We start from the raw sequence: 106,969 nt of genomic DNA, 5'->3' as shown, positions 1-106,969 counted from the left end.
TTTCTTCAGTTAATTAAAAATGGATGAAAGGTTTGAAAGTTATTAAAAGATGGAGTAGAGGTTCCCTTTATAAAATAAAAATATAAAATGTCTAACAGTTTAATAGTCCATTGAGTCTATATATCTCAAGATTGATGTGTTTTGACCTGCAGGAAGAGGATCCCTTTTTGATTTGTATGCATGAATTATCGTGAGAGTCTATATCTAGCACTTTAAAGTCATTTCCCCCTCTCATTGTAAGAGGAATGAACCAATCTGACGCCTTGAGACTTTTGCCAAACCTATCGGTACTAACAATCTCCACACTTTCCACCATAGATAATACAGGTCTCACTCGATCACAAAAATAAAATAAGTGAAAAACATCCGCTGTTTGTTTTATTCGACTTGCATGAGGCCCAATTTGTACTCTCAAGTGCGTTGGTCATAGACAGGAACAGGTAGTAGTCACCTGGTGCATGATCTGAACAGTAGGACGGATACATAAGAACTTTCCATCGAAGCTCCTGGAGCTTGTGTCACGTCATCAAATATGTGTACAGACTCGCCTTGTCTTGATTTAGCGTTGTCAAAATTTATTCATAGAAATAATAAAATGGACAATTTATATATCCTATATATGTGCAACAAGTCATTAACAATTTTTTAACAATATAAAAAATATCATTACTTATCAAGTAAGACGTGGGAATCGTTAGCTGACCACAAAATACAATGGACAAAAATTATCCATTGTATTTTGTTAGCAATGTAACGTCGTGTCATGAAATGATGGAGGGAATTGTATTAAAACAATCGTATGATCAAACTCTTAAGGAGTTTTAAAAAATAAATGAAATGGGTGTACCTCAATAAACAACGCGCTCGGGATAAATTATTCTCTTGAGCTCAATGTGTGTAGGTTCGCACCCGATCATTTTTTATTTACATGGGTTTCACACAAGATTCCTAGGTTAGATGGAGTAAATGTAGTTCCATAATGTTTACTTATACTTAATCAGTGCAACCCCCACTGACCAATTAAAAGAACATTTAAAAAAAATCTTTGTTAATAAATTTATTTTATGTCATCGGAATAACAATTAATAAAAAGGGTTATTTTGATTCATTAAATGATTGTATTAATTCAATTTTTCTTTCATTTCATAACTACTAGCCTAGGTTTCCCGGCGTTTGCTGGGAGATTAAGAAATAATAATTAATTAAGAATTCCTCTGCTTGATATAAAACAAAAAATAAAGACGGTAAAGTTTTAAGTATTATTTTCCCTGCATGTTTGTCTTAAATGTTTTTTTGCACCCTTTTTGATATAGAGATATAGTTTTCCGGGTGTTGTCCGGAATAGTAAAAATTTCAAATTAATTCTGAACACTTATGCTTTTTTTAAAGGAGATTATCAGGTTTAAAGAAAGTGTGCAAAGATTCATACCAATATGACACAAGAATCCTTCATAAAATTTTATCGTCTTTATTTTTAGTTAAAAAAATGACTTTTTTAAGCGTTTTTCCAAAATGTTACTTTTTTGGTATAAAAAAGTTTAAAATATATACCTATTTACAAAAAAGTTAAATTTCATATTTAAAAATATTGAAAAAAAAATTTCAAGTTTTAAATTTTTTGGAAAAAAATTTCAGATCCGAAGTTATTTACAAAAGAGTATTTTTTGCGCAAAAAATTTGAATAATTTAACATTTAGAAAACAACATTGGAAAAATTAAATTTTGTAGAACAATTCCTAACTATTCAGAAAAAAATTGAAAAATTAAATTTTTTGGAAAAAAAAATTGAAATTTTTTTTTTTTTTGGAAAAAAGAATCCAAAAATTCATAGCTGTTTACACAAAAAAGGAACTTGTAAAAAAAATACAGCCCCTACATCCTTCCCTCTGCGGACACCCTTGATCTCCCATAACCCCAAAAATTTCTGAGTTACCTAATTTGGGTAATTGATATAGAAGATTTTACTAAAGGAATAATAGCTTTTAGTTGGTCCAAAAAAAAAGGGAAGAGAAAAACGAGTGCGTGTTCTACGTAAATAGATATAGAGTGTTCCTTGCATTAAAGTAAATATACCATCTACTATAAATAGTACCTTTCCTTCCCATGCTTTCTTCAAAGAGGTACTCTCCCAGGTATGGAAATAATTTTAAGAGACAGGAATACTAAATCATACATTTGAAACCATCGCAAAATGATGACAAATGTACACCTTGCTCCCTCGGATGACGATGATCTCTATGCCGGCTTCGGCCAAGAAGAAGTGGATCCAGCACTTCAAACAGACGAACTTGAATATGATGAAGTCTTTCAAGCCGCTCTCAAGACAAGTGTGCGACCTCCCGGAACATCTTCGGGAAATCGTCGAATGACTGGAAGATTAGGGACTGGAGCTGGGATGCGAACAGCTCTTAGAACCTCAAGTAAGTTTTTAAGAGGAGCAACCAATGATATTTGTACGGTTTTTCAAAGCCAAAACTAGCTATAAGATTTATTTTTTTGTTATTACTATTCATCCACAAAAAAAGTAAATTATTTTGATTTTTTTTTATGAAACCCCATGGCTATTCTGGCTATATGGCTAAAAAATTTAATATTTTGGAAAAAAAATTCAAAATTCAACAGCTGTTGACAAAAAATTATAATTGTTGGAAAAAAAAATCCAAAATTTAGAGCTGTTCACAATAGAAATATATTTTTGGAAGAAAAATTTCACAAAAAAATTTCCGAAATTCTTAGCTGTTCTAAAAAAATGGAAAAATTAAATTACATGTATAATTTTTTTGAAAAATATCCAAAAGTTCACAGAAAATTAAATTTTTTGGTAAAAAAAATAGAAAAATTAAATTTTTTGGTAATTAAATAGAAAAATTTAATTTTCTGGTAAAAAGCGAAAATATATTAATTTTTGGGGAGGGCACTATTTTTTTTTTTTTTTTTTTCATAATTTAGAAAAGTCATATATAGTTCAAAAACAGTTAAAAAATAAAAATAAGAATCGCTATCGCAAATTAAACTTTTTTTTTCCTAATACCGATTCCAGAAGAAACACCTGATTCTCTAAGTCCGATTAATCGTTCCATAACTATTTTAGATTACATTTTTATTTTTTGATGAATAAAATTATCATTAATTTATATCAAAAAATTATTCTGGTTTATTGTCAAAATGAAAGAATTATAAATTTATCGACATTATTGTGACCGAAGGATGTCTTACAAATGTGACGCAAATTACCCATAAAGTAAACAAAATTAATCAATCAACACGAAGAAAGAAGGAAAAAATGGTAGATTTTATTTGAAAAGCCATATCGGGGCTATGTACATTAAAAATTACATAAAAAACATTTAAAAAAAAGGATTTAATCTATAGTTAACATTCTTGAGTATTTCTACTCCTTCCAGAAATGGAATTTTTTTTTGTTCTAAATTGGCTTTTTAAAGTTATTACTATTATTTTTTTATCGACCTTATCCCCAGACCAGACCTTATGACCTTTTCTAGTCATTGCTTAGCTTGAACGGTAGCGTCACTCTAAGCACAATAAATCACAAACTTAAAAACAGATTGTCATGAAATTTCTACAATTTCAAGGTGGGGACTAACTCAATATGAGGTGAATTAAAAAAAAAAAAAAAAAAAAGAACCCATATATGTTCGAAGCCCGGGAGTTTTACGCACATGTGTTAGGATGATAAATATTATTTGATATTTTTTCTATTCACTTGATTTTTGTTTAAAATTGTTTTTGTTTCAACTCGGCACATATTTTTTTTTTACTTACCAATTTCTTTAGATCTTCCTCCTGGAACTGCAAATCGGCCCATGACTGGGATACGTGGAGCAGGATATCCTGGCAAGAATTCGGGTTCTAGACCCCTTTTTGATCCTTTAAACGCCTCTGGACGTGTTGTGTCCTCTCCTGGTTTGGAAACCAAGAAGGAAGAAACACCCGAAGAAAAGATTCGTAGTTTAGAAGGGAGGATAAATTCTCTTATTGAGGAGTCTTGCTTTGCATCCAGTCGTGGAGAAAAGAAGCTAGCTCTTGAGAGGGCTAAAGAGTCGTCAACAAAAGAACGAAGTCTCGCTCGATTGCGGGAGCAAGCGAGTCTAAAAGACACACATAATCTGGATCTTACTTTCAGCGTTCTCTTTAATTTAGCAAATCAATACGCTCTGAATGAAATGTATACCGAGGCGCTCAACGCCTATCAGGTCATTACAAAGAATCGAATGTTTAATAACGCTGGTCGCCTCAAAGTTAATATGGGGAATATTTATTTCAAATTGGGACAGTATGCGAAGGTAATCATTTCATTTTGTGATTACTTTTGTTTAAAAACCATCCATTTATGCTCAACTCTATTACAGGCCATAAAATTTTATCGCATGGCCCTGGATCAAGTACCAAATACTCATAAGAGCATGCGGATCAAAATCATGCAAAATATTGGCATACTCTTTGTCAAGATGGGACAATACTCTGATGCTTGCAGTAGTTTTGAATGGATCATGTCAGAACAACCTGACTCTAAAACCGGGCTTCATCTCATCCTTTGTTATTACGCTATGGGAGACAAGGAACGAACAAAGAATGCGTTAGTTTACACTCTATATAAGGGGATATTCACAAACCACGTGGAGACTTTGGGGGAGGGGTAATACCTAAACCCACAGCTATCCTCGTTAAGGAGGGGGGTTAACTTCAACCACGTATACATGAATAATATGGTATAAATGACGTCATAGGGACCAAGAGACACAAAATTATATGATAAAAGATCCATGTTGTTTATGAGTGATCCCTAAGAGCAGCCATGCCGGAATCTGCCTTGTCTTTTGGCTTCTTGATCGCTCATTAGTGTTGGATTTCGGTCTGGAAATCCTAGAGCTGTCTGAGACTGTTACTTTTTTTGCTAGATCAAATTAGTTCGGTCCAACAAAAAAAACTCGGTCTGGACTGATCTCATATAAAAATACGGTCTAAATTGGTCCAATGGAAAAATTCGGTCTAGTTCGGTCACAAAAAAAATGGTCTAGACCGATTTTACAGATAAATTGTTTATAACAAGACATCATATGTTTTTTCAAGTACAATGAACGTTATACGAAGTTTAAACAAGAGATAGGGCGGATTAATTTTGATCCCACCGTCTCTTCTATGTATACAGTATTTGTTCTAGAACTTATAGTGTACTTTTGAGATTTTTTTCAAAAAAATGAATGACAGTTGATCTACAAAAAAAGAATGGTCTCACATAATATATGCGACCAAAAAAAATCGGTCCATAAAGTGAGACCGAAAAAAATCGGTCCACGGTCTGGACCGAAAAATCGGTCCAAATCGGTCTAGAAAAAATCCCATAAGACCGAACCGGAAAAAAATTCGGTGCTGGACCGAGTCTCAACACTATCGCTTATAATGACAAGATGAATAAATGTTTTTATAGTTTCTTGATGCACAAACGATGGCTGAACCAGAATGTCAAAAAATAATCACTTAACCTTCCTATATTACTGAGAAAATTAACATTAATTAATAGTCCACGTTTTGCTGTCCAACCCTGTATACATATTACATTTAATCTGACAAAGTTGAAGGCTCTACGGTTCTGTGTTGTAAAGAGTGTATCATTTGAAATAATAATTATTCATTTCAATTCTTAGTTTTCAGCAATTACTGGATGTGGTTATTGAGGATGAGGAAGGAGAAAAATATGTAGCCATCAATGATGATCCCTTATCTAATCTAATAATAGAGGCTATTAAGAACGATAATTTGAGACGTATTGAGCGCTCCAAGAAACAAGAGTCAGAGTATTGTATACTCACGGCAGCAAAACTGATATCTCCTGTGAGTTACTCACCTTTATTTCTTCTGGTGTAATCACTTCTAGTACTGAGAGTCCAAAGGAATTACAGTCTTTTGTAAATCGGTTGTAAATTATAAGCCTTTTTCTAAGCGTGTGAGTTCTGTTACTATTGGCAACCTGAGTAATGTTTTTTTTTAATTTTCTAAAATTGTTATCATTTTTGACTGTATATTTCAATACAACTGTTGTCATTATTAATGCTTAGTTGATGGAAGTAATTAACTTAAGTATATAAAGGAAGTTAAGAATCTTAAGAGGAAGATAAGTTAATATATATTTTTTTCATTATCAATGCTGTACACTCATTTGACCCTACTCCTGTACTTCACTTTATTTTAATTATTTTCAAATTAATGAAGCATAGGTGAACTAGGTATGACCTCTAATGATAATAAACAAACATGAAACCTTTGAAAGGTTCAATTCAACTTCTAAGAAAACACACCTACAAACGCTAAAATACAATTTATCATCCCCTACTCTTGTTTGAAATTATTTTAATGACGCAATCCTTTTCTAGATGATTGAAGATAATTATACACAAGGCTACAACTGGTGTGTGGACTCTATTAAGAAATCCGCCATTTCCCAGCTAGCCAATGATCTTGAGATCAATAAGGCCGTCATGTACTTAAAACAAAAAGAGTTTGGACAGGCTGTTGAAACACTTCAGGCGTTTGAGAAACAAGAAACCAAAGTGGCAAGCACGGCTGCGACGAACCTCAGCTTTATTTATTTCCTACAGGGTCAAATTGATGAGTCACAAATGTATGCTGAGATTGGTCGGGAGGCTGATAGCTACAATGCTGCTGCGTTCGTTAATCTTGGGAACTGCTGTTTTCAAAAAGGAGATTACGAGAAGGCAAAGGAGCTGTACAATGTGGCCTTGGAGAATGATGCCTCCTGCATTGAGGCACTCTACAATTTGGGGCTCTCACATAAAAAACTTCGTTCCTATGAAGAGGCTCTTGCCTGTTTTTTCAAGTTGCATAGTATCGTGAGAAACTACTCTCATATCCTCTATCAAATTGCTCACATTTATGAACTAAATGGAGATATTGATCAGTCCATTGAATGGTATCTCAAGCTCTTGGGACTTGTTCCCACAGATCCAGTTATCCTTCATAAGTTGGGGCATTTATTTGACAATGAAGGTGATAAGCAACAGGCCTACCAGTATCACTATGAATCCTACCGATACTATCCCTCAAATCTTGAGGTCATTGACTGGCTTGGCTCATACTATATAGAAATGCAAATCAGTGAAAAGGCCATTGATTACTTTGAACGAGCCGCTCTCATGCAGCCAGATGAAGTTAAATGGCAGCTGATGATTGCAAGTTGCTTTCGGAGATCTGGCAACTATCACAAGGCTCTTGAAACTTATTCCTCCATTCACAAAACATTTCCCTCAAATGTGGAATGTCTCAAGTTCCTAGTGAAATTGTGCAGTGACATGGGTCTTCCTGAGGCTTCAGACTATGGACAAAAGTTGAAAAGGATTGAAAAGAGTCGAAACAGTGGCGGATCTTCATCCTCTCGAAGAGCTTCAAGAAATAGCTCTGCTGTGAGTGAGGAGGCCAGATCCCTTTCCGGAAGGAGACGATTCCCTGCCAGTTATCTTGAAGAAGAGTCTTTAGATGAGGAGTTTGTAACATCCTCTTTCAAGTCAGGCAATGCGGTTGAGAGTGGGTATAATGATCCACTAGGACCTCTTCCTACGCGTCCTAAAACGGGAATGGCAAAAAATGATGGTGATGACTTTGGAGACGATGATATTGGAGAGGACTTATTACCGGAGTAGTTTGCTTTGTCGTTTTCTTTTTGATTTTTGCATGTTTAACGAAACACAAAAGAAATGCAAATAATTGTACATAAAATAACAAGTAGACACGCAAATTTGCATTATACTATTATATATTTTTTTAATTTCCAAGTAAATTGCCGTGATTATTCATGAATAAAATACAAAATACATAATCTGACATAAAAAAAATAATTACATTTAAATTAATTTGTTTTTAAATATATACAATTCCATAATTTATGATGATTTATTAATTAATTCCTTCTTCTTTGTCTCATTTCATGCCCACCTTCCCCTTCCAAAGGAACGCCAAATGAGTTCATTTGAATTTTGTGTAATGAAAATTTCATTTACATAAGCGTATTTGGTTCTTGAAGGTTTAATTAAGTTGAAATAGTGTCTTTTGTTCAATTTGATTAAGGAAATAATAAGAGTTTGATTATATAACATAAAACCCTCTATTGTTTACTCATTTATATTTGAATTCATTGAACTATTCAAAATAATTTATTATCACAGGATTTCAAAAATTTCAACACTTAATTTCGATAAATGTCTGCTTAAAAATAGAAAGTTCAAAGGATATTAATGCTCAAATACAATGTGCGATGTAAAATCGTGGACTTGACTTTAAATAAATCTTAATTACTTTAGGATGAATATTTTAAAATACTAGATTGCGTTATTAAAACTATAGAATATTTCCGTTAATACACAAAAAAAAAAAAATCAAAAATCAAAATTTGTCTGCATAGAGGGGAAAAAGCAAGACAAAGTCTGATTTACTCCACACCCAAGCAAGTGTCGAAGATATCATGTAGGGCACTAGCATAACGTCCACCTGGAATCTTGTTTACAAGATTAAAAGCATGATGGCTTCATGTCAGAGCCTTGGGAGATTCCCTGGCAGTGGTAGACACCAGTATATAGGGATCACTGCAATATACAGAAGTACGGGCAAGTAGATGAGGCAGCATGTTCAGTCTCTCAATGTCCGTGATTGGACTCTCACGAGGTATATGATGGATTTGCAGAGGGTGTGTTATGGATGACGAAATCGACAACTGCTTTCAACAGCAACTAAGCCAATCGGATCAAGAGAGGCCAGAAATTGTTGACTTGGTTAAATCATAATTAAGGTTGATAATTTTGGTAAGGATACAAAAGCGTGCGAGGAGAAGGGAATAAATACTTATGGTATCACCGATTCAAATAATAAACATCTTCCTCTATCAAGAACGTAATCAATTCCCGCCTTTAGTATTCAATATTAATATAATATTAGATACTGATAGTCGATAGAGAATTGAATAAAATAACGTTGCCTTCTGTCTAGATTTCTGGAAAAAGAGGTCCAGGAATTCGGAAATACTTACCAGACGAGAAGCAGAATACTTGTCGGATTTGTCGATATAAATGTACCATTTGTCCCCCGTCTAGAATTAAACACCACTCATTATCTTCATCTCATATCAAGAGCACGGATATTCATCTAAAAAATCAAGTTAATAATGAACACATTAAGTCACACTTTAATTCTGATCTCACAAAGATGTTTATTGCCATTGCCCATCATCCTACGTTCAAAAAGTTTATGGAAATACCCCCACTGTAAATTGTCAAGTTGAGAGAATTTTCAGCATGTTTAGAGTCATCCACACCAAATTAAGATCAAAGTTATCACTAAAAAGTATAAAATATTTACTAATTTCGAAATTGAACTGAATTTTGTACCATCTAACAGTAAGTATTCTTTTCTTTTTTTTTAAATTTAATCATAAAATATGATTCTATTTTATCTAAAAATATCAAGAATTATGGTACAAGACACATTGAATGGCAAAAACAACGGTTTAAATTGTCACAACAACGGGTGTAGTAGCTTTGAATGGTTCGAACTAGTTTCTCTGACACTAGTTTCTTCACTTAAAGACTTTTGTATGATCATTAGTTTTCCAATGTTACATAGTTAATAAATATTACTTTTTTATCACTTAAGAATTAGCTATGGTTCATAAGCTCCAAGAAATTGTGTTCAGAAAACTCGTCAAAGGCAAAAAACAACTGCATAATTGGTCACAACAACGGGAGTAGTTGCATTGAGTGTAGCATTATAATTGTGTATCTTTCATGATAATAGTATGTTGTTATACAAGCATAAATAACGGGGGAAATATCTTTTTTGATGCTCTTAATAAGTAGTTATATCGCCGGACATAACTACATAATTTGTTTTTGCTCTAAATCTTTACGATGGCATGCTAGAAAACTACATTAAGTCAAGAATGGTTGCCTGAATTGTCTTATCAGTTATAAAGGGGACTTATTTTTATATCTAAGATAAGTAATTAAGTTTTAAAATGGATTTAAAACTGCATGGATTAAATTTTCTTTTTTTAGATAAATATCCAATAAATGAATGTAGGATTCTAAATCTGTTCGTACTAAAATTGGAAGAAGAGATGAATTTAATTCTAACATTTTTTTATTAGTATATTTATTGTCTAATTTTATGATTTTGATATTTACATTATTATTAATAATTATTTAGATCTCATCGGTAGAGATATATCTATCCTGTGCACAATTGTATATAGCAACTTCCACATGAGGAAAAAGGGGTGATGATCTTTTTGATTAAACTCCACGTCTGGCTTTTGTTTTGTAACCTAAAGTTATGGCATATTTAACTGAATTCTGATGTTAGAACAAGAAAATATTATTTGGATAAATCTATTATTTCAATATTCTGTATTTATAATTTATTGTTATTATTAGTAATATGATTCCAATTGTTTAATTTTTTTATATTTAACATAAATATATGATTGTTTATTTTTTAGTAGATTATATTTTATTTAAGTCTTCTTTTTTAAACTTGGAACTTCAAATATATTTCGAAATACTCTACCTTCTCGTTTCATTAGTCATTATTCTGAGAATAGGCTTTATAATGAATTACAATTTCATGGAGTGGGACGTTTTCAAATCTACTGTAACGGATAAAAAACGTCTAAGTCAATTATACGGAGTATATCTTAATTAAACATTTTGCTGATAAATACTTTTGTTATACCCTTAAAAATCATAATAAACCAGGCAGCTATTTTAAACAATGATACCATAAGTCTTTCCCCCCCCTTCTCCTTGGACGCGTTTTTCTCTACAGGATTACCAACTTTGATCATAATAGGTAAATACGCCACCCTCCTCCCCAGAGAGTGGTTTCCCTCCATTAAGCCATTTAGAGATATTCTAAAAGAAAGCATTTAATATCCCTCACCGAAATTTCGATGACCTCGATGCCTCCGTCGAGTAGCAATGGGCGGCCATGTCTGAGGCCTTCATCAAGAATTGCTGCGACATCTTTAGGACCGGGTTGTAGGGCATGGTAGCAGCCAAAGTCAATCATTTAGAAAAATAGAAAATATATATCAATAAATAACTCTGTGATAAATCCTCAATGTGGCACTCCTTTTTATTCTTGCAAAAGTTTAGCCTATTTGGTCGCTATCAAAAAGTCCACCATTTTACCTCGCACACTCAAGAAATTCTGGAACCAAATCCTTTTTTGTGAATAATGAAACTCTACTTATTTCAGCTTCCAATATGTTTCTATAACATACAAATAATTGAGAAATTGAGGGGTTATTCCTTTTCAAACAAAGTCCATAAAGTATGGTGGTTTTTAACCTTTCAATTAGATTTTAAGGATTAGATGATCCCATATTGAATATAAGAGCATACTTGAAATAAGAATAACGTTTTGCAGAAATAAAATACATTTTCATTTTGTTGTTTTTTTTACTCATAAAATCAAAAAGTTTTCGAAAATCAGATTTGACACGGTAAAAATTAATTACAGTTAAAAAATAATATCTTGTATTATCCATTTCTTCCTCATTTCTTCTTCTTTTTCTTCTTTTCCTTCTTCCCCGCCCCACTTGCGCCACCTCCAGTCCCTTCTTCGTCATCTCCTTCGAGTAGTTTATACCGCTTTTTACCAATGGGTGTTTTTACAAACCAGGCTGTAAGGGCTGCTTCTTCCTCACGATACACGGGTTCACATTTGGATAAGGGAACAATGAACTCAGAGGGTCTCAATGCTCTTCCACCCTGTGTTAACAACATGAAATGAAAGGAAAATAATGAATGCAATAAGTGCACAAATTAAACATACTTTTTTAATAATCTATATGTACGTTGTGTACAAGTTGAGATATTATACAAGTTGTAACTTGTACATATAAGCAAATGGTACAATTGAAACGTGAAATATAATAAGAATTTAGGGTATTACTTGTCTTGAGAACAGTGGTGCCCCTAACTCCTTTTTAGGAGGCTTCAGCCCCTAAAAGTTTCTGAATCCCCCAAACACTTTTATGATATCTTATATATGGTGGGGGGGGGGGATAAATAGTTTAGGGTCTCTCAAAATATGCTTAAATACCCTCCTCCCTCAGATTGGCCAAGGGGTAGTGTGGGATTGCTAAAGAACACCGGCAATACATCCAAGAAAACTCTTCTAATACTTTAAAAATAAGTGCAAGCCTCGGGTTGTGCGAGGTACTTGGGTATACCTCTGGCTACTAAAAAAACCACCACCAAAGTATCCCATACATCCAAGGAATCCCTTTTGGCATTATTTTTTAAGTATTAGAGGAGTTTTCTTGGATGTATTGCCGGTGGTCTTTAGCAATAGTTTAAGCTCTTCGGTTTGCAAATCGAAAATTTATAATGTGTTATTATTCATCATGAAGTTTGAAGAAAATACGGGCAATTTTCCTCAAGGGTAATTTTCTCCAGGGCAATCTTCCACGGGCAATTTTTCTCCAGGTCAGTTATTGGTGCATGCTTATATATATGCATAAGTCTATTATTGGTGAAATTACACATGGAATCTAAAATGGTCCAACACATCACTCTGAAATTTCGCGAGTAGGCGTACGAAAGAACAAAGCGTGTTCCTATAATATTTTTGGGCTAATTAAAAGCCTGTTTTTGAAAGATATAATACCTACTTCTCATTCTCTCTTTCTATATCTCTCTCCTTCTTTCTCTTTCTATATCTCTCTCCTTCTCTCTCTTTCTATATCTCTCTCCTTCTCTCTCTTTCTATATCCATCTCCTTCTCTCTCTTTCTATATCTCTCTCCTTCTCTCTCTTTCTATATCTCTCTCCTTCTCTCTCTTTCTATATCTCTCTCCTTCTCTCTCTGTCTCTTCTACAACCCTCTATCTGTCTCTTTTCATCTACTTCTATTCTTTGTTTACATTTCCCTCTTTTCAGTCCTGCAACGTAGGGAACCCCTCTTCTAGTATATATTATATGCAATTATGTAGATCCGGTGGTTTTTTTAATTTGGCTATTAATTTGTAATTGGTAGTATAATGAAGGAATTTTCTTTTCTTATCAGTTGTCCTTATTATTTAATTCCTGAACATCCTTTACTAAATAGATTCAATTATATTTAAAACCTGTTTGAACATTCGTGTGTGCTCATGAAATACGGGCAGTAACCCTGAAGATTCGTTGCAGAGTTATTATTATTGTAAGTCTTTGTTGGATTCAGAGTAGAATTGGGGATCGACATCGGAATAATTCTAGCAAATGTCCTGTTTTATATTCTTTTTCCTTCCTCTCTTGTCACAGCAGACTGTAGCTGATCTAATGAAACGTCATGAGCATTATTCTTTCTCTCCTCCAAAACATTCTTCAAATTGTTAGGGTTACCATGTTGATTTTTCCCAATGGATTTTCGCCTTTCACTATATAAAATAACCCTATTTATATAAGTAATGATATATTTATCTTAGATGTTTCTATTTTTTTATTGTGTAATTCCTTATTAATTTCCTTTTCATATTTTTGGGTGTAGATTTTTTTTCTTTAGGACAATGTAACCTACTTATTTGACTGCCTGATTGAAGAGACTTGAATGATCAATTTATACTTTATCAAAACTTGACTCGACTCTAAGAACTAAATACTTCAATCCAACACCGAAAACTAATCATTAATGAGTATCCTGTAACTTATTATAAGATTCAACTGCTCACAGTTATATATTACAGGTACAAATTTTGTTACTGTTGGCAATCAGAACAATGTTTTATATTTATTTTCTCAAGCTGTTATCATTATCATTTCATTCTTGAGGAGAGAACATCTATGTATTGTATAACTACGGATGAGTGTGCACAACAAACACCAAGAGTAAGATTTGTTGTGGAGTATCTTCTATATATTTTTCCGGGAAAGTTCGCCTGTTCATCCATGCCTAATAAATCCATGAATGTAAGTACTAACCACAGTACATGATAAATGCGTGGTTTTAATAGATCAAAATGATATTATAGCCTCAATATATACATGGTAATTATAATGACTGATCCTGTAATATTCCCCCTATGTGGAAATACAAAATTCGTGTGATTATTCAAGCCCTCTAGAATTCCATGGGTTCAGGGAAGGGACGTATGTACGCTCAGCGCCTCATATTCAAAAAGAAAAAAAAGCAAGTAATCAGAACAATACTTTTTTTTATTTTCTCAACCTGAATTTATTATTATTCCATTTTTGAAGAGGGAACATCTATGTCTTGAGTAACTAGGTGTGAGTGTGCTCATGAAAAACGGGGAGTAACACTGAGGATGTCTTGGAGGAATGATCTTCCATATTTTAAAACAAAGTTTGTCCGTTCTTCGACGACTAATAACTCCGAGTTATTCCCGGTATTACCGTTAGTCCACAATGAATACGTGATTTCAATAGATCAAAATGATATTATAGCCTCAATAAATAGATGGTGATTAAAGTGACATATGTTGTAATTGAATAAAGCATAATATGACGTGGAAATTGTAACATGTACAGACTAGTTATACTAGTTACAACATGTACATCAATCGCAAAATTGAAAAACGACGTATGCATTGTCAAATATTGTGGGAAAATTTTATTCATCCTGTGATATTAATATGTATATACCTGAGTGTGTTTAATCAGTTGTATTGCATGTATGAAAATTTCTAAACACAAATAAATTACAATAATAATAATTACTAATATGAATTCATAAAATGCTGTATACAGGGTGGTTTTAATAATTTGGCTATAAATTTAAAGGTTTCTGTAACTTTATGTTTGTTTAATTTACCTCCAGACTTAATGCTTCGCTAGTAACGGGTAGTCCATTGAAATCTGAACACTTACTAATTCCATAATTAATGGAGGTTGAGGGATTGAAATTTTAATATATTAAAGCATAATCAATTTTTTGTTTAAAAAAAAAAAAGAACTGAGAGTTCTAGCTTAAGTACAAGTCGAGAAAATGGATCTTGAATGTGATCAACAAATTTCCATTCCCGTACTCCAAGCAGTTGGGGGTCTCTGGTACGCCGTCAGCAAGTCCAAAACGTTGGAAAGGAAGGAGGTCTCTATCAAAAAGGCCAAATTGGACACAGAGAAGCTAAAGAAAACAGCCCCGTTCAATCCCTCAACTCCATGAGGGCCTATGCAACATATATCGGGGTTTTCACGCCGGAACTATCAAAAAAAGTGTGTGGAAAGAGCCTTGTGAGGGTGGAGACTGGAGAAGCCACTTTTGACACCAGCAATGACATGAACCCATCTTCTTCTTTACATGGCTCTTTTGAAGGAGTCTTTATTAACGTTATTTTTTATTTAAGAATCAATATTTAGAATTGCCCTGTATCGGTCCATTAAATGAATCACTAAAGTGGTGTAACATAGAAGGAAACTTAGCATTTCCTAACGTATTTAATTTAGCCATTAGGTATTTATCAATACTTGCAACTTCAATTCCTAGTGAGAGGGTCTTCTCATCAGCTTGGAAAATAGTTGTTAATAGGAGAAAGAGGATTATTTACGAGGTAACTTATCAGTCCATTTCCAGTGATGAAAATCCTGTGTATTATGAGCATGTTAAAAAAAGAAACTGAAAATCAACATGGTAACCCTAAAAGAGATCACCTAAAATCAGCTGTGACAAGGGAGGAAGGGGAGAAGGAAATAAACAAGCACATTGTCACGAATTACTCCGATGTCGATCCCCAATTCTACTTAGAGTCCAACAAGGACATAAAAATTATAATCCTCAGGGTCTTTTATGGGTACACACAAATGTTCAATCAGGTTTTCAATATAATTGAATCTAGGATGTTCACTACTCAGAAATTAATAGTGACAACTGCTCAGGAAAGGAAATTGCATTCTTCAGATTACCAATTCCAAAAAAATGGTAAAATTCACTGGATTTACATCCCTACTCATTAGCCTTCATGGTAACCTCCATTAATATGGTATTAAAGAGTATGTAGATAATTTAATAAATGAAGGATCTGATCCATCAACTTTTTTAGATAACTTCCTTTGTGTGTGACTAAACGTGAGCTAGTGGTATTAAATGAAATATACATATTCCATTAATAAACAACCTATTCTGTTATCCTTAAGGTACAGATTGTTACTATATTACAGTAAAATAATTGGTCTGAAATAACTAAAAGTTTTTTCATTAAGTTATATACGCTATTTCAGCTAAAATTAATAAAGGTCTTGGAGACTTATCGTCTCCAAAAGTTATATTTGCGTTAATTAATAGTCATTGATTATTGTTTTTTCAAAATAAGACATTCTCTCTGATCTGGTTCGGTTCGGGTCTTTAGATGTAAATATTCGAGTAAATTTCGGGTACGAACCAAACTTTTGAATCCAGAACCTAATTAGACAAATAATTCTCTCAAATTTGATGAGCATTTTACCCAATTTCGGACCTTAATACAATAGGAACCGTATTAAGGTTATATTTTTACTGATCACTGATTCCAAAACAATAAATAATCCAATGTTGTTACTATTGGAACATAATTATTAGGGATAATAGTTAAAATGATATTGGACAAGTAAGAGAATAAGTTCCAAAACCAGTTGGAAGTTGACCAATTCTTCCGACTATGGAATTAAAATTCAATAATAGTTGATAACTATTCACTGCTTAGTAAGAACTAATTCCAATACAGCCAATCAATGTTAAGAAAACTAAATAGAGGAAAATAAGAAGAAAGTTTCACAGCTGACAACTAAATACTGTATACCTCACTAACACAAAAATATTGACAAAATCTACAGAAAACGATACAGACAATAGGGAAGAGTCTATAGGACAATAAGGCGTTGTTTTACTTGGCCTTTGTTCCACCATAAATCTACCTAATATCTTTTTTATAACTAGGACGAGAGTAGATTTGCCCGGCTTTGCCTGGAACATTAAGAAATTAATACTAATTAAGGATTCTTCGGCTGGAAACAAAAATAAATTTTAAGAATTTTTATCATGTTATTTTTATGATTATGAGAATTCTAATATATAAGCATTTATATAGCCACATTTCTTTCAAGCGACGATAAAGAAGTTGTGTTATTATAGGTCAGATGCCGAACTTGCAGTCTCGCAGACGCTTTCCTGAGCATCAAGGAAACCTCAAAATATCCAGAAATACATTCCGGCTCTCAGGTTGTAAAGGTGAAGTACTGTGCCAAAATACTATTTAAACTCTACTGCCGCCGCAGGCAGCAAGGAACCCTTGTAATATGCAATAATACACCCCAGCACACCGGCTGTGGAGGTGAACTTCTGTGCACGAGTCAACTTAAATTTCTCCCCCTTGTCTTCTCTGAGCATTAAGAAAACCTCCTAATATCCCAAAATACACCCTGGCTCACCTATTGTACAGGTCAAGTACTGCATCAAAATACAGTTTAAACTCTAACACTACTTTGATTCTAGGTACATACGAACCCTTTTAATATTCTATAGTATACACCAAGTGAACTGCTGTAAAATTAAAATGATCTGCCACGCCTTCCCTGATCCTCCTAATATCCCAAAATACACCCATACACCGCTATGGCCTTGAAGGCCAAAAAAAAGTTACCTGAGCCGTTTTTGGAGCCTTAAGAACTTACATGAAAATTTTCAGCAAAATCATACTTTGGTTTGGATCGTGATTGAAGGACAAACATACATACCCACCTTTAAATTCAGATTAAATTCATAAATGAAGTATTAAGCAATAATATAAGCTTTTTAAGATGAGGAAAATCCTTATGATCTTTTTTATGAATCTGGTTCGGGACTCTGATCTTTTCAGATAATACCGGTTTACTTATACTTTACCCGTGTACATCGGCTCCTTGTCCAAGACCCATCCTATTTTTACTTGGAACTGGAGCATGATTGATTATTTTTTTTGTAAATTGAGGTTTACTACGATACCGGTACGAACTTGGACGGAATTAGTTCGGTCATACAAAAATTATAACGGTCTTAGATCGGCCAATGATTTTCAGACCATAACCACCACTAGTATCTATATATTTAAATACATAATATTATGCAAACATTATGTTCAAGTCATTGATTTTTCAGAAAGGAATGTCTAAATACTTACATTAAAAAAATAACTCCATTATTCTCAGAAGGAAAGTGAATTTATCTCCAAATATTCCCTAATATGAATGAAATTCCACAGAAAAAAACTAATTTAAAAAGTATATATTACATCCAAAAACAGCGATATCTTGGATATCAACGACCTTCATTCGTAATCAGGTAAGAAATCACCAAGATCCAAAAGGCTTTTAAAATATAATGAGTAATAACTTAGGTTAAATCAGCTTACAGAAGATAGGGTGATTAACCAGACCTGATACTAATCCCTCAAATTAATTTGCCTTAAATCATTTACCCATGAAACATTTACCCTTAAAGTTATTTTGCCTTAATATATTTATATGAAATGTTATTATTCTTTATTTTTGCTAATAACGGATGTTTCCTTTGAATTTTTTAAATAAAATATGTAACTCACGGACTAAAAAGTCTAGGCTTAACAAAGCAAACAAATTTATTCCCGTCAAAATTGGCTTTTTTTAATTGTTATAGTTCCCTTAATGAAAAAGAGTCACCATAACACTTTTCAAGCCATTGCTTGGCTTGAACGGTATTTTTTACCCTTCAAAAAGCAATGTAAAATTAAAACATAAAATTGTTTTTGACCCATTGTTTTAGAAATAACATAAGTTAGATTCGTCACCGTTGGCAAAATTGATATGAAACTTTGATAGCTGTCTTTTGATGGTTGGTACACATTGAAATTGAGGTGAATTTAAAAGAAATAGCCCCGCCCTATCTATGTGTGAAACCTGGGACTTTTGTGGTAATGGATATTATTATAAAACATATTAAATGGTTGTTTTCTCTTGGTATAATGATGGAATTATCCTCTTGCTTCAAATTGAAATCTAATGAAAAATTTGTCAAGGGTTAGTATTCAACTTAACTGATGACTTCACATTGTAGGATTCATTTAATACGACGCTACTCCACAAAAATACAAATTTACACTGTATTTTGCTTTCAACTGTTGATCTATCTCCAACTCTTCCCCTCATCAGTGTTCTGAACGTTGATTGGTTTAATTCGAATGAGCTCTTTTGAAGGTGCATTGCATAATAGTTTCATAGTGTGGAAGAATTAATTAACTACTATCATCCAATGATAATATAAATACAATGTTATTTGATCATCAAAGGTGCAAATCCAGTGTTGAATGGGCGGGTTAAAAAAAAAGAAACCGAAAATCAACATGATAACCCCAACAATTTGAAGAATGTTATGGAGGAGAGAAAGAATAATGCTCATGACGTTTCATTAGATCAGCTGGTGCAACAAAGGAAGGAGAAAAGGATATAAACAAGGACATTTGCTAGAATTACTCCGATGTCGTTCCCAATTCTACCCTGAGTCCAACAAGGACTGATAATTATAACTCTGCATCTAATCCTCAGGTTAACGCTCCGTCAATAAGTACACATGAACGTTCAAAGAGATTATGAACGTAATTGAATCTATTAAGGAAAGGATGTTGACTACTCAGGAATTAAATAATAATGACAACAGCTAAGGAAAATAAAATTAATTCTGTAAACTACCAATTACAAATTAACGGGCCAGCTAAAAAACACACCGGATTTACCTCTATGGGCATGATGTAATTGGGCTTGCCATAATTTTCAATTTGATGTACCGTCCCGACTACAGGGCAATACTTACAGATTTTGACGTCATAGAGTATAACAGTGGTACTCTAACAGTAACAGTCAAGGAAGGCGATATATAACTCTTTGAGGGTACTATTAAAAAGCGCAGTAGAAGTCAAACATCAGTCGGAAAAGCGTTATGGTATAATTTTGTATTTATATTAACCTTGCTACCATCTAGTTTTTAGCCTTTTTACTATTTGTATTTCAAGGAAAGGTTGTAAGATACAATAAAGATGACGTCCTCTTAATAGTAGAGATAAGCAGCAGATAATAGGGATTAAATCAATCAACGTTCAGAATACTAATAATAAGGAGCAAAAAAAGTAGAAAATTGGCAGTTGATAAAAAAATAACATACTTATTGTAGTCCTCCATAATCCAAAGCTAGGAGAATGATCCCTCACTGGACAAATCAACAATGCAAATCATTCTACCTAAACTACCTTTTGTTAGGACTTATATCCTTATACATATATATATATTCTCATAAAAAATATTCACCTGATTCTGCTGTATGAGCCGTCTCTCAGTTAGGATCTGATTCACTGCGTATTGGATATGTCCTGATGTGTATCCATCAGATATCTTTGTAAGGGAAGATAGATCAAAGTCGTTATGATGTGTTGTAGAGATAATCCCTCCAGCTTTTGTGATGAGTGTTTTCCAAACAGAATAGCGATATGAGTAGTCTGGCTTAGGAAGGATGAGTAGCTTCTGATAGGTCTGCATGAGACCCTGAAATAAGATAGAGTCATTATCATTGTGGAAAGATTATAGTTAGAGTTGTAAAAAATATGACGTAAAAGGAGTGCAATACTTTTTTTAGTTCCAAGAAAGATAATTAAAGACAATGTAGATCAGTCTTCCTTTTTTCATACCAAGCCAGGGAGACTTGACGTATGGAAGGACATTTTTATTTATATTCATCCCTGAGTTGAGTGACCTATTGCGTGTATATATTACCCATCCCTAGCTATAAAGCAATAATACAGAGAGTAACACTGAGGGTTTCATTGGGAATTAAAGTGTAAGTTTTTGTTGAACTTGGAATAGAATTGAGGATCGGTATTCCAGCCTATATGTAATAATGAGTTCTAATACTATCTGGAGCTCCAATTAGACAACCTGTTGTTGTACAAAACATCATTTTTGATGAGAAATTCTTGTTGGTCAACTCATATAAACTTTGTACAATTATAAAGCTATAATATTAGTAGTAGTTGTAATTTTATATCAATACCACGTGGTATTTTAAGAAATTCTTCCATTTTGAGATAACATTTAGAATCCCAAAAAAATGATGGATCGAACAATTCAAAATAAAAGACGAACAGAGCTGACTATAAAATTCTTTATTTAATGATTCATAAATGATAAGGCAATCATTTTGATATTATTTTCTTTTTTTCTTCTTCACCTAGCTGTATAATTAATCGGTTCGAGATACAACAGTAAAGTTCGAACCGATACTTTAATAAAATATAAAGACGGCGAATATTTCATGCGGCAAAATTACCAGCGGCTAAAAAATTTAAGCAGAATTACCTAGAATCATTTTTTCATTACAAACTACTCAACTCTATAAATAATACGTCCCAAGGTAGGGTGTGTTTTCTCTCTCTTTTTCATGAAAACAGTGTATCTGATATACTTTATTTTTGAGTATCTTTGTTACAACATGAACTGACTGTTTCATTTTCCAAGCTACTTCCAAGATAAAAAGCGAGAGCTTTTTGTTTGGGAGTAATAAGCGTATGTCCTTGTTGGAATTGTAGTAGAACTGAGGATGGATATCGAAGTAATTCCAGCTTATATGTCCTTCTATCATAGCTGCTCGCAGCTGATTTAATAAAACGTCATTAGAGCTTAGCTGCTCTCCTCTGAAACCTTCTTCAAATTGTCAGAGTTACCACGTTAATTTTTGTGGTTTTTTTATATACATATTTTTTACAACTCTAGTTAATATTTTGAACATACCTTTTGCTCACATTCCCAAGGTTGTCTTGAGGCTCCTACGAGAAGAACACGATCCTCAGAGGATAAGCTTCTTACCAATCGCGGCAAATCCTTTTTTAGCCTTTTGGGATCGGATTTATCAGTTTTGGATACTTTTTTAAGGAAGGTTTTTTCTGCAGCGTCAATAAAAATAACTGATGGTTGAACGAGTCTGGATACCTATTAATGTGTTTAGAGGTTATTCTATGTAAGGGGAAATTGTTTTAAGATTGCATAAGAAAATCGGCTTACTTTGAAAACTAAATGAAGGAGCATGTTGAGACCGGATTTTCCCGGATATTTTCCTACAATATTTGTAGCAGTGAGGTCAAAAAGAATTGCTCCTAATTCATTACAAATGGCATTGAGTATCAGAGTTTTACCCACTCCTTCCGGTCCCACAAGTAGAACAGATTTTATATGGGGTGTGTTTTCTCTCAAATGTTGAGAAGCTGAAAATAGAAATATAATAGAAAAACTATTTTGAGTTTTGTTTTATGAAATAGAGTTGTAGTAATTCCAACCCTGTCGGTATGCTTAAAAGAGGGCGAAAAATTGAAAATTAACTTGGTAACACAGATAAAAATGCCTTCAATATTGATCCTCAATTCTACCCTAAGTCCAGCAACGACTTACAATTATAGTGGATGCTTTAAAAGTCTTGGAATGTTATTAAAAATTAAGATTGCAGATGTTTGGTAGGTATTTTCGAACTTTTTAGCGTGATATATTAAATATATGAACAATATAAATAATCTTAGTCAGCAACCAGGCGGTATGGAAGATCAGGAAACGATTTGAAGTCGGAGATCAAATTGAATACAAGCCTTGAAGGGTTATACCATGTAAACTTTCTTCAGACATTTCCAAGAGACATTTGAAGCCAATCCAAGCATGGTAAAACCTGAGCTAACAAATAAAAAAGCAACGGCCCAGTTCACCTTGTCAAAAGGTGGAAAATATGCTGGTAATAAGTTCTGAAGGCTTCAGAAAATACCTTTATTTAGTCAGGTCCACAAAACACTCGTCTTTAGCGGTCCAAACGTATCTTGAATGATCTTAAACATAGTGGAAATAGGATTCTTTTCATCAGTGATGAAAAAACCTTCACTGCTGATCCTGTTATTAACAGGCAAAATGATAGATGTAAACCCTACATAAATCCAGGGAAACGAGATCCCGAAAGAGAAGCCCGTTTCCTGAACAACTAGTCTATCTGACAGAGATGTAAAAGGTAAAAAAGGTGTTGGTGTGAAAGGGACGCAATAGAAAAGCAAAATCCTTTCTTTTGGCTTCCATTCACTTAAGAGAATTTAATCTGATCTTACTTCTAAAACTACCTCACCAAGAAGTTCGATCCGGATGCTACAAAAAAAAAATCACTACGAAATCTCAAAATTTTATTTTTATAACATTCCAAGGCTTTTCGAACTACGGGGAACTCCTAGCAAATCATTAGTATTACACATCGTCTTTTATGAGCACACATAGCAGTTATAATATCATACTTAGATGTTATCTTCTCAACAACTAAAGAATAATGATAACAGCTTTGCATAATAAAAACACTCACTAGGTTGTAACAGCATAAAGTATCGCGCGCTTTTTAAGTCATATTTTTTCTACAACTCCGATTATAATTTCTTAATTACCCATAGGAAGAATGCAGTACTCAGCAATGGTTCTACGAATATCTCCAGGGCCAGGGCGAGGGTCCATTCCTCTTTTTTTCATTTCCATAGCTGTATATGAGATATCCCCCGTGATTTCATCTAACATTACTCGAGGATAGGTTCTAATAATTCCATTCTGAACTAATTCTTCTACCAAAGACTCTGTGGTGCGATCCGGAGTAAGATCCTTGTCTTTCTTTTTCTTCCCTTTTTTATTGGCCTTTTTCTTGGTCTTTTTCCGCTTCTTGCTAATTTTACCCTTTTTTCCCTTGTCCCTCTCAACAGCCTTAAAAAAATATGGGTATGTATTGTACATAAATGATGTGAGGAACGGCTTAACGGACCGTTTGCATTCACTAGACTTAAATTTAAGGCGGGGACATCAAAAACTCTGAGTTTAAATCTAAGAGTAACTGAGTCAAAGAAATTTATAAACACCACAAAGGGACACTTTGATTGACAGTTTGGTATATTAAGGGATTCTTTGGTAAAATAATTGTCGTAAAAAGGTTGCAGACAAAATAGTTGGGGTAATATCATTGCGTGGTAAAATCATGGTTTACAAAATCCTTGTAAGATAAAATTGTTGTGCTTAATATATTAATAGTGAAGTAATTTTATTGTAAGACAATATTATCGTGTGTAATTTCATTAAAACTATATTTTATTAAGGCAATGCAAGTATTGAATGATTTGAAAAAAAAATCAACCTCAGCCGCTTCCTAGAGCATCATGATTCTTTCTACACACTGGTCCCAGTTTGTACAAGTGTAATGCTAGGTCCCAAGGCAGTTTAAACTCCACTTTGTTTCGAAGCATCAATGACACTTTCTAATATGCTATAATACACCCCAGCCTATGGGTTGTGCAGGTGAACTATTGGTCCTTGGGCTAGGTTAAATTAAGCCGTGGCCGCTTCCCTTACTATCATGGACCCCTTCTAATATCAAAAATGCAACCGGTCTTTGAGGTTATACTGCTGGGCCCTACGGCAGTTAAACTCCACGCCGCCACGTTGTGCAAGCAAACTCTTGGGCCCAAGAAAGGTAAAAATTCTCTGCTGCTGCTTCTTGAGCATCAAAGAACCCTTCCCAAATCCCAAAATATAGCTCACTCACGAATAGTGTAGGTGAACTGCTGGTCCAAAAACAGGTTAAATTCTTCCTTTTGGATGAAAAAAAAATTCATTAATTTTTTTTTAAATAAATTAACCGATTGGGCCTTGTATCCCAGCGGTTACCCTGCACAACCCATTGATAGGAACCTTGGGAACCTCCGGGAAGCAAAGAATTTAAGATGTCTTGTGAGCGCAGCAGTTCACCTCTACTACCCGTGGACCCATCTGTATTTTAGGAAATTAGAAGATTTTCGTTGATGTTCAGGGAAGCGGCAGTCGATAAATTTAAACTGCATTGGGGCCCAGTACTTCACCTGCACAGCTTGTGGGCCAGGGTATACTTTTCAATATTATTTCAGGTTCATGATGCCCGAATATAATATAATTGCAATGAAATTATACACGATTTTGTCTGCAAACTTCTTACCAGAATCATTTTACAGTGAACTAACATATTAAGGGTGGAGTATATTAAAAGTAGTCTACAGCAATGAGAGGCAGCTATGGTAAAGGGTAGAAACAAAGATACAGTAAAACCTTGTGGTCAAGTCTGCCAGCATACGAATTTTTATTAATGTTTTCAATTATTTATTTCGGGATAAATTATATTGCCTTATGAGCTACGTCAAGGAAGAAATGTTACTCTTTGGTTGGTAACCTTTGTATTACATCATCGTCAGAGCCAAATATTATTTTTGTATTTGAAATTGCCGATACCACTATGCAGCAAAATGGAGGTGTTGCAGCGTCTGCAGGCTGAATCCCCACATTTAATATTGTTATTTAAGCCGTAGAACACAAAAATGACCATCAAAACTTTCAACCTGTAAAATTTTGGCCCTAAAAGCCTTTTTTTTAAAGGAAATTATATATGGTATAACTACGATTCAGTGACACATTTTGACATGAAATAACTATATACCAGGTATACGCCTATGAAATGAGACTTTTTTTAAAAATTTTTGAATGTTTATTGCGAAAAAAAAGTTACAAAATTTAATTTTCAAAGTATGCCCCTTCGCTAGCCACTCATTTCCCCCATCTTTCAGGCAATTTATGGATGCCTCTCCAAAAAAGTGGTTCGTCTTTTTCTGCAAACCAGCCATCGATCCATTTTTTGGCTTCATTGTGAGAGTCGAAGCGTAAATCATTGAGTGCATGGCCCATCGATGCAAACAGGTGATAATCGGAAGGCACCAGGTCTGGCGAGTAACCTGCATGAGCAAGAGGTTCCCAGTTGTACGATTCAACAAGCTGGTAGGTGGTTATAGAGCTATGCGGTGATGCGTTGTCATCAAGGAAAATTACCTGGTGTTGCCTTGCATCATATTTTGGGCGTTTTTGGCGTATAGCATGGTTCAAATCGGCCAATTCTTGTTGGTAGCAATCACCATTAACGGTTTACCGGGTTGTAGAAGGCCATTAATATTTTCATCGAGAGATGCTTGCAATTTGGCGTCTTCAAAATTTTTAGGTGGCCAGCCGCACTCTTCATTTCTCAAGTCAAACTCACCACTTTTGAATTTTTCAAACATCCTGAAGCACTGTGCTCTGCTTAGAACATGTCCACTGTAAGCTTCCACAAGCATTTAATTGGCTTGAGAAGCGTTTTTCTTCAATTGGTAACAGAAAATCAATGATGTCTGAACATCGTGGTTTGTAGGCACAAAATTAGACATTTTTACAAGCGATAAAAGTGCATTGTTGAATGCAACTATACAAACAATGAATTAAATATTGTTGACATATGTCGAACTAACCATTTAGATTTTTGGACTGGTTTATAATGTCTATCTGGCGAAACCTAGGGACTAATACCCGAAGGTTTCATTTCATAGGCGCATACCTAGTAGATTGAAATCAAAGTAAATAACAAATTGATACAAACATTTCAGAGCTTACATTTCAATTTAAAAGAAAAAATGGCTTCATTAATGGGCAATTTTTATTTGATTTTTGGTCAGTTTAATTTTTTAAATTTTAAAGGAATTTTATAAAATATACTGGATAGGTTGCATTAAATATAGATAAGAATAATATTCCGAGGATTTTTTTTTTAAATTTTCATATAAGTTTTTAACGAATAATACATATATAATATGACTAATAATTGACATGTAAGGGGATTAAAACAATTTTACAATTGTAATCTATATTCAACGCAACCTAACCAGCTTATTCTATGAAAGTTCCTAAATAAATTTTGAATAAAAAAAAAATAGACCAAAAATCAATCAAAATTGACCTTGCATGAAGCCAATTTTTCTATTAAATTGAAATGTAAGGTCTGAAATGTTAATATGAATTAGTTATTTACTTTGATTATTATCTATATAGATCTTTTATGTCGAAATATGGCACTGAATCGTAGTTATAACCTAAAAACTTGATTTTTTTAAAAAGGCTTTTAAAGCCAAACTTTTAAGGCTTTAATGCATTAATGATCATTTTCATGTTCTATGGCTGAAATAAAAATTAAAAATGTGAGTTTCAGACTGCAGGACAAAATGCTGTTGCACAGTAAAATTAATTAAAGAAAAAGAAACAAATTTAATATCCTACTATACTTATTTTATCAGCGACTACCTTTACTCAATCATTACTCAATGTATATCAGGAGCGTCCACAGCGAATGGGCTAGAGGGGCTATATACCCACCCACCCTCCCAAAAAAACAATGATAAAGGATTTTTTTGCTTTTTACATGAAACTTTTTCCAAAATATCCTTTTTTTTTCAGAATAGGTTTGATTTTTGAAAAAAAAAATGATTTTTTTGACAATATACCTATGAATTTTTGAATTTATTTTTCAAATTATATTTTTTTAGAATAACTGTATATTTTTGATTATTTTTTCAATAAAATTTTATTTTTTGAGAATAATTGTGGATTTTTGAAAAATAAATTTACAAAAATTTAATATTTCAAATTTAATTTTTAGATTTTTGCTATAAAAAAATCCAAAACCAATCCTCCTCCCCCCCTCAAAAAAAAAAATTATAATACCCCTGTGGATGCCCCTCCATATGGCCTAACCCTTTAAATACCTACAATTTTCAGCTGTTCCAACTCTTCTCTCATCAAGTCATCTACTTTTTTGCGGATCTCTTCCTCCACTTCCAGACGTTTTTCCTCTCGAATCATCTCCAAATCAAAACTCTGAACTTTGTTATAGCTCTCATCCTTGTTCTTCCAGACATCTTTAATCAGGAAGAGGGAAGCAGAAAAAAAAAAGGATATGAGAGGGGCTCAGTTGTACTAAGCTATGTAATTGAGATCATTTTGGTGCTAGGCCGTGTGAATGAATAAAAAGCATGCATATTAAGCTTAGTTGGGGGTTTGGATGTACGGGACCGAGGAGATTATGTCTACGTTTCACAATAGACTTTAGTCAGGAAATGATAAAACCTTCAATTCTACTTTGGAGTTTTTAAGAGTATGTTCCTAAAGGGTCAATCATTTGTTTTAGAGTACTCGTTCTGTGAGAGATAAGGGGGGGGGGATATCAAAAAGTGAATTTAATGATCAATGAAAGAACAACATGTAGTTTATTTTAACACGGATCTTTACTCACAATGTCTACTACCAGAGGCCCAGACAGCTTCCAACCTTTAGCCTCACTTCTGGGCACAATTTACAAATTGTTTCTGCGTTGACGTTGTCTCTCATACACCTGATTGCATGGTGCTCAACAATCCTTTGGGCATCTTTCAATGATGTTGGGGTTCTTGAACTTCTGGATGGTGTAGTAGTTGATGGAACTCTTGTTCGTTTTGAAGACCTTAAAGGCCTTAACAATGCAAATTCGTGGGCATTTTTTTCTGCACTCCGGAGATAGATTTTTTTTTTTTCAATTTGCAACTGACTTTCGCACGACGCTACCTCACCAGTACACAAATTTGTACTGTATTTTTTTAGCTGTCGATTTTATATTTATTTACTCTTCCCAGTGTTCTGCACGTTGATTGGTTTAATTTGAATGAGCTATTGTTAAAGTGCTGTGAATAATTCTCAACAATTATTATATAAAAATTCCATAATTGGTAAGAATTGACTATCAGCTACCAACTGATGATGGGCCTTTTCTCTGTTGTTTTTGAGGAGGAAGGTTGCATGATACAATAAAGGTAACAACGGGGTATACTTTTTCCCCCAACATATCCACCAATCATGTGATAGCAGAATCAATGCGCGGGAAATTCAAATAGAATATACTACATGTAACTGTCTCAAAACATATGGCGGACTCTGTATGTAGAATTGAAGGCTTTATGGATAGGAAGAGGTGTTGGATACGGGGATAAATAATTAATTAATTAAGATATTGACTATTCTAAAAAGGTATTTAATATATATTGTAGAAATTTATATAGAATAATTTAAAATTGGATGTCCTGTTATTATTATTAGTATTACAAGAAGGTGTAAGATAATTAGTAATTAATTATATAATTAGGTATGATTAATGGTAATCCTGGATAATGTCCTTGTTCTAGGGATAATAATGTGGCTATGAGTGATGGACTCAAAAAGAGAAACTACAAACCAAAAGTATTGAAACAGTCCATTGCCAACTCTTCAACCGAATGAAATGATTTTGAAGGTGCCCCTTCAAGAAGAAGACCCTTCTTAGTGACCCAATAGTCTTGAAAAAGCAAAAAATCATTTTATTTAATGGATCTCGTTTCCAACTTACTTTATGTATATGGAACAATAAAGGTATTCAATTTATTCCCCAAGCAACAAAGTTGTTTTCTCTTGGGAAAATGATGGCATTATGCACTTGCTTCATATTATCCCTGTTCGTCAATCCATAAGTATTTTCTAACATGAATAATCCATCATATCTAATTATAATTAGTAGCGGAGAAGGGATAAAAACTTCTTTTGTTCCAATTATTGTAGTGTTTATTTTACTTATTACAACAATTTTATTAGATATTTTGTCTCTGGTTCGAACTCATTGCATAGTGCAATTTTGATAGTATGTATCCATTGAAATTTTGGTACATCACACTATCTTTATTCTAACAAAAAACAACCGTTGAATCTGTTTTACATTAGTAAATATTACATATTTTGGTTAAAAAGTTCAATGGGAACATCTTTTTTCATCAAAAATATAGAATGACGACGTATAAATCTCAATTATTTATATTTTAAGGCAAAATGTCTTTAAGGGGAAATGTCCTAGGGCAGAAATAGTTTGAGGCCAAAGTACCTAGTTGGGCCTGGAACAAATCTGTGGGTCATTTTTCTTACTTTATTTTTTGCAAGAGTAATTTCCCACTTTATAAAAATCAAATTGGACCCCTTTCTTTTCTTTTTTAAATAACCTTTTTAAAAAATAAGTTTTTAGCAGCTTTTTTTTAGAAAAGGACAAGTATTCTTGTGGGTTTTTTAATGTTCCTGTAATTGGTCAGATTGAGTTGCACTGATTCAGAGCAAATAATCATAATAGTATAACATTTACTCCATCTAGCCTAGGAATCGTCGTTGAAGTCCATATGCATTAAGTATAGAAAATTTGGAATTCTTTTTTTCAATCAATTACATGGCTTATCAGAAGTGCAGGGCCACTATGGCCCGAAACTGGACAATGTACGTTGCACAACATATGATTTCGATTCATTCCCCAACCTTAATAAAATTAATAAACGCCTGCTATAAATAATATTTTGGGGTTATTTTTTTTAGAAGAGAGAAAAAAGTGAATGACCAAATGACCTTTTTAAATTGAAAAAAAAAGTTATGAGGCTTTTTACATTTAAATTTTTTTCTGAAAAGCAATAATCTTATAGTGAGTGTTATATTGGTCCTTACGTATGATCGCCGTACAGTACAGTCATACTTGTCGGTCCTTATAGAGGGTAAAATCGATCCCTCGTGACGTCAATGATGGTATTTTTCTTTTTACTAATTATTATTCTTCTTAGGCACTGGTCCTAATGATCAACAGTCCTAAGGACTGATAGGGCCGTCCTAAGACTCGACCAACTAAATAAGGACCGACGTAACACTATCTACAGCCCCTCCAGCCCACCCTTGCCTGACGCCCCTGTCTATTCTTACCATTATACGTATCTTCTGCAGCTTTTAGAGACTTCAAAAACTCTGAGTTTTTCAGTCGATAGCCACATTCTTCATCTTCAGCCTCCTTTTCTCCTCCTATGCCAGATCCTTTCTTATCTCCGTCCTCTTTATTCCCTTTGACAGACTCCTTTTTCTTGCTCGATGTGGAACTACTATTTTCCTCTAATTGACCGGCAATCCCTCCCATTACATCCTCACTGAAGTATTCGGGATGGAATACGGCTGCAGAGCCTCCTTCATCATCTGAGGGATAGTCTGGGAATTTCCCTTGCTCATCTCTATAATTATATCATTGAAAATAAAGCTATGTAGGGAAAGAGTGGTCAAGGGAAAAATAAACGCTGACCGGAAGTTACGCCCTACGCAGTTTAGCACTGGGAAGTTTCGCCCTGTGGAAGTTACGCCCTCATACATTTATTATAGCATAAATGTTTCTTCCCCATATAATTTAAGACCTTCCTTTACTTGAAGTCCTTTGTGATTAATTATAACATTATGGCATTTTAATTCAATTTGGATCTAGTGATTCATACATTGGTTTTACTGGGGAGGGGAACAAGAATTAATACTCTCTTAAGGGTTTAATAGGTTTATCATGGCTGTTACTCATGTTAGAATCAAAATTAGGAGTTAGGTTAGTTAAGAGTATTGTTTAAGGTCCTAATACGTTTTTGAGAGTTACGCTAACTAAGTAGTTTAATAAAACTTTAAAATTAAAAATATAATTTATCTTAATTATTTTGATGTTGTTTTAATCTGACCTAGACTCGTGGTTAAGACCAGCAAAAGCAAGGTTAATATAAAATATTATTATAGAAATGGCAAGAATTAGTTAGTTGATAGTTTCTATTTTAAAATATATTAAAATGCGCGCCTTTTACACCAATGAATGCCAAAATGATTTACAAATGACTTCAAGTGAGTTAGAAGACTCATTTTAAACCTTAAGTTATATGTGAAAAATACCTTAATGCTATAATATATGTACGATGGCGAAACTTTACATTGCGAAACTTCCCAAGGCAGAACTTCTCGGGGCTAAACTGCCTAGGGCGTAACATCCTAGAACCAAAATAAACAATTCAATCTAAAAACAAGGAAGACTAACCTAACTTACACGCCCTTATTCTTCTCTTTTCACTACGGGAAGACTTACTCCTTCACCCCCCTCCCCTCCCCTTTCTGCGTGCCTAGCTGGAGGAACATGTAGCAGCTTCTAATTTTAAGGTAATCGGAATTGAGAGCTAAAAACCCTCCCTTCTGGCCTTCATATTATGGAAAATAACCTTTGCGAAATCTCATTTTCTACGATCCCATCTATAGCAGGTGTGTCCGCAGGAGGTGGTCTGTAGCCCCCCACTGCAATAAGGAATTTTTACATAATCGAACATTTACGATTTATTTTTTTTTTCAAAAATTTAGTATTACGAAATTTTTTTTTTTTCATTTTTTTTTTCATAAAAATTTTATTTTCTACACTTTTTGTATTTTTTTGAAAAAAATACAAAAACCAAGGTCCCCGCCCCCTCTCTCAAAAAAAATATAATCGTGTGGACGCACCTGTTTAGGTAGCACATGTAGGTAGTTCAAAATTTGAATGGAGACAAAAAGTTATTTCTTTCGTCGATTAGGATTAAAAAACAGCATTAATCATTATTTTGTATTAATTAATTATGATAGACTTTATTCTAATCTATTAAAAACATTACTAAAGTTTTTTTTATAAAGCTACCCTATGGAGCAAAGAAAGAGAATAAAATCAGATAATTTTCATTTTCCTTTCTGGAAATGTAAAAAAAAGGATGCGCGCTATACGCGGATCATCCAATTTTCCAATCTATTTTCTCTTTTTTTGTTCTATAGGATAATTTTAGAAAAACACTTTTAAAACACTTCTTATAGTTTAAGAAAAATGTCTATCAAAACTATTTAATGCAGAATAACTAAAAATGTCCTCTTCGCATCTATATTGACTAAGTAAAGAGTTTTGCCTTTTTTCATAATTTGATCGAGATGTGCGACCTAAAGATGACGACGTAAAACAATGCAATTTCACATTGGTCATTGACATCATATGACAACGTTTTCGTACTATCCTTAATTGGAATTCGAAAAAAGTTGAAAATCATACCCCTCCAGTGTTTATGGAAAAGCTCAGAAGAAAAAAAAGATCAAACCTTTCTGTTTGAAACCATTCTCGAATTTCTTCCTTCATATACTCTGCAATCTCTTCTCCATCCTTCTCTTTCAACTCTTCTTTGACCTCGACAAGAGCCTTTTGGTATTTTTTAGCAAAATCAACTTGAACAACTCTTCTCCTAGTTTTAAAAGTCTCGATTTGAGGACTGTACTTGTTCACCATTGATACAGGAAGAGTCATACCAATAAATGCTAACTCCTTGTTCCGGAGTTCCTTTACTTTTTTTCGTGCAATTACACCCTTCCATACACTTTGAATTCGTACAGCTGCTAGGTAAGAGTCAATGGTGGACTTTATTTTAGAGCGATTTCTGTCTGACTGCTCTTGACGTCGAATTTCCTTCATGAGCTGTGTACGAAGTCTTCCCTGCCTTGCTCTCTCGTGTCTTTGTATCAAAAGAATGGCCTCGTCCAGACTCATTGTTTCCTCTTCTTCATCTTCTGCATCTGAGTCGATCATTTTACTCTTGGTACTCTCTATAATTCCATTCCAAGTATCTTGATCTGCTTTTCGCTCTTGAAGAACGAAATTCGGGATCGTTAGCTCAATCTCTTGAGGAGAGATCCCTTTCTCGGAGAGGGTTTCATCATGATAGCTGTACTCTAAGAAATCCAGTCCAACCAAATCATGTTTCAACTCAAGTATTCGACCTATGCACGACTCAAGGAGCTTCTGGAGTAGGATTCGTTTTTGTGGATGAAGGATTTGATCATAGCACTCTTCTATTTTCCGATAGATTCGAATATATTGGACGTAAATACGGGAAACGCTCTTATAAGCAACATCTCTATCCTTGAAAATAAATAAAAAATATGTATGAATAATGATTTGATAACGGTAGCAATTTGTACCTTAATACACACTTATTTAAAAATTATAATGTAAAGTTTCGTAACCTTAAAAAATAAGAATGTCTTAAAGGGTTTTCGTCTCCATAATCGATGGTAAAACTACATTTAACGCACTAAAAAAGAATCTACAATTAACTTTTGCGTATCAAAAAGTCGTATAACATTTCTGAGCGTTTTTCGCTAGATTTCTTTTGTGAGCAATTAATACAATTAACAATTAATACTTTGCATAAAAAAGCTTAAAACACGCTTAAAGATTAAGTATAGACTAAAAAAAGTTCATTTAGTGTGTTGTGTTTAGAGAAGCCAGTTGTGTGTTACAGGGTTGAAAAATGGAAGTAAAAAACAGAAACATCGTTGTATTTTTTTAAGTATTTTTTTGTTTGCATATAAATTTGACCCATAAAAATTAATGTTCCACTGAAATATCTATCATTTTCTGAATATATATATTTATTTTTTTTTAATCAAACGTCAATTTTCTAAAAATAAATCCCTGAAAACAAGGGATTTTGGACATCAACAATTTAAACCTCTGCTACAATGTAATATATGTTCAAATTCCAGAACATTTTCTACATTCATTTTTGCAATATTTGTAAAAATGAACAAATTATGAGTGTTATTTTTCAATGACGTTATACTCCAAAACTGTTTAGATTTGCCATTTCTGAAATGCATCTCCAAGAGTCAATCAAGTTACTTTTCCATTCATTTTAGAATATGTAGATATGATAGATTTACAGATCTAGCTTATTATTGTTTAAGCCCACAGCTACACTTAAATGGATTTAGGATTGATCAACCCATCCAAATCCATGGCTTTAGAGTACACATTCCTTTAAAAAAAGAAATAATGCTGACTGGAAGTATGGTCTGGAAACAGTGGATCCAATCCAAAAGAAGGGTGGAAATTTTTTTGCTTCAGCATTTTCTTTAAAGTATGGACGAGGATGTTATCATGCAATAGTTAGCTTGAATGAGCCTATAGTAATAGAACCAAACACACTTTATAAAGGGTTTATTGAATATGACCAACACATATAGAAAACAGCTCTTTATTTTGTACGTTCTCTCAATTCTATTTCATTAGTGTAGTGAAAATATTAAAATGATACTTAAATTCATATATATTTATTTTATTATGTTTTTTATATAAATTTACATCAAAGATAGGCGAGAATTCTTCTTTAAGAGGGAACACACACGGGATTATTAAATAATGAACAAAAAAGAAGAAAGAGCACACGCATCAACCGTTTTTCCTTTTCTAATAATACTTAGTTTTTTCTTTACACACATCCCCTCTCTAGTTATGTCATCGTTGTAATTTCTCAGTTCTTTAACGCCATTTTTAGCGGGTAGACTTGAGCCTTCGCCTACAGGTTTCTAGTATTATATGGTACCTGGTTATTTTGCCTTAAACTATTTTGTCATGGGGCATTTCGCCTTAATAATATTTTGTACTAATTTATAAATAAATGAGGTTTATACGTCATTATTCTTTATTTCTTGGTAGAAAATTGATGTTCCCTTTGAATTTTAGAAAATACATTAAATGTTTTTGCTATGGATATTATGTATTTTTTGGAATTATATTTTTTCATCAATCCATGTGTACTTTCTATAATGAATAATTCATCATGTCTTGTGACAGTAACTATTGAAGAAATGATTAGCAATTCTTTTAATCGAATTGTTGACGTGTTTATTTATTTTTATTATTTTACTAATTTTATTAACCATTTTGTCTCTGGTTGAAATTTTGCGAGAGAATTATATTATTATTTCAAAATAAACAGCTATTTATTGCGTTTTATAGTAATATAGATAATCTATTTTGATTAAAAAATTTTAAGGAACATCAGTTTTAGCTAGAATAAATAAAATGACATATAAATGTTAATTATATATATATTAAGGAGAAATATCCTTGAGGCAAAATTGCTTATCACCGTATTATAATTCTCGAATACGATTAAGTTTTGTCTTTAAATAAATTCCTAAAATAAAAAGAATAATAGCTATTTTGTAGTGATGGGATGATTAATCAGAATCAGGAATCGGAGAATCAAGTCTTTTTTATCGAATCGGGATCGCCATAAAAAAAATAAGTTTCATTTGCAATTTCGATCTTAATGTATTACAGGCATTTAAATTTTTATTACTTTTATCAATTATGAAACCCCCCAACCCAAATTTAGGTATTTTTGCTTTTTAGTAGAAAACTAAATATTTGAAAAATAATTTTTTTTTTAAATTCTTTTTCCCAAAAATTTAACTTTCTGAGAATGAATATGTATTTTTGAACTTTTTCTCCAAAAAATTTATTATTTGAATTTTTTTTTCTAATAATTTTATATTAGAAATTTTTTTTTTTTAAATTGCTTTCCAAAAAACAAATCACTTTCTTGTGAATCGTTCTGATTTTAGAAAAAGATTTAAATATAAAATTGTATATTTGAAATTTAATCTTTGAAAATTTTTTTTTGAATTTTTTTCCAATAAAATCGAAAACCACTCCCAAAAAAAAAAAAAAAAAAAAATATTCTCCTGTTGACAACCCTGAACCCCTGATAGCAAAATTGTATTTTTCAACTATTATTTAAAATATTAAAGAATCCAATAGGTTGTGGGATATTTTTTTCTTCGTTTCTGTCTTCTTGTATTTACTCTTCAGTGAAAACAATAATTAATGTAAATAAATGCCCTCTCCTCGTAATGTAGGTAGGTTTAATGTATCTTTAAAAAAATTCTTTTTGAGTAATATCTTTTTTGTTGGTCATGGTGGGATATTGTAATGTTAAAATATCCAACGAACAGCTTTACAAACTAAACTTGCTTAGTATGTTGGTCTTTTTCTTCTTGGGAGTAGAAAGGGAAATTAACACAAATAAAACCTTCTACCTGTTGATTTAAGAAATTGTTATTTCAACCGTCTTGTCTCCTCTTTCCTTAGAGCAGTAGTTCTCAAACTTTATACGTAGTGAAGAAAATCGTTTGTATTTTGGGTATGTGAAAAAAGAAACCGAAAATCCAAATGGTAACCCTGAAAATTTGAGGAATGTTTTGGAGGAGGGAAAGAATAAGTTCATGACGTTTCATTAGATCAGCTGCCACAAGGGAGGAGGAGAGAAGGAAACAATCAAGGATATTAACAAGAATTACTCAGATGCTTTGACGATAGCTGAATTCCTCATGTGTTTGAGTCACGGCCCAAAACATTCCAAATTTAATACTATATTGTAGGAGAAGAAATCTACAAAAGCGATCTATTTTGTTAAAATACCCCTCATATGCAGTTTGTGTTTGTACAAGATTATTATGTAGTAAGTTTCATTCAAATAACAAACTAATATGAAGTATCATTCGTCGATTGATCTTTCAATACTAATGTGATTGATTCATAAAGTCAGTATATTTGCACAATTAGTCAAATAGATTTTGAGTTTCATGGTTCAAATGTAGGGATTCAAAGCCAAAATCACAAAATATTATTACAAACTATAAATTAAGAATAATTGATTATTAGATGTGTGTATTTTTAATCAAATTGTTTATGTTGATTTATTATTTTAAGGACTGAGAATTTCAATTTAATTTTATGTATATGATTTAAATAGTTTTTTGAGGTTGGATTTATAATATTTAGAGATCCTGGCTCTAAATCTGCAGGTATTTTAAAATTTGCTACTCCAAATTATAGATAAATATGTATATTTTATGTGTTCCAAACCAACTCCGTGAGTAAATAACTCATCCGCCCTTATTATTGCTTCATGGGAATTAGATGTAAAAAAATGTAATAGTTCCTTAAAATACTTTGAGTGTTTAGAAAAAATTACAACTACGACAAATATTATAATCTTATAATTGAGTTGAACCTTGTAGAATTTATTATTAAAAATGATATCCATATAAGTCAGTATATTGAAATTTACGAATGCAAATATGCCGTTGATATTACTTGAGAAGATTTGAGATGATTCTATTAGACTTTTATAATGTAAAAACACATTACATTAAAAATTAAATATAATTAACCTATTTATTTTGGATATGCCTAACTCTATTTCACCGTATTTAAGGAGTTATCCGAAAACCCCTTCTCGGACATTTATTATAACATCGTGTACATACTCGTTCATACAATCGATCCCTAAATCCATCGTATAAATAACCTATTCAATATTTTACCAACTTATTTTCTTGGTATTAAGGAAATCAGATTAGGCATTATTATAAATATTTATTGTATCTTGTGTTTCATGTCCTTGGTTAAACAATCAGGGTAAATATCTATTTTAATTGCAATTTTTATATATTTTAGTATTAAAATTTGTATGATTTATAGAACTCATAATTACTTTTCGATTCGAACTTGAAAGTTTAATTCATCAACAGCCGCTCCAAACAACCATAACATTCAATTATTACTTTAGCCCTCTATCATTTACTACCTGTACTTCTCAATAATAATGATGGGGGTAAAGGGTTCAAGGGATAGTGGGTCGGGGGTTAAAGAACGAGGGGTAGTTGGACGGGGGTTAGTTGGTAGGGAGTTAAAGGAAGGGGTTAGGAACCCTGTTCCCTCCCGTTTTATGTATGTGTACTTATATTTGTATTTACCTATAAATATCTTGTCAGGCTAGTTACTTCAAAGTAGTATGACGTTTGTAATAAAGTGTTACACATACTATGTCTCATCTACACCTTTCATTATCATTAACCTCACAACAATTTTAGTATTCATTTATTGTATTCATGTTCTTTCTGGGCCATTTGATATTTGTCACAAGGGGGCGTAACTCTTCTTATAGGGATTTGTCCAAAACATTCTTCAAATTGTCAGGATGACCACGTAAATTTATTTCAAAAAGAAACTTAATTTTTTGAGAAAAGATATGGATTTTTGAAAGTTTTTTGAGAATAGCTATGGATTTTTTTTTTTTTCAAAAAAACTAATTTTTTTCTCAATAGCTGTAAATTTTTGCATTTTTTTTTTTTTAAATATAATTTTTGGATATCTTTTCAAACATTCGAAACCCATCCCTACCAAAAAAAATATATATATATATCCTGCAGACGCCCCTGTCACTGAAGCTAAAAATAGGTTGAGAATCCCTGCTCTAATGTACATTGTGCATATATGGATTAAATCTGCCATCCCAATTATATTTGAGATATTATACCTAGATACAGAAAATCATTATTGAAGAAGTTAGAAAATCCTATTCCATTTTTGAACTTCTTCACTTTGAAAAAAAAACCATTTGTTCTTTTGAAAAGTCACGTCTTATTCTCGTCTCAAGAGTACTTATTTTTTTAGTTTTCAACATACGAACACCAAAGCTTTGATTTGAGTGACGGTCTTAAAGTTCATGAGCGAGAAATATTTCGAGTGATTGAGAAAAATCCTTCTTTCCCACATTAAAAATGTATTTTCCATAAAATTTATTGAAAAATAAAATGAGGACCCATTTGAAAAAAAAGCGGGAGGTTGCTCAATGAAAGGGTAGTGAAGAGGAGTGCACTTGGGATTTCTTGAGTGGCATCAATGCCATAAATAGAGATGAAATTCTTGTATAATGTTAAAAAAATAGAATCCAAAAATGACAGATTGAAGACTGTTTTGGAGTAGAGGAGCTTAGTTGTCATGACGTTTCATTACATCAGCTACAACTAAATGTGACAAGGGGGTCCTCCCCCCTTGTCACATTTAGTAAATAAGGACGTAGACATGATTGCCTCCGATGTAGATCCTCAATTCTACTACTCAAACAATGACTTACAATTATAAATCTCCAAGGTTACTCTCTGTCTTTAAAAGAGTCCACACGAATGTTCATTCGGGTTTGAACATAATTGAATGTAGTTGAAAAGAAATTTCATTACTCAGGATTTAAATAATAATGACAACTGCTAAGGAAAATAAAATGCAATCGAATTGCCGTAGCTCATGGACAACACGCTCGGGAGAAGTTTTTCTCTTGAATTCAATGTACGTTTGCGCCCAGGCGATTCCTAGAGAAAGAAATATACTTTCTGTATATTGATTTCACTGAAAGATTCCTAGGTCAGATGGAGTTCATGTAAACTATAATGTTTACTTATACTGAATCAGTGCAACTCCATCTAACCAATTAAAGGAATATTTTAAAAAAAATGCATTATTCATATTACAAATTAAAAAAAAAATTGGCGAGCTAAAAAAGAAACATGATTTGCGTCACTATGAGGAGTACTTTAGTACTTAGAGCGCTCCCTAGCAAAAAAAAAACGAACAAGTGATCCTAAATATCTCAAATAATTTATTCATTTTTACATACCACTGCTTATATTTAATTCAAATCTTAACAAATACTGTAAATGCATCTGAATTATAATTAATAATATACATAAGAGAGCAATAACAAAAACAAAAATATTGCGACATACTTTTATTCTAGATGCGTATGCCTGCAATATTTTATTAATATATATATGATATAATACATCGGGGAACACTATTTACAGTCACGCTCGATGCTAAATGCACACGCCTGCAACATTTCATTAATACGACTACAGTGTTATTTTTTAGATCAAAATATGTTTATATACCGTAACTGTTTTTCATACATACAGATAAACTTTGTTTTATTAATAAAATTATTAAAAAGTTGGGATAATTGAATTTCAACTTTCCGTTTAGGCTGCCTCCAATTTCGACATAGAAAAAGAAATATAACGTGCAGGTAAATTTGTAACCTTATAAAACTTCAACTTTAACTGTTATGAAACGTAATTACCTTCTCAACTTTCCCCAAAAACAGCTGACTCTCGCCCAAAATGGCAGTTTTGAGTTCCTTTTGAGCATTATCCCAAAGAAGGTTGTACGACCGATTTGACATGTTTCCTCTATGTAGATATTTTTTGACACTAAAATAATTTATAAAGTCAGACGAACCTAGGAAGAAATAATTGTTCGATCAAACAATGAAAGAGTATTGATTTAATAGGGGAAAATAATTATGTGATAACAATATATTCAGTCTCAGCATTAGGATGAATGGTATCCAAGAATACTACTAGCTGTATAAACAATGTACTCTAAAAAAAAAAAAGGACGCCGTAACCCTAACAATTTGAAGAATAGCAGCTTAGCTGTAAAGGCGTTATATTAGATTATCAGGGGTGTGTACGCAGGATAATATATTTAGAAGGAGGTTTGGTTTGAAAACTTTTCAATTTGAAAAAAAAAAAAATTCCAAACATTAAAAAAAATAATTTTAATTGGTAGGTATTTACGAAAAATTAATTTTTTAAGAAAAAAAAAAATCTACAGCTGTTCAAAAAGAATTGGCGTTTTTGGAAAAAAAAATTCAAAAAAAAGAATTAGCTTTTCAAAAAGAATTAGCGTTTTTGGAAAAAAAATCCAAAATTCAAATTTAATTATTGAATTTTTTAGAAAAAAATTCCAAAAATCCATAGGTATTCATAGAAATATTTAATTTTTTGCTCTGGTACATAATTTGCCGAAATGAACTTTCTTTTGATTAAAATAAATCTTCCAAAAGTTCTAACCCCTATTTTCGCGTAAAATTTTTTCATCCTGACAAAAAATTATAGTAAAAAGAAGAAAATCTATTTTGTGTGTGTGGGGGGGGGGCAACACACAAAAGCCCTATAGAGGCTTTTAAGTTATCTAAAAGGGCCATTCAGCTTTATTTATCTTTTCAAATCTCAAAGTTTAACCACAAGATTGGGAAAATGTCAATCTTGTATATCTTATACTATTCAAGATAGAGTGAGGATACATGTTCCAAAAAATCAATTATTTTTTAACTGTCATAAGTTTAAATAAGACAAATTATTCGAAAGTATTTTTGATGTAGTGCAATAATTAATAGCCACTTATTAGTGTGTTTGAAACTAACCAAAAGTAAGATACTTGATACACCAGGAGGAGACATGGTACAGGGAAGGAGGAGATATGGTACAGGGTAGGATTAGACATGTTATAACAGGAAGAAATACGTAAAAACTGTCATTTGTTATATTTAAGCATTTATTTTATTTGTCTTTTCAGTTCGTCAGCATAAATTAAATACTTATAGTTACATATATAGGATAAACAAATAAAAAATTTACAGAAATAAAGCATAGTTAATAATAAAATAAAATAAATATTTATTTTTTTACTATTTACTGTGATTGATAATTAAAGTATAGCATGAAATTACAAATAAAACAAATTAAAATTTACTATATATATGTATATAATAAAAATAGGGTGTAACAAGTCTCTTCCATAGTGTTGGAATCAGAATAAATGATGTGAACTGAATATTGAAACTAATAATATATTACAAGCATATTAATTAATTGAACGACATGCTAGACTATGACATTTGACAAAATTAAATTAAAATATATTTCAACAAACACTTACCTATAATGTTCACTTTTTGTGTCAAAAATTTCAATGTCAAAATTCTATATAACTCTAAGCATTAGGCAACCCAGGTTTTATGTTCATTTGATATAAAAATAAAAGACATTCAATTGAATAAGAATGTAATGTTCTAAGATAACATTACATTTTAAAGTTATTGACAGTGTAACATGTCTCATCCGTAACAAGTATCTTCACTCTACCCTATACCAAGATTTAATTCAAATTATGGAAATAATTCAACTCCATCTACCCATACTCTATCCAGCGGGTAAAAATAGCATTGCTTAGAATTTTTTTAATAGATCTAAGAAGGATACAAATATTGCGATTTACAGTCTATGCAGCAAAAATTTAAAAGTTTATTTTGTCAACAGCACAACCTCAATCAAATGACACTTGGAAAAAGTCCATGAAGTCACTTTAAATTTTATATCAATAATAATACTTTACAACTGCACTATGCAGCAACAAAATGAAGGTCTTACTCTTGGAATGCCCCCAGGCTGAAACCCACAATTATTATTAAGAAATTTAATAAAATAAGCTAGTTAGGTTGCGTGAATGTATATTACATTAATATTCCGGATTTAAAAAAATGAAATCGCTTATATTTATCAATTATTTTGAATATGAAGCATCTATAAACATGATCAGATGTAATTTTTTAATAAAAATTAAATAAAAGCACTTGCTCTTGTGATTATTTTAAACTAAACATTTTTTCAATCGGTTGAGTTTGAGCGTAGTTATGTCCCCCAGAAGTTCAAGGAGGATTTCCAGTTTCCACTGTCGGAAAAATGATTGAATTATTCCCCATAATATCAATGCATATATACTGTCAAGATCTCACTATGTAATTAATTCGAACCAAAGACAAAATTAGCACAATAAAATTTTTAAAAACAAGACAATAATTCTAGTCACTTCTCCGTTATCAATTAACTATAGACATGATGGACTATTCATATTAGAAAATACTAATGAATTGACAAACAAGCATAATATGAGGCAAGTGATAATTTTATTATTATTTCAACAGAAAACAACCATTTAATCCGTTTTATAGTATTAAAAGTTACATATTTTGTTTAATTAATTCCAAGGAAACATCAATTTTAACTCAAACAAACAATATCGACATATTCACCTAATATATTTATATATATTAAGGCAAAATATCCTTGAGCCAAAATGGTTTAAGGTGAAAGTATCATACACCATTCATCTTTTAAGGGGATATCAAAAAATAAAGTAAAGTAATATGTAATGTAACTAAATTCAACTTCCACGGAGTAGTATGTAATAAGTAATATCACTCAACAATTGGTTGGCATAATTCAATTATATATATGTGAGACTAAATGTAACAAAGATCGTTATTTATTGAAAGAAATTAAGTCAAATGAACTTTTTGAAAAGCTTTTCCTTGGGATATCATTTATTATAATTTTTTAAAACAATTACTGTACAATCTTATTAAAATGAAAAGTGTTTCTGAGAACGGTAAGGGTCGATGAATCCATCAATGGCATGATGTCCATCCTCTGGATGTATGTATGAAGTTACCAACTTTTCTATAATTTGTTTGATTGACAATCAAACCTTTTAACTCCTATACCAGGCCTGTACATTCTTCATACGCTTAATCTTTTTTTGAAGCTGAAGAATACCATACATAAGAGCCTCAGCAGTTGGTGGACATCCCGGAACATAGATGTCAACTGGGACAATACGATCACATCCACGAACAACGGAATATGAGTAATGATAATAACCACCTCCATTGGCACAAGAGCCCATAGAGATAACCCAACGTGGCTCAAGCATTTGATCATAGACTTTACGGAAGGCAGGAGCCATTTTATTGGTTAGAGTTCCTGCCACGAGAATAACGTCGGCCTGACGAGGAGACGCACGAAATACAACACCATAACGATCCATGTCATAGCGTGGGGCTGCGATGTGCATCATTTCAACAGCACAACAGGCCAGACCGAAGGTGAGGGGCCAAAGGGAAGTTTTTCGTCCCCAGTTGATTAAATCATCCAAGCGAGCAACGACATATTCCGCCTTGTTTTTCTGTTAAGGTCAATCGATTGAATGATTAATGAGGTTACTATTGAGTACTGATATGAGATTAAATTATACCTTATCCACACGGAATGGAGAATATTGGCCCGAAATGTCCTTTTCCATTGGTGGTAGGGCATCTCGGTCAGGGAAGGATTTGTCCTTTATGGAAGACGACGACGTGGCGCACCATCTCACAGGGTTCAAACTAAAGAGTCCTCTACGTAGCAATATACTCATATTGAAGGCCAAACGGATTTAATTTAGATTTTGAAGTTTTACTACGGAGATAAGAGAAAATGTCCGACACAGTCAATAATTATTTATGTTACATAAAAATAAATATTAAACAAGGATTGAAAACATAATAGACAGCTGTTGACTGCAGTCCTCAAATTATTTTTCACTCATTGATGAATTTGTTATTGTTTTACTCTAATGACGTCATAACTAATAATAAGCAAACATGTAAAAGGACTTCAGTCAACAGCTGACTCAATTATGTCTCCAGTCCTTGTTTAATTCAGTCTTGGATTGAATAACATGAAATCCTCCCAAGTAGAAGCGTAATATTTTGCTCAAACTTTTATTCATGACGTCACTTGTCAAAACATTTTATTTAAAGCTCCACCAAGCACGACTAATTATTTATCCTACTCACATCCTCGACTCTCAAAAGGGAAACGAAAAATTTGATTTATATTTTTCTTGTTTCCAAATGTTAATTATTATTTAGAAAATAGTTATTAATTATTATTATAAACATTGAATTGACAATCCTATCAATGACAGAGTATGAAATAACACGAATTCTAAACGGAGCCCTTTGATTGATATAAACCAGGGTAATCTAATAGATTCTATTTTATATACCTTGATATAAACTAATATAAAAATCAAAATCTTATATAATAACTTTTTCGAGTTTATAATACGTGAAGTTAGCTGCTTTAAATCAAAGAAAAGTCAACTAATGAAAACTAGTGTTGTGTCAGTCCTTATTTATTCGGTCCAAACCAGTTTTTGGGTCATTCTTAAAGCCCGTCGGTCCTTCGGACTCTTAGTACGAGACTGGTTAAAAAAAAGAAATGAAGTTGAGTAACGTTATCAAGGACCATTTAAGGAAAGATGTCAAAATGCTCATAGTTCCCTTGTAATTGTGAAAATTATATTAATTAGTATAAAATAAGGTATTAATTAAACTCTAATTTCAAACCTCACTAATTGTGTATAGATATACTAGCTAGTGAAATATTAAATTAATGCAAATAAATCAGTTTATTTGAATATAAAACGTAGGCTTACATTTGACGTCGCTTCGTAGATACACAATCGACAATTGTTTCTCCAGCCTAGTTTAAATTAACAGAGCCCAGATAATAATTCAAATTTGACAAGGGTATAGCTACGCTTTTAATAAAATATGACATCAATACAGTAGACTAACTTAATGTTTACTATTTGTATGCTTATAATTCCAACTAATGATTTAAAACAAAGATAAATAGAATAGCTATATTAATCTATATGGAAAACAAGTTGAATGGTTGAAGCCTTCTTATATTTTCTTAAATACTCAATGCTCTTCACTGAGCATCATCATTTACTCTTACCACCCATCAAAGAACCTTCAACCGTAAGGCACAATGATAGTTTCTTTCTTGCAGTTGATAAATAAATTGTTATCTAATATCAAATAGTCTGGAAGATGGTGATCATGTTGATTAAAATGTGGATTTGATAAACAATGAGCCTCATGTTTTTTTGTGGAACTTAACAGTTTATAAATAAAATGTTAATCATTTAAAAAAAGAAATTTGGTCATCTTAACTTAATATACAATAGAGATTGCTAGAAGTTTATGCAATTTTAAATTCAGAATCTAAAATATCCATAAGAGATATAATGTGTAGCATGTAAGGGTCTTCGAAGACTGGTGTTGAATTGACAATCCTTCGCTTAACAGCAGTTTCCAAATTTAAGTCAACACCTTCTAAAAAATATGAATGTTGAACAAAGATTTCAATCATTTTCTTTTCCGGAGAAGAGGTAGAATATTTTACAATTTTTTTAGTTTAATTTCAAAGTTGAAATAACCATCAGGAATAAAATAAACGTTTTCTTTAAGATACGCTATTTTAAAATAGCTTATTTATTCCCTTAAAGTTTTTATCAGTGCTTTAGAAAAAACACTGCGTTTTATCAATGCTTAATGAGTTCTAACACTATCTGGAGGAGCTCTAATCACGTAATCTGTTATGGTGAAAAAAATATTTTTTTTTTTTTGAGAAATTCGACTAGGTAAACGCGATCATATGAAGACTATAACATTTGTCGTAGTTGTAATTTTATATTAACATCACGTGGTATTTCATGCAACTCTTCTATTTTGGGGTAATATTTGAAATCCTAATAAAATGTATTTGAGCAAAAAATGATGGATCGACTTATTTATACAGGTAAAAATCAAAGTATATATATAAAGGTTTTATATGTACTTTAAAAACATTATTAAACTTATCCTTTAAACTGATGAATTTGCCATTCAAAAATATAGTGTCAACTTCAGATCGGATTTGTACACGATTAAATAATAAGTTTCATTCAAATAATAAGAAAGATTATATCCTCTATTGATATTGGAATAATAATGTAATTAAGTCATAACGATGATAATTATTTATATGTTAGTTGGCGAACAGAAAAGGAAAGATAATTTCATACGGACTTTGTCGATTACTCATATCCCCAATTTATGAGTTTAAGAGGAACAAAATAATGTTATTTTAAGTAATTGCATTTAATTGATTGTATTTATGCACGAAGTTGAATGGATTTGGAATTATAATAAGTTTTATTGAAATTACATCAAATATTTTCCCATTAATGTTGGATAAGTAAATGTAATTTATTTAATGGGAAAAAACAATTTCTTATATTTGCTACCGAAATAGAACCAACTAGAAACATCGGGCAGACTTATTCGATTTCCAATATCCCCATTAATGTGCTTAAAAGTATCAAAATAACATAACTAAGTACATTTAATACCCATAATGTAATAATTATGACTGAAGAGCGAGCCGGGAGTCACATGTATTTACTCACAAAGTCGGTCTGTAACACAGAACAAATTTATATTTATCCATGATTTGGAGTCGAAAATTTTAAAATAGCTGCAGATTTGGAGCCCAGATCTCTAGTTATTATAAATTCAACCTCAAGAATCTATTCGAATCATACACAAGAAATTAAATTTAAATTCCCAGTACCTAAAATAATAAATCAACATATTTTTTTGATTAAAACTACACACATCTAGGAATCAATTATTCTTAATTTATAGTTTGGAACAATATTTTGTGATCTTGATTCCGAATTCAAACATTTGAATTGTGCAACTCCATATACACTTGACAAATATACTCGGCAATATCGGCTTTATGAATTAATCTTATTTGTATTTAATAAATTATTTGAATGAAATCAACTACGTCTTGTACAAACACTGATGGTGATACTTAACTTTTGAAGGACAAATTAATCAGTTAAAATAGTTAATTTAATATTTTTTGAAAATTTACGTAAGAAACCCCTTTAACATAAATCTACTTTGATTTTGAGTTGTATACCTTAAGTCAATCCATCATTTTTTCCTCGAAAGCAATTTTTTAGGATTCCAAATATAATCCCAAAATGGAAGAGTTTCTTAAAATACTGGGTTAATATAATATGAAAGCTACTCCAAATATTAGAATTTTATAATTGTACAAGCTCATATAAGTTTTACGAAGTCTAATTCCTCAAAAAAAAAAAAAAAAATGAAGTTTTTGACCACAACAGGTTTCGTGATAGAGCGTGTGCTCCTCCAGACAGTATTAGAATTCATTGGCTAATATCTATTATTTAAATAGCTAGATCACATTTTTAAAAACAGTTTGAATGATTTTGCGTATATAAGACGTCACAATAATCATAGTTCATGAGATCTGCCGTCATTGACTCAAATTGACGCATCTATCAAGAATTAAATAGACCAAACTGAACTCTCATACAACCTTTATTTTCAGAGTACAGCGAGTCATTTTTCTCATCAAAAATGAGGTCAATTTTTCGAGTATTTAGAGAGTCCAAACGCTTATGCTGGACCACGGGCTCCATTCAAGGAGTATCTGCCTTGGAGTTGGATCCAAGTGGAAGTTTCTCATCAAAGAGTCTGACAAATGAAGAAATATTTCGAATAAACGGTGCAGAGTTCAAAAGACTGCCGCTTAGGGACTTTAGAATGTTCTTTGGATCTGAGAAAAAACATTCCAATAGGGGGTAGGAGTGATGAGTGATGACATCTAATTAAGTGTAAACTCGTTTTTTTAAATACTCTCTTTAATATTTAGGGAACTTCCATCCATTCTGGTTCGTCCATCATCCAATTGCTACCTTTTAGACATACATCATATCAAACTCCTATGCCGCCCAGACAAATGCTACATCCTTGATCCAGACAACTTGGCCGTTCGCTCCTTTACCAAACGGCTCGTTCAAAAATAAAGCAAGATAGCGACTCAACTTCCAAAAATAATAATAAAGAGTCCTCCATTGCATACATATTTTTAGGTTCGAGTCGTTTTGTGGCCTTTGAGCATATTGTCCTTGAAACGGCACTTTCCGAGGTGATGCTCAAATTTAATCGAAGACTTGAAATAATCAAACCTATTTTGGATATTCTATTAAATGAGACGAGCACAAATCCGGATGCCTCTATGCTAAGGAGACTATTGGGTAATAATAGGAGTCCTCATCTTTCTTTTTTTTAAATAGATCATTATTGAAATTCAGCTTTCAGAAAGAGTTTAAGTGTCTTTCAGACAAATGTAGAGCAGGTTCGTTACGCTGTGTCATCTCTTCTCAAAGTCGATGAGGACATGGATGCTTTATATTTGAGTAGAAAAGTAGAATCCGGGCATCATGAAGAAGTTGAATTACTTCTTGAGGCATATGACGCGGATTTACGTGGTAAACACAATTGTCCCCATAATATTATACTGTAATAATTATCTTCTAGTAATTAGCAAATGTTCCATTTAGAGCTTGAGAGTCAAATTTTGAGTATGAAAACCATGATAGAAGAAACAAACGACTTTATCAACACTCATTTAAATACTCTTCGGAACAAAATCATGCGAATGTCCCTTTTTATGGAAATTGGGACTCTGTCCGCAGGAACGGGTGCTCTTGTTGGAGGAATTCTAGGCATGAACTTATCCAATGGTTTTGAAGAACATCCTACTGCTTTTTTTCTTAGTGTCGGGTGGAACAGGGATACTCAGTAAGTATTCTTACACACAAAAATGTACTTTTATCTCCCTCATCTCATAATTGTCTTTCTTCTTAGTGTTGACCATTTTCTCAACGTTTGCAATGAAGTATCGATCACTTCAAATAGATACATCCGGAGCAAGATCATATCAAACACTTACAAATTTATTTGCCTTTGTAGACGACTTGGAAACATCCATGAGACTCTCAGATCACACAAAGTTTAATAAAGATGAGTTTGGAAAACTTTTATACAAAGTTGTTGGACCTGGAGTTGAGGAGAAGGAAGTTCAATTGATTTTTAAATTATTCGATCAGGACAAAAGTGGATTCATTGAGTTTGACGAGATTGTAAAGAAATGACAAAAAATTCGCCTTTCATTGAAGACAAAAAAAGTCTTGAAAACGAAATAAATTTTAAATTCATTTTAAATAGATTCCGAGCAATGCTTTTTAAGGTGATACTGGATTTATTTCGGATTTTCAGGGAGGGAGTTGGAACTGCTCTCCTTCTTTTTTCTTGTTGTTGATTTTTTGGACTTGCTATTTTGTTTTTTCCGATCCCTTGTTTGGTTATTTCTTTGAGCTGGTTGCTGTTTGTCTTTTCCACCTTCAGAATGTTTTTGATGAAGGACTCGAGACTTTATATACTGCGAAGTTTTAATATTACAACCATTAAGAGGTGTTTTACTCAGAACAATGCTGATACGAGGCACTTCCCTTACGACACAAAGGGACTCCAACTTATCATCCTTGAAAAAAGAGTCCCAATAGTCCACGCATCTTTTTACAGAGATATGGTTGACCTGACAGCCCTCTAATATACTTTGATTTTTTAGACTTTCAACCGTGGATATAACCTGTAATTTGGTAGATCTATGAGCATTGTACATAAAAATATGGTGCAAATGATTGTAAATTACTCACGCGTGGGATGAGGGACCCATAGCCGGAGAGAGCTACGAAACCTCTTTCGTAGAAGTGATCTGTGAGCTCATTTAATAGTTGAATTTGTTCAATTTCCTCAGTTATGTAGAAAATCGGTATATGTTCATTGTCTCCTTTGAGCCAATGAATACCAAATGAGTCCCAAGTCTCTTCCTCAGTCTCTGATCTAACTTTCTTATAGTTTTCCATATTCTCCCTGAAAGGTGTAGATATATTGGGAATAAATTTAATGTGAAGGAGAATGCACGTTCGTTTAATAATATTTTGATTACGATATATAATAACCAAAAAAAGATTGTAATTTATTATCCAATTTAATCAATGTTGTATGACTATACACATTTTGACACGATATATATATTCGAAAATGTTTTTATTGCACTATTAAGAAAACATATTCACGTACAAATGAAGAAAAAAACAATGCCCTAAAAAGGAATATATAGTAAAAAATATCAATTAATCAATCAGTTGATGAATAAATAACTCGAGCCAACTTTTTCAAAGCATTCATTGATATCCGCGTATGCAATTTTGAATGCTTCATCCTACACATACATACAGAAACAGGGGGAGAGGATAAGTGAAAAGGAGAAAATAAGAGTCTCAAATGAATTAATGATGAATTAGCGAAATATAATATTCATGAGAGAGACAGAGTGAAGTCCGAAAACCAAATACACAAAGTTCTTTTTTTTTTTTTTAATCTAACACATCATCCCATTAATTTTGAACGGGATACATTCCGGATACAATATTAATAGCCTTGTAAATCAGAGATCGTAGAGCAGCAGGAACCTTGTCAGAGCCTGCAGACATCTCCAAAAAGAGACGTAGTTCTTGAAACATTGTTTTCGAGTATGGATTACGACGTGAGGCGTAGCGACATCCCAAAAATTTAAAGTATGGATATGGAGTAAGTAGAATGACTTTGCCAGTGATGACAAAAATTATGGTAAGTGGCATTATAAAGATTTCAGAAAGAGCTATGACCCTTAGGATTTGTGAAGAGTAATTTTTGACCATTTCGACGAGCATTTTTTTGATCCACATAGGACCAGGATTGAGGCAATCTGAAAAAAAAGGAAAATAAATGTAGCGAGTTAACAATCCAGATCAAAAATCAGGGAAATAATAAATGTTACTTAACACCAGATACCCAATATTTCATTGAGATTTCAAAATAGTGGGATGCATATGGTGTAAAATAGAATCCATCCATTTCCAATTCTCTCATACTTTCATTACAATTTGTACCGAGCTTCCAAAGAATTTATCATAATAATTCATTAATGGAAATTGACGATAATTATTTGCCAAATAACACAAATGTAACCCAGGCTCCATTTTGACAAAAAAGTTTACTTTTGTGATGTACAAAACGAATATGTGACAAGTCGAATTACAATTTCAAGATCTTATGACAGTTTATTTATTTAATTAATCATAATACCAGTCATTTTAATTACTATAATTGATGATACCATAATTTCAATTGGATTTATTTGTTTTACGTATCTAGTAAATACATATTTAGAAGGGAGTCAACTGTGAATACTCAATTAATTTAGTTGTGCAACAGAATACTGATCGTATTCTTCATCAGAAGAGTCAAAGATTATATAATTAATATATCGAATATCTAATAATTTTTCAATAAATGTAATATACTTATCACGCATGATTACCCTCAATTATTCATTTAAAGCAACATTTGTTTACATTTTTTAGCGTTCAACTTGTACTATGAACAATCTGTTTGTACAAGTTACAACTATCAATGGCAGCTTGCATATGATATAATGTTGTTGATATCTTTATCATGAACAAACATTAAGTAATGGGAGGAAGTTGTATATAGAAAATGAGCCATGGATTTGTAAGAGACGGACTCGATTCTTCTTTTTAGGGTATAGACTCAATCCCTTATACCTAGACATATCCTCAACTATAATAACACCGTCAACTAAAAATATAATGTTACTATGGATAACAAAAAATTTAGGTGGAGGTGAGATTCGTATTATTACGATGAGGAATGTTCTAGAAGCATTATATTTTAAGTTGAGGGTAGTATGATGATTATCGTAGATTAAGTAGATACCCTTGGCATTTATACATAATTACATGTCCCCTTTTTTAAAAAAGCTAAGGGAGGCTGTTTTCGAGGTGGGAGAGGATTACCTAAAAGAGTGAGAGTATAAGAGACGGCATGAAGACCCGCAAACATAACGATAGGCACAAGAACCAGAGAAATGGTTTCCAAACATCCAAAGTAGAAAATGAGTGAATATCCGAGATAATGTGCGGAGTCTTCAGCATAGAGCGTGCCCAAAAGTGTTCTCCAAGAGAGACTCACTGTGGAGACCCGCTGATGTAACCGGAGAGCAGAAGTAGCTGCATTGGCAAGGAGTGCTTTTCCAAAGTAGGAGGCGGGATGACCCCCGAACATGGGGAATACATAGTTGAATGTATAGACCACTGTGAGGAGGCGGGTGGCCCAAAGGCCTGCTTCGATCTTTTGTGCATTGATGTGGCGAAGCACTCCGGTGATACCGCCAGCAGGAGGAGTTGGAGTATTTCCTGTAGAGGAGGACATACTAATATAATCGGACTTTGGATAGAGATGTGCTACGGAAACACCGACTGTCAAACTTAAACTATTAATTAAGAGAATAAATAATAGAAAATTAAAAATCAAATCGCTTCCTCGCGCACGTACACGTACTTCTAGCTGCGAGCTGCTCGTTCTTTCACTAAGTATTGCTGAAGGAGCGAGCAGCTCGCAGCTACTACTATTTCCCATAGGCCGCAGAAGCAGATCCATTCATTGGATACTGTCATAGTGACGTCACTATAGTCATTTTCTCTCTCTTTCTTCCTTCCATTTAAAGTCATACTTCCCTTTAAATTAAAAAGGGATAGAGCCTATCTCAAACCGTTTCCTTCATATAACCTAATTATAAATACCTATATTCCATGGCATACTCCAAATAAATTATTGCAAATGTTATATGGACCTCAAATCATTCCATTTCTTTAGTTTTTTTATTCATATGCTAATATTACATAAATATAGGTTGAGCCAGACTTTAAACGTGATGTATCCCTAATGGGACACATCATCTTATTTTTTTTTTTTTTTTTTTTTTTTGACTCTCCTTCAAAAGTACTTTTTTATATTATTTATTTATTTTAACTATTTGACATAAACATAACAATTCACTCATCAGGGATAGAGTTTTTACTTGATATATATATAAATAATTAATACAAGATTTGACTCTCAAGGAATCATGGAAATCCCCGCGATCATGACCTATGAACAAGAAAAAGAGGAGAAACTCAAATTGGCCCGTGAAAAAGTAAGTGGAATGAATGATTTGGATGCAAATGAAAATTCCATTTTGTTTGTTTGAAAAACTAAAATAAATGTTCCCAATTTTTTTAATTTTTTTAATAGTTGAAACAATTTCGTCGGTTAAAAAAGGAGCGAGAAATCCCCACAGCCAACGATCCCTCACCCCCTCCCCTTAACATCGCACCCTCCTCCGATGGAACCTACCAAACCCATTGCAATTCTCAAGAGGCAGCAAACGCCTCTTTTCTTCCTCCGTATCCAGAGTATGTTCCGCTGCCAGTTCTTCCAGCGGGTTCATTCTATGATACTTCACACTCTCCCGCTACAGCATCCTCCATGCATCTTCAAGACCTTCCTCCTCCAATTCAACCACAGCAAACTCTGGTTGAGCAGCCACAGCAAAATCTGGCTGAACAGCCACAACAAACTCTGGTTGAACCACTGGAACAAACTCTAGTTGAACCGCTGCAGCAAAGAGTTCTGACTCCTGGAGAGTCTGAGGATATCAAGAGACAATATGAGATATATTGTCAAACCCTGGCAAGTTTTTTTTCTAGAGACGTGCAGGGGGACAGAGGAGAAAAGGTATCCCTTTTTCTCCATGATTATGTCCAAAGTGTTGTTTGTTTTTTAAATTAAATATTTAAATTCCGAAAAGCATTGTATTTTGGTTTTAAATAATGCCACACTTCAAAATCCGTTATTTTCAATACAAGTCATTCTCCAGTTCGATTTGGATGTGAATCTTTGCACGGCCTTCTTTTCATCCATGAATGTTTTCTTAATGTATCTTTCTTCATTTTTGTAGAGCCATCAAGTCAGTTCATTACAAGAGACAGTCTCTCAGTCTCAAATAATACACAAGGAAGAAATTGAAAAGATTAAGAATTCCTATGAGGATCGCATCAATGATTTATCCAGTTCCATTCAAATATATGTCTCTGAGAAGTCCGAACTCTCTCTGGAATTGGAAAAGACACGTAAGGAAAGTGTGTCACAAAAGGGTATGGATTTATATTTTCAAAAAAATATTGTATTTAACTATTTATTTATATCATTAGAGGGTATCAAGTCCCTGGAGGGAAAGATAGAAGAACTTATCTCCACCAAAGCGGGAGAATTTGAGGACACTAAGAAATTAGAAATCAAGGAAGAGGAAGTTAAGGTTCTTCAAAAAGAATTGTCTGATGTTAAGTAGGTTTTTATTAACTATATACTATACTTACATTCTAAATGCTATTATTATTTCAGTGAAACTGTGATAAATCAGAAGCATGAACTCTCGGAAATTACTTCAAAATTCAAGTCCAAGGTGGATTTGGCTGAAGACTTTGAAAGGAAATATGTGGATACAAAGGCTCAGTTGGAGATGACTGAGTTGAATTTAAGTCAGATGCGTAATGGAAATCGAGATGATCTTTTGTTAGAGAAGGATGAAGAAATATCCAAACTTAATTCAGAGATTGAAAGCAAGGTGATTTATTATATCATATTTTTAGTCTGTATTTTCTTAATCAAATTATGCAATTAATCATACACGTAGGATAAGCGCGTATCCGAACTTACAGCATACATTCAGCAATCAAATGGAGAGAGAGATCAAATCATAAATCAATACACCTCATATAGTCAACAACTAGTGGCACAAATTGAGGCTCTCAATAAGACACTGAATGAGAAATTAGAGGAGAACTCGAGATTGAAGGAGAGTGAAAAGTCTCTGCTATCAAATGTTTTGACTCTTGAAAATCGTTTACAAGAACTCATGACTCAGCAGGCTGAGTCGGAGAAACTGAAATCCGAATCTCTTTCTGTAGTTGAAAATGTAGAAGATATGAAATGTAAAATGAATGATCTGCAAGAGATGCATGATCAACTGGAAAAGGAAAAGGGATTGCTTGTGGCTCAATGTGATGATCAAGAAAATAAGATACAGGAGTTGAGCATTGCTCTGGAAGAGTCGCTCTCAAAAATGAGTAGTATGGAAACAGAGATGGAGATGCTACGTTCGAACTTTGAGACGGCGCCTCTTAATAGTAATATCAATCTTATGGAGTCGATGGAATCTGATAAAGTGGCTGCTTCGAGAGCAATGAGTCAGAATCAGGAGCTCAAGGAACAATTGATGGAACTGCAGTCTGCTCTTGTTAATTTAGTGAGTAGGAATAATGGATTTTGACTATATATGTATTATATTATTCACTATGTATTTCAGACAAATGCTAAAGCCGAGTTAATGAATGAACTTGATGACTTGAAACGACAAAACTCTTTCTTAGAACAATGTACTAAGGAATCGGAAGGAGTCAAATCAATATTTGAAGAGAAAAACCGGACTATCAAAACCCTCTCTGATCAACTGAAAATGCTCATACATCAACATGAGCAGCAACAAACTCAACAAAAGAAGTTAGAAACGGAACAAATGGACCCAGATGTCCATAAGCTTTCTGAAGAAAATAGAAATTTGATTCAAAAATTGGAAGAGTCAAAGGTATGTACTATGTCAAGGAAAATTAGTAACAATGTTTTTGTACCAGCCCAATTTTTATCGTAGAAGGAGATTTTATCCCTAGAGTCAGCAAACGCTGACCTTAAAGGACAAATTAATTACAACCAATTCAACAGAGGAACTCCCCAAATGGGACTATCATGTACATCAACCACAACACCTAGCAGCATGAGCAGTGATGCTTCATATGTACACGTGGAAGTCCCTGACGTTGAAGTTAATGCTGTAACTGAGTCTAAAATTGAATCTGTTAATGATCCTCCTACAGAAAGGGAAATCCATTCACCAGAAATTTCATCCTCATCCTCGAGTAGCTCAAAGACCACATCATCTTCTGCAGTCGAGGTTATTCACGTTGAAGAGGTGGAAGAACCCTCTAGAATGAAGCTGCAACAGTCCTTCAAGAATGATGTTCCGAATTTGGAAATGGATGTGGCTCATTTCAAACTACAGCAAAAGTTCCATGATGCCATGAAGAAAATCGCGGATCTTATGAATGAAAAAGATTATCTGGAGCATATTGTGGTACAGCTCCAAGAAGAAACGGAGACTGTCGGTAAGATGACTCATTTTATTTTTATTAGGTTTAGCGTGTTTTCTCGATTTAACAAGCTGTCCGGGAATTTTTATAGATGTATGAAATTTCTGTTTTTGTCTTTTCAATCGATTCGAAATCGACTTTAAATAAAACTCAATAAATAAGTACAAAGATTTATTTATAACTACAAGATCAAAAATAGACATGAAAAAAAAATTAATATTTGATTCTTAAATTTTATTAGTTTTTCATTATTAAACCCGATACTGATCGATATTGTAGTGTAGTTCCTTATTTATTCGGTTAAGTATCGTCGATACTTCGGATTGTTAGTACTGGAACTGATTAAAAAAAGAAGAAATAAAGTGGATTGACGTCATCAAGGACCAAACATCATTGGTTTTTAAAACTGATATTGAGTATTGAACTGTACCGGATCGAGACCGAACGGAACTCCAGTTTTCAGTCCTAAATAAGGACTGACACAACACTACTGATTGGTGTCGTGGATGCAAACGTGCCCTCTTTTTTTGCAAAATTATTATTTTTATTTTATTTAAAAATCTAAGGATCAAAATTAGAAATTATATGGAATTTAAAGTACTCGAGTACAAAGTAAAAATAGGAATTATTCCACTTCAATTACTGTCTTTTATATTCCTTAGCTTATATAAAATATACTCTTGTCTTGGTGGTCATGGCGTCAATTTTAGTGCTTTTACTGGTTGTCAGAAAGTCGATCCTTCCAAGTTTCTTAACATGTCGCTCTTCAATGAGTTGTATAATACCCATGTAGGTCAAATGTAGTTGGACACATTCCCGCATGTTGTGATCTGTCGTTTCAGGGATTTCTTTGCAGAAAAAGCATAAATTCCTTTCGTCTTTGAAAAACTTGTTAGGGACTTCATGTGTGCCTGTTGGTAAACGATATTTAGACCATTTTTCAGGAGAAGCCAGGAATTTAATTCTTATAGCATTTATACCTTATTAGGAAAAATGGCCTGGGTAAAATTGCCTGTATTTTGTTCAAACTTCATGATGAATAGTAACACATATAAATTCGCTTAATATTATTTATTATTTAACATATTTGTTTCTTCCATATGGACTACCTTGAAGTGTGAGTAATATTATTGCATTACAATTTCCTTGCAACTTTTTAAATTCAATATAATCTTCTAAGAAATGGATAGAGAGGATTGGTTGGAGGGGGATTAATATCTTAGGGCCACTTAAAATACGGTTGAATACTCTCAGCTCTCGGATTGGCCAATGTCCCCGGGGGTAGTGTGGGATTGTTAAAAACCACCGCCAATCCACCCAATAAATCAAATGAACCCCACTAACACCATAAATTAGTTCAAAGCCCTAGGGTTGGCCCGCAGGTTGTGTGGGATTGCTAAAAACTACCCCCAAGGAACCCTTCTAACACCAAAAAATAGTTTAACCCCTTGGGTGGCGTGGGCTACTTGGAGTTACTCTTGGATCCTTAAGAACCACCGCCAATACATACAAGGAACCCCTAATTTTTTCTGTGTTTTTACGCCATTTAACTCTTTTTTTCTTATGGATGCTACGTTACATGCAAATAATATTATTGGTATTTCATTAGTTATATGAATAATTGTTTTTCTATCATTTTGTAAGGGGTAAACTCAATTACAAATTTCTTTTTTGTTTTTCTGTTTAGAAAGGTTGAGTATCTAACGGATTTCTGCTAGAAATAATTTGATCTAATCCTGGGCGGTAAATGGGAAATCAAATAATGATAATTTTTTTAAAACAAATATCTATATTTTATAAATTCCTACATAAAATAATACAATTAATTTATTAAAAGAATTTTTAAAGACCTAAAATAGATGCATTGTTTTATACGGGCAATTTTCGTAAATGGCAATTTTCTCCAGGGCAGTTTTCCTGTCCGAACACGCATTTATACAATCTTCTTGGCTTCGTTCGTATTTTTAAATAATTTTGTCAGGGCAGAAGAGAAGGAGTTTTTGGAACAGTTCCTTAGAAAAGCCGCTGAAATTGATGAAATTGTCAATCTGAAAATCAGAAATGGTCTTTGAAGATTCACATAAGAGCCAAAGATCAAAGGTAGGCGTTTAGAGGCAATTCGATTTATAAAGAACTTGGATGATATGACATCCCCTACAATCGGAGGATATGGTTGTTATGTTCATTTTATATAAACTTTCCCTCATCGGCATCCCCCACTTCATTGAAAGTTCATATTTATCCCGAATGCTTCTAGATCCATCACAAAAACTTTTTATTCGAACTTAAAGTCTTGACAGTATTGATAATATTCTTGAGAAACCATAAGATACTCCTGCCAGAAATGTTTGCTGTACCATAGTTTACGAATCCAGATGCTATTGAGAGACTTCCAAAAATCAAAAAAATTGAGAATGCCTAGGCATCCATATTCTAAATGGTTATAACTTCTATTTTTTTTTTCTTAATTTGAAGAATGTTTTGTAGGAGAGCAGCTTAGCCCTCATGACGTTTTATTAGAACAGCTACAATCAGCTTTGAAAGAGAGGAGGGGAGAAGGGACTAAAAAAGGTCATTGGCGATAATTACTTCGATGTCTATTCTCAATTTTACACTTAGTCCAACATGGACTTACAGTTATAGCATATTTTCTAGGTTACTCTCCATCTTTAAAGAGTACACACAAATGTTCAATCCGATTGGAATATAATTGAATGTTGTATAAAAAGAAGTAATTTATATCTTCCTCTTTTCTTCAGTAATAGATAGAGGTGTATAAAATATGTCCTAGAACTCGGGAGTGCCTTTTTCTAGTTAGCAATCTAAACAGGCTTTTTTATTTTCCTACGCTGCTCTCATTATTATGTAACTCTTCAAGACAGAACATCTTGGTAATTATAAAGTAGTGCGTGTGCTCATGAAAGAGGATTTACTTGGGAGTTATAAGTGAAGTCTTTTTCTTGAAGTAGATTTTGAGTAGAATTGAGGATAAACATGGAAGTGATTCGAGTCTATGTGTTCTTGCTATAATCTGTTTGAAATATAATTGAACGTTGTAGAAAAGGAAGTTCACTACTCCTGAGTTAAAAAATAATGACAAACAGCTTGCAGCTGATCTAATTAAACTTCATGACAGCTAAGTTGACCTCCTTCTAAATATTCTTCAAATTGTCAGGATTACCACGTTCATTTTCGGTTTCTTTTATTTTCACATACCGGCAAGACATATTTTATACATCAGTATCATTTACCATTACTCTAGGGCTACTTGTGAATGTAATACTGGTTCAAAGATTTATATTTTGATGCTAGCCTCTATTCCATCATAATTTTTACCAACTAATTGAAGCTTTTAACTCCTTTCTAAGATGTTTTATTATAAACTCAAGATGATTTTTGGAGTAAGACAACAGACAATTCTCTTCGTTGGACTTGGGAGGAAAAAAACATCATTGTTTCACTAAACAAAATGTATTTCTCTCTCCTTCTCCGGAGCCTTTTCAATAGTGGAAAACTAACTAAAAAATATATATTCCCTGGAAGATAGTGTGGCTAAGGGATTTGTTCTATTTTGTGGCAATAAGGCATCACTCTCTGCAGCCTTATTTGCAAAATATTATAAATAAAAAATGGTCATACCTTGTTGTAACAATTTTAGTATAAAATATTCTTTATTTTAAACTAAATTTGGGAAAATAATAATTACGGTAACACTATTTTTGTGATTTTAAAGTTTATACCTATATCTGTGTCGCATTGGTTTTTACTTTTTACTGTTTATATAGTATTAGCGGTTGTACGCGGCATTGCCTTGAATTATTAGGTGTTGACGAACAGACAATTTTAGAAGATAACTTCCCAGCAAATCCTCAGTGTTACTCTACATTTTTCGTGAGCAAACATACGTATTCACTTAATATACTTAGATGTTCTTTCCTCAAGAATGAAAGATAACAATAACAGCTGTACAAAATAAAATGGAATAGTCGAGGTAGAACAGCAAAACTTGCGCGCTAAAAAATGCTTAGGATTTACAACCATATCATTATTCTTAAAGAGAGAACAATAAGTATAAAATAATCAGTAGTGGGTGAAAGATAGATGAAAACTAACTTGAAGGATTTATTGTGAAGTTATCAGTAGAAGTCCTTGTTGTACTGGGGAGTATAATTTAGGATTGAGTGTTTATTTCTTTCATCTGATAGCTGCTCGGACCTTATTTGATGTAGCGTCATGACAACGAAGCTGCTTTCCTCCCAAACATTCTTCAAATTTTGAGTGTGACCATATTAGCATAAGAACATTTAATATTATTTGAATCTCTTGTCATTATAAATCAAGTGTATTTGTCTTTCTATAATAACTTATTAATAAGAACTGTTCTCTTGTAACTTTAGGTGAATATATTACATTATATCAATATCAGAGAAGCATGCAGAAGAAGAACCTAGAAGATAAAGAAAAACAACTACAAAAGGTTTGTCGGGATCGAGAAGAACTCATGTCCAAATTAGAGAAACTTCAAAAACTCCTTACCCATTTCGTGGAAGACAAAGATGATAACGATAAAGAAAATAAAGGTACAATTTCAAAATATTAGATTGGGGAAACAGTAATTTCGTATTTCCCGCCCTTTTTTATAACTAAGTATATCTTGCTCATTATTGCCCACATATAATCATACGATGAAGCGTTATAAAGATGTGAGGTTATACTACAAACGCAATTTTCCGACAATATTGCGCTAGGCTGGTTCAGTCGTTAATTATCGTGCGTCGAGTATGGAGGTTTTAGAGGAAGAAAATCCCCATTTTTTTAAATTTTTACTACCTCAAAGGACAAAAACGCGTCAAAAGCGACCAAGAAAAATTTGCAACAGGGCCGATACTCTTTCGGTTCGGTTTGCCCAAAAGAGGTTTCTAAAGATTCCCCCCCGCTCAATTCTGCCCTCTACTGTGAACATCTCGACCGTTTGAAGGTGGTGATCGAACAGAAGCGGCCAGAATTGGTGAATAGGATATAATAAGACATCATCAAGGCATCGTCTGGCTGCATACATCTTTGATGACGTGCCAGAAGCTACGGAGCTTGGATGGGAAGTTCTTATGCATCCACCCTACAGTCTGGACCTGGCAACAAGTGACTACCACCTGTTCCTGTCTATGGGCAACGCGCTTGTGGGTACAAGTTTGGTCTCAAGAGAGGCCTGTCAAAACTGGTTGTCCTAGTTTTTTGCCAATAGAGACCTGGTCTTTTACGAAAAGGAGATTATGAAGTTGGATTCAAGTTATCAAACAGAACAGGGCATATTTGGCTTAAATCGGATGATTGTAACACTTCTTATAAAGCGTTGACATAAAGCGAAAAATATGAAATTATCCCCCGACCCCCAACCTATTATATCTAATCCCTAACGCACATCGTTAACTTAGATTTATTTATTTTCCAGTCCCGATCGTAAATCGACCCAAGATTCCTTCAGGTTCGCTTCAAGAAGAGTTCAATAATGAGAGGTCCATCGATCAAAATACCAACATTCCTCACGTTCATTCAGTACCTTCGTCCTATGTTGTTGAGAATGAAGATAACACGATTGAATCCAAAGAAACTGCGAATAAAATCCTTTCTTTACTAAATGAAATCGGCACGAACAAAGCACTAAACGATGAGTTTCGTCCATGGTTTTGGGGTACAGAGGCAGGGGCGCTGATAACGATTTAATAGAGTATAATTAGTTACATAATATATATATATCTTATGGAAATTATTTTTGATATCTTTCATCAATGATCACATCGTAATAAAAATACAATTCTGTTTTTCAGGATTTGCTTTATTTTTTTAATTTCATAGCATTTATCGATATATTTTCCCCGTTGTATTTTGGAATATAGTTTTTAGGACGAGATGAATATAAATTAATTATGAATTTATTATGTGAAATTGTATTTAATACATTAAAATTAATAATAAATATGAACTCAACTTTTATAATGATGATTAATTAATTAGACCCAATAAACCATTCATATTTTATTTCATTCTGACCTATTTGTCAAACACCTTTGTTGCCCATATTTATTTTATAGTTTGTTAGAAAAAAAATTATTTTTTGCAAACTCAAGACACTGAAGTTAATTATTTTTCAACTTTTTTTTTTCTTTTCGTCTTTCAACCAAGCATTTAACATATAGCCATATTATTAGTCTGAAGAATGAATATTATTTTCCTTGGCTGTTGTCATTTTTATTTAACTCCTGATTAGCAAGGTTAATATAAATACAAGGTTAGACCATCATGTAGTCAGACTTGCTATAATTTTCAATTTAATGTAGCGTACCGACTGCTGGGCAAGAAAAACAGATTTTGACGAAACACGCAACCACTCATCTACTATGATGTCAATATTAAAAGCGTGGTGGAAGTCAAACAAGTCGTATACGCCTTATGTTATGTTTAAAACCAGATTAAACATTCATGTATGCTCATAAAAGAGGGAACATAACCCTGAGGATTTTTGCAGAGTTATAATTTTAAGTCCTTGTTAGATTCAGAGTAGAATTAATGATCAACATCGGAGTAATTCGTACCTATGTATTTGTTTATTTCTTTCTACCTCTCCTCCCTTGTCACAGCTGATTATAGCTGATCTCCTCGAAAACCTTCCTCAAATTGTGAGGATTACCATGTTGAATTTTATTATCTTTTTTCAGGCTTGAGAACGTAATGCAAAGTAGAACGGTATTCCATGGAACGTAACGGATTTTTTTAATGATAAAAATAAGATTTTAGACCTCTGTTCCAACAGTACTTACAAAAAAAATCCAGAAATGAAATTTTTTTATAGTTTTTTCACTTTTTTAAACATGATTTAAAGGGCTGGTAAATGAAAGACGAACGCTTTGGGAGACATATTGTGTGGCATGGGGTATGGCAAAGTTTCTACTTTTGACAAAGCTCCAGATACCAAAGTCGAGTGGATTCATACCGGGAGGAGGGAGGACACAAATTGTATTTCCATAAATAGGAAAAATTATGATCGAGCCATTGTTGCGTGGTCCTTGCATTGTTGCCCATTACGGAGTCATGGTGGATCACATAGTTTCCTTCTGGGTATTTGGACTTCATCCACGGGAAGACCACCTCCTTGAGGACGTCCTGGTACTCCTTGTCCCCGACTTTCAGGCCCATCGGGACCAATACGGGGGGCATCCTCTTCCCCTCTGACGCCACGATTCCCAGAATCATCGTGAAGGTTGGAAACTTATCCTGGTTGACTGGCAGAACCTCATCAACCACGTATGCTGTCATGACGTTTAATTAGATCAGCTGCAAGCTGTTTGTCATTATTTTTTAACTCAGGAGTAGTGAACTTCCTTTTCTACTAAATTCAATTATATTAAAACCAGATTATAGCAAGAAAACAATGACTTCACTTATAACTCCCAAGTAAATCCTCTTTCATGAGCACACGCACTACTTTATAATTACCAAGATGTTCTGTCTTGAAGAGTTACATAATAATGAGAGCAGCGTAGGAAAATAAAAAAGCCTGTTTAGATTGCTAACTAGAAAAAGGCACTCCCGAGCTCTAGGACATATTTTATCTACCTCTATCAATTACTGAAGAAAAGAGGAAGATATAAATTACGCAAGTAGAGGGGGCGTGTGGGAAATTGCTAAAATAACAAATACTTCCTTAATATTTTGCACATGGCTCAAAGATCAAAATAATATCACATAATGATTAGAGTTGGTTAGTTTGTAATGAAAAAACTACGTTTACAAATTAGAGAAGGAAAATGCTTGTTGCGTATGTTCTTACTTTTGTTTTGTTCATTATTTAATCGGTCGTTGTGGTGTTAACTTTTCCCTCTGAAGTATGCATTATTCCCTATCTTGGAGATAAATTGATTTAAAAATACATCATAAAATAATATATATGAACTAGGACATACCTGTATTATATATATGATTTCAAATTATTTTATTAATCCTTTAAATAAATCCAGAATTTAGTAAAACTTCTCGATAGTCAACATAATAATTAGAAATATTTTCCTTCTGGAACCATAATGAAGATACATATTAAGACTAACTTGCTAATCTTCTTCTTAATTCCCTTTTTTTTATTCGTATTCAATATACGTTCTTCCTTTTTCCGTTAGTACAATAGCTTGTTTTTTGATACTTAATTTTTCTGGTGTATTTTCGAACTGACCAACAATACCTAAAAAAAACTTCGAGACACGGGGAATTGATCTTGCTTTGCGAAAAATCTAAATTGTCCTCCAGAGCAGAGGAATCTGGTCTGATCGGAATGAAACATTGATCTAAGTACGTAACTCAAAATTTTGAACAACTTTTGTTTTATGTCTAAAGTATGTATCAATCTGTCTCTGTCCCAAGGACCGACAGTCAGTCAATAGTGCCGGTCTTTATAATGGACAGTCCTAAGACTGGATTGGATCGAACAAATAAGGACCGACAAAACACTAGTTTACTATATATATTTGCTTCTCTTTTATTTTAGTTTTAATTTGACGAGCAGAGGTAAACTACACAAGCTCTTTGGTATATAGTTACTCTTTAGAACATGTAGTCACTCAGTTCCTGGGCATTAAAAGCAAACTCAAAATGAGGCCTTGACAGACAAACCAACTTCATTTTATTAATATATAATATAATAAAAATTATCAATGAATTCATCCATATTATTATATCGATTAATTTATCAGCATTTCTCACACGCGACTCTAACAGAATAGAATAGTTAGGAGTTCAGAGCCTTTGTTTCCATTCGTATACATATAGAGAGAGTGTCTTGTGGGTCTTAGTACTTCCACGATCCATAACTTTTATTTTTATTATTTGTAATCTTCCCTGTACTTTCCTTCTCATAAGAGTACATAACATTAAAAGTACTATGTTGTATTGAATTTGCCCTCCCCCAACATAATCAATTCTAGAGTGTGTTATAGTCTTGTACGTAGACATAGTAACACTACAGTTCTTTAGCTAAAGAACCTTCTGAAATTGTTGTATGGATAAACAAGGATTCTCAAAGATGGCGCCACTGAGGAGTTGTCTATTATTATTATTATCGACTGTGTTTGTGACTGCTTTGGACTAAAACTTGTCAGAAAAGTGTAGGACGACGTAGAATAAAAATTACTCAAGGAATGGATAGATAAATCCATTTCCCGAGTTTTGGATGCATTAGGTAAGGATACTATCCTATGGACCCCAAGGTTTTTAAGCCGTCATTAATAAAAGTACTCGATCCACAATCGTACTTTTTTTCTGTCTGCATACACAACAAACGATGAAGGGAGAGAATGAAGAAGAGAAAAAGACAGAAAGAGAGAGAGAAAAGTGAAGGGACGACAACTTTAATTAAATACACTGATGTCTGTACAAATTTGACATGCAAAATGTTGGATTTTGAATAATTTCAATTTTATTCCTAAATTAAATTAAAGAAAGGCAGTGATGATTAGGGCACTTGAGTGCGGTTAAATAAGATTAAATGTCAGAAGAAATGTACTCCCAAGGTTCTACTATAACTACAATACTTCAATTTAAAAGCAATCTTAAACAAAAATCAAGGGAATTCCTAATTTAATTTTATACTTCATAAATATAAATCGCCCCATGTTTAATAGACATGTTATGTCGCTCAATTATGGGCTTTATATTCGAATTTATGGGATGAGTTGAGACTTAAGATACTTAAAAATCCATGTTATAAATCTCTAAAGCCTTCATTTGATGTATAAGGCATTTTCATAGTGTTTCAATATACAATTTGATGAATAATTGATCAATAGGAACATTAATTATATGATAACTATTACTTTAAGAGTACAATTTTGTTATCCAGACTCTTTTTATGGAGAAATTTATCCTTTCATGCTTTTGTGTTAATAAACTGCAACTACTTCTACGAATATTATCTCCGAAAAATCCCAAAAAATTAAAACATTTCAATATTTTGTTTCTATGATATGAATTGTTCCAATGATACTTTTATCATTTGATATTATTTTTTTATTACAGATTCAGGTTCATGAGATTTTCATTTGGGAGATAACATAAGGTATATACTCATACATATGTGTACTCAATATGGCTCGAGGCAAGCGGAAGCCTACACTCGCTCGATACACAGTTCGGGAAAAAGACTACAGGGACTGTCGTGACTTAAAACCTATACCAGTTGAGCAACACCAAAGTGTTGGATTGGGCAATGGCGTCGTTGGAGGTGTTGTAGGTCCTGTTGGCAATGGTTGTGGATTGGTTAATGGAGGAGGCTCTAACGGATCACAGCTCAAACAAACCTTTATGAGTGATCCCCAAAATAGACAGCAAGTCGTGAATCACTTGTCAAATCTCCCTGAGAATGTAAAACTAATGATTCTGAACAACTATAGGGACTTTATGTCAAATAGACATTTATACCTCACGCATGAACAAATTGCTGAGATTGACAGAGCCATCAATAGAGCACGAACCTCCAGACGTCGAGCAGAAATGAGTCAAGAGGAAAGAGCTGTCATGAATCAATCAAAGCGTGAGTACATGTCTCGCTATCGGGCCAAAATGACTCAGGAAAAGAAATCACTCTTAAAAGTAAATAATCGTGAGCGGATGTCAACTTACAGAGCTGACATGACGGGAACGGAAAGAGATGCTGTTAAGTCTGCTAATCGGAATTATATGTCTCAAGTACGCTCCGATCTATCACAAAAGGATAGGGATAAAGCAAGTTCAGATAAACGAGTGCAAGAATATAGAGCTTACATGATGCAACAGTCACGGGACGACAAATTCTGGGTACGTGAGGACTTTTTTAAGGTAAAAAAAAACAAAACTTAAAAATAAAAGCTTTGATGCATCGAAATCAATCTCTAAAATCTAAGTGGGAGTCCTTTTTAGTGTGTGATGATAACCTATCACATTTTCCATTTATGTTGAGTTTTTGGACTATTATTTTATATATATATAGATTTAGTAGTGATGGAATTGGTATCGAGTATCTGTGGGATACCAACGTTCAATACCAAAACTTAAAGACATATTTACCAGGGGCGTTTTTGAAAAAAATTCCAAAAACTAAATCCAAAAATTTCAAAAATCCACAGCTGTTCATAAAAAAATTTTCAATAATTTAATTATGAATATTATTATTTTCTTCCGAAAAATTCCAAAAATCCACAGCTGTTTATAAAAATTTTATTTTTTTTGGAAAAAAATATCAATAAATAAATTATGAATATTATTATTTATTTTAATTTTAAAAATCTATAGCTATTCATAGAAAATTTAATTTTTGGGAAAAAAATTCAAAAAATTTATTTTTGGATATTAGGGGGGTTACAGTCCCTTCAGCCCACACCCTGCGAAAACCCCTATTTATAAAATAATAATTTTTCTCCTGTAGCTGGAATAAGAAAAAATTATATTATGGTTTCTTATGTATGAAATCTTCATAAGTATTTTAAGTAAAATGACCACATTTTGATTTCCGAAAAATCGAACATTGAGCCCCATCAGTAACTGTTTTAGTATGAGATTTGTGTAAAATTAATATATTATAAAACTTGATTTTTAAGGCTCTCAGGTTTTGAAATCAGTTCGGTGTGAAATTTTCAATCTTACTACGTGAACTCATTAGTGTAATGGTGTCATTAAACCGTTTTATAATTAAAGATAGGATTAATGTGTAGTAAAATAATGTTAATTGACTTCAAATTAAGCATTAAATTGTAAGTAATGTTTTTTGTTAAGTCCTTTATACCGGCTTCTGTTGGAAAAATTGGGGTTTCATCTCGGATATTTTGAATTGGTTTGATTGACAATGCGTGAGAAATGACACATGTGGCGAAAGAGTGTGAGACTGACTGGAAATGTGCGAGACTTGAGAGCCCTGTATTTTGAATTTAGTATTAGTTTAGAAAATGAATCAAGAAAAAATATCTTGGATCTTCATAAAGCTCCTAAAACCGGAACATTTCTTAGATTTATAATAAATTCCCCAGACAGGGTTGAAAAAGATGACATGTCCTGGGAAAAAAGAACGGTTAGTCACCACCAAATACATAACTTCTTTGGTTCACTCTAGTTTAAATCTATATTTATAGTGGCTCTACACGAAATTATAAAATTGAATAAGGATACAAAACTTAATTATGTACGTGTACTCAGGGCTGGCCTTAACTATTGTGGTTCCTTTGCAAAACAGATTGTATGGAGCCCGAATCCCAAACTGGGTAGGAATAAGGATGATAACTGATGCCAGGGTCGTTTTAGTGTGAGCATGGCTTGGGATATAGATAAATTTCCTAACTCTTTGAATTCAATTTCGAATTTTCTTCTATAAGAAAGAAAAATGCGGTTTTTTTAGAGTTTATTTTCTTTAAGTCCTTGTTTTAGAAAATACATTTCATATTTTTAATTAAATGCGGAGCCTACTGCAAGTTGCAATAGCCTACGGCAGACCCTTTTCATGTACTCGGTACTTCTATTATGAATAAATCAATACTTGGTATTCGTTTTAAAATCTGTTAACTTACAATCACTACAAATTATTTATTAATTCACGTACTTATATGATTTTTTTCTTATCATTCCAGTGCTGGCCACATCAATACTCCTAAGTCCTTAAGTATTACAAGACAATTAATTCATCTCCGGTCCTTCCAAAAAGACAATAATAACACATGTTTATAAAAATCACTTTCAAGACTGTTCTAAGAAACAAAATTTGTGGAGAAGATAATACTTAATACTGTCTCAACATTCTCATTGCGGATAAAAACTCGATCACAACTTTCCTACCTTTTAATCAACTACTCTTGTCATAGCCAAGCTTCACAATAACTATGTTCTCAAATAATACACGAATGCCATTCGATGAGAATAAGTTTGTGAAGAAACTCTTATAATAATATAACTATTAATTATATGAAACGAAATAGAAAATAATTTTATTTAATACCTTGTTGTACGATAGCAAAAAAAGAATAGTACAAACGTTTATATACATAATACTTTACTTGTAATGAAAAAAGCTTCAAAAACTAAAAGGTTATAGGGATATTATTTCAATTCTTTGAGCATGAATCTGTTTTAATTGACCACTAATTTGCAAGTCTAAGCCAAGTCTTTGAAGATCAAATTCATGTTAAGTATGTTGTCAGGTATCAAATCAAGTCTCAAATTACATTAGATAATTGTCTCATCAAAAATAAAGAATACTTCTAAAATCATATTCATACGCGTTTAATAAACTATAGTCCAGAATTACGAGCTCCTTCAAAAAATTAAATTACTCAGACTCCACAGACCAGGACTGCCAGTGAACTTTTCAACAAAATCCCAGACGTAGCTATTTAAAACCCATGGCTACAAGAATATTAATATATAATGATTTATTTTCTGTTCTCTATTCAAGAAATTTCTGTAGATATTTTCAAATGGTCGACTGTAGATAAATTCTTGAGCGGGAGCGCTCTTTGTTTTGAATAATAAACAAGAGCGAGAACGCGCTCGCCATTTTAGAAAAGCGAAAAAATCGCTCTTAATTTCCGCTTATTTGTATTACTTTTTCAGTTTTCTGCATCTTATGAGATAACATCGAAAAATTTAAAAGTTAAAGAATATTTTTAAAGATTACAAGAAAAGATGGTTAAAGTTATGTCTCAAGAAAAGCTAAAATATTTTATACAGTTCAATATTCTGTAATTCATGAAAATTTCATTCAATTCTCTTAATGTTTAAGAAAGTTGTGTTGTTATATTGAAATATCACATTTTATTATATCACAGATTTCGGTGTAGGTTATAACACTACAAAAAAATGACGTGAAATTCCAATGATAAATTGGTCATAATTTCCTTAATATTGAAGCTAGAGACATGATTTTGCTATCAAAATGTCTTTTTTGCCATTATCTATAAGATTAAATCGGTTTAAAAGGGGGAAAAATTGAATGGGCTTTTTTTGTAACATACATACATAGAGAGTTTCAAGTTCAAATATGATTACATAGTTCTACTAAGAAATTAAGTAATCATGTTTAAATTTTCTAGCATTAATTTTATCAAAAGAGGTTTCATCAAATTTGATGGTGCTTTTCCTCTAAGATAAACTTCTTTAATATTTTTATGGTTACTTTGATTATTCTGATCGACTTCTGAAAGTTCATCTGACTGCATTATTTGATTTTAAACAAAGAAACTCAATATTCTTCTTCACCCATGATATCATCATGTACAAAACATGTTGACTGAAATTTAAAATCAAGCTTTTTTACCGTTTTTAACACATATTGCAGAAATAGAAAAAATAAGTTTGGTTCTGTAATCACTTAATGTTTTGAAAATTCCGCTTGCAACCGTAATGTGTTAAAACATACACTCTTGGAACGCTATCAAACATGATGTAGTATAACGCACAAGGCTGTATCTACAAGTATATTATACATTTGAATTAAATTAGTTCATAACATAGTCATTACTCTTCATTAGTTTATTATATATTAAAAACCACAAGAACCCAAGAGGATATGTAAAATTCAAGCAGTGGCAGTCCTTCCACAAATTATGGTATCTATTAATACTTTTTTACAGGTTGTACATCGTCGTACCATTTACCAAAAGTATTTTATTGAATGTGTTTGTCCTTGTTCTGAACAACTTTGCGAAAACACGACGTCACTGACTTACAGCAAGTACGCGCAACGTCTTCCGGAATTTTGCCCACGCGGCTGTTATCAAATTATCATTGTTGAGTCTAGAAAGTGGATTGTCATCTCCCTTACCATAGTCTACATTGAAAAATCAAGAGAATTAAGATCAGGTGAAGAGGAATGCCCGAAAGTTTTGATCCAAAAATGTGTTTGCACCATTCTTGCAACTCGTTTACAGTGTGGACACGGACTTGGGTTACAAGGTAATGGGGCTCTAATTCAATTCTGGGTCATCCTGTATGAGAAAACCATTTGAGGTATTGAATCATCAATAAATTGACAGTCATAAATTATTGTCCTCTTCTCCGTTATAAATTATAATGACGAGATGCCACTGCTTATAATAAACAACCATTGGGATTCAGGAGGATATGGTTCACGAAGTATTGGTCTGAAAATTGCGGCCTCTTTGGGCAAACTTCCAGTTTTTTCTGGATGAGAGCTACATGATAGATTAGTTGCCAGGATGGTGTTCATCTTACGAAGATACTGTCTCTTAGTATCTTTCATCTTACTAGATGATTCCTTATACCCACAGTTATATACATCATAAATACATAATAACCATGTGATCTTAATGGATCAAAACTAAATGATAATATCAATGTATAGTTGGTAATTCGAACTACCAATGTTGTAATTTTTAAGACGAAAAAATTGCAGCTTGTACAATTTGTGCAACCAATTCCACTACTTTAATTTAAATTCATAAAAATGAATTATGTAGCCCGGCTACATACATAGATGCACAGCTGGTACCTTGTCAAAACAAATAGTTCGAAGCTATAAAATAGCTATAAATAATGTTTATATTGGCTAGAGAAAAAAAAAACTGACTGCTGATATTTATATGCAGTTCCAAATAATATTTTTGGTTAGAAGTTTTTTATATGAATTGAAATTTTGTGAAAATGCCGACTGTTGAGCCAATGCAAGTTGATATGCTTACAAGTGGCGAAGAGAATGAGAACGAGGTTGTTGGAGGGAACATGTTCGAACTTGTAGATCCCACATTTATGGTGGACAATCCCAACCTGGATTTGGAGTCCGTGATTCAAGGTAGTATTACTTTACTTAAGAGTTAATTTATGAATGAGGGACATTCAAATCCCCTTTTTTTTGATTATTTATAGGTTTTACGGGATTGGCACGACTCTATCGACTAAATTTCATAGCCACCCATTGTCCCTCACTTCGTATTGAGGCGCTGAACTCTGCTCTAGCCTACGTTGCAGAGACTTTCAATGTGTCCATGTATCAAACCCTTCATAAAAAGCTTGCAGAGACTCCCTCCTCCAATCCAGATCTAGTTCCTTCTTCCACACCTTCTCTGGACACGGCATGGATTGAGTCTCGCAACAAAAAGGCTGCACTTCGCCTTGAGAAGCTTGACACTGACCTTAAAAATTACAAATCCAATTCCATCAAGGTGGACATTTTTTATCATTATACCCTTAGACTCATTTTATTTTTGTTGGAAATTTGCGACAAGTTCTGTAGTGGGGTTTCACGTGACGTCAGAATTTTGATGTTGTCCATTTTGGGGGGCTAAGCAACCAAGTTTTATAACAATATTAAGGAAAATAGTGAACTATTGGATGTCAAAATGGGACCAACAAATATATCAATTATTTAAACCTTACTGTTTGTCCCTCTATTGCATATTTTTATATATATGTATATCAGTCCCTCAAATGTATTAAAAATATGTTATAATATCGTTATTTCCGTGTTGTAGATAAAAATTAACTATTATATTGGAAATAATAAGATATTTTTATCTAATCATCCTACTTTTTACATTAAAGAGACTTTCAGCACATACTATTTTGATTTAATTCAAATATCACTGGTTATCATTGGCATCAAGTAGTATTCAATCCAAGTGTTAAGTCTTTTTTATTTATAAAGGTATTTGATGGCGTTTTAACAAAAATTTATCCACTTTACTATAGTCAAAATATCAACTTTGAGGCCGTAAGAGGGTGTATCCTTCAATTATGATGCTCTACAAGCGCTTATATTTTAATAATTTGAAAAGTTCCTATTTTAATTAGTTTCTAAAAGTTTTCTCTGCACTACAAAAACATTTTCATGGACTTCATAAATGGTATTATAATTTAAGGAGACGCCATTTATATTTTTACCAAATAAAATTTACAAATTTCCAATAAATCTTGATGAAACTCCATCCAATGGCATTAAGAATAATAAAAAAACTGCATTAAATACTATTTGATGCTAATAATAAACACTAATATTTGAATATAATCAAAATAATTTGTTATGATAATCCCTATCAAATGCTTAGATTTGTACAATGAATTTTTTTTAATCGACTAAGAACGAAAAAAGTTGGATAATTAAAGAAAAAATATCTTATTCTTTCCATTGTAATAGTTAATTTGTATCTACAACATGGAAATGAGATTGTATAACGATCCAATAACATATTTTCTAATAAATTTTAGAGCTTGATATAAAATAATCTAGGTAATAGATGGATAGATTTTTTATAGACAATAAGTTTTAGGTACTTATGTAACTTGGGTCAATTTTGACATCCAATAGTTCAATAATTTCCTGAATATTAATGAAAAAAGGTTTTTATTGCTATAAAACTTGGATGTTTAGTCCCCCAAAATGGGCAACATCTCCTTTAAAAACGCATTATACTTTTTGTATAAATTTAATTTCGTAATTTTTGAACTTGTTTTTTAAAAATACAAATTTATACATTTGATGCATCATCATAAAAACAATATTGAAAGAAAATCAAGAAAATACGAAATCCACATTTATTATTTGGTTTCATATATACAAGTTACCCAATATTTCATAGACATATCTGTCTCAATTATAGGCTATGTATTCAAAACTGTAGTATTAGTAAAGATACCCAAGAATATTAGCTATAATTTAAAACCTATATTTGACTTCAGCGATATGATGTTTGATGATTTTCTTATCGATTAAAATTTACGTGGCATATAAAGGGTTAATGATTTGTTATTAATTAATTAATTCCTTATATTTATTATTTATAGGAGAGTATCCGTCGAGGACACGACGATCTCGGAGATCATTTTTTAGAATGTGGAGAGCTTGACAATGCTTTAAAATGTTATTCTAGAGCAAGAGATTATTGCACCTCGGGTAGTCACGTTGTCAACATGTGTCTCAATGTGATTAAAGTATCTGTATATTTACAAAATTGGTCTTGTGTCATAACTTATGTGAATAAAGCTCTCAATACTCCCGAAATTGAAGAGTCTTCATCCTCCAGTGGATTTAATTCAAAGAGTACCTACCATCAAAACACAATGACTCGACTTTATTGTGCATATGGACTAGCAGAATTGGGAATTAGGAAATACAAGTCCTCCGCCAAACGGTTTTTACAAGCTAGTTTAGATCACTGTGATATTCCAGACATGATGTCTGCTCAGGTAAATACTTTTTATTCACAAAAAAAGAAAAGGAGATATAAGAAGGCATTTGAGCAAAGTTTATCAACTTTTATAGTGCTCAAATTGTCGATACAAGTCTCCTAGAGTAAATTGAGAATGTTTATAAGAACTGACTTTCCATCTTCAGACTGAGATGAGGAAGCTACTCTCATTTTTACATATCAATAAATATCTATATTTATAGGATAGAGTGGGGTCGAAAAGGGGTATTTTTCTGTTGGGAGGCTTGATTCAAGAAATTGGCCGAACTTTTCAAATGTTTCATGTTTTCAGGTATTAGCTATCAATTCAACATAGGCAACTTTGGAAAGAAATAAAATCCTGAAAATTTCAATTTAATAAAAAAAAGTTATGTAAACCCATTTGACGCCATGCCCCATGGCTCTGGTAAAATGAGCGCCACACTCTTTTTCGTTCACCACTAAAAAAATTTATTTAAGAAATTAAAGTATTGCGCATCTTCATTTAAATAATTACCTTCATTTTGATACTATAGTTAATTGGGTTTAAGCTAACCCTTTCGTGTAGAAGTCCACTTAAAAAAACATAATTATTGTCAATGTTTAGTACCGTTTGACCCCATGTTAAAAAAGTTATTTTTTGGGTAACATAATTTTAATAGGAAAAAATCTACATAGCTTCTGAAACTATTTATTGTATTGATTTATAAAAAGTCCTATCTAATTTTTATCAAAAAGTCTCAAGAACTTTTTTGTGTGATTTTTTTCCCGTTCATATTTTTAAAGAATAATTTGCTTCAAAAAACATATTATCACTTGAATAAATTTAATGAAACTTATATATTTGATAGGTCTACATTTGAATGTAGAAAGCAATGAAACGTAGAACCGAAATACATCATTCTGACCCCACTCTAATTAATGATAATTTAATATGCAATCTAAATTATATTACATTTATTTAATCTAATAGAATGTTGCAACCTATGGAGGTCTATGTGCTCTGGCTACCTTCGATCGTGCTGAACTAAAGAGACTTGTAATATCATCATCTAGCTTCAAATTATTCCTTGAACTTGATCCTGCATTAAGAGAGGTATTGAAAAAAGAATTATAGTTTGATTTTTGATACTATGTTTTATTTAATATTTTACCATCTTAGGCTATTCTCAACTTTTACGCGTCTAAATATGGAGCCTGCCTAAAACAATTAGATGATATGAAGGATAATCTCCTCCTGGATATTTATTTAGCTCCTCACGTTCCCAAACTCTATGCCATGATTCGAAATAGAGCTCTAATTCAATACTTTTCTCCATATACATCCGCAGATTTGACCAAAATGGCTCATTCATTCAATACCTCTGTCTCTGGGCTAGAAAACGAATTGATGACTCTAATCTTAGAGGATCAAATTCAAGCTAGGATTGATAGTCATAACAAGGTTGTTAATGTGATTTATTTCGATGAAATGTATGATATAATTATTTGGTTTTTCCTTCAGATATTATATGCTCAAGATGTCAATCTGAGGAATTTGACGTTTCAACGAGTGATGGAAATGGGAGAGCAGTATCAACGGGGATGCAAAGTTTTAATTTTAAGATCTGCTATCTTGAAGAGAAATATCGTTGTTCAGGCTCAAACAAGAGATCCCCCTGTCGTTGAAGTTGGACAACAAAATAATTAAATAATAGTTTCGTATTTCTCAACATATTTTTTTTAATGATTAATACTATCCATGATCAAGTATATTATATAAATATATTATAAGTAATAAAAATATTACATATTGATTGATAATTATTTTCCTTCCTTGGATACTTTGTTTATAAATAGTTGAGACCTGGGACCGTTGCAACTTATTTTTGAGTGTGCGCTTAATATTTAGAATTGCATGACTACTTTATTTAAGAAATAACAATCTAGCTACGTGCGTGTGTAGCCAAAACTCAACAGGACCACATATTTAATATAATAAAGCAAAGATTGTGTTAATGTATGTATGAAAAATAGTCGGAGGGTGCATTGTATATAATGCACCCTCATGTATATCATACACATATTTTGGTCTAGTGATGGTACGATTAATCGGAATCGGAGAATAGGGTGTTTTGTATGTAATCGGCATCGGGGAAATAGTATTTAATTTGCGATTCCAATTTAAATTTATTAATGATATTTAACTATTTATTACTTTTCTAAGTGATGAAAAAAAAGTTCCCTCCCAGAATTAAGGAATATTTGCTTTTTCCTAGAAAATTAAATAATTTAATTTTTTTTTTCAAAGAATTTAATATTTGAAATTAAATATAATTTTTCAAATTTTTATTCCAAAAAATTTAATTTTTCCTATTTTTTCCCGCAAAATTTAACTTTCTGTGATTAATTATGTATTTTGAAATTTTTCTCCAAAAATTTTTATATCTGAAATTTCATTTCTGAAATTTTTTCTTCAAAAAAATTATTTTTTAGAGAACAGCTGGGGATTTTCCAAAAAAATTTTATGTATATAAACAGTTTGAACAGAACAGGTCGTTCATTTGTAAAAAAAAATTCAAAAAAATTTAATTTTTTTTGAATAGTTGTGGCTTTTTAAAGAAATTTGAATGATCAAATTGCACATTTGATATTTTTTTTCAAAAAATTAAATATTTGAAATTTAATTGAATCTTTCATATTTTTTTCCACAAAATTTAATTTTTCTGAGAATAACTATGTATTTTGGAAATTTTTCTCCTAAAAATTAAATATTTGATTTTTTTCCCCAATTTTTATTTTATTTTTGTGAACAACTGTGGATTTAAAATAAAAAATTCGAAATTTTTTATTTTTTGTGAACAATTGTGGATTTGTGAAGAAATATTTTTTTTCAAAAATAATAATATTTGAAATCTTTACGAATAAATTTTAATTTTTGGATTTTTTTCGAAAAAAATTCCAAAAACCAAGTCTCCCCTAAAATATAATTCTGTGAACAACCCCTCTTAGCAAAATGGTATTTTTCAACTATTATTTAAAATATTAAAGAATCGGCATTGGAAATTTTTATTGATTCTGTATCTTGTTCTGAACTCGATATATTTCCAATTTTAGGCTGAAAAGTGATGAAAAACGAAACTTTTTCTTAGACCCTTATAAGTTATTCTTCATGCGTAGTGAGGAGAAATATCATAGCTTATATCATAAAAATATATTCTATATTTAATTTAAAAAAATACCTAGTTGCGTCTTGACGAAGGTGGCGAGGTACCAATTATTTATGAGGAAGAAGGATCCATGACGACGGAGAGAAATGAGGAGAAGGAAAGGCGTGGAGGAATAATACAAGGCTTGTTTATAGGAACATCTATATTTTTATTAATACAATAACCTATTCTGGTCTATACATAGATTACAAAACTATTTATACTTATAAAAAGGTAAAAACAGTACATTAAAAATATACATATTGAAGGATTTTGATTCGATTTTGTATTTTTTAAGTAATCCCATTTTTTATGGGAGTGTGATAGCAAGTAAGCAACATTGTCCATAATATTGTTTACGATTTTAATTCCAATTTCATGACGTCATGCCATGTTTAATAGTAATTAAAATCACTTCACCGGCCATCGTACAAATTCAAATAAAATAATTATCAATTATATTTGAAATATTTAAATTCCCTACTCATCGTGAGTGGATCTCTTTATTGTTTCGATCCTGGAATCTCCGTCTCAAGCAAGGACATTTTATGCTAATATCTTTGCATTGTTTTTGTACCTAATTGTAATTAAGATATCTTTATTTTATATTTCACATCCAGAGTCTTTTATTTTAATCTGAAAGTGAATCCTTAAAACAATAATTTTTTGAGCTATTAGTTGGAATTGATACATCATATGATGATAAGGATATCATAGATATGTTCAAAGCAATACTAAATTTTATTTTTTAGTTGATAAATCCATTAATTAAAGATAGAAAACACATTTGTATTGAGATTATGTTTATTTTTTTTATTTCATTTAACACAAGGACGTAAAATTTCTTCTTTATGGCATGGAAATAACATACTAGTAACATGGAGTAATACATTTACTTAAATGTTATTCATTATTTATGTGTATAGTTGATACTATTGTAGAGAAAAACGCGTGCGAGGAGACAGGGGGGAGAAAGACACATGGTATCATTGTTTAAAATACTGATGTGATTATCACTGATAATCACATCAGTATTTATCAGTTGCCTGCTTTATTATGATTTTTGAGGGTGTAACGAAAGTATTAATTAGCAAAATGTTTAATAAAGATATACTACGTATAATTGACTTAGACGATTTTTATCCGTTACAGTAGATTTGGAAACGTCACACTCCATGAAATAGTAATTTATTGTTGTGAACCATATTCTCAGAAAAATAACTAATAAAACGACAAAATAAGACTATTTCGAAATATATTTGAAGTTCCAAATTTAAAATAGAAGGCTTAAATTAAATATAATTTACATACTAAAAAATAAACCATCATACATTTAAGTTAAATATACAAAATTAAACAATTAGAATCATATAACTAATAATAACAATAAATTATAAATACAGAATATTGAAATAATAGATTGATCCAAATAATATCTTCTTGTTCTAACATCGGAATTCAGTTCAATATGTCATAACTTGAGGTTGCAAAATACAAGCCAGACGTGGAGTTTAATCAAAAAGATCATCACCTTTTTTCCTTATGTGCAAGTTGCATATACATTTGTGCACAGGATAGATATATTTCTACCGATGAGATTTTAATAATTATTAATAATAAAGTAAATCATAAAATAATGTTAGATTTCAATCCATATCTTCTTCCAATCTTAGTAAGAACAGCTTTTAGAATCCCACTTTCATTTATTTCATATTTCTCTAAAAAAAGAAAAGTTAATCCATGCAGTCAAATTTAACTGATAAGACAATTCAGGCAACCATTCTTGAGTTATTGTAGTTTTCTAACATGACATCGTAAAGATTTAGAGCAAAAGCTAATTATGTAGTAATGTCCGGCGATATTACTCCTTATTAAGCGCATCAAAAAAGATTTTTTTCTCCGCTATTTATGCTTATATAACAACATATATACACAATTGGTAATTATAATGCTACACCGAATACAACTACCCCCGTTGTTGTGACCATTTAAGCAGTTGTTTTTGCCTTTTATGAGTTTTCTGAACACCATTTCTTGGAGCCTATCAACCATAGCTAAGCCTTAAGTGATAAAAAAGTAATATTTATTGACTATGTAATATTAGAAAACCTAATGATCATACCCAAGTCTTTAAGTGAAGAAACTAGTCTCAGACAAACTAGTTGCGAACCATCCAAAGCTACTACCCCCGCTGTTGTGACCATTTAAGCAGTTGTTTTTACTATTTAATGAGTTGTGTATCATAATTCTTGATATGTTTAGCTAAAATAGAATCATATTTTAGGGTGAGATTTAAAAAAAGATTGAATACTTACTGTTAGTACAAAATTCAGAGTTGCATTTCGAAATTAGTAAATATTTTATACTTTTTACTGATAACTTGATCGTCATTTGTGTGAAGAACTCAAAACATTTTTATATGTATTTCTATAAATGACATCAGTACCAACATCCTCCATTAATTTAATGATGGCTCCTCGGGAAGGGATAGGTTTACTCGTGTATTTCTCCATAAATTTTTTGAACATAGATGATTAGCAATGGGTAAGCTATTACATGCAATAAACATCTTTGTGAGGTCAGAGTTAAAGTTTGACTTGATGTATTCATCATTAACTTGATTTTATAGATGAATATCCATGCTCTTGATATGAGATGAGGATAATGAGTGGCGTGTAATTCTAGATAGGAGACCAAAGGCACATTTATTTCGACAAATCCGACAAACCATCTGTTTCTCATCTGGTAAGTAATTCCCAAATTCCTGGGCCTCCATTTTCAGAAATCCAGACAGAAAGCGACGTTATTTTAGGCATTTTATTCAGTTCTCTATCGACTATCACCATCTAATATTATATTAATATTGAATAATAAAGGCGGGAATGATGACGTTCTTGATTGATAGAAGAAGATGTATATTATTTAATCAATGATGCCATAAGTATTTCTTCTCTTCTGCTCGCACGCTTTTCTATTCTTACCAAAATTATCACCCTTATTTATGTGTGATATATAGTTTAGTTTATTTCCCTTCCATTATTCTCGAAGTTTTAAAATCCTGGACTCTGGATTTCTTTCTTCAACTTTAATATTCGATTCCCTCACTTAAAAAATTGAGTCCCATTACCCCCAAAATTTTCGAAATTACCCTAGTTCCCCGACCACTGGTCTTAGGAATAACCAAGGTTAATAGAAATACAAGGTTAGACCATCATTTAATTGGGCTTGCTAACATTTTCAATCTGATGTATTGTAGCGACTGCTGGGCAAGACAGGCAGATTTTGACAAAACAATCAACCACTCATAGTCTATGACGTCACTACTGCTGGAATTTTCAATTTAATGTATCATACCTACAGCTGGGCAAGAAAAACCGATTTTGACAAACACGCAAACACTCATTTACTATGACGTCAATATTAAAAGTGTGGTGGAAGTCAAACATCAGTTGTACACGCGTAATGGTATAACCTTGTATTTCTATTAACCTTGGAAATAACAATGTATTTGTGTAAATAAATATCGCAGGTGTAAGCATGTGCCAACGAGCGTGTATACTCTATGCGCTGTTTATAATGTTCCCTGATGTATATCGTATACAGGGGTGTTGCTAATATCATCATCATTTGGTGTGGGGGGCTTAGTCCCAAAAATTATCAACAGCGTAATATGTAAACTTATGTAAATTGATTTATTATACTTATAGATATATATAATACATTTTTTTTTTTGGGGGATTGACACTGTTTCTGTTATTGCTCAATGTTCACTTATATAATATTAGGCTTATGAAAGAGTAACTTTGTATTTTCCCCTTTATTTTCAATGCAAATTTATAAGAGTTCTGTTTATAATTTCCAACTTCCCCTTTTCGTAAAAGAGCGTTGGCCATAGACAGGAACAGGTGGTAGTCACTTGGTACCAGGTCCGGACTGTAGGGTGGATGTATAAGAACTTCCCATCCCAGCTCTGAGAACTTGTGGCGTGTCATCAAAGAAGTTTTCGGCCTGGTGTTGTCTTGATGAAACACGATTAATCTTCTATTCGAGTTTCTTTTTGTATTTAGTCTTCTGCAAATTGTTCAAAACGATTTTATGATGGATTTTCAGTTCCTGAGCGATACTAGGGCTTCTAACATGACTGTATATCTCGATATTTTCCATGATTTTATCGAATGGCTAGCCAGTGAATGGTGCATCATTCACCTCAATTATACCAGAACGAAATTGCTCGAACCATTGTTGTGCAACACTAACCGAAAGAATATTGGCCCCCGTATACATTACAAATTTTCTTGGTCTCTTTTGACACGTTTTCCCTTTTCAGCTAGTAAAAATATAAAATATGGGGATTTTCTTTCTTTGAAACCTCCATACTGGACGCACGATAATTCACGACAGCATCGAAGAAGCGTGATACTGTCCGAAAAACGTTTGCAGTATACACCAAAACCTGCCTATCATATGATCCGATGTGACCAATAATGAACGGGATATACTAAATTTAAAAAAAGGTGGGAAATACGAAATTACTTTTTCCCAAACATTTTATATGGAAATTTCGCTAAAATGGACCTCTTTGAAAAACAGCTGCTCCAAATGAATTTTGCTAAGATGACACTCGCTTAAAATAATATCACTCAAATGAATGGACCCCCATAGAAGTGATAACTATTAAAAGGTTAAACCTTCTAAAAAAAGAAATTTAATTATTTTGGGTTAGATATGAGCTGTTACTGTATTTTGAATGTGAAAATTATTTGGCACTTCCGTCAAGTACAAAAATGAGCACGTTCTATATTCATGTCAGTGTTCCTTGATGGTCATCTGTACTTTTGCCTTAAAGCCATTTTTGCTTGAAGAATATTTCGCTTTGAAATATAAATAAACATCGTTATTGTTTATTTTTCGTTAAAATTGGTGTTCCCTTTGAGTTTGTTAATAAATAAATGTTATACTTATTAATATAAAATGCATTAAATGTTTTAAATGGAATTATGCTCTTGCCTCATACTGTGCTTGTTCGTCAATCTATTCGTTTAGTATGAATAGTCCATCATGTCTAATGATAGTTAATCATGCAGAAGTGATTATCACTTCTTCTATTCTAACATATTTTGTTTCTGGTTCGAATTCATCACATCATAAGATTTTGTGCAAACTTTGTGCTATAGGGATACCTACTTCACTTTTGTCTGTCAATATCACTGCTTTTCCTGCTTCTACTGATCGCTTCAAGAAATTTCATCGCTGTTCCGACCTGCAACCTTTACTCCAGATATTACTTACGACGTTTACCACTATATAGAAACCAAAGGTCCATCGGCTCATGCCAAAACAAGGAGATTGCCTCCCCCCCGATAAGTTTCAAGCTGCAGAAGAGGAATTTAATCACATGTTAGAATTGGGAATTATACGCCCTTCTTCTAGTGCTTACTCGTCCCCTCTACACATGGTACCTAAGAAGAATGGTGATTGGAGGCCCTCTGGAGATTTTTGAGCCCTGAATGTGTAAAAATTTTTTAGACCAATATCAAATTCCATATATTCAGGATTTTACTACAAATCTACAAGGATCATCTATATTTTCTAAAATTGACTTGGTTCGTACATATCATCACATCCTTGTGCTAGAAGAAGATATTTCTAAGACAGCAATTACTGTTTTTCAGTGTCTACAAGAATTTGGCTTAACAACTGAATCAGACAAATGTGAACTTGGGAAATCAATCTAATCCAAAGACCATGAGCAAAACAACATATCTGGTCGTCGAGTCAAGTTACCTTCCAGACTGAAAGATTAATCGTGCAGCACACTAGAGGGGGGGGGGGATATTGTACGGAATACAAATCAAACCGGGGCATCACTTAATTACTTAGTGTTGTTTTAATTACATTATTTTAGACTATTCTTTTCCATTTCCGTTTAAAAGTAGTGTGCATAATACAGTATCGATAAGACGTTATCAACTTTGTTTAATTATTTAATGATTAAAAATCCCTATACGTGTACGCCTTCCTTATCTATATTATTAAAGTAAAGTTTATAGATTTGTAAACGCCAAACAATGCCAAATACTCCCGCTAGTTGTATAGTAATTAATAGTTGTAGTAAAAAGAAGTCTGTTATTAATGGATTAAAAAAAATCAAGTAATGTTCATCTCCTTGGCAATCAAAACAGTACCTACTTAACGATCCGACTCGACGATTTCCATTTTCGACAATTGGCCATGCAAACTATTTCAATCGACGCCTAATTACTTAAGGTAATGCCGGGTTCTACCGCTAGTAATAAATATATATCAAATGTTATAAGGAGTAGGTTTTATTGTTCTTAACTTTTTATAGTATTATTTTATATTAAAGAAAGTAATTACCTACTAATTAAAACAATTACCTGTGCGTAAACTGTTGCATTTTTCATATTTTTAAATTACTATTAAACATGTTCTATGTTGATAACTCAGGACAGAAAACCGAATGATTTTTAACAGATATACCGCATACGCTTTAAATGCTCTCAGGTATACAGATTATAAATTCCATAATTAACACAATATTATTTTTTCAGTCTACTGGTTGACAATATCTCAGTCGGAGTGTTGCAAGATGTAGTCCTACGTTACAGCAACTCTATTAGTATCAAGTGTAATCACGTCGAGCTTTTCTAAAATGATACACACTTGTCATCAATTTAACCAATTTAACTATAACATCCTATAAGCTCAAATTCATTTTATCAGTGATGTGTAATGTTACTTACTCATATGATCCAAAAGGTACCTTTAAATATTATGGAGTTTGAAAGACTTTTCAGAACGTTTTTAATATTTTTTTCTTTAATTATTTATAGATTTTCGAAATGGGGCTGAAATATCTGCGCAAATTCATAGTAATATACGGAATTGCTTTAATAATCTTTATAGGAGTGAGTTTCTTCAAAAAATACGAAATGACTCCTTTGAAAGAGTTTCCATCTTCAGTCAATGAAGCTATGGTTAAAAATCATAGGAACTTGAAATGTTATAAATGGGCTGTAACTCTCTCCAAAGAAGAAATCCCTACAGAAGGGATTCGAAGATTTCTATATGATCCTTCTTGGTGTCTTGTGATTGTGAAGATTGGAGATATTTCGGTAATTTATTTATAAGTAGTTAATGTACTTTTATATTAATTATAATTATTTTTTTAAACAGAAGTTTAAGATATCAACCACCCTTGGATCCAATATAATCGTTATTGACGAAGCGGAACAAAAAAGCATAAGCTCTCAGTTTGTGAAAGATTTATCCCCGAGTGCGAGAAGAAATGTAGGCTACCTATTTGCTATAGCCAATGATGCAAAGATGATATTTGACTTTGATGTTATGAATGAAATAAAATTTTGGATGCCAAATGCTTTACCCTCAGATAATTTTGCATCTTTAAATCATTTTGAAAATCCAAAAAGTTAGTAGAGTTGTATTTTTTAAAGATTCCAACATAATATTAATGAAACAATTACTTAACTAGCTTCCGATTATGTCTCCTTGAAATTGAATGATACAATTCCGGACTGTCCAATTTATGATCCATATGCAAATCAATCTAATCCAATAATTAGAACAAAGTATAGAGTCCCCTCAAACTGCAAGTCTTTCAAAAATAATTTCTTAATCAACAATTCATCGAATAAAAAAGTAAACATTGGGGTTATACACTCAAAATTGGATCATTTTAAATCCGACCAGGATTTCAAAGTCAAAAAGTCAAAAGCTGGATTGCTTCTTCCTAAAGGAATATTTTATCCATATGGAACAGAGTCATCAATCTACTACCCATCCATGTTTTGGTCCCTCTACATTCCTTCAAGCGTCAATGAAGGAGAATCAGAGGTCCTACGATGCTATATTGTCAAGTTCCTTTGTGATTTTTTTAATATAGATATGGGTTTTGTGTATCAGCCTTTAACATGGGTGAAGAAAATAAACTTAATTTCCTCTGAAAAGAAGATTTCTTTTGACATTCGTCATTTGATCAAGGATCTATCTTCTTTCAAGGAGAAACAACCTAAAAAAGACCGATCATCCAAAGATATAATTCTAGATTTGTGGGATGACTTATATAAAAACAAATATGTTACAAACGAGGATTTAAATTCAGTACAAGCCTGGATACAAACTTTATTAGATTTAAACTATCACTTTCCGGGCTCGCAAAAACCAAAGGGAAAAAGCTTAGTCAATTCCAAGTTAGGAAATTACATATCCAATCATGGAAGAACAATTTCCGTTATTCCCAAAACAAAATGCAAAGTAAGGAAGTCTAAAACATTTTGGACTTCTGATTTACACGATGGCAGTCGAGCGGATTTCCCATTGGTTCTCTCCGAACTCAATCAAACGGTATGGGTAAGTGGAATAAAGAAACAAAGGAATCGCTTTGGGATCTTCAAATATCCTGGGATTCGCTATTCTGAAAAACTTTCTCCCACAGTTCATAAAATAGTCTCTCATTCAACCATTGTGTCTCAAAAGGATATTGAGATAAATGCAGATTATTATGCCAAAAATCCAATTGCAGTAGATGGATTCTTCTGCGAATTCCCAGCATCCATGTGTGAGATTTGGATTCCGTTGAAAAAAAGTATTATTTTCCTTCCAGCTCATCGATATAATCTTGGTCGCTGTAGTATTTCGGATTGGAAGAGACTTAACAAAAATTTAGCCGATTTAGATAGAAAAAAAAATTTCATTGGGGCTTTGAGTCGCTACGATTTGGAATATATGGATCATTATACCAATCTCTCACCCACTCTATTCCCCAGTTATAGCGGTGTTTATTTACGTAAATATACATATAAGCCAACTTTTGATAGGGTTATATATATTGATTTAAGGGATCTCAAACTCCAATCTGAAGATGCCAAACGACAGAACATTGTAAAGATCAAACCCTACACGCTGGAGGATTTAGTGGGGAGTAAAGCCATTATATATATAGCTTACAGTGTCATGTCTTACAAATTAACAGAGTTTTATAATATGGGAATCCCTCTATTAATGCCATCTCTTCGTTTTTATCGTGAAAACGACTTTGGAGAGGATAGAACGAGCACAAGTAGCAATTACTGTAAGGATACAAATCTAAATACGTTTCCTAGTGATCCGGAATCTGCCCATCCATTCAATCCAAACCTACGTAAATCCGAAGATCCCGACTCTGAAACATACTGGCTTCAATTCAGTGACTTCTATGATTGGCCATATGTCCTCCTTTTTGATAATGTTAGTCACCTTCATCATCTCATAGATCACACAAACTTTCCAAGTATCAGTTCATTAATGCTTCAGGAAGTTCAGATACGAAAGGAACAAACTTATAATGCTTGGTGTAATGTTATCAATCAAATGTGATTTAATTTACTTATATTCTTGTTAATGTTTTAATTTATATCGTATTAGTCTAATTTTGTTAAACTTAAAGATGGATTTGATAGCCATCTATAGATTTGATCATTGAGTTCTTATACTATCTAAGAACTCAATGATTTGATATACTCTTTTATGTATAAGGGCAGTTTGATGGTCAAGAATAGCCACTAGGGCGCTCTCTATCCGGTAAAAACTTAATCTTCTAAAGACTAAGACGAAGTCCAATTTCGGTTGGAAAATACAAATTACTCTGTGGCATCATTTTTCTGTGATATAAACTTCGCTTAGAGTTTGGATTTGACACATTTTATAATCTTTTCAGTCATGATTCTCATTTAAAATCCAATAAGGCCTTGTCTTGTCTGCAGATCCACGGCGCTAGTATTGTGGTAAAACTCAATAAGATTTTAAAGGATAAGTATGATATCCTTTCTCAAGTCAAATTTTATAGGTATCAAAAGAAAAAGATAGCACGGAGTAATTAGAATTTTTTGAGAGAAATTCCGACTTCCTCTTAGTATTTAAAATTTGAGATCCTCTCAGGTTTTGATTGAAAAGAGGTCGACCTAGACGCTATTATTCTTGTGCATCAAACAGCCGACATACTCGTCACTACGTTACCTCATGCACTAAGATGAAAATAAACACTGTTCTCTGTTGCCAACTGTTGATTTTTCTGCTTCTTTTCCCCTAATCCTTGTTCTGAACGTTGATTGGTTGAGTTATAATTAACTCTTGTTAAGCTTTGAATACTTTTCAACAATTATTGACTAATAATTCTAATTTTGGCTGCCCAGTTTTTTAGACTTGCCTGCTAATCTGAAGAATGAATTTTCTTTTCCTTTGCAGTTGTTATTATTGTTTAATTCCTGAGTAGTCAACATCCTTTCCTAAATAGATTCAATTATATTCAAAGCCTGATTGAATATTTATGTGTGGTCATAAAAGACGACGCGTAACCTTGAGGATTTGTTGCGGAATTCTAATTGTTAGTCCTTTTTGGACTCAGAGTAGAATTGGGAATCAAAATTGTAGTAGCTCTAACAAACATCTTTGTTTATATCCTTTTCTCCTTCCTCCTTTGTCACAGCTGATTGTAGCTGATCTAATGTAACATCAAGAGCCTTATTCTTTCTCTCCTTCAAAACATTCTTCAAATTGTCAGGGTTACCATGCTGATTTTCGGTTTCTTTTTAACATGCCCATCTCACCTAACAATAACAGTAAAAGAGGGCAATATATGGATACTCTTAGTAACAGTTATTTTCTATGACGTCAATATTAAAAAGCGTGGTGGAAGTCAAGCATCAGTCGGAAAAGCGTTATGGTATAACCTTGTATTTCTATTAATCTTGGAATCTATCATATCCTTTTCTGTTACTGTTCGGATAAATTTTTGATTGGTGTTATGTCAATATTCAACGTCTTTGAAGAATTTATCAAACTAAACTATTAATAAAACGATTGAACTGTCGGTATATAAAATTGAAAGAAACCGAAAATAAACGTGACTACCTTGACAATTAGAATTATCTTAAGAACTCTTAGGAATGAGCGGTTAAGGGGAAAATAAACCATTCAATCTAGAAATAAGGAAGACTCTTTTCCTAACACCGGCTTATAATATCGTGTTATTGTTGTGACCATGCAAAGCTCCCTCCGATACGAATACATTTTAAACTGAGGCCCCTTTATACGAGTTTTCAGGGTCCCTCTTGGAAGTTGGGGTACTACGCATTCTCTGTATAAAGAAAATTAAAATTTGAAAATTAGCGCTAATTAATAGTCTTGAGCTCTTTTTCATATATATATATTCATATTTTGTTGTTCCTCTAAGAAGGGATACAGGAGATGGTTTCAATAGATAAATAAATAAAATAATGTAAGGTATACACTACATATATATATACATACATTTAAGACCATTACTAGAGTTATATTTCGATATAAACAATAAGAGCACAAGAGTTGTTTCTGGAAGAGCTAAAAAATAAATAAATAAAAGAATAAGTACGTCGGACTAAGAGCAATAAATTTACTGTATATGACATTTGTAGTATCAGCAACATTGGTAATAATTTCGAAGCCTAAACGATATATACATATAGGTATATATTTCTTTAGAATGAGATATATCGTAGACTATTATTTTCTATGTTCCACTCTCTCTCTCTCTCTGTCCTTCTTTTTTATCTCCTCCATTTTTTCAAATACATTTTTGACGAAAAAAAAAATCAATTTTTCCCCACTTAAGGTATATAATTAGTGATTTAAATCCTGTGTACAATGTGCATTTTAAATTAAAAAAAGAAACCGAAAATCAACATGGTAACCCTGACAATTTGAAGAATGTTTTGGGCGGGAGAAATAATAAGTTTATGACGTTTCATTATATCAGGTGCAATCAGCTGTGACAATGGAGGAAGGGGGAAAAAAATATATAAACAAGGACATTTTCTAGAATTACTCCATTGTTGATCCCCATTCTACTCTGAGTCCAACAAGGACTTTCAATTATAACTCCTTAACAAATTCTCAGGGTTACACTCCGTCTTTTATGAGCACACACGAATATTTAATCAGGTTTTGAATATAATTGAATCTATTTAGGAAAGGATGTTCATGACTCAGAAATTAAATAATAATGACAACTACTAAGAAAAATAAAATTCATTCTTAGAGTACCTATTCAAAAACAACAACAACAACAAAAAAAAAGAAAAAAAAAACGGGCCAGCTAAAAAAATCACCGGATTTACATCACAGCATATTATACTAGAAACCTATAAGTGAAAGCTCAATCACGCCCACTACAAATGGGCTAGAAGAACTGAGAAATTACCACAATGGCATAACAATAAGTTCATAAGGTTTTTTGTGAAAAAAATGTATTTTTTAGATTTAAATAGTCAAACACATACCTATAATCACAGTTTTTATCAAATTATTTAATTCCAATGTCAAGCATATCACATGCCTCCTTTTAAGGTATATGTATATTCGACCATTTTTATCTAATATATAGGTATTTTTTCATAAAAAGTTTGATTGACAAATGGCCTTATGAACTTATATTATGTCATTTTATTATTTAGGCAGTTCTACTAACTTATTTGTAGCGGGCGCGCTTGAGCTTTTCCTACAGGTTTCTAGTATTATATGCTTAAGATGAATTTTCACCTATTAAGCATTCTCATTTGTCGGACTTGCGTATCACGGCGTTAGCCATCAAAAATAAATATTAAAACTGTATTTTATTATCAGCTGTCGATCCTTCTGCTTCTTTCCCCATTATAAATAGGGATATACATTTTGTAGAGCGCAAGGTAAAGGTAGAAGTGATACTTAGATCTAGATATGTTTTTTAAGAGCGTGTGAGTAACATGGAAGTGAGGCATAGGGCACATCTGAGTTAAAACATTTGTTAATATCAGCTGCCTGTTATATGATTTTGAAGGGAGAAAATAAATTATTGTAATAAAGAAGGGAACCTTCTACATTTAAAATAGCATTAGTGCCGGCAAAATATTGTAATTATATTGAAATTCATACAAATTATATTTTTATATTCATTTTTAAATCAATTTACAACAAATTTCCTTTTATAATTTCTCAACTTAGTTTTTTCCTTATAAAAAGGTCAACTCATCTTCTTCTCCCGAATATCATTTAATATTCGGTCAGTGACTTCCCTTTGAATCCTAACGGGAGAGCATCTTTGCAACATTAAAATGAATATTTTAGGAATATACAGGGTGCGCTGGCTTCGATGCCACCACTTTGGCGGGTTACCCTGTACAAGTTTGCGCCACGTCATAGTTTCTCTTTCTACCTCGAAATTGGAGACAGCGACAGACGATAGTTGAAATTCAATCCTCGGAACCTTTTAATAATGAGGAAATAACTTCGGTAGGTCAAGTGTAGGAACGCGAATATATAAGCAAAGAACATATTGACTGAGGAAGAGGAGAAGGATCTCGACTTTTTCGAGTTATTCGGATAAGTAGATGGAAGATCCCATTGTATGGAAGGGCATACTTAAGTAAATAAAATAAGTATACTAAAATAAATTAAAAAAATTTGGTCTATCAATATTTAATGATTTAATAACTAAAAAATTTAAGAGTCGAGAAAAAAATAAAGGATTTACAAATAATAAAACAATTTTCAAAAATCCTACAGAAACAAAACTTAATTACAAAATATTATCAAATGAATGAACAAATAATATAATTCGTTGATGCTTAATTATACTACATGTTAAGACTTCATATAGGAAATAAACAAATAATTAAGTTTGAACAGGAAACATAGTTATAGACTGTAAACCAAGCGGCAATGTGACAAAATTTGATTTGTTCATATCTTTTAAATAAGACACTTAATTTAAATTAAGTACATTATTAATAATAAACGTATTTATTTTTTAGTCATTGCCTATTTAACATTATTATATAGTTGTTAGGTATAGAAATATACATTAAAAGTTCCTATGATTGTATAATACTATCTGTAAACTTATTCTAACAATTATTATAAATAAAATCATCACAAAATCAAATGATAATTAATGTAATATAATTATCATGACTTATTATTAGGTGACAAATAATTAAGTTTGACTAAGGACCATGATTATGGAGTGTAAACTAAGGGTAAAAATACTTCAATTTGGCTTTGAATTCACTCTTATCCGAGTTCATTGATGTCCAATTAGAAAAACGCCAGTACGAATTTGCACACTACGACGAGGAAAAATTATAATATATTTTTGGCTTCACTTCGCGTCCCTACACTTGACGTATCGAAGATATTTCCTAATTATTAAAAGGTGCGAGGATTGAATTTCAACTATCGTCTGTCCCTATGCGAAATTTCTAGATAAAAAGAGAAAGTATGACGTATGGGCGAACTTGTACAGGGTACTCCTTTGGCACACTCTCTTGGGCAAACACGTGCACTTAGGCAGCTGATTTTGTTGTTAGTTAGCTTGTTCAAACCTGCACTAGCTGAAAAAGAAAATCAATTGACGAATTCATTGTCTCAAATTTTTGGAAAAGGTACGGAGGCCTCCTTGGAATCCACGCCCGGAGCGACAACATAAAAATTGTTCGAATTCTGGGAATCAGTGAGACGTTCGTAGGAGGCAATTTGAGGTCTCTAAAGGACTTGGTTCCCTCTCACACCTCGGAGGAAAAAAAGTATCAAATGGCTCCAATACGAATGCATCTCGCCGGACATTGGGATTCCAAACTGGACGGATCTAAATGGGATTGTTTTTTTTTTTTTGTGTGTGGCACGATCGAACGGCAACCAAACCGAACCCATTGTAATACCAAAGACGAACTTATCAGTAAGATCAAGAAGGAATTCCAAGATTTTCCAAGGGATCAAGCGGCAAAGGTCTGCTCACGCTTTCATCCTCATATAGAGACTGTAATTGAGGCTGGAGGTGACATAATAAAGTAAAATAAATTCGAATCCATCAAGCTTTCAAAATTTGGTTTTATGGTTCTATCATATAACTAGTTGGAGAGAAAATTCTATTAGTAAAATAAAAAAAAATCTTTTCGGGGCAAAAATACCATCTGCATCCTGTATAACTTTATTTTCTCTAGTTAATAATGTATGCATATCTTATAATAATACTATAAGCATATGTTAATTAATGAAATACCGTTATATTTTTTACCTGTGAATTCATAGTGTAAAGTACATAGTATCTGGAGAAAATATTATTTACATTTGTAGACTGTAGATAGTATTTAACTTCTAAATAAATAATATATACTTTTTCAACCAGCGCGAAAACATACTACTGGGAAAACGGTGAGTGGAAGATTAACCTCCGGAATTTTCGCCCCGGGAAGTTTTGCCTCATATATATATCTTCTGTATATATAATAGGACTTGTGTATCTTTTATCAGTAGCCACAACATTTCCAGAGCAAGGGGGTTATAAGGTAGCTTATATTATAACTAAAACACCAAAAAATAAAAATAAATTGATCTTAAGGAGACTATAAAGGGGTTAATTAATAATTCAAAAAGTGACTGGTGTCTTAAAAAACACAAATATACGAATAAGCAAAGTTAATGGAAATACAAGGATATACCATAACGCGTGTACGACTGATGTTTGACTTCCACCACGCTTTTAATATTGACATCATAGTAAATAAGTGGTTGTTGTGTGTTTTGTCAAAATCGAGTTTTCTTGCCGGGCAGTCGCTATGATACATTAAATTGAAAATTATAGCAGTAGTGACGTCATAGGCTATGAGTGGTTGCGTGGTTTGTCAAAATCTGCCTGTCTTGCACAGCAGTCGCTACAATACATCAGATTGAAAATTATAGCAAGCCTGATTACATGATGGTCTAACCTTGTATTTATATTAACCTTGCTAATAAGCATGAATTCTAAATTGATTCAAAATCAAAAAAGTTATGAGGCAAAAAATAATTCGGTCAAAATTGCCCTTTTCTTTTTTTTCAGGGCAAAAAAATTAATTTCCAATGGAATTTTGGATTCGTAGATAAAATAAAGCTTGTAGGAATTTGTTTGGAGTTTCGTTTGCACATAAATTGGAGACATAAAAATGGATGTTTAATTGAAATATCTGTTGGTTTCTGAATAATTTTTTCACATTTTTTCAACAAACATCAATTTTCAATTTTTATGAAGAAATGTCACAAAACGATGCTTTTTGGAATGAAAATTATAAACCTTAATATACTATCAATATAGTATTTTCAATTTCCGAAACATTTTATTACATCTTTTTTGCAATATTTGCACAAATGATCTAGTTATCGAGGGTTATTTTTTCGACGACATTATTTTCCATAACTTTTTGGGTTTTGGATATACGAAAAAAATCTTGGTAGGATGGTGTTCCTCTTTACAATGCCAATAAATTCTTTAATCTATTTATTTTTTTGAAAAATTTGTGGAAATATTTTTTCCCCTTATTTTTTTTTGCGAATTTTGCAATTTTTTGATAAATAAAAGATGGACTTTTCATGTATAAATATTTGTTTGTTAATTGAAGTATATAAAACACCATTATTTTTTTTTAAATTCATAAAAAAAATTATGAATATAATATACAGGCTCTACATATTAATATCCTAATGCTTGCTCAAGCAAAGCCGGGCAACCCTTTGCTCGTGATAGTATAAATGTATCTTTGCACTTACTTTATTGTGCCACTGTCATTCAATTTTTTTAAAATGGAATCACTTAAAATGAGTGCATTTTAGTTCAATTTGAATGTATGGTATTCCTGTTGAATTGTTTCTACTTATGATGAATTCGAACAAATTTTTACTGCTGCAAAAAAAGAGGAAGAAAGAAAACAAACAAATAAATATAAATTCACAGTCAGTGCTGGTATTTCTGCTTCAAAAATTTTTGTGACGTCAATTCCTCTGCTGGAACACCAAGGTGTTGGTCTAGAGCCATGGTAACAACTTCTCCTCTGTTGGTTTCTTGCCAGCGTCCAAAAGTGCGATGTCACGTTCAGATGTCATATTTTTGACTACTTTTGACACTTTGGACGATCTAGTTTTTTTTGTTTATTTTTAGCAATATTACAACATTCCCAAAATCATTGATTTATGTAGCAAAAACGAAGCGAAAATCGTTTTTAGCTGCACCCAGTATGTAGAATTTTATTTATGCGAACTAATTAAACTTCTTATAACTCCCAATCACTTCCTAGTATTCTATGAAAGATTCACAATTAATTGCAATTGTTTTTGACAAATCATTTTTTAAAATAAATTATTTAAATGTATTTTATACTTTTCCAAATATTAATTATATATAATTTTATAGTGGGTGAAAAAGTAATTTCGTATTTGTTGCTTTATTTCAATGCTTTATAAGAAGTGTTACAATCATCCAAGCCAAGTATACCCCATTTTGTTTCTATAACTTGCTACCAACGAGAATCCAACTTCATAATGCCCTTTTTGTAGGAGCCCTTGTCCCTATTGGCAAAACTTGGGCAGTCTATTTTCACGAGCCTCTATTCAGACCAAATTTGTACTACCAAACGTGTTGGTCGTAGACAGGAACAGGTGGTAGTCACTTGGTGCTAGGATCAGAATGTAGGATGGATGTAGAACAACTTCACATCCCATCACCTAGAGCTTCTGGGGCCTCATTAAAGATGTATGTGGCCTGGCGTTGTCTTCATAAAACACGATTCCTCTACTATTTGAGTTTCTTTTTGTATCCAGCCTTCTGAAAATGGTTCAAAATGGATTAATGATCGATGTTCAGCTCATGGGCGATGCTAGGACGCCTAACAAAACGGTGTATCTAGATATTTTTTCTATAAGTTTATCGAGATTTTGGACGACAGGCCTGCCAGTCCGTGTGCACCCTTCACCTCCACTACAACGGAACAAAATCTCTGGAGCCACTGTTGTACCATACGAACTGAAAGAGTATTGGCCCTGTATACATCAAACATTTTCTTGGTTGCTTTTGTCGCGTTTTTTCCTTGGGTGTTGTAAAAATGTAAAATATGACGAATTTATTCCTTTGAGGCCTCCATACTTGACACACGATAATTCACGACTAAAATATCCAAGTGAGATAATCTTGAAAGGGATTTGTAGTATACACTCCCACCTTTACAACACTGTATCGTATCATCAATAATGAACAAGATATACTGTGTTAAAAAAGGGCGGGAAATACGAAATTACTTTTTCCCCAACTATTTATTTATTCAAGCAAAAAATAAACTTACTGTTACTGCTCAATTTGGAGGAAGGAAGCAGGCTTCTCTTAAAAGAAGATGATAAAGAAGATTTGCTAATGCTCAAGATGTGTTGCATTATTAATGAAAAAACTTTCTATTTTTTTATTTAGCGATCAAACTCTTTATTTTGATAACTACATATTAATAATAATATAAGATACAATAAAACAGACGGGAGAATAAAACTTTTCGTGCCTTCTAATAAAGTGTAAGCCTTTTTGTGGCCTGGTAGATACAGTTAAACCTTATTATGTGGAGGAAGTTGGGAGTTGTTCTCTTATGAACAGAATATAATGATTCAAAAATGGGGAAATCCCGTGTGGAATGAGCAAGTTAAAAAACAAAAACAAACAAAAAAAAAACGAAAATCAACGTGGTAACCCTGACAATTTGAAGAATGTCATGGAGGAGGGAAAGAATAATGATCATGACGTTTCATTAGATCAGCTGAGACAAAAGATGAAAGAAAAAAATATATAAACAAGGACTTTTGCTAGAATTACTCCGATATTGTTCCCCAATTCTACTCTGAGTCCCACAAGGACATACAACTATATTTCCGCAACTAATCCTCAGGGTTACGCTCCATCTTTTATGAGAACACACGAACGTTCAAATAGGTTTTAAATATAAGTCAATCTTTTCAGGAAAGGATGTTCACTACTCAGGAATTAAATAATAATGACAGCTGTTAAGGGAAGCCATTTTTTTTCTTTATACTACCAATTACAAATTAACGGGACAGCTAAAAAACAAACCGGATTTACAGCATTAATAATTCAAATACCTACAAGGCAATCTATATTAATAAAGTAAAGTTTGTTTGTATGTATATTTGGATGCTTGTACACTGTACAGTCATTTTTGAGTGTAGCAAAGGACTGTGTAAATACTTGATCTAATAAATAACAACATCCTTCTGATATGTAGAACTAAAAGAAACCGACAATAAAGGTGGAAACCATAACAATTTGAAGAATGTTTTGGAGGAGAGGATTTTAGTTATCATGATGTTTCAATAAAACAGCTGTGAGAGAAAATAAATAAACACAAATCTCACTCAGTATATAGCAAGAACAATGGGTTTATATTCGAGTCCAATTCTACTTTAAGGCCAACAAGGACTTACATAATATTTTTTTGTGTGAAGAGCAGATTCGCTGGCATGATGTTTCATTAAGTTAGCTGGGAGCAGCTATATTTGTTAATATCAGCTGCCTGCTATACGATTTTTGGGGGAGAAAATGAACTGCTTTTATGAAGAGGAGGACCCTCTATATTTGAAATAGCATTAGTGCAGGGAAAATAATGTAATCAAACAATTAATTAAAGTAATTTATGTGTGTTGGGAGATGTACGTCCCACTTAGAAAAATAATAATAAAACGTATTTATTTCAAAAACAGAGATAGATAAAGACTTTAGACATGAAATAAAAGTTGTTTATAATTTTGATTTATGTACATAAATTATGTTTAATTCTGATCCGATCAGATTCCTGGGCTCTGGAGGGTAAGTTTGATTTTTAGCAAATAAGTTGATTTAAAAAAAAATAAAACAAGATCAATTTCCCCATGTTTCAAAGTTTATTTTTTAGGTTATGGGTTGTTGATTCGAAAATGCACAAAAAAATTTAAAAAAACCCCCAAAAAACGATTTATTCTACTAACATAAAAAGGAAAATGGGAATTAGGAATCTTATTATGTATCTTCAATTTTCCTTATGGTTGAAGAAGGAACATGGCTAGTTAGCAATGACATTGACAATAAATAAATCCCAGAGTCAAACATTTGAAAAAAAAAGTATGTATATATACCTAAATCCTTATTTTTAAGTGGTTAATTATATGTTGCATTTTTAAGAGTGTCAAAAGGGGATAAGGATTTGATTATATTTACATCAAGTGGACAGAAATAATAAAAATATTGTATACAAGGAAGTTTTTACGCTAGAAATTGACCTATTATATAATTATTGTTTATAGACAATCGTTTTAGTTTAAATCTTTTTTATTTTTAATTGGCTATCTTTAAGATAGTGTGTTCGTGCTAATTGTGTTTCAATTCATTTATATTTTATTTCATTATGGACTTCTAAAAGAATTTACAGCAAAAATAGGCAATAATGCATACTTTTGAGCGACAACAACAACCGTTTACCTTTCTTAACTTTTATAGGCATTTATATCATTACAAACATTGTAACTCTAATCATAGGACTGTGTAGAGACTTGATCTAAGAGATAACAATGCAATCGAGTCTGCTCGTCATATTAAGACAGAAAAGAGTTTTTACATAAAATATGTCCCTCCAGTTTGTAAAAATAAAATAAATCGAAAATGAATATGGTAACCCTGAGAATTTAAAGATTGTTTGGAAGGAGTGCCGCTTAGCTATCATGACGTTGTAGTAGATCAGCTTCTAGTAGCTGTAAAATGAAGGAAAAAAATACGAATCTCATTTTCTATATTGCAAGGGTATATAGACTGGATTTACTCCGATGTCGATCCTAAGTTCTACCCCGAGGTCAACAAGGACTTACGTATATAAATCCCAAACGAGCCCTCAAAGTTACTGTCCCTCTTTTATGAGCACACTCACTAGTTATATTTATATACTTGGATGTTCTCTCTTCAAGAATGGAAAAATAGTGATACTAGTTTATGAAAACTAAAAAAATCTGTTAAAATTGCCAAAAATAAAAAGCTGTTCCCGCTTTTTAGGACATACTTTCTTTTCAAAGCTGTTATTATAGCTATTCAATTCTTGAGGTGGGAACATCTGATTATAAGGCAATCACTAGTTTGATACTTAAGTGAATAATATTGAAAGTAGTTTTAAAAAAATCTGTTAAATGACCAACAAGAAAAAGCCGCTCCTGCCTTCTAGGACATACTTTCTTTTCAAAGCTGATAGCATAGTTATTTCATTTTTGAAAAGAGAACATCTAAAAATGAAGTAATCACATGTGCGTATGTTCATGAAAGACGTGTGTAGGTCCTTGTTGGACTCGGAGTAGGATTGAGGATTGAAATTGTAATATTTCCAGCCACGGAGTGGGATTTGTGTTTATTTCCTTCATTTGACTGTTGCTTACCGCTGATCGAATAAAGCTAAGCTGCTCTCCTCTATACATTCTTAATAATGTCAGAATGACCATGTTAAAGAGAGCAATAACTATAACTAATCACCAGCCCGCGTAAAAGACCAAAAGTAACACTGAAATTTTGTTGAGGAGTTAAAAGTACAAGTAATTGTTGGACTTGGGTATAATTGAGGATCAACGTCTATATCACGGCTATAAACGGAGTGGCTGTGCGTGTTTATTTTCATCATCTCATAGTTTCTTGCTTAATGACAGCTACCCTAAACATTTTTACTTTGCCAGAGTCAAACATTAATAGAAATACAAGGTTAGACCATCATGGAATTGGGCTTTCTAGAATTTTCAATCTGATGTATTGTACCGACTCCTGGGCAAGACAAGCAGATTTAAATAAAACACGCACCCCCTCATACACTATGACGTCAATATTAAAAAGCGTGGTGGAAGTCAAATATGAGTCGTACACGCGTTATGCTATAACTAACAGCTTTAGAAAATAATAAAGATTTACCCACTTTTCTTGATTTTTGTTCAAGATTGGTTGTATGTTGACGCATTACCAATATCAAAGCTGCTTTGGGTTATTAATGTTCTTCATTTAGGAGTAAATAAAGCTAGGTTATTATGAACTAAAAGAATACTAAAAAAAGCTCTTCTAAATTGTCTGAAATGACGGTGATGATGATTGATAACCTTTTTTTCTGTGTGAGTTACAAAGGGCACAGAGAGGAAGGTGGAGGACTTTCCATTTTATAATATATTACGAAGAATTTGTACATTGAAAAAAAGTTTTTTTTTTTACCAAATAGGTGGAAAATTGAAAGGGAGTGATTTTGGCCTGTACCCGGGGGCCCAATGAAATCTGAATACTTATTAGTTAAATAATCAATGAAGGTTGAGAGATAAAAAAAACCGTTGGAGAGGAAGAAGGATTATGCCAAGAAAGGCAAACTGGACGTGGAGGAGCTAAAAAAACAGCTCAGGCTAGTCCCCCCTCCCCAAGTCAATGAGGGCCCATGTAGGAGATCTTGGGTCTAGATCGTAATGTTCAAGATTTTAAAGTACTTTTGCAGGGAAACATAATTACACTAGACTGTGCAGAGAGCTATCAAAAAAGGACGATGGAAATAGCCTTGTGAGGGTGGAAAGCCCACTTCTAACAGAAGCAATGAAATAAAACTCGTCCCCTCCAATGTAAAATTATTTTGAATGAGTCTTTTAAGTTCTTTTGACACTTTAGCCCCCCCCTCCCCCGGATGCCAATTTTTGTCTACTACACCTTTTGAGTGTAAGGTCTGTAGGTTCCGTCATTCCGAAACCAAACCCCTGAAAGCCACTTTCAGCAAGCACTGGGACGTCTTGGACGACCATATAATAAAACGTCATGACAACTAAGGGCCCATACATTTATATGATGTCCAGTTGACGGGGGTCCCCGTCAACTGGACATCCTCACTCTCAAAACAAGGATTTTTTGTTTTATACTGAAAAAATCATTCGAACGAATTATGCCGAAGAGCAAAATTATAATTTTGTTGTTATGTATTTGAAAAAAATAATTCCAAAAACCAATTAAGGACATTCAATTAGAGGGGGCTATCAAGTTTTGGACAAACACAGACACGAGAAAGGGGTAAAAAATTGTACTTTTTTCTTGACGTTACAAATGCATGACTCTATAGATCTCCCTTTAGCAATAAAATCCACAATTTTTATTATTGTTTGTAATATATTACAATATAGCAATTAGTCTGGGGTTCACTGAAGTCCAGTGTATCATTTCAAGGCCCGTTTAATGAGTAATATTATAAAATGAATTATTTATAAATAGTTTAAGCCTTAGTCTTTAGACTGGACAGTCTTGATAACTCGGGAATGTCCACAGAACGAATGAACCAAAATGTTCATGGTATTTCTACCCTTGATTAGATTAGCAGTATTTAATTCAGTCTAATTTGCTTTCCCCCTCGTTCATTAGTCTGAAATCTTTAGATAGGAAGATGAATTGTACGTAACAAAAAGTGAACAATCTACTTCATATTCAAGCATCGTCTCAAAAACGATCTTAAACGTTCTTAAACGATTTGGAAGTACACAGGAAAATGGACGTTGTAGAAAAATTAAAAAATTAAATTCAGTTTAGCTGAATGTGATGATAGGGTTCAACTAATATTAAAAAATATATTTTCTTTGTTAATTTTAAGTTGAGGAATAGCGAGTGACAATCTTTCATGCTGGAGTTGATTTGATGAAGATTACAGACATTGTTAAGTGTTCTTGGATGTCAGGAAGTGGATGTCATAAGAGGAATACGAAGTTCTTTTTAATTTTGTAGATGAATATAAAGGAGGATCCCACTAAGTCGATAACAACTTCTTTGTGGCTCCTAGGACCATCAGAAGTGCCATAAAGCACAGCTTAAGATTAGTTTCTTTCACAAGGACCACACATCCCTTCTGAGGGAGGGTATAAAAGCCAAGAGGCTCGGGAGGTGCAAGAAAATCCTCACATTGATCAATTTTGAAAATTTTCTCGTGCAAGAAGATTTTCACTCTGTGCAATTCCACAGTCCCCGGAACGATTTCTAGCTTTTGGAAACAAAAGAAGAAGTCCAAGAGGTTTACCACACCAAATATCCAGCCCAAACAATGGTCCTTGTCTTTGTGGCCTCTGATGGAAAGAAGATACCTCCATTCTTTTTCAAGGGTGGTCAAAAAGTGGTCAGGAGGACTACTATTAGGTGCTTAGGTACCCCATCTTACCATGGCTGAAGACGATGAGCGTTCTGGACGCCCTGTTGAGTTACTACTCAAGAAATCATTGGTAAAATCTATAATATCGTAATTGATGGTAGAAGAGTGAAGGTGCGTGAGATTGCTTGTGCTGTGGGCATCTCGAGTTGGAACACTATTACCATTAATTTTGTACCTACAATTGCAGAGGTAAGAGCTGGTGCATTTTGTGATGGAAAAATACATTTTTTGTGGGTGGGCGTTTCTCTATCGGGTCGGTTTTCAAAACGTCCAATAACGATGAATAATATACACCTTTAATAGTTTTACCCTTTTCCAGACAGTCGATTTGGATTATTCCTTGCCAATCCAAAAGACAGTTGCTATAATCTTTCCGACCGAATCAAACGAATGCCAAACAGAAATAATTAAACTAATCCGGCTTAAAGTTGGTGATTCTACTAACTAGTAGGTACTATGTAGGAGTTAATGGATAGTAGGAACCTCCCTTTTAGGCAATTAAGGCTAATTATACAATATTAAATAGGGATAAAATATTATTCGAATTTGAAATTAGAGAAACGTTTGTCTGTCTATCTGTTTGTTTGTTTGAGGAGGACTCACTTTTAACAACGAGTGTGTAACTAAAGCTCAGCGTCTCATATTAAAAAATACGATAAAAGGGAGGTACCAGGGGCGTCTGCAGGGGGGTGTGGAAAGGGCCATAGGCAATTTTTGCTTTTTACCCGAATTTTTTCTAAGTCATTTTTTTCATTTTTTAAATTTTTTTCAAATTTTCATTCCAAAAAAATTAATTTTTCAAATAAATTCACCAAAAATTTCATTTCTTGAAACCATTTATGGATTTTCCAATTTTTTTCGACAAATTGAATGTTTAAAATTTAATTTTTCAATTTTTTTTCGAAAAATATATATATTTTTTGTAATATTTCTTTCCCGATAATTTATTTTTTCTAATTTTTTTACAAAAATTTCAAGTTTCTGTGAATTGCTATGAATTTAAAAAAAAAAAAAATTCGGAAAAATTGAATACTTGAAATTTTTTTTCTTCCATTTTTTTTTTTTTTTTGTGAGTAACTGTGGATTTTGGAAATTTTTTGGGAATAGGTATGTATTTTTGAACTTTTTTAAAAAAGTATATAATTTTGGAAAGTTTTTCTCCCCCCCTCCAATTTTTCTTTTGATTTTTTTTGCAATATTCCATAAACCAAGCCCTCCTCAAAATTCTATCTTGTGAACGCCGCTGAGTATATACTGCGTTGGCGGGGGTGGGGGCTGTATAACTTGCAGTAGCATTGCTAAATGACGAAAAACTTTTCAGTTATCATTGTTTGATTTCTTAATGATAACGTTTATGTTATGTTTAACGTTTTAACGTTTATGTTTAAATACTATATTTAGCTATATTTTCTATTAAATATACGATCCTTCACGAGCAACAACAGTCTCTACACGCCAGCAAACAGATTGACATATCTTGACGATGAAGGCTATATCCATGGCGTACCTCGCTATCACGATGGTAGGTCGGAGTAAATCCTAATTTGAATTAGAGGTGGAGTAGACAGGGGCGGAGTAGAGGTCCAGTGGATTCAGGTTTATTATTATTTTATTTTACTCCCCCAACCATGTCCACAGTAAATTGTCATGTATTGACAATTCTGCTTCTAGAAAAAGGTTCGGGACCACTGCTCTATAGAATTAAATCAATGATTGTCTGCTTGTCAACACACAGTAAATCCATGTAAATATGATGCCAGGTTCTACCGTTACTTCCTTAAAATACTAACATGTTGGGAGAAAAGTGATTTTATGTTTTTGCTTTATAAGAAGTGTCACAATCTTTCAATTTAAGCCAAGCATTCCCCGTTCTGTTCGATAACTTGTTGCCAACGAGAATCTAACTTCATAATGGCCTTTTCGTAGATCCCCTTGTCCCTATTGACAAAAAAATAGGACAGACAATTTTCACAGGCCTCTTTTGAGGTCAAATTTGTACCCACAAGGACGTTGCCCATAGACAGGTTGATGTAATTTGGTGTCAAGTCCAAACCTTTAGGGTTGGATGTATAAGAACTTCCCATCCGAGCTCCCAGAGCCTCTGGGGCGTCATCAAAGATGTGTGTGGCCATGTGTTGTCTGTATGATGTCACACACTCGTATATTTTAATATATGTAGGACTGTATCATATTTGTAGAAAAGTTCTCAGAATGGTATTTAAACAGTTACTGAGTGGCAAGACTTTCACAAGACTTTTCACAGCATGAGTTACTCCGATGTCGATAATCAATTGTACTCCGAGTCCGACAAGTCTTTTAAGTTCCCAACCAACCCTCATTGCTACTCTTCGTCTTTTAAACGAATGTTTAATCAGGCTTTGATTTAATTGAATCTATTCAGGAAAGGATGTTTCCTACTCAGAAATTAAGTTATAAATTCACAACTCTTAATGTAAAGAAAATCCATTCTTTAGATTACCAATTCATATAATAACAAACCAAAAAACAACGGGCACGCTAAAAATCACACAGTATTTACATCACTGCTTATTATTCCTCAACAAATATTCAGTGTGCCTCTTTGTTATTAATGATCACACATTCTTAGATGTTTAGCTGCTAAAGAATGAAAAAATAACAGCTTTATATATATATAAACAAAGTGTTTAGACTGCCAACAACAACAACAACAAAAATGCTTCGGATTTACAACTCTAAATATAATGATGTGGTGTACATTGCCTTTTTCAACGCTCATTCTTTGAATTATCATCATCATAATATATTATATGTATAATCCGATTATAAAATATCTTTTCCCAGATAAGAGAGGACGTAAGATATGCCGTATGCGAGGCTGAATATTATTCTATGAATTTATATAAGTATATACATACGAGACGTGTTCAAAAATTAGGGTGACTTACATTTGATGTACTCGATTTTTGTAGGTTTGTACTCTTGCCACGAACATGTACTTACTTTTTCAGCTATATACTATGTTTAGTTTGTTTGTGAGAGGCATAGTCTCTGCCCTGATCATTGCTAGATACGGTATAAGAGTTTGTATTTATTTTTTTCGTCTTATAGCTAATCGCAGCTAACTTAATGACACGTTATGACAGCTCTTCTCCCAAAAATTCAACTAATAGTCCAATGTTAATTTGTTATTCCTTTTCTGTTTATCCCATTACTTGTTTCGGACTTGGGGTAGAATTGGGAATCGATATCGGAGTAATTCCAGCCAATATTTCTTGCCATATAAGGAGTGGCTTATTTATTTCTTCTCACGGCTCCTTGGAATGGATCTAATAAAACGTCCTTACAGCTATACTGCTCTACTCACAAACATGATTCAAATTGTCAGTACTACCATCCTCATTTTATTTTTATTTTTTATTTTCAGCTAAAGTATATGTTTAGTTTGTTTGTGAGAGGCATGCCGGCAAGGAGTATTTTGCATGTAAAAAATGAAATTAAGTGCTCCAAAACACTTGAGACGTTGACAATGGTATACGGTTAAACAGTTTTGAGTATTTTTTTTTTTTTTTACAAGTGGTAGAAACTCTTCCATGATGGTCAGAAAGATGCCAATGAGAAGCCTCGCTCTGGACACACAAGCACGTCAACAACAGATAAAATCTTTGAAGCAGTGAAGAAATTTGTTTTTGAAAACCGTCAAATCACTATCAGAGAAGTTGCTGAGGATATTAAAATATCAATTGGCTCATGCCATAATTTTTTTCCCAACGTTTTGTCCATGAGACGAGTGTTTGTTCCGAAACTGCTTAATTTTGACGAAAATAATCGTTGCATGAGCATCGCTCATGAACTGTTGACAGACGTAAATGATGATCCTGATTTTCTCAAAAGTGTCATAACCCAACGATTGAGAGATAAAGATTGCATCGGTGGAAGAATTCAAGGATATATCGAAAAATGCTTCGAGGATTGGAAAAATCGTTGGCACAAGTGTATTGTATCTGAGGGGGATTACTTTGAAAGGAAAAACATACATATTGCCGAATAAGTAAATATTTTATTCTTAAAAAAAAACAAAGTCACCTTACTTTTTGAACGCACCTCGATTATATTTTGTTAGGAGATTAAAGACGTAGAGAGGGGGTTAAAAATGGAATATTTAAATAAGGACTACATCATCCTTCATCCTTTTTCAACCATTTATACATGATCTTCATCACATTTTGAGTACCCTTGAGGCAAATATATACATTTCCCAATTTGCCTTTCAAAACTGATGGAGAATAAATATAAAATGAATATGGCTTTTATCGATTTGAATGATGACTAACACATCATGATTTGACGAGGCCTTGAGGATAAAAACACTCACTCCTATTTCCTTTCATTAAAAAAAAATATTAATTTTATATATACATAGTAGGTCTGTACCTTTCTTTTATCCTGCAACCTTTTCTGGGAAAAGAAACGGAGAAAAAATTTCATATGTTGTTGAAAATTCCATCTTGGGAAAGGCTGAAAGAACTTAGAGCCTGCGAGGTAAATTGTCGATTTGACATTCAATCCAACTGGATTACTTTAGGGTGAATATTTTAAAATACTAGGTTGCGTTATTAAAAGTAAGGACATTTCCCCTTAATAA

At 32.7% G+C, this 106,969-nt stretch overlaps 10 protein-coding genes across 12 annotated transcripts; 6 read left to right on the top strand and 4 right to left on the bottom strand.

The window, feature by feature from the left end:
* The first annotated feature begins 2,135 nt into the window (after positions 1-2,135).
* On the top strand, positions 2,136-7,915 carry nompB (intraflagellar transport protein 88-like protein nompB). Its single transcript, XM_040727511.2, has 5 exons — positions 2,136-2,420; positions 3,796-4,304; positions 4,371-4,597; positions 5,667-5,853; positions 6,393-7,915. The coding sequence occupies exons 1-5, from the start codon at positions 2,192-2,194 to the stop codon at positions 7,674-7,676; spliced, it is 2,436 nt and encodes an 811-aa protein (XP_040583445.1). The 5' UTR covers positions 2,136-2,191; the 3' UTR covers positions 7,677-7,915.
* Positions 7,916-11,443: 3,528 nt separating this feature from the next.
* Positions 11,444-40,660, bottom strand: LOC121132068 (dynein regulatory complex protein 11). Its single transcript, XM_040727510.2, has 9 exons — positions 40,529-40,660; positions 32,864-33,678; positions 30,666-30,964; positions 27,645-27,793; positions 23,456-23,762; positions 22,056-22,255; positions 21,786-21,983; positions 20,310-20,543; positions 11,444-11,795 (listed from the first exon to the last, which is right to left on the bottom strand). Exons 1-9 carry the CDS (start codon positions 40,628-40,630, stop codon positions 11,580-11,582), a joined length of 2,520 nt encoding a protein of 839 aa, XP_040583444.1. The 5' UTR covers positions 40,631-40,660; the 3' UTR covers positions 11,444-11,579.
* A 2,937-nt stretch (positions 40,661-43,597) lies between these two features.
* LOC121132067 (NADH-quinone oxidoreductase subunit B) lies at positions 43,598-45,123 on the bottom strand. The gene is made up of 2 exons (XM_040727509.2): positions 44,326-45,123; positions 43,598-44,256 (listed from the first exon to the last, which is right to left on the bottom strand). The coding sequence occupies exons 1-2, from the start codon at positions 44,485-44,487 to the stop codon at positions 43,783-43,785; spliced, it is 636 nt and encodes a 211-aa protein (XP_040583443.1). The 5' UTR covers positions 44,488-45,123; the 3' UTR covers positions 43,598-43,782.
* Positions 45,124-48,182: 3,059 nt separating this feature from the next.
* LOC121132063 (uncharacterized) lies at positions 48,183-49,996 on the top strand. Its single transcript, XM_040727503.2, has 5 exons — positions 48,183-48,570; positions 48,642-49,026; positions 49,084-49,260; positions 49,333-49,573; positions 49,640-49,996. Exons 2-5 carry the CDS (start codon positions 48,921-48,923, stop codon positions 49,788-49,790), a joined length of 675 nt encoding a protein of 224 aa, XP_040583437.2. The 5' UTR covers positions 48,183-48,570; positions 48,642-48,920; the 3' UTR covers positions 49,791-49,996.
* LOC121132066 (uncharacterized) lies at positions 48,290-50,721 on the bottom strand. Its single transcript, XM_040727508.2, has 2 exons — positions 50,491-50,721; positions 48,290-50,423 (listed from the first exon to the last, which is right to left on the bottom strand). The coding sequence occupies exons 1-2, from the start codon at positions 50,698-50,700 to the stop codon at positions 50,034-50,036; spliced, it is 600 nt and encodes a 199-aa protein (XP_040583442.1). The 5' UTR covers positions 50,701-50,721; the 3' UTR covers positions 48,290-50,033.
* A 146-nt stretch (positions 50,722-50,867) lies between these two features.
* Positions 50,868-53,110, bottom strand: Kr-h2 (Krueppel homolog 2). The gene is made up of 2 exons (XM_040727504.2): positions 52,696-53,110; positions 50,868-51,584 (listed from the first exon to the last, which is right to left on the bottom strand). Exons 1-2 carry the CDS (start codon positions 53,108-53,110, stop codon positions 51,235-51,237), a joined length of 765 nt encoding a protein of 254 aa, XP_040583438.1. The 3' UTR covers positions 50,868-51,234.
* A 115-nt stretch (positions 53,111-53,225) lies between these two features.
* LOC121132060 (Golgi matrix protein 130 kD) lies at positions 53,226-62,966 on the top strand. The gene is made up of 10 exons (XM_040727501.2): positions 53,226-53,876; positions 53,975-54,412; positions 54,681-54,876; positions 54,934-55,066; positions 55,124-55,346; positions 55,416-56,027; positions 56,088-56,366; positions 56,430-56,940; positions 61,323-61,505; positions 62,375-62,966. Exons 1-10 carry the CDS (start codon positions 53,808-53,810, stop codon positions 62,644-62,646), a joined length of 2,916 nt encoding a protein of 971 aa, XP_040583435.1. The 5' UTR covers positions 53,226-53,807; the 3' UTR covers positions 62,647-62,966.
* A 2,927-nt stretch (positions 62,967-65,893) lies between these two features.
* On the top strand, positions 65,894-70,196 carry LOC121132065 (uncharacterized). Of its 2 annotated transcripts, none has more exons than XM_040727505.2 (3): positions 65,894-66,148; positions 66,985-67,782; positions 69,561-70,196. In XM_040727505.2, exons 2-3 carry the CDS (start codon positions 67,054-67,056, stop codon positions 69,582-69,584), a joined length of 753 nt encoding a protein of 250 aa, XP_040583439.1. In that variant the 5' UTR covers positions 65,894-66,148; positions 66,985-67,053; the 3' UTR covers positions 69,585-70,196. The 2 variants fall into 2 exon arrangements, with proteins under 2 accessions (XP_040583439.1, XP_040583440.1); XM_040727506.2 differs by having other exon boundaries at positions 66,001-66,148; positions 66,985-67,761.
* A 1,181-nt stretch (positions 70,197-71,377) lies between these two features.
* Positions 71,378-76,903, top strand: CSN1b (COP9 signalosome subunit 1b). Its single transcript, XM_040727502.2, has 7 exons — positions 71,378-71,400; positions 71,457-72,736; positions 72,811-73,106; positions 74,725-75,126; positions 76,081-76,203; positions 76,270-76,551; positions 76,612-76,903. The coding sequence occupies exons 2-7, from the start codon at positions 72,589-72,591 to the stop codon at positions 76,795-76,797; spliced, it is 1,437 nt and encodes a 478-aa protein (XP_040583436.1). The 5' UTR covers positions 71,378-71,400; positions 71,457-72,588; the 3' UTR covers positions 76,798-76,903.
* Positions 76,904-84,229: 7,326 nt separating this feature from the next.
* Positions 84,230-88,373, top strand: LOC121132059 (uncharacterized). Of its 2 annotated transcripts, XM_040727500.2 has the most exons (6): positions 84,335-84,562; positions 84,764-84,820; positions 84,868-85,075; positions 85,150-85,431; positions 85,493-85,745; positions 85,809-88,373. In XM_040727500.2, the coding sequence occupies exons 3-6, from the start codon at positions 85,049-85,051 to the stop codon at positions 87,689-87,691; spliced, it is 2,445 nt and encodes an 814-aa protein (XP_040583434.1). In that variant the 5' UTR covers positions 84,335-84,562; positions 84,764-84,820; positions 84,868-85,048; the 3' UTR covers positions 87,692-88,373. The 2 variants fall into 2 exon arrangements, with proteins under 2 accessions (XP_040583433.1, XP_040583434.1); XM_040727499.2 differs by lacking the exon at positions 84,764-84,820 and having other exon boundaries at positions 84,230-84,562.
* The last annotated feature ends 18,596 nt before the right edge of the window (positions 88,374-106,969 follow it).

The sequence above is a fragment of the Lepeophtheirus salmonis genome, chromosome 1 (genome assembly GCF_016086655.4).
Source record: "Lepeophtheirus salmonis chromosome 1, UVic_Lsal_1.4, whole genome shotgun sequence".
NCBI classification, from domain to species: domain Eukaryota; kingdom Metazoa; phylum Arthropoda; class Copepoda; order Siphonostomatoida; family Caligidae; genus Lepeophtheirus; species Lepeophtheirus salmonis.
The sequence above is the reverse complement of the archived record's forward strand: the minus strand, read 5'-3'. Positions and strand labels throughout refer to the sequence as shown.

Excerpts from the sequence above, each read along its gene's own strand:
- LOC121132066 (XM_040727508.2), bottom strand. The coding sequence starts at position 50,700 with ATGGAAAACTATAAGAAAGTTAGATCAGAGACTGAGGAAGAGACTTGG. Across the intron at positions 50,424-50,490 it reads ATGGGTCCCTCATCCCACGC|GTTATATCCACGGTTGAAAG; the intron begins GTGAGTAATTTA and ends ACCAAATTACAG.
- LOC121132065 (XM_040727505.2), top strand. The coding sequence starts at position 67,054 with ATGGCTCGAGGCAAGCGGAAGCCTACACTCGCTCGATACACAGTTCGG. Across the intron at positions 67,783-69,560 it reads TACGTGAGGACTTTTTTAAG|TGCTGGCCACATCAATACTC; the intron begins GTAAAAAAAAAC and ends TTATCATTCCAG.
- nompB (XM_040727511.2), top strand. The coding sequence starts at position 2,192 with ATGATGACAAATGTACACCTTGCTCCCTCGGATGACGATGATCTCTAT. Across the intron at positions 4,598-5,666 it reads AAGGAACGAACAAAGAATGC|TTTTCAGCAATTACTGGATG; the intron begins GTTAGTTTACAC and ends TTCAATTCTTAG. Across the intron at positions 5,854-6,392 it reads CAGCAAAACTGATATCTCCT|ATGATTGAAGATAATTATAC; the intron begins GTGAGTTACTCA and ends ATCCTTTTCTAG.
- Kr-h2 (XM_040727504.2), bottom strand. The coding sequence starts at position 53,110 with ATGTCCTCCTCTACAGGAAATACTCCAACTCCTCCTGCTGGCGGTATC. Across the intron at positions 51,585-52,695 it reads TTATACTCTCACTCTTTTAG|ATTGCCTCAATCCTGGTCCT; the intron begins GTAATCCTCTCC and ends CTTTTTTTTCAG.
- LOC121132063 (XM_040727503.2), top strand. The coding sequence starts at position 48,921 with ATGCTCAAATTTAATCGAAGACTTGAAATAATCAAACCTATTTTGGAT. Across the intron at positions 49,261-49,332 it reads ATATGACGCGGATTTACGTG|AGCTTGAGAGTCAAATTTTG; the intron begins GTAAACACAATT and ends TGTTCCATTTAG. Across the intron at positions 49,574-49,639 it reads GGGTGGAACAGGGATACTCA|TGTTGACCATTTTCTCAACG; the intron begins GTAAGTATTCTT and ends CTTTCTTCTTAG.
- CSN1b (XM_040727502.2), top strand. The coding sequence starts at position 72,589 with ATGCCGACTGTTGAGCCAATGCAAGTTGATATGCTTACAAGTGGCGAA. Across the intron at positions 72,737-72,810 it reads TTTGGAGTCCGTGATTCAAG|GTTTTACGGGATTGGCACGA; the intron begins GTAGTATTACTT and ends GATTATTTATAG. Across the intron at positions 76,204-76,269 it reads TTGATCCTGCATTAAGAGAG|GCTATTCTCAACTTTTACGC; the intron begins GTATTGAAAAAA and ends TTACCATCTTAG.
- LOC121132059 (XM_040727499.2), top strand. The coding sequence starts at position 85,049 with ATGTTACTTACTCATATGATCCAAAAG. Across the intron at positions 85,076-85,149 it reads TTACTCATATGATCCAAAAG|ATTTTCGAAATGGGGCTGAA; the intron begins GTACCTTTAAAT and ends AATTATTTATAG. Across the intron at positions 85,746-85,808 it reads TCATTTTGAAAATCCAAAAA|CTTCCGATTATGTCTCCTTG; the intron begins GTTAGTAGAGTT and ends TTACTTAACTAG.
- LOC121132067 (XM_040727509.2), bottom strand. The coding sequence starts at position 44,487 with ATGAGTATATTGCTACGTAGAGGACTCTTTAGTTTGAACCCTGTGAGA. Across the intron at positions 44,257-44,325 it reads CTCCATTCCGTGTGGATAAG|AAAAACAAGGCGGAATATGT; the intron begins GTATAATTTAAT and ends TGACCTTAACAG.
- LOC121132068 (XM_040727510.2), bottom strand. The coding sequence starts at position 40,630 with ATGTCAAATCGGTCGTACAACCTTCTTTGGGATAATGCTCAAAAGGAA. Across the intron at positions 27,794-30,665 it reads TGCAGAAGATACGTATAATG|ATGTCTGGAAGAACAAGGAT; the intron begins GTAAGAATAGAC and ends TCCTGATTAAAG. Across the intron at positions 21,984-22,055 it reads TCCTTCATTTAGTTTTCAAA|GTATCCAGACTCGTTCAACC; the intron begins GTAAGCCGATTT and ends ACACATTAATAG.
- LOC121132060 (XM_040727501.2), top strand. The coding sequence starts at position 53,808 with ATGGAAATCCCCGCGATCATGACCTATGAACAAGAAAAAGAGGAGAAA. Across the intron at positions 53,877-53,974 it reads TCAAATTGGCCCGTGAAAAA|TTGAAACAATTTCGTCGGTT; the intron begins GTAAGTGGAATG and ends TTTTTTTAATAG. Across the intron at positions 56,941-61,322 it reads AGAAGAAACGGAGACTGTCG|GTGAATATATTACATTATAT; the intron begins GTAAGATGACTC and ends TTGTAACTTTAG.